Raw genomic sequence first — 144,179 nt, 5'->3', positions numbered from 1 at the left:
GGCCGGGCTGGTCGTCTGGCTCCAGGGAGACAGAGCTGCTGTCATCGCTGGGGGCCTCTTCTGGGGGTGGGATGGACATCTCTGGACCCTCCGTGGCGGTGTGGTGGCGTTCGGGTCCTGCAGGGGTATAAAGGTATGGTTATTGCTTCTGTGTGTGGCATTTCGTGTGATGGGTGGGTGTCCGTGTACCCATGTGCAGGCATTTCCTTGTGGGGGCTTTTGTGAGGGTGGCTTGTGGGGGTGATGTGTGTGTGCAGTGGGCATGCTTTGGTGATGGGTGTCCATGCTTTGGGGTCGCATGCAGGGCTTGGTGTTGGGATGGGTGGGTTGTGATGGTGAGCCTTTTGCTAGGGGTTGGTGTGATGGGGGAGGGGGTGAGGGTGGGGGTATGATTTGGCATGCAGGTGGGGTGGGGGTGGGAAGCAGTAGTGAAGATTTGCCTTACCAGAGTCCATTCCTCCGCCTACTCCTGCGAGGCCCTCAGGATGCAGGATGTGCAAGACTTCCTCCTCCCACACGGTAAATTCTGGGGGAGTAGGTGGGGGTCCGCCGCCAGTCTTCTGCACCGCAATGTTGTGCCTTGATACCATGTAACGCACCTTCCCCCGTAGGTCGTTCCATCTCTTCCTAATGTCCTCCCGATTGCGTGGATGCTGTCCCACCGCGTTAACCCTGTCCACTATCCTTTGCCATAGCTCCATCTTCCTGGCAATTGTGGTGTGCTGCACCTGTGCCCCGAAGAGCTGGGGCTCTACACGGACTATTTCCTCCACCATGACCCTGAGTTCGGCGTCACTGAACCTGGGGTGTCTTTGGGGTGCCATGGGGTGGTTGAGGTGTGGGGTGGCGTTTGTGGTGATGAGTGTGGTGCGTGTGGTGGTGTGTGGTGTTTGGTGCGTGGATTTTGTGTGGGTGATGGTGTTGTGTGCCTCTGTGTTGTGGGATTCTCTATTCTGTGCTCTCTCTCTAGCCTTTGTCAATGATTTTGGGTCGTAGGGGCTTGTGGGTGATGTGGGTGTGTGTTTTATATTGTGTTGGGTGTGTGGGAGTGGTGTTAGTATGTGTATCAGGTGTGTGTATTACGAACTGACCAATGTTGCTGAGTTTTCTATGTGTGTGTGTATTTTGACCGCGGCGGTGTGTACCGCCAATGGAATACCACGTTTGAAAGACCGCCGTGTGGATTTGTGGGTCGGAATGGTATGGGCGTATTTCTGTTGGCGTGACGGTGGAGGTTTGGTCAGCGCCATTTTTTCGCTGACCTTTGGTGTGGCGGATTTTTGTGGATGTCGGCTTTTTGGCGGTTTGCCAGTTGCGGGTCAGAATGACCGTGGCGGTTTACCGCGGCCGTGGCGGTGTTATGGCGGCCTTCTGGCCGGCGGTAAGCGACTTTTAACGCGGAGGTCAGAATGACCCCCTATATCATCTAGATATGCTTCACTAAAGGCTTCCAGACCATGGAGGACTGTATTCACCAACCTCTGAAATGTGGCAGGTGCATTCTTTAAACCAAAGGGCATAACTGTAAATTGATAATGCCCTCCAATGGCTCAGAAAGCATTCTTGGGTTTTGCTTCTTGTGACAATTTGATCTGCCAGTACACTGCAGTCAAGTAAAACGTTCTTAGATCATTGGCAGATGGCAGTGTGCCAATTTGCTCATCTACACTGGGTATAGAGTGAGTCTTAGTGACTGTGTTGAACCCTCTATAATGTACACTGAACCTCATCACTCTTTTCACATTTTCGGAGTGAGGTTTTGGTACCAGCACCACTGGGTTATCCCAGGGGCTGTCAGAGTGCTCAATCACTCCTAGGTCAAGCATCTTATGCACTTCAGCTTTGATGCAAACCCTAACATGATCAGGTTGCCTATAAATGTACTTTTATCAGGCAAACTATCTCCTGTGTCAATGGTGTGTTTACCCCATGTAGTCTGATCAGGTGTTAGAGAAAACAGTTCAGAGAACTGGCCTAGGAGGTTCCTGCAGTCCTCCTTCTGAGATTCAGTAAGGCAGTCTGCTAGGACCACTCCATCTACTGAGCCATCAGCTGCAGTATTGGAGAAGAGATCAGGGAGAGGGTCACTCTCTTCCTCCTGTCCCTCATCAGTGGCCATGAGCAGGGTCAGCCCTGTCATAGTAGGGCTTTAGGTGGTTCGCATGAAGTACCCTAAGAGGACTTCTGGGAGTGCCAAGGTCAACTAAATGAGTGACCTCACCCTTTTTTTCGACCATGATGTGTGGTCCACTCCATTTGTCTTGGAGGACCCACACTTTCTGCATTGGTTGGTACACTTCCAGGACAGCCTTCTGGTCATGCCAATGCTTCTGCAATTCTTGGCTTGCCAGAAGGCTCTTAGTGGCCTTCTTTATATACTCAGCCGTTCTTGATCTTAGCCCAAGCACATAGTCCACTATATCTTGTTTAGGGGGCTTCAGGGGTTGCTCCCAAACCTCCTTGACGAGAGCTAATGGATCCCTACCAAGGTGACCAAAGACAAGTTCAAAGGGGCTGTAGCCCACTCCTTTGTGGGGTACCTCCCTTTAGGCAAAGAGGAGGTATGGTAAGAAGACATCCTATCTCCTTCTGAGTTTTTCAGCGAGGCCCCATTATCATGCCTTTGAGTGTTTTATTAAAACGCTCAACCAACCCATTTGTCTGGGGATGGTAAGGTGTGGTGAATGTATACGTTATACCACATTCTTTCCACATTGCTTTTAAGTATGCAGACATGAAGTTGCTACCCCTGTCTGATACAACCTCTTTTGGGAAACTCACCCTGGAAAAGATTCCCAGTAGGGTTTTGTCCACTACAGGTGCTGTAGTGGTCCTAAGAGGTATGGCTTCTGGATACCTGGTGGCATGGTCCACCACCACCACAATGGATCTGTTTCCAGAAGCTGTGGGAGGTTCAAGGGGGCCAACAATATCAATCCCTATGCTTTCAAAGGGTATGCCAACTACTGGCAGTGGGATTAAGGGGGCCTTTGGAGTACCACCTGTTTTGCCACTGGCTGGACAAGTAACACAGAAGCGACACAACTCCTTGGTATCTTCAGATGTGTGAGGCCAGTGAAAGTGAGGGATCAGTCTGTCCCAGGTCTTACTTTGCCCAAGATGTCAGCAAGGGGAATATCATGTGCAAGGTTAACAAAAATTATCTGTATTGCAAGGGAATGACCCGTCTCCTTGTGGTACCAGGTTTTGGGTCCCTTACCTCAGAATACACAAGATTGTTCTCCCAGTATAGCATATGGGTGCCACTGATATCCCGTGCCTCTTCTTTGACAGCTTGCTGTCTCAAACCCTCAAGTGTGAGGCAGGTTTGCTGTGCCACACTTAACTCGTCCCTGGCAGGTATTCCTGTACCTAAGGGTTCAGCTGTATCAGCTTAAGATTCTTCAGGTATAGGTTCTGTCCAGGGAGTTGACTCCTCCTCCTCAAAATGGGAATCATTAGTGGAGGGAGGGACAGTGGATAACTTTTTATCCTTTCTACCCCTGCTTTTGGGAAGTTCTTGGTCCATTCTTTCAGGACACAATTTCACCTTTCCTCTTTGCTTCTTGGTCTGAGCCCTGGTTAAAGCAAAGATATGCCCAGGAATGCTCAGCATGGCAGCATGGGCCTCCAACTCCACTTCAGCCCAAGCTGCAGTCTCCAAGTCATTCCCTAGCAGACACTCTACAGGTAGGGCTGTGGATACCAGAACTTTTTTAGGACCAGTAACCCCCACCTCCCCAGCTGAGATCAACAACTGCCATGGGGTGGCTTACAGTGTTGTTATGGGCGTCAGTCACTTGGTACTGATGACCAAGTAGGTGTGGCTCAGGGGCCACCAGCTTTTCAGTCACCATTGTGACCCTGGCACCTGTGTCCCTGTAGGCCTCAACCTGAACACCATTTATTAAGGGTTGTTGCTTGTACTTAAGGGGACAAGCAACAAGGGTGGCAAGGTCAATGCCACCATCAGAGACTAAAATTGCCTCAGTGGTTTCCCTAACTAAACCAACCCCCACTACATTTCCCAGAGTGAGCCCTGCTACATCCCTGGACTGACTATTTGTGGTGTTAGATTTCCCACCACCACTGCTATTGCTAGGGGCACTAGTTGTAGCAGTGGGGATAGTGATGGTGGGAGGGTTGGTGCTTTTCATAGGGCAAGAGCTGCCGCCTGCCCTATGGCCTTTATTCCTGCAGATATAGCACCAAGGATTTTTATTCTGATGGTTGTGAGAAGAGGATTTAGACCCATCCCCAGAAGAGCTTTGTGGGCCTTTATCTTTGTCCCCACCTTTGTCATGTGACTTATCATTCTTCTTCTTGTCCTTGTCACCCCCTGTATGAGCTTTTCTGCTCACCCTTGCTCTGACCCATTTGTCTGCCTTCTTTACCAATTCTTGACGAGAAGTCAGATCTGAGTCTACCAAGTATTGGTGTAACAGGTCAGACACACAGTTATTCAAAATATGCACTCTCAACAACAGATTGTACAAGCCCTCATAGTCTATCACTTTGCTGCCATGTAACTATCCTTCTGAAGCTTTAACAGAACAGCCTACAAAGTCAACCCAATCCCATGAGGCCTCTTTTCTGGTCTCCCTGAAGTTAATCCTATGTTGTTCAATGGTGAGACTAAAACGCTCCAAAAGAGCTATTGTTACAATGCTGTAGTGCATCCTCTTCTCTGACAGTGAGAAGTCTACCCCTCCCTAGTCAGAGAAGGACAACCAAAGAATAGCAGCCCACTGCCTTTGAGGGACCCTCTGAACTTTACAAGCCCTCTCTAGTGCAGCAAACCATTTGTATATGTCATCCCTCACCATGTATGGGGGAACAATTTTATGCAAGTTTCTGGAATCAATGGAGTCCTCTCTGACTCTATAATCCCTGAAACTATTGCTGCTGCCACCATGGGGTGCTAACCCCAACCCCTGCCTTTCCCTCTTCATTGCCACAGCCTCCCTATCTAGGCCTAGCTGTTGCTGCTGCAGTCTCAGCCTAGCCTCCTCTAGTCTCAGCTTTCTAATCTCCCTATCTTTGGAGTCATCTCCTGGAGTTGTGCAGTGTGATCCGTCAGACACTGAGGTGATATGGGAATCGCAGAGGTGGCTCTTTCCCTAGTCTTTGTGACTCTAGCTACCTGTCCTCTGGGTGTAAAGGGAACCCTACCTGTGTGGCTTCCCCTCCAACTACCAGCTACACTAGTGGGTCTACTAGGTACAAGATCCTTGGAAGAACCCTCCCCTGAACCTAGAAGATTGTTATCTAATTAAATAGGATCAGAATCTTCCTCCTCCTCCTGGCTACCAGCATGTTCTTGGTCATCCTGGAGAAGGAGGCTCAAAAGAAAATTCTTATTGGGATTCTTCCCCATGTCCAGTTTCCTGTCTGAACTAAGCTCCTTCAATTCATTGAAGGTCATGCTCTAATAGAGAGTACCCATGGCCTCCCTCAGAGCTAGATCCAGCTGTGGACATGGTGTATGTGTTAGGTTAGGTAACCCTACACCACCCTATCTTACCTCTAATATCTCAGAAAAGAAGGTAAAAGACTAGTTTCCTGATCTAGGTATATTGTAAATCTATAGGTATAGAGTAGTGTTTCCTGCACCTGGTGACAGAGTGATTAGGCAATTGCAAGTACTTATCCCACCGCTGCACCACCAATGTAAGAAGCTGGCCTGGTTTTTAGCGGGTACCTATGGTACTTACACCTCATACCAGGTCCAGCTATCCCTTATTTGTGTAGTGTAGGCAGTATCTAGAAGCCAGGCTTTCTAGAGGTAGCTGTGGATGAGCGGCCAAAGCTAATCTAGGAGACATGCAAAGTTCATGCAATACCACTGTAGTCACACAGTACTCACACACATGAAAGAAAATACTCAGTGTTACAAAAATAAAGGTACTTTATTTTAGTGACACAATTGCCAAAAATACCATAGAGACTATACTCCCTTAGGAGGTAAGTAATACACAATTTATATACACTAGTATGCAAAAACAGGTGTAAAACACAATAGTTAGAAATGGGACTAGACTGGGGGAAATGGGAAATAGTTAGACTGGGGGAACACAAACCATATACTAGGAAAGTGGAATGCGAATGTCGGTTTCCCATCTAGGCAAGTGTAGTGTGTAGAAGGGAGCTGGGAGTACTAGAAAACCCCAAAGGTAAGTACTAGAACCCACCCCAGTGGCCAGGAAAGCAGGAATAAAACACAATAACTTTCCCAGAACACACAGAAACGAGAAAGAAGATTATGCTAGAACCAGAAGAGACTTCAAGTAACCAACAGTTGATTCCTGGACCGGAGGACCTGTGGAAGAAAGGGACCAATTCCAAGTAGCACAGAAAAGTCCAGGGAGAACAGGAGCCCCTGCTAACCTGGATGAAGGTGCAAAAGAAGAACCACCGGTGAAGATAGCAGTCAGTATTGCACCCAAGAAGATGGAGTCAGGATCCTGGTTGGCACAAGTGATGTCCCACGCCGGATGGAGGATTGTAGTCTGGTTTGCGTCGCTGGAGTCTGCCAACAAGCCTTGGCACAGGCAAAGCTTGTGGGTAGCAGAAAATGGTACTGCCCGGGACCAGGAAGGACCAGGTGGACTCTACCTAGGAGGGGGAGTTGAAAGGGGCTCTCAGCAACTCAGGGAGCCCACAGAAGACCAGGCAGCGTGCACAGGAGTTCCACAGCACAGGGACAAAGGAAAGTGCAAAAGAGGCCCGCACAGCACCACAACAAGGGCTCCCACACTGCCGGAGAACTACTCGGGGAGCTGTGCATCGCAGGATAGAGTGCTGGGGGCCAAAGCTGCAAGATGCATGAAGAACTTTGTGGAAGTAGGCCAACAAGCCTTGGCATCTCCAAAACACGTGTTGCAGGGGGGTACTGTCTTGCGTGGGAAGGCAAGCTCTCACCTCCTCCAACGTTGGACAGTAGGATGTCAGGACCATCGGGACCACTTCAGTCCACCACCCGTGATACAGGCTGTGCACAGCTCAGCAAAAGAGGGGATCCATGCAGCTGGTCGTTGTTGCAGTAGGTGCCTGCTGAAGCAGCTGAGTGACTCCTTCACCCCAAGGGAGATTTCTTCGCTCTTCTGGTGCAGACTGTCCTCAGAGGATGCACGACTGTGAAACAGTTTCAGGTGCTGGCAGGAGCTGAAGATACAATGTTGTAGAAGGCGTCTTGCCTGTTTGTTGCAGTTTGTAGAGTTCCTGGAGAGTCCAGATGCAGTGTTTTCGGTGAGAAGTTGAAGTGGAGGATGCAGAGGAATCCTACTGGAGTCTTGCAATATGAATCTTTAGAACTACACAAAGGATAGATACTAAATATCCCTGAAAGGGGGATTGGTCAGGTAACCAGGTAAGCACCTATATGGGGAGGGCTCTGATATCACCTGCTGGCACTGGCCATTTAGATGCTCCCAGAGTTCTCTGGCAACTTGGAATCCAAGATAGCAAAACCCAGGGACCCTCTGGAGGAGATCTGAGCACCACCCCTGGGGAGGTGATGGACAAGGGAGCGGTCACTCCCCTTTCCTTTGTCCAGTTTCACGCTAGAGCAGGGACTTGGGGGTCCCTGAACCGGTATAGACTGGATTATGCAAGGAGGGCACCAAATGTGCCCTTCAAAGTATTTCCACTGGCTTGGGTAGGCTACCCCTCCCAAGCCTGTAACACCTATTTCCAAACGGAGAGGGTGTAACACCCATCTCCCAAAGGAAATCCTTTGTTTTGCCTTCCTGGGCTCAAGCTTTTCAAGAAACAGGAGGGCAGAAACCTATCTGTGAGATGTCAGCAGCTGGGCTTGCCTGAAAAACCTCAGTAGGCTGTAATGGCAGTACTGGGGGTCCTCTAAGGAGCTCCCAGAGTGCATGGGATCATACAACCAAAGCTTGCAAAAGCATGGGGGTATGATTCCTACATGTTTGGTACCAAATATGCCTATGTTCTGGACCCTCTGGAGGAGCTCTGAGCACCACCCCTGGGGGGTGATGGGCAGGGGAGTGGTCACTCCTCTTTCCTTTGTCCAGTTTCACGCAAAAACAGGGACTAGGGGTCCCTGAACCAGTGTCGACTGGATTATGCAAGGAGGGCACCAAATGTGCCCTTCAAAACATTTCCCGTGGCTTGGGAGACTACCCCTCCCAAGCCTGTAACACCTATTTCCAAAGGGGTGACTTATAAGTGACCTGGTGCAGTGTAAATGGCAGTGAAAGGGTGCATGCACCTTTTCACACAGGCTGCAATGGCAGTCCTGTAGAAGCCTTTGCATGGGCTCCCTATGGGTGGCAAAAGATATACTGTAGCCCATAGGGATCTCCTGGAACTCAAATGCCCTGGGTAACCAGGTACCATATACTAGGAACTTATAAGGGGGCACCAGTATGCCAATTGTGAGTGGAATACTGTGTTAACTGTATCCAGTGACCAATTTGGAGGGAGGGAGCATAACTACTGGGGTCCTGATTAGCAGGGTGCCAGTAGACACAGTCAAGCACATGGACAACAGGCAGAAAATGGGGATCACCATGCCAAGAAAGAGGGTACTTTCCTACAAAGAGGACACTCCAAAGCTTATTCTGTTATATCTAAATAAGTCAACATGAGTCAAAAAAGTGGTACTGTACCTGCAGTTTTCTTCCAGTTCAAGCTGATGGTAGCCCTTGTTCAGGTCAAGACCAGAGAGAACGTTGGCTCTATTTAACTGCATGATCATATCTGTGTGGACCAGAATGTCTCTCTATCTCGATTGCTTTTTTGGTTTGGAGCATATGCAAACAGATGCGCACTACACCTCCATTACATTATTTTGCCACCACCACAATGGGTGACACCCATGGTGTGGGACCAGTAGAACGCTCACTAATGTCATGTTTTAGGAAAGCTTGTAGCTCCTTCTCGATCGCTTCTTCTGGATGAAATGCTGTCTGCAGCTTCGCTGTGCAACAGACGTGATGTCTTCATTAATCTGAAGTTGCACCTTCATTGTTTTGAGTCATCTTAGTCCATGAATCAGTGATGGGAGCTGACTCACAATTTCAAGTTGTGTATTTAAGTTGACACTGATGGATATCAGCCCCATGTCAACAGCAGTTCCAAATTTAAGTAGGGATGCACTAGACGGAGCACCTTGAAGAACGTGAATTGAGGCCTGCACAGATGTCTTCTTATGGTGTAGAGTTGCTACGAATGATCCTTGACTTTGCAACGGTTTGGAAGCAGCTCATGTGTACACCTCCGTTCTTGATGCTTTGAATCGTAGTACAGCCGAAAAACTGAAATTGTTCAACTGCCACAATGTTGATTAATGCACTGCTATCAATTACAGAGGTTACAGGGCAACCGTTGACCTTCAGTTTCATTTTGGAGCAATGTCCATATGAGTTATTCTGCTTTCTCAGCTCTCTTCTTTCTACCCATTTTTCGTCTTCCTTGCAAGAGGCAAGGCCCACTTATTCATGTCATTCCCTCTTATGTATGATAATCTTGTCAACACCAGAGCATTACGCGCTCTATTGGCGACTAGAATGCAAAAACCCAGCATTCTCAAAACATCGTAATTTATCCATTTTGCTGATATGTTGTGGTTTAACCTTTTGCATTGCAGAGTTCAATCCTGAAGACTGATTTTGAATATGCTTACAAATACTGTTCCTTTGCAATGTATTGTTGCAGGTTTTCAAAGTGTGTTAGGGTGTGGAACTTTCCAGGGTCTTCCAGAGACTTTCCCTGCAGCATGCCGGGCGTGGTGGTGGGCTGGGCCAAGACTCTATAAAAGAAGAGCCAGCCCAAATCCCAGTGCTCACTATTCAGAGGTCCCGGTGCAGAACAGCAGCTATTTCCAGAGTTCCTGTCACGGTGGCCTATTTGATTTTCCAGTCCTCTGCTTTTCATGCTTCATTGGTGAATCTTGTTCTTGGGTGGTAAGACGGTAGTTGGGTTTATTCCCAACACCGTTTATTTTCAGAACTATCGTATTCTAGGGTTTAATTATTTATTTGATTAACATATTGCTTTGAGCTCAGAAAAAGTGCACTTGAGTGTTTTGTAGTGTTTACATGGGAGTTTGTTAATCGGCAAGACGCGTGATTCGTTTTGTGGAAGCTTGGAAATTGTGTTTCATTGCACGCTGTCATTTTTTGGCATATACATGGACGCTTACGAATCGGCAAGAGGTGCGATTCGTTTTATGAAAATTTTGAACTTGTGTTTCATTACGCGCTACTATTTTTAACATGTACATGGATGTTTACGAACCGGCAAGAAGCGTGATTCGTTTTATGAAGCTTTAAAACTTGTGTTTCATTACGCGCTACCATCTATTGACATTTACATGGGGGCTACGAATCGGCAAGACGTGCGATTCGATTCAAGATAATTTTAAAGCTTGTTGTTTATTGTGCGCAACCATTTCTTGACATTTACATGAAGGTTTACGAATCGGAAAAACACACAATTCATTTCATGATGATTTAAACCTTGTTGTTTATCACGCTCTACCATTTCTTGACATTTTGCATGGTGGGATTCAAGTCAGTAGGACAAGTGATTTTCTCCTCAAGTTTATTTTATGTTGTTCATTGTATACTACTATTCTAGGACATTTGTTTGGTGGTATTCGAGTTGACAAGTGTGTGATTTATTTCTTGAACTCATATAGTATTAAGTCATTGAAACACAATTCGTCCATAGTGTTTACTATATATAAATATATAAATATATATCTGTAAAGAGTGTAATCTGTGTTGAAAACATTTCAAGAAAACATTTCAAGAAAACACAAAAGGTCAGAGTTTCTAAATGTAATATTGTATGCTTCTATTATGCATGTTCTTTTTTCTGATTCATGCCTGAATACGAAAGTTTTCATTTAATTCATCTTAATTCCATTACAGGTATCCGACCATCTTGAAATCTAGTCATTTTAAACTTCATTCTTAGATTGCTTATGTTTTCAGAATGACTATGCTTAAAACCTTAGTCTAGTATTGATTTCAGGTCATATTGTGTGTTCTAACCTTTTTTCTTACTATAGGTCTCCTTCCCAGCTGTTCCCTTCCTAATCCCCTTTTCCCCTCTTGAACTCTCTCAGCCTCTGTGATTTATCTATCAGAGTCTTGGAGCTGTTTAGTGGTGGACGTGTTGGGAACGTGCGCAGACCCCGAGGATCTGGTGACTCTGACACATCTGACGTTCACCCTCTTCACTGTTGCTCGATGGCGACGTCAAAGAACTCTTGCAAGATGAACTTCATGACAATCAACTTCGTATGATTTCATCCTAACATAGTGAAGGTAATTTTTTGTGTCTTTGTGGGTATGGCGAGGGTGCTTCTGGAACCTCCTTATATCCATTTTCTTATCTTTCGATGATGCATTTGGGTTTTCCCTTACAAATGGTTATGAAATGGCTCTCTTTTCTGCACGCTTTACAGGTTTGTATGATGGCTGAACATTTATTCTTGAATGGAAATGAAAATCAACATTGGAAAGACAGTCTTTCTTTTTTTGAGGATGTTGACTTATGGGCAGCTGCTTGACACTGAGGTCTACTCTTCATGACTAATGCAGATTAACCTTTTGCTGTTCCTGCTTTAATGTGTGTGGCTTGCAGAATGGCTCATTTCTCATCTCTAGCAGCCATGATTACCTTTTCTTAACTGTCTCTCGCAACATGCATCTACTGAATGAGTCAGACAAACAACCATAAATGACTCTGAGGCGCATGGCTTCTCCATCTTTAAATTCACTAAATTTGCAATGTTTGATGAGCACATCAAGTCTTTCAACAACCTCATCCATCGTTTCACCAACTTGTTTTCTTGCTTGATTGAAAATGTTCCTTTCATAGTCCGTGTTTGGTATTGGATTTAAATTGGGTCCTAACATTTCTTTGATTTGACGGACTGACATTGTCTGAATCTGTGAGAATGTCTTTGCGACTTCTTTAACTCCGTCATGAATGAGATTCTTTAAGTATTTAAGGATTTTCTCATCCCTTATTTCTCCCACAGCATCTGTGAAATAATTGAAAGTCTTAATCCACGTGGTCCATCTGGCTCCAATATTCTGTTCTATGGCAGTATCGAGTGGTGGCAGAGGTTTAGGGAATCCAGCAGCACTGAATTTCTTGTGTCTTGCGGCAGTTACAGGAAATCTTCACTATCTTGAAGACCTTATGAGTTGTGCTGAAGGCCACCAGCTATCGTCTTCCCTGTCCCTGTCAGCTTCCTCGGGGACCAGAAACTTGTGGAGCACAAATTTTGTTTTTGCTCTCGAGTTACCTTGTCTAGTCTGGAGTCGTAAGGCTGGTAAGTAGACTTCACTGTTTGTGCCTGGCGGACTCTGCCTTCTAGCATTATATCTGGTTGTTGCTGCCTGAGTTGTACCTGGTTGTCCCTACCTTCAGAGTATTCTTTGTATTACTGATATCTCAGTGCTGTGGCACAGGACCTTCCTTTTTTCTTAGCCTGACTGGCAAGTCTTGGCAGGCTTTTCCAATGGTGCTTTTTGTTGGGCCTTCAACTTCTCCACGAGGCCTCGTACTGGCTAGAATGGGGCTTGCACTCAACATACGCCAACTGCAGGCTTCTTCGTTTCAGCTTGGGTGCACATGGCAAGTATGAGCAGTTTGCTATTTCTTGCAAACTTTCAGGGAGAGCACTTCTGTTTCTTCAGGCACGTATCCCCTACACGTTTACAGTTGTTGTGTCGTCCCAAGCCCAGTAGCATGCACAAGAACACACCACACAGTTCATAGTTAACTTCTTTACTCATTAGCGTACAACATTCAACTGAACGCTCAATATCCCAGTAACCATTAGAGGCCACACCCTAACACCTCCCAGATGAATTATGTAATGTCTTTCATAAATCCCCCCCTAGTGACAGGTCCTAATGCTTACAGTTCTAAGACACTATAGGTGCCAGCGGTAAGGGAGAAGTTTCTCTAGGAAACCTGAGGTTGAGAATGGTCCAGCACTTGATCTGCTGACTGGGCTCAAAGTATAAGTGAAAATTAAACCAAAATTTTGAGTAAATTCGAACTGATCTTACTTTAATTCTGTTGCTTGCTTGCATGGCTCGCACTGTGTTATGCCTAATGTGTTGTCAGACAAGAAATGTTGTCTGTGTAGGAAAGCATGGGAGAAAATAAAAGGAAAGTGATTGGGTAGATGGGGCTGGAAGGAGTGCAGTGAATAGAGAATGAGTACAAGTGTGAACCCATGGTATAGAGCAAAAGGGCTCTAGAAATAGTGTGGTAACAGGGAAGCCAGGAGCAACAGGACTTGAAGCATAGATCCTTGAATGATGAACATGTGAGAGAAAGAGACCCTCTAATCTAGTCATCAGACCCCTTCACAAGCCTCTTAGGGTATTGACTGAAGGTTCATTGAACATAGGGATATCTTTGGGTGAGTGTATGATACCTTCCAAATTTGTGTGTGAGTGCATGGTACCTTCCCTACCTCCCACCACAAGATCAGTTAGAAGAAATAATAACTGAAACAAACCCTATCCCATCTTCTGTTTCCTCCCCTATCTCCATCTAAGGGATGAGCTGCGGGCACAAGGCCTGCAAATGATTTTTCCTAATACCCAAATGTGAGCGAATTGCAAAAAAACTTTAATGGAGGCTGGACAATCTAAGCATTGCAAGCTGCAACAGAAAGGGACTCCTGCCCATTCTATGAACCAACAATATGTTAGGCACACATGAAAATATTTTTGATAGTGTGTGGGGCTGACTAATGAGGACAAGAAAAAAGTCCCTTCCAGAACATGGTACCTTTGACATAGAAATATTTTAGAAGAGTCCAAGAGGTTCCAACTGTCTTATATATACTAGAGACCCAGTAGATCAGAAGGGCCCTTGTGGGAATTGTATCATCATTTGTAAATACAGTACTTTCCCTACTGACATTGGTGCAAGCATCTCAGCTTTCAAAATATCTGAATTCTTCTCTGTATCTGTCTTGAACATTTCCATACAGCAGTTGGTATTTCCAAATGGAGAGTCCCCCAACATTTTACTGATCAATAGGTCCATTTATGTGAACTACTATGTGAGAGCTTGAGTTGCCCAGCGAAAGCAGACAAGATTGCTGTGTCTTCTGATATAGCAGGTCCTGTCCACCATGTGGTTCACAGTGGCCAACGGTATAATATTCATCTCTTTGATTGAACCTGTAACGGTGATGGTCAACCCTCAAAAGAAGATACCTAGAATACCCCAGTACCTTTCAAAACCAATGACAGAAGAGGGGATCTGCCCTGTAATAGCAGATTTCATTGAGCAAAGGGTTTGAATACCTATTGATAGCAGATTTAATATCCTGATTCTCACAATACACAAGGTGGGGTAAGCCAGCATGCACAAGTTCATCGAAGACCCTTGGGCTAGTAAGAATGTGATTATTGCATAATTCCCTGTAATCTACAACCTTGCCCCCATTCTTCCTTGTACTCTGCAAATGTCCAATGGTGTGACATTTGTTTCACTTTCTTCCCTATTTTATACATGAGGAGAGTCAGTACCTTTTCCTATTCACATTCCAATGGTCTCAGATTTTGTGGAGCCAACTGACTCAAGAATTTATAGATTTTCTCAATCTTTTCCCAGGCCCAAAGAAGGATTTGGTCATGCTGGTTTTCCCCTTGGGTTCTGCCCTAATTCAGTATGTAGATGATTTACTTTTGGCATCTCTTGCTCTAGATCATTGCAAGGATGATTCAATATACCTCTTAACTGAGTTGGCTAGTAAAGGGCCAAAACCTTAAATGGAAAAATTGCAGTGTTTCCTTCCCAGAGCATGATACCCTGGTCATAAAATCTCTGCTGTCAAGCGCCACTTGCCTTCTGAATGAGTTGAAGCCATCTGTAAGTTGCTGAACCCTGTAACTGTCTCTTAGTTACATAACTTTATGGAATGGCTGAGAGGTGGTGAGGGGTGGGTAAACCTTGGATTTTGGGCTATGCAGAAATGGGAAAATCTTTTTTTTTTTTCCTTGTGTACGTCCTTTTTGCTCTTGTGCATAGCTGCTCACTGTGCCTCCTCACCTTAAAGACTATGGCGGTCATTCTGACACTGGCGGTAAAAACCGCCAGGGCCGTGGTCCGCGGGAGCACCGCCAACAGGCTGGCGGTGCTCCTTTGGGCATTCTGACCGCGGCTCCGCCGCGGGCAGAAACGGAAAGTCGGCGGTGTACCGCCGGCTTTCCGCTGCCCAGGGGAATCCTCCATGGCGGCGCAGCTTGCTGCGCCGCCATGGGGATTCCGACCCCCATACCGCCATCCTGTTCCTGGCGGTTTCGGCCGCCAGGAACAGGATGGCGGTATGGGGTGTCGTGGGGCCCCTGGGGGCCCCTGCAGTGCCCATGCCAGTGGCATGGGCACTGCAGGGGCCCCCCTAAGAGGGCCCCACTTAGAATTTCAGTGTCTGCTTAGCAGACACTGAAATTCGCGACGGGTGCTACTGCACCCATCGCACCCCTTCCACTCCGCCGGCTCCATTCGGAGCCGGCTTCCTAGTGGAAGGGTGTTTCCCGCTGGGCTGGCGGGCGGCCTTTTGGCGGTCGCCCGCCAGCCCAGTGGGAAACCCAGAATGACCGCCGCAGTCTTTTGACCGCGGTACGGTCTTCTGGCGGTTCCCGCTTGGCGGGCGGCTCCCGCCGCCCGCCAAGCTTGGAATGACCCCCTATATTCCACAGTGCAATTAAATAAGCTTGTTTCATAAATGAACTTCAGGCATTTTCAGTGCAACCGCCCTACACCACCTTTTTTCCAGACAACCTGTTGCTAAGGACTTGGGCAGCATTCCTTCCAAAAGTTGTCACTCCCTTCCACGTTGGTAAATCTATCACTCTGACAATGTTTGTTGTCACCCCACCCTTTGAAAGACAAGCAGAGGCTCAATCGGCTGGAGCCCAAAAGAGCTTTAAAGTTTTACAAAATGTATACCAAGGGCCGAGTAGATGATCAACCGTTTGTGGGATTCTCTAGAGCCAAGTAAGAGAAGACTGTTTAGAAGAGGACCCTTCTGTGGTGGATAGCCCTCTGCATAAAGATTTGCTCTGCACTGGCCAAGGAGAAGCCTATAAAAGGTCTAAGAGTTCATTCCACCAGGGCTAAGGCTACTACCACTACATTGGCATGTGGAATCTCAGTCCTTGCTGTGATATTTGCATCAGGGCTTACGTTCACAAAATACTACTGCCTTGACAGACAGGGCCTGTGGGAAGGACATTTTGCTCACTCAGTTCTATAAGACTTTTTGGCCTGAGTCCAATCCACTGACACTCCACCTTTGGGCAGTACTGCTTACATATCTATTCTAAGGTGAGGAATCTGGGATTAGATGTAGCCATCAGAAGTACAAGTTACTTACCTTTGGTAACACTCTTTCTATTGGCTATTCTATCTAACTACAGATTCCTCACTGCCCTTCCACTGCTTTGGTATGTGGCGTGGCCTCTTTCTAACATCTAACATGGTCCAAGTTAGTATTCAGTACACTGATACCAACAATTGTTTATGCCCCACGACTGAAGGCATTGAAAGGTAGCACACAAGAAACTGACATCAATATGCAGGGGTGGTGCTTCTATGTGGGGCAGTGTGGGGTCAGCGTGGAGCCGCACATTGCCACCTAGTGGCATGTGGGAGTACTATTAAAGAGAAAGTTTTCCGGATCCAGTCTGGTGCCTGATGAGTATTCTAAGGTGAGGAATCTACGGTTAGATTGAATATCCACCAGAAAAAGTGTTACCATAGGCAAGGGACATACTCATCTTAAAAAAAAAAACTCAGGGTCCTTAAGCCCTGGCTGGAGGAGTGTTAGGGCCATGTAGAGGTGGCTAATGGCAAGTACAGGGTCTCTTGAGGACATGCTGGAGCAGTCTGACGGCAAGTCAACAGTTTCTGATTGGGAACATTTAAGGCTCAGCTGAGGGTTGGCGCAGTCTAAGGGACTCTGAGAGTACTATTGTTGATTCAAAGGGGCGGGATGATGGTATCTAAAGGCACACCAAGAGTTTCTGAGAGCACAGCTAGGTTATTTAAATATCAGATTGCAGTGCCTCAAGCAAGGCTAAAGGATATTTGGGCCCTTAATACCATAAGGGAGCATGTCCCTGTTTGTGCCATGGTACACCTTCAAACAGGTGCCCCGGGTGCAAACAGGAAAGCCAACCCTATTATGGTGAATGTGCTGCCCTCAAGGCAGCTGTGAACTTGATCTGCCACGGAGGGCAACACATTCTAGTGAAATACGGAGCGACTGCTTCAAAACCGCTCTGTGTTTCACAGTGCAGGCGGCAACCCACCTGCTCTTTCAAGAAGGAAGAGAGATCCCCTTTGCAGGTGGGTGCAGTAAGTGACTGCACCCACTTGCAAGTGGATGCCTGGAGGAGTTCATGGGACCACTTTTCTCCCTTGCAGAGGACTGCCGTTATGAGGCACACTTGGAGTTCGCTACCTTTTTGTTGCTACTCACCAAATGCAATGAGGAAATGCCCTATAATGATAACACTGGTGCTACACGTGAACCAGTGCTATCTGTATTACAGAAGGGGACGCACAAGCTTCTGCTACACCTTTTGTAATACCAAAGTGACCCGGGGGTGCACAAAGCAGGCGCACACGCCCATTGTGCCCCCGGGGAACTCTCTGTAGCATGGCCCCTGGGCTTGTCTAAGGCCCAAATCGAGGTATTGAAAGGGCAGACTGACATCCTGCTGGCATCTCTTTGGGTCAGCTGATAGGTTTTGAGTGTGCTCTGGAGATGTCTTAAGTGAAAGTGAGGGTGTATTGTGGCTACCTGGGAGTTTCTAAAAGCTTGCTAGGAATGTCTGGCTGCAGGCTCAGGGCCTCTGAGGGACATATTAAGGTGTCTAATGACCAGCTGGGGGTTTCAAAAGGTTATTCACGAACTTGCAGAGGTATGTAATAAGGATGATGAAGGCTTAAGATCTTTGAGGGTGTGCTGATGTTCATTAATGGATGGTTCAGGAATTTTGAGGGTGGCCTTTGGGTGCCTCAAGGCAACCTGGATATTTGTTCAGCCTGGCTGGGGGTCTCTGAAAACTTTCCAGCACTGGCTGAGGCCATGATATGGGTGTCTAATGACCTTTTGGGGGTGCTGAAGGACCAGCTAGGGGTGTCTGATAGGAAGCTATAGTCAGGAGGATAACAACACTCTTGGAGAGCTCTTTACAGGTGACCAAGGGCAAATTGGATTTATCTGACCCTCCCTGATGTCAGATTTGGGTTGTCTATGGGCCAGCTATGGTCATCTGACAACATGTAATGGCAAGCTAGCTGTGGGTGAAGGTGAGCTGAAGATTGCTGATTGCCAGTAGAACTTGTCTGAGTGCTAGACAAGTGTCTCTGAGAAATTCTGAGAGACTTTGGGGGTCTGCTTGATGTGTCTATGGAGCAATTGAGGATCTCCAAAGACCTGCTATGGGAGTGTAAAGACCAGTTATAAGTGATAGCAAGCAGGCTGAGGGTCTCTGAGGGACTACAGGAGGACTACAGGAGGCTTCTGATGGGACACCAAACATCTACATGGGCACAACAAGACTGTTTAGGTATCCCTTCTAGATAACTGAAGTCAAGATGAAAGTCTCTGGTGATGTGCAGAAGGGCTGGAGGGCTGACATCGGGTGCCTAATGACTGAGAGCATTCTGGTATTGTACAATGACCATCTGGAGGTAGTTGAAAGTGGGTGGATTGGTAACAGGGAGAAGGTGCTCATCATCCATGTTGGCAGAATGTCAGGGGACTCGGATGATCTGTTGGACGTGTCTGATGGTATGCTGAGAGTTCTTGAGGGTTGAATAGTGGTTCTGTTGCGTATCCATTTTAGCTACAGTTCCATCCACATTATTTTAGCATACTAGGCCAGCCGCTGTGCACTCTAACCTAGATATATTTTATTCGGCTTCTCATTACTGTTGAAAAGCCACTTTTACGGTCTTGTTTTATTTTCTATCTATCTGACTGTTTTGCCTAGGCCAGCACTCTGTTCTCAAACAAGACATTCTTGCTCACTCTGTGCTTCTTCCAAGGCTACAGGAAGGCACATTGCTGGTGAACGTAGTATAAGTTTAGTCTCCGACATTCGTAGAAAACACACATCCTTATGTAGGGACATTTTCTCAGAACATCAGCTGTTTTATTATAAAAACAGTTCCTTGTCCCATACACGTTAGAGGGAGATTCCAGCCAGAGAACCACTACTGCATGCTAATTGCTGAATGCTTCACTGCAGACGCTAATGCAGACTTCAGGCCTTTGCTCAGGTATGGGGGATGATGTCTTCCCAGGGTAGCCTGAAGGGCAGAATTAGAGCTTAACACGCTGTGCTCTGTTATAGCCTAGATAGGAATTAGTCTATTGACTGTAGTGACAATATGGTAGCGTTATTCTTTGCTTCACTCTCCTTGCCACAATTTTAATACTGTCATGCTGTGTCATCCTGGTTATTGCAGCTCACGCTTTGCTATCTAAGATGCAGTTGCTTCATTAAAATCATTATTGAAACATATACTGCCTCCGTTTGTCATTGTATATATGAGACTAATGTAATTGAGAGAAACGGATGAGACCTGAGTGACCACGGCTTCCCTGAGAAACCAATTATGTCATGCCCTCAGCTGCCCAGTCATCCCTGTTCTTGGGTAGAGGTGAGGCACTGCTAGTTAGCCAGAGCAAAACCCGGATTGGAGCAACAGGCGTCACCTGCAGTGGGTCAGACGTAGTCTCCCACACCGCAGGCGATTCTGCCACTCAAAATCCAGTAGTCTCATTAGAATAATGAGAGCCTACGCGACAGTTCTAATGATTAGCTATGGGTGTTTTATTGTGGATTGAGGGCTGCCTGAGGTATACAATGTATTCTACTCACAAAAGCTATAGTGACTCAAAAAGAAGACGTCTAGCTTGACAAGCATCCAAACAAATTCATCAATGATTTGTCCAAATCAATGAAATTTTGGCAGAATGCCTGTCACTTGTAATCTGGGTTCACTCTAGCTTTCATGATTGGTATATAACTGTTTGAGTTTGAAATGGTGCACGAGAGCACCTGTAATCCTTTCTCCCTCTTTTCTGATGGATTGAGATATACAATGGCCAATGTTCTTCTTGTCTCTCAGTGCATACTGAGAATCATTGGAGCTGCTACCTATTGTCTGATGGTGGGCCAGAGTTTTGCAAGAGTTAGGGCAGCTGGGCTAGAGTAGACTTTGGATTCTGGGCTGTTCTCATGATGTTCTGTCATGTTAGCTGGGTCTTTCTTAAATCAGGTTACGACAGCTGGCAGGTGCAGTACAGCTTCTTGTGCATGCAGGCAGGTCTTCCTTCTCTCTGCATGTCAAGTAGCAAGGCAGGTCTGCAGGGGTTCCCAGACTCAGGTCCAGCCTGAAGAGAAAGTAGCATCCATGCAGAGGTTCACTCATGGCTTTTGCAATCTTCTATGCTGCTGTTCAGACATTGTTGGTATTGTGTTAATACGTTGAACAAAGTACCGCTGACGTGACATGTACTCATCCTCCAATAGCAGATACTAGTTTATCAATATTCTAGTGTTTTTCTAATTATGGACATGCATTTTCTTGCTGCGGTGAGTCAGATTTGCAAGCTTACTGTCCTGCTGCTTACATTGAGGCCAGAACTCTCTTGGCTTAGGTGGGCGTGGTATTGGCCCTGTGTGAAAGGCCAGTGCTACATAAGATGCCATATCACAGGGAATAGGGGGATTGTAGATTTCATGCTAGCTCAATAAACCTAAACTAAATCAAACATTCAGCACAGGCTACCTCCCTCAACCACCATGTACACCAAACTGGGAAGATGCATAGATGAGTGTGTCTGTGCAGGCAGCAAACTCCACGATGGGCATTGCTAGTTGACACAAAATCATCATTCTGTGCTGGACTACAGGAAACTCTGTACTCACCAGTTCATTTACAGACAGAGAAGCACACAAATCACATGCATCCTTCATACATACCCCAGACAGGATACATGCCATGGACCCCAGTTAGGGGACCTGGTCAGACTTTTTTCCCCAGGGTAGACCTGGTAAGTAGTCTAGCCAGTGGGGTACAAGTAAACAAGCTGTGCTGCTGACTATGATATCTTGATGTAAGTTCTTAAAGGACTTGAGATATCATGGAGAGGTTCTTAACTGTAAAGGTTTCATCTACTAAGGTTTTCCTATAGAATTTCACAGTACTATAAAGAGGATTTTGGAGCCTCATGCATTAGAAGACTCATAGATAAGGACTGTGCTATAACAACTCACTTCAAAGATAGAACCAATGTGCCTTTGAGGCTTAGGGCTTGATTAAGATTTCAGAGGGCAGGTTACTCTGTCACAACAGTGATGGATATCCCATCCACTGAAATAGAAATCCTGTAGGAAATAATGGTATTTAAATTTCGGCGGATGGGATATGCGTCACCGTTGTGACAGAGTAACCCGTCTGCCAAAAACTGATTTAAGACCTAAGTGTTTGTGGTACTTCAGATGTGTCAGCTGCTTTCAACACTATGTACAATGAGCATGCTAGTGATAGCTATGCCCCTGACAACGTTATAGTCAGCTTTATCCAGATATGAACACCGAAGTTCCCTAAGTGGCAAGTATCTTCATTGAGTCAAACACGTACCCAGTACCGAACACAGCATAGATTGTAAGGGTCAGACTTTCGCTCTAACTTCAGCTGATCAGCCCACACTGTTTGGTTTTAATCATGCTGATACACAGCAATTCTAATCTAAAGGTTCATTCTTCTTTGTTAATAAAGTGAGTGCCGCTGACCTGTTTCAAGCAAAGTACAATTAGTTGCAGTTGACAATGTAGGTAGTACTCTGGTGCATGGAGGTACAGCTATGCAATGCAACATCAAGGTATGTAGATGTGGAATTAAGAATAGCAAATCTTTACTTACTTATTACCAGATGATAAAGTGAAACTGAAACCTTCTTTTTAATTAGAAGGACCCATACAATGATGCTGAAACATTTTTATAATAACAAACAAAGGTTCTCTGTCCAATACTTTATGTAAGTATTAATTGGCAAAATACAGAAAGGGTGTCATGAGCAAATTTAGAAGCAAAGCATATAAATCATAAGTACAAAGCACTCAGTACAATTCTAAATGAAATCTGGCATAGGTTTGCCTTCTAAGAATGGGAACAGAGGGTCTCCCATGCAAGCATAATCCACACTCTTATATAGGGCTTTAGAAAAAGAGGTTCATACATTCTGTGGGATTACATAATCCTCAGGGAATAGACTAATGGGAAATACACTAGAAGAAACATTTTACTACAGAATACTTTTGAACATTCTCTCAATGTACTGGTGCATTGCGAATCAAGCATTCTCACACACTCTTAACTTACATTTAAGCTGATACATTGCTAACATACCCTGGGACAGTAATAACTGTCCTTGATTCTGTAGTATATTGTAACTACGGGGCATATTTATACTCCGTTTGCGGCGATTGTGCGTAAAAAAATTTGACGCACAATCAGCGCAAACGTTGCCCCATATTTAAACTCTGACGCCCGAGCCCGCAGACGACAAAATTCCACTGTGTGCGTCATTTCTTGGATGCGGCAACCCACCCTGCGTTAATGATATGCAGGGTAGGCGTTCCCGTCCAAAAAACGACGCAAACGGCCGTGCGACGTATTTATGCTTCCGGGCAAAAGTGACTCTCGGCCGGGAGGCGGAGCAAAAAAATGACGCACAGCCCGATTTGCATCAAAATTTAATGCCTGTGTCAGGGCAGGGGTTAAAATGGGGCAAACACACCTGTATTTAATCAGAACACACAGAACAAACAGCAGAGCAGCAGAGCAGCAACAGGGAGACATGGAGGTGATTTTTATCCAGCGTGCACGTAGACGCAGAGCCCAGCAGCAACAACAGCAGCTACAACAACACCAGCAGGGACCCCAAAGGCAGCGCAGAAGGCAGGAGAGAATATTCCGCCCAAGAACAACCCTGCATGGCCTCAGGGAACACGACATCATACAGAGGTACTGGTTGAACTGGCAGGCCTTTCAGCAGCTGCTGCGCAACATTGAACCGCAGTTGGCCCCCACTTTAGTGACACCCCGCACCATCCCAATAGAAACAAAGCTGCTTGCCGTACTTCACCTGCTGGCAAGTGGCTCATTTCAAACAACTGGTGCCCTGGTTGGCGGAATATCCCAACCATCATTCTCCGCATTTCTGCCAAAAGTACTGGATGCCATCATTCGCCTGACACCCTTCCACATCTGCTTCCCTAACACACTGCAGAAGCAGCAGGAAACAAAACAGGGGTTCTACGCAATCAGTGGCTTCCCACACGTCCTTGGTGCAATCGACTGCACACATGTACGCCTTGTGCCACCTGCTGCAACAGAACACCTCTACCGCAACAGGAAGCACACACATTCAATCAACGTGCAGGCCATAGTCGATCACCAGGGATTGATCAGCAACATCGTGGCTAAATATCCTGGGAGTGTACATGACTCATTCATCTTCCGTCACAGCACCATCAACCAACACTTCCAGGATGGACGGTATGGCAATGGGCTACTTGTTGGTAAGTACAGAAACCTACTTATATACACACTGCACAGCAACCCTCTAGGACACACAACACATACACCACAACAGCAACATCTAGACAGGCACACACTGAGGTCCTTACATCACTAGCCATGTTTCTTAAGTCACCATTGAACCTGTCACACATTGGAATTTACTGTACAGTCTAATGTGAAGACATTAATGAGTGTGGTTGCCTAAATGTCACCTTGCAAATTGTAAGTGTCACAATGACCTTTACATTAATACATTGCATAAGTTTCAAGGTATGGGATGTACAGGGTACTTTGATATGAACGTGTTAACAACACTTCCAAATTTAAATGTGCATGGAACTATCATCTCACCCTCTGTGAAGACACACGGACACCTGTATCACAAGTCACAATGCTAGGGAGGGCACACTGTACTGCAAATCCCAAAACATACTGATGACAAACGGTTAGCAGACAAACACTCGTTCAGCCAAGGAAACAACACAATGCAGATGGTATAGCCTACAAGTATAGGATGTCACATTAGTACACAAAAGAGTCACAGAGAACACAAGACAACTACTGCCATTAAAGGTCTTTTCAATAGTGCCAGCTACATCTACATGATCCCATTCTGTGTTTTTCTTTCAGCTGATCAGGGGTATGGCATCCAGCCATGGCTAATGACACAATTTGGTAACCCAAGTACTGCTGCAGAGCGGGCATACAACGACACCCATAAGAGGACACGCAGCATTGTTGAGCGCACCTTTGGGATCCTCAAGTCAAGGTTCCGCTGCCTTGACATCACTGGCGGTAGCCTACTATATTCCCCCGAGATGGTCTGTAGGATCATACTCACATGTGCAATATTACACAACATTTGTGTAAAAAGGAACATTCCCCTCCTCGAACCAGACCCATACATGCCTGAAGACGAAGAAGAGGAGGATGCTGGCCTGCAACAGGAGGGGGAACAACCAAACACGGCTGCTGGAGTGCGTAGGCGCAGACAGATTGTAAATAATTTCTTTTCATAATTATCACCATCACCACTTAATGCACTATTGTAAATAAACACTGATAACAAACACCACATCATGGTTTGGCCTATTCATTTCCGCCCACCTTTAGCTTGAAATATCTGAAGAAGAATGTCGTCTCATTGAGCAAGAATGATATAACACTCTTGACACAAACAAATACACCACAAATGTAATGGCCACCATACAATGGTCAAATACACACACAATGTAAATGACAGACATCCTGTACAGTTCACCTTTGAAGGGCAATAGCTGAGGACCACACATATGACTCACATACATGTAGTAATCATGGATCATCGCAGCAGATGGCACACAACTAAAACACCATCACTCAACTAGGGGAAAACAGGCCTCATACATCAGGCAGTTCACATGCTAATGCTTCAGGAGCAGGAATGTAGTACTAGACTCTTGCCAACAGTAATTCCAACTACTTACTATCATTGCAATAACTATCTGTCACTAGAGTTACACATAAGCAGAACATACACAGCACAAGTGCTACACCTATGACAAGCATCCAGCACATCACATCCCATCTACATGTCAGCCCTTTTCTAAAAACATTACACACACTTGCAGCTGCTCACACCCCACCTGTCTGAAGAGGTCCCTGGAATGCCGATTTGTGTACACTGAGATTCCCTCATCTACACACACACACTCACAAGAGTCATCCAGTGTGCCACACCCTTTCCTATGCCTACCATTGTCATACTACCATCTCACTGCATGGAACTCAGCTCATATAATACACTGGCTTGGAGTTTATAAGGCCTGGTATCACCTGTAGATTGATTCTTCTGTGAAAGGTACTGTAGGCAAGTTATCAGCAAATCCCATCTGACAGGACTAGTGAGACACAGATGGAGGCCACACCAGTGATCCCCTCCATGCACACCACCCAAATGTACATGCCCCGTCCCTGCTGATGCCTCCTACTGCATACATGTTTGAATTTGAGCTATTACATCACTAAGCTTTGACACTAATGTTGCCGTAGAAAACTTTATCAGGGTTCATGTGTCACCTTCAAAACAGCACAGGACATACACAGTGTGACATCTCAACTGTCTACTGCTCCTTCTGACCAGTCCTAGTCAGAACACGTGATCATGTAATTACTGAAAGAACTTGCTCCTGATTGACCCAGCATCCTGTCAGCCTGACTGGCACCTGTCCGTGGGTCACTCTACAGATACCTGGGGTCCACCTATGGACCACACGTGCTGTCCAAAACCTCTTGTACCTCAGACACTAATTTGTAATTAGCCTCATCAATGTATACTCAAATACATAGTATTGCATCATCTGACTGTTATTTGCATCCGATTTGTGACAGTGCCCTTGAATAGCCCAAACTTGGCCCTTCCGTTGTCTGGCCCTCATTAATGCCTAAACTACAAAGTGTGACAGTGGACCAGGACCATAGTGTATGATGGTGTAAATGGCCTCCATCAAAGCCAGCAACCTCAGATAATGTCCATGAAAAGGTAACACATATGAGGACCCTGACTGTTCAAACGCTGAGTAACATTTTTCAAATGATAAAGATGAGTCGTGTGTTGAATACCAGCCATTTACTTCTGCACAGAGGCTATGATGTTTCCTGATACATTACCATCCACAGAGGCCAACTGGAGTAGAAATGTTGCAATGACACATGCCGGATCCAGACACCTGAGACATTCTCTCACTCAGCACACCAAGGTTGCCCAGTTGAAAGTCTCATTACACGTTTTCAGTGACAGGGTGGGACCATCCATGTGTAGGTGACCATGTCCTCAATGGCTTCTCTCAAATTTTGCTACAAACAATACCCAATTGAAACAAGATTAGCTGCCACTAACTCATGAGGAGACCTGGAAGTTACAGTGACAACATACACCCTGACAGTTGATACTGGATCAATATTGGACCACACACATAAACATGTACCATCCAATCAACAAAATATTTGCAAGCAGCCGATCACAGTAGTGTCCCAGTTGTAACCTAGCAGGAAGAATGAAACATGCCACTAAACCAGGTAATGCATAAAGGGCCACATACATCAACAACCTATTTGCCATCAGGACATGAAGAACGTTGAGATTTAGCAAAAAATATCAATGCAAAATGGTATGCCAGATTTCTCCAAAGAATCAATAGGGCAAACGTCAAATGGGCAAATGGGATTACAGAATGGCAAACAGTGAATCATACCCTATTTGCTTCCATGAGCCTGCTGCTGCAGGTTTAGCATTACTGAATTTGGGAAAACCTTGGATAAATTTGCAAGTCTGGAAGAGCAAACCCTAGGGTGCTGGGGGCCTAAGTCCACCTCTACTGCCCCCCAAATAGACATTATATATGCACATGTGAAGCACACACATGCAGAAGGCGCATGTGTGGCCTACATGTCAAAAGTAAAACACATTTAAGATACATTAACTCGTAATTAGGACATGGTTACCCCCTTAAAAAGTATAGGCGACAATTGCACTACCTATTTGGCCTTTATATAATTTTGATTACCGTGATAAATGTGGACACATTTTTGCTAAGGAATACATCCTGGTATCCCATTCATATTTTGAAATTAGCCATCAGCAATTACCCACATACTGTATGTGTACAATTATGAGTAATATCCATTCTGACCAATCATTACTATTGCACTGTGAATACCTTCTATACATCCTATAAGGGACATTTGCCATAGCTAACCCCAAATGTGTATCACTTAGCACCGTTTGGTCATGACGAAATTATTTTCACAATTTGACAAATGAAAGACATATTTGTCATAATGCGTCATATTTCCACGCATACAGCTTGTGCGTCATAATTTTTGACGCACAGGAGTGCAGATAATGCTGAGTCAAAAAAATATCTTAAAAATAGATATAATACTATCCAGCATTACATGGCCACCATTTGTTTCCATAATGCCTCATATTTCCAAGCATACAGCTTGTGCGTCATAATTTTTGACGCACAGGAGTGCAGATAATGCAGAGTCAAAATTATTTTTCATATTTAGATATCATAATTGCCAGCGGCTTAATTTTCAACTCTAGAACTGTAAAATAAGCCTCAAACAAATATAATGGACCAATGATGATTTTTTTTTTGACTCTGCATTATGTGCACTCCTATGCGTCAAAAAATATGACGCACAAGCTGTATGCGTGAAAAAATGACGCATAGCGGAAAAAAACGGCGGCCATTTTATGCAGGATGTGATGTAATAGGATATCCTGTTTACAGAATCTGTACAGTGGGTGTACTTTCACTTTCACTTTGCAGTCTCAGATTATTCTAGACTGTGTGGCTCTGTGGAAAGTGTTGTCCTGTGTATTAGTGCTTTTGTGTCCAGTGTACCTTCTCAATTGTGCTTTTGTCATCATTGTCTTGTTGTTGAATACTGTCTGAGTCTGTGTTGTATTATTTTGTCAAGTCCAGTGTTTCATTTATTGTCTGTGGGAGTCTGTTGTGGGTACTGTAATATAGGGGTTAGTTGGGCTCTTCTTCTTAAGTTTTCTTTGTTTTTCACCTCTCTACCTTTCCCCATTTCCCCCTTTTCCTCCAACTTTTTCCCCTTTGTCATTGCTGACATGTCTGGTAGGCCACGGCTTGCCAGGATGGGTGAGGAGGAATTGGGTGGATTTATATGGCTTGTTTGCCATTTCCTCCCACTCATGCTGGAGGCTGGGGGTAGGGTGATAAAGGGGTATCACACGGAGGCCCGTAAAGTCCGGTGGGGGAAGGTGCGCCATCACTTGGTCCGTGTATATGGTAGCCTAAGGATTGACCATCAACTGAAGCACCGCTGGGCTGATCTGATATCCAGGGAGCAAGATCTGCTGGACCACCTGGGAATCAGGATTGGTGGCCATGTTGGTGAGTACACATCAATTACATGTGCACAATTTAAAGCTGTGTGGCGACATGTGATGATTGTTACCCAATCTGCCAGATAAGTAGCTGACTGTGTGTAATGCTAGGGAAACCTACTGGGCAATTGTTGCACAATGTGAAGGAAGACAAATGCTAGCAGTCAGGTAGCTCATGTTTTCGACACATACCGGTTGCCTGTAGCAGTATGTAATGTAGTGCTGCCTTTGTGTCAGACAAGCAACACGTTAATGACTCAATTAGAACTCTACAGGTCACAATAGCCAGTGAAAAATGGATGTTGAAACATCATACCTACATATGTAGACGCCATAGCTAGACTGACATTTGTAAACCCAACATGATGCTATAAATGAGTGCTGCCTTCACGCCTATTGAAGTTAGCAATGTTGTCCACACATATGTCACATGTGTGTCTGGTTGGTGTGTAGGGAAAATGACCACATAGGCTGTTTGAGTTTGAGAGGTCATGCAGTCCTCAAGTAACCAGCTTTTGGATGTCTCTCTTGGATGCACATGATGAGATGAATGCACCCCTATATTGTTGGGGCATACTAATGGAGGTGCATCTTTGACACCACATGACTGTCCAGGCCACTGCATGTGTGTAGTAGGGTGTGTAACTGTAGCAGGACACTCATCCAATGTAAATGTTGCTCAAGAATAATTCCATGCAGTATGAGCATGTGTGAAAGTGTTTCATTACTCATGTCATATTCTCACATTGTCTTTGTAATTGCAATTGTTTGTCAGTGCACGGATTCTGAGTATATTCTTCCTTCCATGCTTTACAGGTGGACCTGCACCGTACACTGTGGGAGAGGTGGCTCATTTTGCGGACCCCGACACCTACAGTGAGTGTTGCACTGTGTGTTCAACAGAATTCAAGGTTTGATGCACTGCCCATTCATTAGTATTGTTCCATTAGTGGGATTTCAATTATCATTTCATTTTGAGTAGACCTATGCTGTAGGCCATTCCAGTAGGGCCCGCTATGGGGAATCGGGTGAGTCATGTGGAATACACTGGTTAATATAAGAGTTGCTCTGGGACTTGTCTCGGACTGAGTCTGCATTTCAGACTGACATTCTCCCAGATAGCTTCTGCAAAAGGCTTGTCTGAAATATGCTGCTTCCCTAGTTACCGATGGACTGAGTACACTGTAGGTTGGATCTTCCGGGGGCATGTACTTCCACAAATTGAACTAGAAGTGTGTGGGACTAGAGTGCAATGGCCCAGGTGTACATTCTACTCATGATCATGGGTGTTCTTGCTCCTCTGTGTGTGTAGTAAAATATGCCTCACTGGTAGTATGTGATGTTGGCCTAATTCAGTACATTTTGACATGTGTGGACCTTGGATAGGACAAGGTTTAGCTGACTCCAATTTGTTGCTAGGCCTTCACTGGTGTTGTGTGTGTGGAGGCAAAAACTTGTTGAGCTTTCTAGACACTCCTGGGTGTGCATTGATTATGGGATTGTTGGTTGTTCTTCCCACCCCACCCTCAAAGACTGCCATGTGTTTGGGAATAGGGTACCTAGGACTGTAGCAACCAGTATGTTACACATACTTGTGACCATTTGCAACTTTGTTTTGAACCTAGTGTACACACTTGGTTATGGCACATGAGTTCTATACTAGCAAAAACAATTACAAATGGCAGATATTGAGGGTTGTGATTGTTATCACATAGACTGACATATGTAGTCAAGGCAATAGGCGGAGGAGGTGCAGCCATAATGTCAGCTGCATTACCAATTATTTTGATGAGAAGTTTAGGCTGATGTCACCCATCATGTATAGACATGTATATGCTAGGTGTGAGATGCCCTTTTGTATGCAGGCTTCCCATGTACTTCCTCTGAGACTTTCAATGATCTATGTGGTGAAATTAGCTGTTACAACTACAGTAAAAGTAAATTCCAATTGACCCATTGTGCTATTCCACCCAATGCATTTCCTATGGTAAATAGTTGCCCTTTCTCTTCACAGCTGCAAACATGAGTGCCGCACAGAGGCATGATTTTGAAAGGTGGGCAATGAGATACCGGCACATCCTGCAGGTGCAGTCGGGGTTCCGACGGATGGCTTGAAAATACCAGGCGGATCGGGCCTCTGGAGCATGGTGGGCCTCACCACAGGGTGGCCCAACGTTGCCCACTACAGCCACCACCACCACATCCACCAGTTCTCCCCAAGTGGCCCCAGCAACGGCGGGGATAGTTGTCCCTGCCTCTGCAGCACGACCTGGACCCAGCAATTTCAGAGCTGCAGGACAGTCCAGTGGGCTACAAACAACTCCCACACCGAGCATCTCTGCCAGCACACAGACAGCAGCAGCACCTCCAATTGACACTGCAGCATTCCTGGCTTTAGACCGGAAAATTGACAAGTTCATTCGGAAGGTGGACAAGCTGAGCCAGGATGTGGCGTACATTATGAAGCGGGTCAGGTCCATCAGGCGGACCCTACGGAGGGCCAACCTCTAGGACTTATTTGGTTCATTTAAATGTATCCCTCCCCTCTCTCCTCTTTCCTTTTTATCATGATAGGTGGGTTTTGGGGATTAGTGTTAGGTTAGTATAGGTTGTTAGCTTAGTTAGTGTTAGGGGGGAGGGTGGGGGTCCTTATTCTTTCTAGTTTTCATTTTTGAGTGTGTGGGTGGGTGGGTGGGGGTCAATGTTGGGATTCATGTCTGTTTAGAAAAAAAAATATATATGATTGTTTAGGATAGTATAGTATGTGTGTAGGTTAGTATGTGTTGTCCTGCATGTGTCCTGTCTCATAATGGTGGGTGGGGGGTTGATGTTTAGATCGATTCGTTATATGTGTAGGGTAAGTTTAGATTAGGTTAGTTAGGGACAGTTGTGGGTAAGGAGTAGTCAGGTTAGATTAGTGTAGGTATGACTTTTCCCTTAGTTGCCTCTGGGGTGAATACATATGAATAAATATAGTTAACCCTTTGCATTATGTGTTAACTGCTACTTGATCTGATCATGGCCTTGACATCAGTGTAGGTGATTGTTTTTCTATGACATTTGTGTCCTGTGCTACACACCGAAGAAAATAGAGGTTTAAAATGGCAGCTACCCCTGTGCTAACTTGGTAAGTATCCACCATTTGATAGAACCACCATTTGTAGTTTACATGGATCACCAAGGAAGTGTGTTGATGAGTATGTTTTCTACATCACAAAGTGTGCTTCCAGACTTGGTATTGTGGGTAATTTATTAGGTCGGACTGCAGTGTGATGTTCAGGGACATCTTTGTAGATGAGGTGTTGTTAACACTCTTGTCTTGTTGTCTTCATTGCTGACATAGATCATGTGTGCAAAAATTCAGCATTACTTCCCTTCATGGAAGTATACTCAGAAAGGGTGATTGATGCTATGTTTAGTTGTGTTTGCTTAGATTATACTGCATAATTTCATGTTTTAGTATTGCATGGTGCCCACATTTATCAGCCACCATTAGTTGACTTTGATTGCTATTGATGGAGCATTATTCTGTCCAACACAGCATGATTGTGTGTGGTTTCTCCCTTCATCAGTTATTCTCCTAAGGATGGTCAGGCTATGATGCAATCCTGGCCACTGCACAGATGTCTCAGACTACATGATGTCAGGACAGTTGTATTGACAAGCTACATGGTTGTCACACAGGCACTTTAGAGTTATCTACTGCACAGTTGATGTGTCAAATAACACAGAGACATATTAGTTGGGCAAGTGCTATTTATTGATAGGTGCTGTAGTGCAAAATGTACATTGTCCATGTTTGCTGAGTCCGTTCTAGTGCATTCTTACATGGTGATCCTACAGAAGGGGTGTGGATGATGCTCCTGACATGCTGGGGTGATGTTACAGACAGTGCAGAGGGACAGGATTTGCCGATTAGTAGGAGCGAGACATTCACTGGCAATGCTGGCAAGTCATACAGTGGTTAGCAGAACAGTCATTGAATATAGTTGTACTGAGACTGGCAATTGACAAAACGTAGGACCTTGGTCAAAGTAGGCCATGGTGCAGGGACTAGTGCTTCCGGGTACTCTTCCGTGTGAATGTGATCTGTTCCATGTCTTCTTCTTCTGATGTGTGTGTTGCCTGCTTTGTCCTTGTTGTTGTTGGTTGTGAAGGGGCAACACACACCTCAGTGTTAGAAGACGTGGAGTCAGACATCCCGGTGGCTGCTCCCTGTGAAGTTCTTAAGGGCAGTACTGCAGCAAGGAGGGCCTGCTGGTTTTTGAGAATAGCAGCTACATCACGATGGTAGGCAGCCAGGTCGGCCCTAGGGGAGTCATGATTGCATTCGTGCATGCAGTGGAAAGTTTGGGGTGCGAGGTGTTGTGGCAACTCCCTTACTGCAGTGGTGAATTCCTTTATAGTTTCTTGTAGTCCTTGTAGTATGGATGTTAGGGCTTGCAAAGCTGCTGCCTGATCTGCAGATGACATCATGCACGAGCGCACCCCCTCAAGGCTGGCTGCCATAGTTTGCATCCCCACCCGCACCTCCTTGGCCAGCTCCCGCTGTACTCCAACTACAGTTCTTTCAAAGCTGGTGCCAGTGTCGTCAGAGTCCTCAGCTGTATTGGAGCTGGCAGGTCTTGCAATTGGGGTGGTGGGTGGTTCTTCTGTGATGGCTGCTTGTTCTGTGCTCCTCCTTGTGACTGAAGGTGGGGTCTGGAGGGTTTCCAGGACCTTTTGGATGGTCTCCTGGGGAATGTTTATGGGCTCGTCATCCATGTCATCAGGGAAATCAGGGACAGGCATATCGGCATGAGATCCATGTTCCTCTGCAATGAAACAGGGTACAATTAGTGTGTCTGTGTTGTGACAATTTTGACGTAACATGCCAGCCTTTTGATGAATTCACTTTGTGATCTTGTTTGGTATTGGTATCTGCTGTCCTTCATATGGGCATTGTTATAGGCCTATGGCCCACCTGTGTCTCACATGTATGATATAGAGTTATCTGACTTGTCTGCCTAATCGCCTCTAGGTGTCGCTTTGTACCAAATAGGGAATAGCCATATTTTTGTCCTACTCGACCCTCCATGTATATCTATTCTTATGGTGAGACCATTCACTGGCTGTGGGTGTTGTGATTGCCCTGGCAGCACACTTGCCTCTCAGGACCTGCCCCAATCCCTGATTGCTCACATTGACTTAATTGTAATTGAAATGTGGCATATCCTATGCATGGCAATGTTATGATGTGATATGGATATAGACATTGTTAATGTGTCCAGCTGATGTTGGGTAATGTGTGTTTAACCCCTTCCCTGCCAGGGACGTAATGGTTACGTCCATGGCAGCGCCCGTGTGGCGCCATGGACGTAACCATTACGTCCTGGGACTGGCAGTCGGGGGAAGCGCTAGCGCTTCCCCCGAGGGCCGCCCCCCAACACCCCCAGGCCAGGGCTGAAAGGGGAATCCCTTCCCCTTTCACGCCCAACCCCCCACGCCCCCCCCCCCCATGACGTCAGCGCGCAATCGCGCGCTGATTTCATGGAAAGGGGGAAAGACGCGCTGGAAGCCATTTGCTTCCAGCGCGTCTAAGGGAGAAGGTGAGTTTTTCACCTTCGTGCGGGGTGGGGGTGCTCTGAGAGAGGCATCGAGGGAAAGGAAAGGGTTTTCCTTTCCCTCGATGTCTCTTTGAGCATTCCTGCTGCCCGATCGCGATGCGATCGGGCAGCAGGAATGCCCACTAGACACCAGGGATTTGTCTTTTGAATGCATACTAGTGTAGGGGAGCGACCCCTTGGGCAAGGGTCGCTCCCCTTTGGGGGCAAATGTATTTTACGTCGTTTCTGCCCCCCCTGGGGGCAGATTGGCCCTATTTTTTGGCCGATCTGCCCCCAAGGGGGGCAGAAAGCCACTAGACACCAGGGATTTTATTGTTGATTTGTATTTTTTGTGTTGGGGGGCGGCCCCTTGGGCAAGGGTCGCCCCCAGGGGCCCTCATGTATTTTTGGGCAGTTCTGCCCCCCTTGGGGGCAGAGAGGCCTATTTTTTTTAGGCCTTTCTGCCCCCAAGGGGGGCAGAATCCCAATAACGCCAGAAAGATATGTTTGTATGTGTGCTTTGTGTTGGGGGGTGGCCCCTTGGGCAAGGGTCGCTCCCCCCGGGGCGCAATGTATTTATCGTCGTTTCTGCCCCCCTTGGGGGCAGATTGGCCCTATTTTTACGCCGATCTGCCCCCAAGGGGGGCAGAAAGCCACTAGACACCAGGGATTTTATTGTTGGTTTTTATTTTTTGTGTTGGGGGGCGGCCCCTTGGGCAAGGGTCGCCCCCAGGGGCCCACATGTATTTTTGGGCAGTTCTGCCCCCCTTGGGGGCAGATATGCCTATTTTTTAGGCCTTTCTGTCCCCAAGGGGGGCAGAATCCCCATAGCGCCAGGGATACTATGTGTGTGTGTGTGCTTTGTGTGGGGGTGTGGCCCCTTGGGCAAGGGTCGCCCCCCCCCCCAAAGGGTGCAATGTAATCTGGGCGATTTCTGCCCCCTCCCCTTGGGGGTAGATTGGCCTATTTTTTTTTAGGCCCATCTTCCCCCAAGCAGAGAAGACTAGACACAAGGGAAAATGAAAAAATGGTTAGTGGCGGAGTGTTTGTCAACTGGTGAAGTATTTGCTTTTATGATAATAACAGTTTTTCTCCTTTTTGTTTTAGTTCAAAGCTTTTGCTGACTTTGCTGTGGCTTGTTGCAGTTTTGGCAGTAGTTGTCCTGCGGTTTGCGTAGTTGCATGTTTTAGGTAAGTAAATAAATTTACTCCAAGTGAGTATTGTTGCAATGCATGAATGACATGTTTGTAGGTGGTGTAATGAATGCAGGATTGTGTGTGAAATTGTCCTTAGAGTTATGCACAATGATTATTGTGTTGTCTTATGTCTAATTTGCTTTTTTTTTTCTCTTTTTAGTGGGATATCGTTGGTGATTGCTGTGGCTGTGCAGAGTAGTTGCTGGTGAGTCAAGCTTTTTCAGGCAAGTGAGCAGTATAGTTTTTGAGTTTATAATTCTTAGTGATAAACCTATACTTTGTTACTTATCTTACACAGTGCTGGTTGTTGGTGGTGTATTTGTCCAGTTAATTTTTGTAGGAAGGATCATGGCCAGCCGTAGGATGACCGCTCAGCAGGTTGTTAGTGTGCTTTTTGAGTCATCTTCTGACCATGAATATGAGACTGACTCTGCATCTGAGGCAGAGGAGGAAGTGCAGGATTCTGGAAGTGAATTTTCTGTCAGAGATGAATCATCTGATGATGAAGCCACTCTCAGTGCTGATGAAGGGCCTGTTTTAGAGGAGGACAGTGATGTGCCAATGGTGCAGGAGCCAGCGGCTGAAAGGCTTCCCATTGGAAGACCTGACGCATGGGTTGCACCAAACATGGAGCAGCCACAGTTGCCTGCGTTTACTGGTTTTCCAGGGTGTCGAGTTAATACGGAAAACTTTTTGCCCGTCAACTTTTTTGAGTTGTTTATGGACGATATATTTTTGGAAGAGATTGTTGAGCAGACTAATTTGTATGCAGAGCAGTTTTTGAGGGACAACGCTGCCAGACTTAGGCCACACTCTAGAGCTAGCCGGTGGATTCCCACAAATCTGGAAGAGTTGAAAAAGTTCTTGGGTTTAACTTTTTTGATGGGGCTGATAAGGAAGCCGTCGCTGTCTTCATATTGGTCTACTAGTCCCTTGATGGCAACTGCTATATTTCCTGCCATCATGAGTCGTAACCGGTATGAGCTTCTTCTTCGGATGTTGCATTTTGTAGATAATGCTTTAGCCTTGCCACGAGATCATCCTGATTCTGACCGTCTTTTTAAGATTAGACCTGTCCTTGATCATTTGGTAGATCGGTTTTCAGAGATCTATGTTCCAGGGAAAGAAATATCTGTAGATGAGTCTTTGGTCCTGTTCAAGGGTCGTTTGGTTTTTAGGCAGTACATTCCTAGCAAGAGGGCACGGTATGGAATTAAATTGTATATGCTGTCAGAAAGTAGTACAGGATATGTTTATAATTTCCGGGTCTACACTGGTAGGGATTCCAATATTGACCCCCCTGGTTGTCCTCCCACTTTTGGAGTTAGTGAGAAAATTGTGTGGGAACTTGGTAGACGACTGTTTAACAAAGGTCACCATTTATATGTAGATAACTTCTACACTGGAGTTCGGTTGTTCAAGGAGTTGTTCAGAGTGGACACTGTTGCTTGTGGCACAATCCGCTCTAATCGGAAAGGCTATCCAAAAGAGCTTGTCTGTAAAAAACTTGAGAAGGGACAGTGCAGTGCCTTGCGGAATGATGAGCTGCTAGCTCTGAAATTTGTAGACAAGAGGGATGTATACATGCTAAGCACCATCCATGATGAGAGTACTTCACCTGTGGCTGTTTGGGGTCAGGTTGCCGAAGTGCGCAAACTTGTGTGCATCTTAGACTATAATAAGCACATGGGTGGTGTTGATAGAGTAGATCAGAGGTTAGAACCTTACACTGCTGCTCGTAAGTCTTATGTGTGGTATAAGAAATTAGCGCTTCACTTGTTCCACTTGGCAACTTTTAATGCTTTTGTTGTGTTTAAGGATAGTTCTCCAGAGTCAAGGATGACATTTGTGAAATTTCAGGAGTCTATCATAGCTAGCCTTGTTGTGCTGGAACAGGCAAGAGTTCCTAGAGAAGCAGTGGTGGAGGATGTGGCTAGATTGAAAGATCGTCACTTTGCTGAGCACATTCCTCCCACGGCCCAAAAAAACTTTCCTGCTAAGAGATGTAGAGTCTGTGCTCGAAGAGGTATCAGGAAGGAGAGTAGGATGTACTGCCCTGATTGTCCTTCAAAGCCTGGGCTGTGTGTGGGTGGCTGTTTCAGGAGCTACCACACACAGAAGAATTATTGGGAAATTCCGTGAGCGTAAACTGGTTTTATATTTTTATATGTTCGGTTTCACGGTTGGCATTAGTCATGTATTCAGTTTTTGTGTTTGTAGTTTTGTACTAATTTATGATTAGTGGTTTCTTTGTTGTTTAAAAACAAAAAAAAGGGGATGGCATGTGTAGAGTGGCGCTTGGCTGGCGGTGTGTGTGGGGTGGCGCTTGGCTGGCGGTGTGTGTGGGGTGGCGCTTGGCTGGCGGTGTGTGTGGGGTGGCGCTTGGCTGGCGGTGTGTGTGGGGTGGCGCTGGGCTGGCGGTGTGTGTGGGGTGGCGCTTGGCTGGTGGTGTGGGTGGGGTGGCGCTTGGCTGGTGGTGTGGCGCTTGGCTGGCAGTGCCGGCCAAACGCCAGTCCACACACTCATCAGCTGGTGTGATTGCTGTATCAGGCATGTGGGCGTATGAAAGTGATGGGCCCTTGACTGGCGCTGTCTGTGGATGCGAGTCTTGTAATGTGCTGGGCCCGTGGCTGGCGGCGTGAATGGTCTAGTGCATGTCATGTATGAAAGGTGTGTGAATGGACTGTAAAGCGGTTGGTGCCTTGTCGTGGCTTTACAGCTCACGAGCTGTGAGTCATTGGTTCAGTTTTTTGGCCTTTCAGTTATTACCAGTGCATTTCACTTTTGTGAAATCTCTTGTTAATAAAATTTGATCTACTGAACCATCACTCACCCTCGTGCCAAATCCAACCAGTATGTGTGGTACAAATGACAAAACCTGCTCTGCTGTAATCAGGCGTCGCAGCACACTTGAGACTCGCTAGGTGCCTCGGGTGGGACCCCGATGATGAAGCATGCCACCAACTTGGTTGGTGGGTGAGGGGTCTTCTTCACATAACCTAAGTGTGTTTCTTTTCACAATTTTAGTGTTTGGCACATCACGGACGTATGTGCACACATCAAAGTGATATATTCCAAAAATACCTGTGTTTGGGGGGGAGGGCCCACCTATGTTTTTGGTCCGGGGTGCGGCCGTCATGTAGGGAAACCTACAAAACCCAGAAACTTTTTAAAACTAGGCACCCCAAGAAGTCTAGGGAGGTGTGGCTTGTGTGGCTCCCCCAACATTTTCTTACCCAGACTCCTCTGTAAACCTCAAAATTTGCATAAAAAAGCATATTTTCCTGATTTTTCTTAGTAGGATCACCGCTCCAGCACAAAATTCCTACTCCCCAGTTTTCCCCTCAGTCTCCCAAGTAAAATGACACCTCACTTATGTGGGTCCCCAAAGCAGAGTCCGTCTAAAGATGTATAAAAGAATATGCCCTTATAAACTTGCTGTGCTATCCCTTCTATCCCTTCAGGTTTTGGGCCTTATTCTGTTGCAGGCACCTGGCCCACCCACACAAGTGAGGTATCATTTTTATCGGGAGACTTGGGGGAACGCTGGGTGGAAGGAAATTTGTGGCTCCTATCAGATTCCAGAACTTTCTGCCACAGAAATGTGAGGAACATGTGTTTTTTTAGACAAATTTTGAGGTTTGCAAAGGATTCTGGGTAACAGAACCTGGTCCGAGCCCCGCAAGTCACCCCTCCTTGGATTCCCCTAGGTCTCTAGTTTTCAGAAATGCACAGGTTTGGTAGGTTTCCCTAGGCGCCGGGTGAGCTACAGGCCAAAATCCACAGGTAGGCACTGTTTTCTCCCAAAATTTTGGATGTGTCCACGTTGCGCTTTGGGGTGTTTCCTGTCGCAGGCGCTAGGCCTACCCACGCAAGTGAGGTATCATTTTTATCGGGAGACTTGGGGGAACGCTGGGAGGAAGGACATTTGTAGATCCTCTCATATTCCAGAACTTTCTGACACAGAAATGTGAGGAACATGTGTTTTTTTAGCCAAATTTTGAGGTTTGCAAAGGATTCTGGGTAACAGAACCTGGTCCGAGCCCCGCAAGTCACCCCTCCTTGGATTCCCCTAGGTCTCTAGTTTTCAGAAATGCACAGGTTTGGTAGGTTTCCCTAGGTGCCGGCTGAGCTAGAGGCCAAAATCTACAGGTAGGCACTTCGCAAAAAACACCTCTGTTTTTTTCCAAAATTTAGGATGTGTCCACGTTGCGCTTTGGGGTGTTTCCTGTCGCCGGCGCTAGGCCTACCCACGCAAGTGAGGTATCATTTTTATCGGGAGACTTGGGGGAACGCTGGGTGGAAGGAAATTTGTAGCTCCTCTCAGATTCCAGAACTTTCTGCCACAGAAATGTGAGGAACATGTGTTTTTTTAGCCAAATTTTGAGGTTTGCAAAGGATTCTGGGTAACAGAACCTGGTCCGAGCCCCGCAAGTCACCCCTCCTTGGATTCCCCTAGGTCTCTAGTTTTCAGAAATGCACAGGTTTGGTAGGTTTCCCTAGGTGCCGGCTGAGCTAGAGGCCAAAATCTACAGGTAGGCACTTCGCAAAAAACACCTCCGTTTTTTCCCAAAATTTAGGATGTGTCCACGTTGCGCTTTGGGGTGTTTCCTGTCGCCGGCGCTAGGCCTACCCACGCAAGTGAGGTATCATTTTTATCGGGAGACTTGGGGGAACGCTGGGTGGAAGGAAATTTGTAGCTCCTCTCAGATTCCAGAACTTTCTGCCACAGAAATGTGAGGAACATGTGTTTTTTTAGCCAAATTTTGAGGTTTGCAAAGGATTCTGGGTAACAGAACCTGGTCCGAGCCCCGCAAGTCACCCCTCCTTGGATTCCCCTAGGTCTCTAGTTTTCAGAAATGCACAGGTTTGGTAGGTTTCCCTAGGTGCCGGCTGGGCTAGAGGCCAAAATCTACAGGTAGGCACTTCGCAAAAAACACCTCCGTTTTTTCCAAAATTTAGGATGTGTCCACGTTGCGCTTTGGGTTGTTTCCTGTCGCCGGCGCTAGGCCTACCCACACAAGTGAGGTATCATTTTTATCGGTAGACGTGGGGGAACATAGATTAGCAAAACAAGTGCTATTGCCCCTTGTCTTTCTCTACATTTTTTCCTTCCAAATATAGGAGAGTGTGTAAAAAAGACATCTACTTGAGAAATTCCCTATAATTCACATGCTTGTATGGTCACCCCGGAATTCAGAGATGTGCAAATAACCACTGCTCCTCAGCACCTTATCTTGTGCCCTTTTTGGAAATGCAAAGGTTTTCTTGATAGCAATTTTTTACTCTTTATATTTCAGCAAATGAATTGCTGTATACCCGGTATAGAATGAAAACGCACTGCAGGGTGCAGCTCATTTATTGGCTCTGGGTTCCTCGGGTTCTTGATGAACCTACAAGCCCTATATATCCCCGCAACCAGAGGAGTCCACCAGACGTAACGGTATATTGCTTTCCATAATCTGACATTGCAGGGAAAAGTTACAGAGTAAAACGTAGAGAAAAATTGATGTTTTTTTCACCTCAATTTCAATATTTTTCTCTTTCAGCTGTTATTTTCTGTAGGAAACCCTTGTAGGATCTACACAAATGACCCCTTGCTGAATTCAGAATTTTCTCTACGTTTCAGAAATGGTTAGGTTTCTGGGATCCAGCATTGGTTTCATGCCCATTCCTGTCACTGACTGGAAGGAGGCTGAAAGCACAAAAAATTGCAAAAATGGGGTATGCCCCAGTAAAATGCCAAAATTGTGTTGATAAATTGGGTTTTCTGATTCAAGTCTGCCTGTTCCTGAAAGCTAGGAAGCTGCTGAGTTTAGCACTACAAACCCTTTCTTGATGCCATTTTCAGGGGGAAATCCACAAGCCTTCTTCTGCAGCCACTTTTTCCTTTTTTTTTTTTTTTTAAAACGAAATTTTCACTGTATTTTGGCCAATTTCTTGGCCTCCTTCAAGGGAACCCACAAAGTCTGGGTACCTCTAGAATCCCTAGGATGTTGGAAAAAAAGGACGCAAATTTGGCTTGGTTAGCTTATGTGGACAAAAAGTTATGAGGGCCTAAGCGCGAACTGCCCCAAATAGGCAAAAAAAGGCCTGGCACAGGAGGGGGAAAAGGCCTGGCAGCGAAGGGGTTAATTGGATTGCCCTGTTTATCGTATCAATGTCCTATATGGTCCTCTGACTGTGCAGGTGTATTTCAGTGAACAGTTGCATGTGTCCCCTCCTCAATGTTGTTGTCTGAGCAGTATGACATTTGTGATGTTGCCTTGTTTGCCAGGCACGTGAAGGACCCTGACATATGCAGCATGTGTGTGTCCTTAGTGCTGTGTGGCTCCTATTGCTGTTTACTTTGGCTGATGTATGTGACAACTATGGGCATTGACATATGAGTGTACTGGGGCCTTTGTCTTGTTTCAGGAGATAGTTGCAGATGTCATCCTCACCCCCTAATTTAGGTATGTATGTTCCATGGAGAGGTTACTGCCATTGGCTACTTGAGCTGCACAGAGATCAGAGGTGTTAGTGTCAACTGTTGTCGCAGTTACATTGCAGTTGTTGTTTTGGCTACTGGATTACTGATAGGGCCCTAGTTGATGTAGGAGATATTTTGGCTGACGAGTGCCAGGATGTAAGTTTGACGTAGTGGCCTTCCCTCCTGTCGAGGCTTTCCCTTAGCTCCATTGTTGTCATGACAGGATGCCCCCATGGGACTGTTGTTGGTGTTGTGTAATGTTGTGCCCCAGCTTCTGTATTTGCAGGGCATGCCCCCCTGCGGTGCCCCTTTACCCATGCCACTCCATGTATATGCTGACTTACATGCAATGTGTAGTGGTATTTCCCCCCCTGCTTACAGTCAACATTATTGCATTATAATTCCCCATGTGACTTACCCTGCATGTGCGTTGTCTCGTGGTAGTCTGCGCTGTCCTGTCCTTGAATCCCTGTGACGATCTCCTCAGGGATGACGGCTGCGACCATCTCCTCCATGTGGTCCAGGGCCTCCTGGTGTGCTGGACTACCCCTTCCAGTCTGCAGTGCTGCCTTCCTGTTCCTGGCTATTTTTTCCTTTGTCCTACGTTTGCAGTCATGCCAGCGTTTCTTACACTCGGTGACTGTTCTGCGTACTTCAGCCACACTGTTGATCTTGTCAACAATTTGTTGCCATATGGCCTCTCTCCTACTGATTGGCAACTTAGAGGTGATGAACAGTTGGTGCTGGTGTTCCGTCACCTCTTTAACCAGGATTTCCTTCTCCTCTGCACTTTCTTTTTTTCTATATATGTCCTGGTTCCTGTATGGATCATCCTGGCTGGTTCCTGGTCTGCTGTCATCTTCCTGGGGTCTGTAGTGGCATCTGGGATCCATTTTGGCTCTCCTCTGCTGAAAGGGCAGTGTTTGTGGGTATTTTTGATGCTATTGCGTCAAAAATAACGGCGCTTACCGGGTTGCGCTGTCGTAAATCGACCCACAGTCATTTACGTCGCGTTAACGTCGTTTTCCTTTACGACTTGACGCCGCGATGTGCGTAAAGAAAAATTACTCCCACCTGTTGGTTGCGCCGCCGTGCGTCAAAGTATAAATTTGACGCCCGCACGGCGCATCGAAATGGCGTTAGCCGGCGGTAAAAGTTTTGACGCAAACCTGCGGCGCTGCAGCTCTGCGTCAAATAGTATAAATATGGCCCTATATCTTTTGTGTGTGCAATATTTGTAGTTGTATATTTGTTTTAGGAAGTAGTTTCACTTTGTTGTATTTATTGTGCTATATGGTATGGTCTGTTTTCCCCTCTGGCTTTGGCTCTCCTTGGATGTTCCAGAATGCTGACGGGGTTCCACGAGAGGCAGTTGGAGAGGGAGAGCTGCAGGCTGGTGCGGTTGGAGTTTCTTCTTCCTACCACTTAAATAATAAAGGCAGCTATTCAACTTTACTTCACTTGTGGATGTTATATTTCTGAAACTTCAATGTACAACCTTTTTGTCACAGATTTGAGGTACTCTTTGTTTTTTTTCTGTGACTTTTCTTTCGTTTGCTGTTGTTTTCCCCTCCCCCTTGGTCGTATACTCAGTTTTTTTTACTGTGCGGAGCGTCCACGTCTGCATGTTGACATTTTTAATTTTTTTTATTTCCACGTCTCGTTGCTGTAGCAACGAGATTCCAAGCACAGCTTGCCCACCGCTGTTTTTACAGCTTGCGACCGTGTCTTGCCGATTCCACGCTCGTTGTCTTACTAACCGCTGCTTGAACTGCCCGCGGCTTGACGGCTCACAGCTGTGTGCTCCCTCGTCTCAGGAGGCTCGTGGTTTCGAGTCTCTATCTATTTCAGCAACATTACAGCTGCCGTTCAGCATTACAAAAGACTATTGATTGGCGTATTGCCTTTACGTCATTATTATACTAGCTACAGCATGTCTACAGTGTTGCGAATGGTGCTGTTCGGAAGTTCCTTGCTAGTGATTCTATTTCTTTGCTCACTTGTGAACACTTACATTGGAACTTTTATTTATTGCTACACAGTCACTGGAGTTTGAAATCTTTGTTCTTTCGCATTTGAACCTTGTGAAACATATGTGCGTTGAAGATAATTTTGGATTCTTTGTGCCTGTTTTTGTTTAATCAGTTTCAAAGGCTTTATTTCTGATATCCTTCACATGTAGTGTTTTTTTTTACGTGTGTTGGTTTTGAGTATACGGTTTTTCAATATTATTTTGTTTTGTGTCAAGGGGCATGGACCAAACTAGTTTTTTACTAGTTTGTGCACCATAGTTTTTTTTTCCTTCCTTTTTTCCAAGGTTTTGTATGTTTTTTTCTCTTTGGACTATGCAGAACATTACACCACCTCCATTTTTTCTATCATTATCTGGAGATCCTCCTATTCCATGGAACAAATGGAAGAAAGTCTTTCTTACTTATATTTGAGTCTGTGGAAGCAATTTGTCAGTGGAGAGAAAAGTGTCTGTTCTTCAACATTGTCTGGGAGCTGAAGGGCAGGACATTTTGGAAACGTTACCTTCTATTGATTTGCCGGATGGTGCAGAAGGAGATACTTCTCTTAATGAATTTGAAATTATTTTGTTACAGCTAGATAGAGATTATTTACTCAAGGTTTCCATCATACTTCAGTGATATTATTTTGGTAAATGTAAACAAGGTGACTCAGAGACAATAGAAGAATTTGGCCCTCATTACAACATTAGCGGAAATCCCGCTTACCGCCGTGCAGAAGACCGCCAACACACCGCCACGGCCGCGGAATTCCGCCACAGCTATTACGACCTACAGCTCGGAATCCGCCAAAATCTAGACACCCACACAAGTCCGCCACACCAAAGGTCAGTGATAAACTGGCCATAACAAAACCTCCACCGTCACGCCAACAGGAATACACCCACACTATCACGACCCATGAATCCACACGGCGGTCTTTCAACCGCGGTATTCCATTGGTGGTACACACCGCTGCGCTCAAAATACACACACATTTACAAAACACTACCACATTGGACAAATCGAAAAAAACACACACCTGATACACATACACACCACTCCCACACACCCAATACAATATAAAACACACACCCACATTACCCACAAACCCTTACAAATAAAAAATTTGGAAGAAGCAGAGAGACAGAAAAGCAAAGACCACACCAGCATACAGAGGCACACAACACCATCACTCATACACATCCACGCACAAAACAAAACACACCCCTAAACATCACCCCACACATCACAACACACACCACCTCACACATCACCCACACCACCCCATGGCACCGCAAAGACACCCCAGGTTTTCTGAGGAGGAGCTCAGGATCATGGTGGAGGAAATCATCCAGGTAGAGCCACAGCTATTCGGATCACAGGTACAGCACACCTCCATAGCTAGGAAGATGGAGCTATGGTGCAGAATCGTGGACAGGGTCAACGCAGTGGGACAGCACCCAAGAACACAGGACGACATCAGGAAGAGGAGGAACGACCTACAGGGGAAGGTGCGTTCCGTGGTCTCAAGACACCACATTGCGATTCAGAGGACTGGCGGCGGACCCCCACCTCCTCCCCCACAACTAACAACATGGGAGTAGCAGGTCTTGGCTATACTGCATCCTGAGGGCCTCGCAGGAGTAGCTGGAGGAATGGACTCTGGTAAGTCAAACCTTTAACTACCATAGACCTCACCCTACCTGCCTGCTATCACATACCCCCAACCTCACCCTCACCCTCACCCTCATCACTCCAACTCCTCACATATGTCCCACTATCACAAACCACACATCCCAACACCAAGCCCTGCATGCAACAACAGAGCATGGACACCCATCACCAATGCACTACATATACCCACACAGACCCCAAAACAATTATCACACAGGGTCCTACACAAGAATGTAAGCACTGGGGTACAGGGTCACCCACCCATTGCACACCATGGCACACACAGATGCAATAATCATGCCTTTACACCCCTGCAGGACCCCTACCCAACGTCACCGGACAGGAGGTTCCAGACATGTCCACTCCCCCCACAGAAGAGGCCCAGAGTGATGACAGCAGCTCTGTCCAACTGGATCTAGATGACCAGCCCGGCCCATCTGGGACCTCGGGACAGTCGGTTCCCCTGACAGTCACAGGCCACCACAGAGCCTACCCCCTCAGGAAACACCACCACAGCACCCACCCAGCTGGCCCATACCTCTGTCCCCAGGACACGTCAAGCAGCAGTGTGTCCACCACTACAGGGACCCCAGGCAAACCCACCACCCCAAGAACAGCAGGGACCTGGGGGCAGTGGCAATGGGCACACGGTTCAGCGGACAGAGGCACAGGAAAACCGGGGAACTGGGAGGTCTGCTGTGCGACAGGGGGAGGAGAGGCCCAGGGAACCCACTCTCCACGAGGCCCTCTCCAACATCATGGGAGCGTGCCATCATTCCCAGGAGACGATGGCAACAGTACTGGCCAAGTTTCAGGAGACCCAGCGGCTGCAGGAGGAACAGTATTTGGGGTTCAGGGAGGAACTCAAGTCCAACACCATCCTGGGCACCATTGTGGGGGTGCTGAAGGACCTTGGGCCAGATGTACAAACCGTTTTGCATGGCGCAAACTGGTACCGAAACGCAAAATGGGAATGCGACTCGCAAATAGGAAGGGGTGTTCCTTTCCTATTTGCGCTTCGCACCGCGATGCAGAATTGCTTTGTGACCGCGAACACGGTCACAAAGCAATTCGCAGTTAACACCCATGTCAAGTGTGTTCTAACTCATTTGCAAACGGGAAATGAGACCACCCTGAATGTCATCCTTCTGTCCCACTTTGCCACCCTGTTCATACTTAAACTGCCCTAGCTCCACTTCCTATGCCCCTTTGGACAATGCACCTGTGAGACAAATAGACTGGACTCTGCCATGGACATTCCTCCACCATTACCCCTGTCCATTTTACAACCCCCTCGACTATTTTGCACTTAAATAAACACCCTTGAATCACAAAACAATCTGGAGTCAGTCTGTGCTTTCACAATTGTGTATTTGCAGTAACTGAGGAAAAACCCAATGTCCATTCTAATGTCTACATACCTATGTCGCACAGCTCTAGTCCATGCGGTAAACATAGCAGAGGTCACACAGTGGGACCCACATCTGTGAAATTGAATGGCAAAGTGACAAATCAGGGTCCATACTCTTGGTGAAAGTGACAGACAGATGATAGGTCTAACAATTTTATCAGATGTAGGCGGCAGTGATGTCTTCTTACCTGTGTCTCACTGGAAGTATTGCTGGAACACGGTGTTTCTGTTGTCTATGTCCTCTTCTTCTGCCTCCTCTTCTTCACTGTCCACAGGATCCACAGCTGCCACAAGACCTCCTTCTGGACCATCCTCCTGCAGAAAAGGCACCTGTCGTCGCAAAGCCAAGTTGTGCAGCATAAAGCAGGCCACGATGATCTGGCACACCTTCTTTGGTGAGTAGTATAGGGAACCACCTGTCATATGGAGGCACCTGAACCTGGCCTTCAGGAGGCCGAAGGTTCGTTCAATAATCCTCCTAGTTCCCCCATGTGCCTCATTGTAGCGTTCCTCTGCCCTTGTCCTGGGATTTCTCACTGGGGTCAGTAGCCATGACAGGTTGGGGTACCCAGAGTCACCTGCAAATGTCGAAGGACAGCTGTTAGACACACACTAACCCTTAGGGACAACCCCAGACAACTATTCACACGGTATAGGGTCCTTGTCCTCACCTAATAGCCACACACGGTGCCTCTGGAGTTGCCCCATCACATAAGGGATGCTGCTATTCCGCAGAATGTAAGCATGCACTGAGCCAGGAAACTTAGCGTTCACATGGGAGATGTACTGGTCATCCAAACACACCATCTGCATATTCATAGAATGGTAGGTCTTCCGGTTTCTGTACACCTGTTCTCTCCTGCGGGGGGTACCAAGGCCACATGTGTACCACCAATGGCACCTATGATGTTGCAGATATGTCCCAGGGCATAGAAGTCACCTTTCACTGTAGGCAAATCCTCCACCTGAGGGAACACGATGTAGCTGCTCATGTGTTTCAGCAGGGCAGACAACACTCTGGACAACACTTTGGAGAACATAGACTGGGACATCCCTGATGCAATGGCCACTGTTGTTTGAAAAGACCGACTTGCCAGGAAATGGAGTACTGACAGGACCTGCACTAGAGGGGGGATTCCTGTGGGATGGCGGATAGCTGACATCAGGTCTGGCTCCAACTTGGCACACAGTTCCTGGATTGTGGCACGATCTAGTCTGCAGGTGACTATTACATGTCGCTCTTCCATTGTCGACAGGTCCACCAGCGGTCTGTACACCAGAGGATGCCGCCATCTCCTCACCTGCCCCAGCGGACGTGCACTATGGATGAGAACAGCGAGCACAGAGTCAGCCAACAATGAAGTAGGAAAAAAACAATTGTATTGCACACATTTCCCAATACGCTATGTGCCTGTCTCTGTGTATATGCAGGGCCTATATATGTGTGAAGCATTAAAAAATAATGCCATGTGGCCACCTGAAATGGCGGCTGCCTGACCTGTAATGTGGGACAAGAGGATATGAGGTAACTGCACTGGCGTTCTACACCGTTGCGGTAGGCGGTCGAAGCCCGCAGTGTAGTCCTGCATTGGTTAACATTGGGCCCTATGGGTCCCAGGAGCCAATGATGATGTACGCCGGCGGTGACGGTATGCACCGCTGCGGACGTGACCGCCATTTTCTCTCTGTTCACTCACTTGATACCTGATCTTCGACAGGAGAGGACCTGCACTTCAAGTGCTGCTGTGTCCTCAGTCTGTAAGCGACAATGGCTTATGTGTCTGGGGAAAGGGCCCCTGCCTTCACATCAGAGGAGTTGGATAAACTAGTGGATGGGGTCCTCCCCCAGTACACGCTACTCTACGGTCCTCCAGACAAACAGGTGAGTACACTGTGAGCATGCTGTATCGGCAATGCCTGTTTGGAGTGGTGTGGATGGAAGATACGGGGGGGGAAATGAGGCCTGCATGATCGGACGGTGAGTGTATGTGCGTCAGGGCAAAGGTAGGAATGTGGGACAATGACTGCGATGGTCCGGACGGTAAAAGTGTTACATTTTCCCCTGTACTATTCCTCTAGGTCAGCACGCACCAGAAGAAGGATATTTGGCGTGCCATCGCCAAGGATGTCCGGACCTTGGGGGTACACCACAGACGGAGCACCCACTGCCATAAAAGATGGGAGGACCTTTACCGCTGGAGCAAGAAGACAGCGGAGGCCCAGCTGGGGATGGCCTCCCAACGTGAGAGGGGTGCCCATCGCACCATCACCCCCCCTGATGTTCCGGATCCTGGCGGTGGCGTATCCGGAGTTGGTTGGGCACTTGAGGGCATCACAGCAGCCACAAGGGGGTGAGTACACTCACATTCAGCTGACTCTGCACGCATTGAAGGTGTCTGAGTGGGGGAGGTGGGCAGTGGGTTCCCCTAGGCCATAGCGAGCTTTGTAGGCAAGGACCCTTTGTGAGGCAGGCTAAGTGGCACCCCATCCCCACCAGTGGTAAGAGCCATCTACACCTAGTCAGGCTCCTGTGAATTCCATTTGTGCAGCAATCGGGCATAGGCCATGTACCCCATGTCCCTGTGATTAATTAGGGAACTTAAAATGCATGGTGTAGTGCAGAGGGCTGCTGTGTCTGTAGTGTCCTCTGACGGTAGCTGTATTGTATGGACTGACCATGTCTTTCCTCTTTCTCCCCCCCCTTTTTGTGGTCTCCCTGTTCTTGTGTGCATTAGCATCATCAGGCGGAGGAGCTGTGCCACCAGAGCAGGAGGGAGCTGCATCCCACATGGCCCTGGAGGGCCAGACAACAGATTCTGAATTCACCAGTGGGACGGAGGGCGAGGGGAGCTCCACGGCGGGGACAGGAGCTGAGACCAGCGACACTGACTCTTCCTCTAATGGGAGCTCCCTTGTGGTGGCAGGACCCTCTGTGCCCACCGCATCTACAGGTTCAGTCGCCACCCCCCCACCAGCCCACCAGCACCGCCCTCCCAGCAGCCCCTCAGCGTGTCTCCCGTGGCCACTCACCCAGGAGGGTGGGCATCTCCTTCGCCCCAGGCAGCTCAGGCCCTGACCCAGTCAGCCCTGCTGCCCTCAGTGAGGAGGCTATTGACCTCCTGAGATCCCTCACTATTGGGCAGTCTACCATTCTGAAGGCCATCCAGGGTGTAGATAGGCAGTTGCAACAGACAAATGCATACCTGGAGGGCATTCATTCTGGCCAGGCAGCCCAACAATGAGCATTTCAGGCTCTGGCCTCTGCACTGATGGCAGCCATTGTCCCTGTGTCCAGCCTCCCCCCTCCAACTTCCTCCACCCAGACCCAATCCCCAGTACCTCAGCCTATACCAAGCACTCCATCAGACCAGCATGCACACGCCTCAACTCACAAGGCTGGCTCTGGCAAACATAAGCACCACACATCCCACAAGCACTCACACAGGCATCATACCCATGCACACATACCAACATCCACTGCCTCCACTGTGTCCCCCTCCTCACTCCCTGTCATGTCTCCACTCACACCTGCATGCACTAAATCTTCTGCCACTACCTCCATCACCAGCACACCCATCACCACACACCGCTCACGTGCACTCACCACCCCCACTACCATTCACACATCCCCAGTGTCCTCTCCCAGTGTGTCTGTGAGCCCTCCTCCCAAACTACACAAAGGCAGTCACACACCCACCCAACAGCCATCCACGTAACGACAGCCTCCAGCCCATGCACCTTCACCCAAAGTCAGCAAACGAACACCTCCTACAACCACTACCTCTTCCTCCACTCCCAAACCCCCTCCAGCTACCCGTCCCAGTGTGTCAAAAAACCTTTTCCTGTCCAACCTTGACCTCTTTCCCACACCTCCCCCACCCCGTCCATCTCATAGGTCCAGAACTATCATCTCAGCCACCACATCACCGGGCACAGTGGTGCCAGCAATACCCGGTTTTTGGAGTGCACCAAGCAACAGGGCTGCCAGTGTCCCAAGGAGTGAGGCCAAGGACATTCCCCCACCTCCAAAATAGAAAAAGCTGCCCACATCCCGGAGGAAGAAGGCCAAAACACCTGCTACCAAGGGCTCAGCCAAGACAAGTGTGGGGAGTGGCAAGACAGCTGCGCCAGCATCCAAGATGGGGAAGGGCCTGAAGCAGAAAGGGAAGTCAATGTCGGCACCAACCTGAACGGCGGACTAGACCACCACCGGCACCGCCACATGCACCGCCACCAAGGACACCACCGCCAGCAGCCCAGATACAGAGCCCTTCAGCAGCACCGCAGTCAGTGAGTCCGCCACCAGCACCGCCGCTACTGACACCGCCGCCAGCACCGCGGTCAGTGAGCCCGCCACCAGCACCGCCATTACTGACACCGCCACCAGCACCGCGGTCAGTGAGCCAGCCACCAGCACGGCAGTCAGTGAGCCAGCCACCAGCACAGCAGTCAGTGAGGCCGCCACCAGCACCGCTACCACAATGACCGCCGCAAGCACCGTCGCCACAATGACCACCGCAAGCACCACCGCTAATAACACTGCCGCCAGCGGTCCCGCGACAACCTGAGCCAGTGGCACCACCGCAGACATGGCTGCCATCCCCAGTGGTCATCCGTACATGGCTGGTGGTCAGTTCTAGGGGCCTGGGCAGCTTCCATGTTGCCCCATCGGCAGTGGAGTATCACATCCACTACCTCAGTCCTTGGCAGGATGAAGCACTCTGGGCACAAAGCCCCTTCCAGAACCAGTGGAGACTCTTATCCACTTGAGAGACTGTGGCTTTGCACTCCCCAGGATAAAGCAGTGGGCAACCCACCCACTGGAGAGACCTGAGAGACTGTGGCTTTGCACTCCCCAGGATAAAGCAGTGGGCAAATCACCCACTGGAGAGACGTGAGAGACTGTGGCTTTCCACTCCCCACGATAAAGCAGTGGGCAAACCACCCACTGGAGAGACTTGAGAGACTGTGGCTTTGTACTCCCCAGGATAAAGCAGTGGGCAAACCACCCACTTGAGAGACTGTGGCATTGCACTCCCCAGGATACATCAATGGGCATGGAGCCCCCTCTTGGAGCTGGGGTCGTGCACTCATCCGGCTGGGGTGCCCCCTTCCCTTCCCCCTGAGGTGCCTGTTTTATTTCGATCTGATGCCCCTGCAGTGTTCTCTCCGTTTCGATCTGGAATCTTGTGTGGGCCTCGCCCATTCATTTTGGGCCCAGTGGTCCACGGACTATATAGGTGCAGTACCTGGACTTGAATTCTTGGTGTACATATTTGTTTATAGTGTATATACATTTTTGACTAATGGATCTTTATTGATTACAATGGTTACAATAATTTCCTTTTGTCCTTGCGTTCTTCCAGAGGGGGTTGGGGGTCTAAATGTAATGTTTCATGCAGGTATGTGTGTTGTTGTAGGTGAGGGTGGGGGTGTTGCGTGTGTGTGTCACTTTTTTTTCCCTCCCCCCTCCCCGGTGTCGTAGGGGCTGTACTCACTGTGGTCATCGCCGCCGTCAGACGTGCTCCTGGTAGAGGAGCAGGAAGACAATCGCAGGGAGTATTTGGAGTTCAGGCTCCATGGCGTCCTGGTTCCTCGTGGGGTGTGTAGAGGTGAGTGTTTTCCCTTCCAAGTCCTGTTTCCGCCGTGTTTTTGTTCGCGTTGAATCTGCCCCAGAAAATGTGGCGGTTTGGCCTGTTATAAAAGTGTGGGCGGTACATTGTGTTCTGCCTGTCTGTTGGCGGTAACCGCCATGCTATTTGTTTGTACTGCCGTGGTGGTCGGAGCGTTAAAGTGGCTGTTTATGTTGGCTGTTTCCGCCATGGTCATAATTCCATTTTTGTTATCGCCGGCATGTTGGCGGTTTTACCGCTGCTTTACTACCCACCGCCAGGATTGTAATGAGGGCCTTTGTGACTAATTTACATAAGCTGTCTGGGCAATGCAGGTTTGGGGACAACTTGGATGAGCACATCCATGACCAATTCATGCTTGAATGCAGAAGTGACAAAATTAGAGAAGCTCTTTGGTCAAAAGGTGATCTTGCATAGGATGATGTTTTACTTGTTGCAATTCAGATTGAGCATTCAGAAACTTGCATTGAAGATTTACAGAAGTCAAAAATTGATACTAACACAGTTCAAACATTGAGTGCCATAGCTAAACCTAAAACTTCTTGCAATGTGAAATCAAAATTGTTATGTTTCAGGTGTAATTCGGCTTCACACTTAGCGAATAGCAAAGATTGTCCTGCTGTTAATGCTACTTGCAATAAGTATGGGAAGAGAGGGCATTTTGCCAAATGCTGTAAGTCTGTAAGCAAAGTGAAAGCGAAAGTGAGAAATATTGGATGTGATAATGATGAAGATGATCACAATTTTATCCTGCAAGTAGTTCATGACGTGAATTGCGTATCCAGTATTCAATGTGAGTATCCGTTGGATATAGTAGAGGTGGATGGTATTAGAATATCTATGATGAAGGACTCAGGTGCAAAGTTGACTTTGGTGTCAGATGCTGACTATGCAAAATACTTTGAAGGAAGAGTAACACTTCTTGAACCTGATGTTACACCGTAAAGCTTGATGGGAAACCAATTGAATTAAAAGTGTTTTTTGATGCGACCAATGTTTTCAAGGGAAACAGAATTGATGGTAAGGTGTATGTTCCTAAAGTGGGAGATACCATACTAAGTTGGCCACATCAAAAGTTGTTGGGAATTATTTTAAATCCCAATTCTGTTCCACAGCTTCTCAATGGATTGCTCCCATCGTGGTAGTCATGAAAGGTTCAGGAGATGTCAGGTTGTGTGTTGACTTACGTAATCTGAATAAGGAAGTAGTGGAGGATAGCTTTCCTTTACCTAACATTACAGAGATGGTTAGTTCTTTAGGCAATGCCAAGTACTTTACTACTTTGGATCTTAGCTCCGCATATCATCAGGTGCCATTGTGTGAAGAATCCAAATTGCTGACTTCTTTTATTACACCCTTTGGTGTTTACAAATTCAACGGAATGCCTTTTGGTCTTTGCTTGGCTGCATCTGTCTTTCAAAGACTTATGAATGAGATTTTGGGTGACATTGAAGGCAGTAAGTTTTTCCAGGATGATGTCCTCATTTTCACTGACACTCTTGAACAACATAAGCAACGTGTCAGGGAGGTTTTACGTATTTTTCAGTTGAAGGGCATCACTTTGAAAGGGGTTAAGTGCAAGTTTTTTAGGTCAGAGATTTCATATTTAGGTCACATTATAACAGGAGATGGTGTCAAACCGAAAGAGGACTTAGTGAAATCTATTGTAAATGTGTCTGCCCCTGTGAAGAAAGATGAAGTTCAGGTGTTTTTGGGTATGGCTGAGTTTTATTCTAGATTTATACCTAATTTTGCGAAAAGATCTTCTTTCATCAGGAATTTGCTCAGGAGGGGAACTGAGTTGTTTTGGTCTCCTGAGTGCCAGATGGAGTTTGATGATTTAAAGAAAGCTTTATCCTCAGCCCAGTCACTCAGCAGCTTTCAACCGGGTCTTACTTGCTATGTTACTACGGATGTTTCTGAGAAAGGTTTTGGATGTGTTCTGTAACAATTGGAGGATGATAAAGTTAATATAATTGCTTTTGCATCACGTAGTTTACGTGTACCAGAGTATAGGTACTCTACAATTGAAAAAGAGGCTTTAGCTATATTTTGGGCCATCAGAAAGTTTAAGCAGTTCCTGTGGGGAACTTTCTTTGAGGTACAAATGGATCATAAACCTTTACGTGAAGTCTTTGAGAAAAAGGGATTGGACAATATTTCTTCTCGAATTTGGGTCTTCAAGACTTTCATTTCGTTGTAAAGTATGTGCCGGGTTGTAAGAATAGAACTGCGGATTGTCTTTCTAGAATGACAATGGAAAATTTCAATGAAAATGATATTGATACATCTTGGTGGGTTGATGAGGATGTTAAGGTTTGCTGTATTACAGATGGATGTGTTTCTGAGAAAGAGTGGTTGCAAGAGTTAAGCAACGATGAAGAGTTGCAGGAAATCATTAGATTGCTGGGCTCAGGCATGACTCTGGACAGGGTTGAGAAGATTAATGTGCAGTTCAAGAACATTTGGCATGACTTGTCCATCCAGAAGGGATTGGTGTTGAGAGGTGGTAGGTTGATACCTCCTCTTACTTTACGAGACCGCCTTATTAATCTTGCTCATGGTGGTCATCATGGTATTTGCAAGACAAAACAGAGAATGAGGAGTGTGTATTGGTGGCCTGGCATGGATTTGGCAGTGGAAAGGAGAGTTTGTGATTGTGTGGAGTGTAAGCCGGCTGAAAAATCTTTACAACTTAGGACTCAAACTCTGATTTTGAAGGCGATTCCAAAGGAAGTCTGGAAGGATGTCTCTGTTGACATCTTAGGTCCTATTAATTGTGGAGCTATTACAAAATATGTGGTAGTTCTTATTGATGTATTATCACGTAGGCCAGAGGTGCTGATTACCTCAGAAATTACATCTATGACTTTGGTGAATTTTTTGTTTGATGTGTTTGGCAGAGAGGGAAATCCGAGATTTATTTTGACAGATAATGGGGTTCAATTCACGTCAAAATTGATGTGTGATTTTTTGACATCTAGAGGGATTGTTCATAAAAAAAAATTCATTATATCATCCTGAGACCAATGGAATGATAGAACGTTTTAACCGAACTTTGAAATAAACTATCCAGTTGGCTAAGCAGACTGGGAAGAAATGGGAAAGCATGATAAGATGTAAAGTTGAAGAGTATAGATTTACTCCTCATGCAAGCACTAGTCAATCTCCTTTTGTCATGTTCAAAAAATGTGTTCCTCATACCAAGATGATTCCACCGTAGGTTAAATGTTATGGTGAGGAGCAGTTTGACTATGAGAAACAAAAAAATATTGCTTGTGAAAAAGAATTGGATTGTCAAAGTAAGAGAAAACTTGCTTATGACCTTCGGAAGTCGGTGAAGGAGTCACACTATAGTAAAGTGTTCAAGGTAATAAAAGTGTTTAAGGGGGCAGTTAAGGTTGATGATGGTCGTATATGGAATCCAAATAGGATTGTCAAACTTAAATGAGCTTTTATTTTATTTTACTCTGTATATTATTTCTATTTTTCTGGGGGGGGGTGAGATGGTGTAGTATATTGTACCTATATCTTTTGTGTGTGTAATATTTGTAGTTGTATATTTGTTTTAGGAAGTAGTTTCACTTTGTTGTATTTATTGTGCTATATGGTGTGGTCTGTTTTCCCCTCTGGCTTTGGCTCTCCTTGGATCTTCCGGATTGCTGATGGGGTTCCACAAGAGGCAGTTGGAGAGGGAGAGCTGCAGGCTGGTGCGTTTGGAGTTTCTTCTTCCTACCACTTAACTAATAAAGGCAGCTATTCAACTTTACTTCACTTGTGGATGTTATATTTGGAGCCACCAAGCTACCACAGATTCAGTAGCATGTAAAAATTGATCTGAAAACATTTTCTGCTTACTCAAGTGAAACCTAGACAAGTTTTATTTAGAAATGGAATCAACAACAGTCATCACCTGATATAGTGTGACACTGAGGCAAGATGAAGGACAGTTTAAACACAGGCTGTTAGCATAAGATTAAATTGTAATGTTCCTCTTATTAGAAGAACGTTGAATCTCACAGTGGTCAATATTCTGAATTCTATATGTGTGGTAAAATAACCAGTCAGGTGGAGATTCTCATTTAGAGAAAGTCAGTAACATGTCTTTTGCCAAAATAGATCAAGTCTAGGCTACCCTCCTCTGCATTACACTACCCATTTAAAGGTGTGGCAGTCTTTCTCAGAACTTCACACACGTGCTACTGGTGTGCTGGAATGAAACTCTCAGAGTCTCACGGATATTTATAATATGGGAACTGGGACGGTACCCGTCTTTTGAGGGTACAATTGCAGTAGCACCTGTGATGGCAACAATTCTCTATCATTCCTGCTTCCACAGAGTTTTAGTCCTGAGGTACTTGCCACTGTTGCCCCATCATGAAATTTGAGATACTTGCTTTCACCTTGGTAAGGGAAATGGTCCCTCCATTATACTAATGGAATAAATGACCACCCTAACACTAAATGAAGCCCAGAGAGGGCCTAATTTTTGTTGGTGTTTGCATGTGGCAGGTGCCACTGCTCACACTTGGGGTCCAGGGTAGTTATTCATGATATTACTTCAACTCAAATAAAGAGGGAGAAAGGGGAGAAAGCAACATGAAGAGAAATGTAGGAAAGCAGTGACAAAGGGAGAAGGTCAGGAAGAAAAAGAACAATCAATCAATCAATCAATCATTGAATTTATAAAGCGCTCTACGTACCCGTGAGGGTTTCAAGGCGCTGGGGGGGGGGAGAGGGGGAGCTGCTGTTACTGATCGAAAGAGCCAGGACTTGAGGAGTCTTCTGAAGGTGAGTAGGTCTTGGGTCTGTTGCAGGTTGGTAGGGAGGGTGTTCCAGGTCTTGGCAGCGAGGTATGAGAAGGATCTGCCGCCGGAGGTCTTTCATTGGATGTGGGGAATGACGGCGAGGGCGAGGTTTGCGGAGCGATGCTGATGGGTCGGGGTGTAGAAGCTGAGTCTGTTGTTCAGGTAGGCTGATCCGGTGTAGTGGAGTGCTTTGTGAGCGTGGGTAAGAAGCTTGAAAGTGATCCTCTAGTCCATGGGGAGCCAGTGAAGGTTTCTCAGGTGGTAAGAGATGTGGCTGCAGCGGGGTATGTCGAGGATCAGCCGGCGGGAGGCGTTTTGGATGCGTTGGAGGCGTTGTAGGTCTTTTGCTGGGTTGCCTGTGTAGAGTGCGTTGCCGTAGTCTAGCCTGCTGCTGACGAGGGCCTGTGTCACCGTTCTTCTTGTTTCTGTCGGGATCCACTTGTAGATCCTACGGACCTGTTTAGACATGGTGAGGGAGGAGTCGAGGACGAAGCCCAGGTTGCGTCGCGTGGTTGGTCGGTGTCGGTGGGGTTCCTAGTGAGGTAGGCCACCAGGAGTCATCCCAGGCGGAGGGGTTGGGTCCGAGGATGAGGACCTCCGTCTTGTCCGAATTCAGTTTCAGACAGCTGCTTCTCATCCATTCGGCGATGGATTTCAATCCCTTGTGGAGGTTGGTTTTGGCGGTGCGCGGCTCCTTCGTGAGGGAGAGGGTGAGCTGGGTGTCGTCGGCGAAGGGGAGAATGTTGAGGTTGTGTTGTCGGGCCACTTGTGCAAGGGGGCCATGTATATGTTGAACAGCGTCGGGCTGAGGGATGAGCCTTGGGGGACGCCGCAGATGATGTCGGTGGCTCTGGAGCGGAAGGGGGGAAGGCGGACTCTCTGGGTTCTGTCGGAGAGGAATGAGATGATCCAGTCGAGGGCTTTTCCTTGAATTCCGGTTTCGTGGAGGTGTGTTTTCAGGGTGCGGTGGCAGACTGTGTCGAAGGCAGCAGATAGGTCCAGGAGGATAAGGGCTGATGTTTTCGCTGTTGTCCATTTGGTGCCTGATGTTGTATGTGGCGGCGAGAAGGGCGGTCTCAGTGCTGTGGTTTCGTCTGAAGCCGGACTGGGAGGGGTCCAGAATGTCGTTGTCTTCGAGTTGTCTGAGGCCATGGTTGGTGAGGTTGTCGATCAGAGTTGTGGAGTTGGTGTTGTTGTTGTTCTCCAGGTGGAAATTTAGATCCCTGAGGAGGATGTAGTCCGTTGAGGTGAGTGCGTGGGTGCTGGTGAGGTCGGCGAGGGATTCGCTGAATGGTGCTCGTGGTCCGGGAGGTCTGTAGATGAGTGTTCCTCTGAGAGTGGTGTTGGGGACGGTGTGGATACGGAAGTGCAGGTGTTCGGCGGTCTTGAGAGTGTCGTCCGTGTGGGTGTAGACTTTGAGGGTGGATTTGTTGGCGATGGCTATTCCCCCTCCGACTCCATTGGTGCAATCCCTTTGGATGATCTTGTAGCCGTCTGGGATGGCTATTGCGATGTCGGGCGCCCAGGAGTCGTTCCACCAGGTTTCTGTCAGGAAGGCTACGCCTGGGGCGGTGGAGTCGAGCAGGTCCCAGAGCTTGATGGCGTGCTTGCGTGCGGAGCGGGTGTTGAGGAGTCTGAAGTGGAGGTGGTTTGTTCTGGTCTTTGTAGGTTTCCTTGTTCTGTCGCAGGTGAATTTGCAGGCGCGGCAGGAGAAGGGTCCGTTTGGTGTTCCTTGATGAGGACTGGAAGCATGCTGTGATGTGGCCGGTATTGAGGGCGTTGAGCTGGTGGGCCGTGTAGCGGCGTCTGGAGGTGCGGGGGTCATGCGGACCAGGGGGGGTGGCCCGCTGTGCGCGACAGCCATCAAGAAGGGAGGGAGGGGCAGCTGGGAGGGGGAGGGAGCGGCGAATGGGGGCACGAGGGGGGCGGGCCGCAGGGAGGCAGCGGCGGGGAAGCGGCTCAGAGAGAACCGGCAAGGGGAGCGCACAAGGGGCAAAAGCACGCAGAAAAAACAGGAAAAAGGCACAAAAGGAAAACGGATGAATAAACGGCACAATAAATCAAGGCACAGAAAAACAAGTCACAATAACGAAACGGCACAATGCACAAGTCTAGCGACGCTTACCAAGCCCACTAGACACCAGGGATGAGGCGCAGGCGGATGCCTGTGGGTGGAGGAGGGCCTTGAACACGCGAACAGCCACGTGGGCGGGGGTCAAGGACACGGGCACAGCTAGGTGGTGCTGCAGACGTGGGGGAGCGATCTCTGACCAAAGGCAGGTCAGAGGTCACTCACCCTCGACAGGCAGCGACCGCCGTTAAGAAGGGAGGGGGGAGGGAGCAGCAGCTGGGAGGCGGGAGGGAGCAGCGAATGGGGGCGCGAGGGGGGCGGGGCCGCAGGGAGGCCGCGGCGGGGAAGCGGCTCAGAGAGAGCCGGCAAGGGGAGCGCACAAGAGGCAAAAGCAGGCAGAAAAAACAGGAAAAAGGCACAAAAGGAAAACGAATGAATAAACGGCACAATAAATCAAGGCACAGAAAAACAAGTCACAATAACAAAACTGCACAATGCACAAGTCTAGCAACGCTTACCAAGCCCACTAGACACCAGGGATGAGGCGCAGGCGGATGCCTGCGGGTGGAGGAAGGCCTCGAACACGCGAACAGCCACGTGGGTGGGGGTCAAGGACACGGGCACAGCTAGGTGGTGCTGGGGACGTGGGGAGCGATCTCCTGACCAAAGGCAGGTCAGAGGTCACTCACCCTTGACGCGCAGCGACCACCATTAAAAAGGGAGGGGGGAGGGAGGAGCAGCTGGGAGGCGGGAGGGAGCAGCGAATGGGGGCGCGAGAGGGGCGGGGCAGCAGCGGGGAAGCGGCTCAGAGAGAGCTGGCAAGGGGAGCGCACAAGGGGCAAAAGCAGGCAGAAAAAAATGGAAAAAGGCACAAAAGGAAAACAGATGAATAAACGGCACAATAAATCAAGGCACAGAAAAACAAGTCACAATAACGAAATGGCACAATGCACAAGTCTAGCGACGCTTACCAAGCCCACTAGACACCAAGAGTGATAGAAAGAAATAGGAGGTGCAGGGAACTGAAAGAATTAGGCATTAGGCATGGGGTGGTGTAAGAAATTGGCTTGTTGGTTGACTGGGGTGGGGGCCCTGTTCAAGCCCAAACCACAGTCCTTCTCAGAGTAAGGCACAAGCAAACCCCAAATTAACCTGTGCTCAACCCCCGGTAGCTTAGCACAGAACAGTCAGGCTTAACTTAGAGGCAATTTGTTATGAATTTGTGCAACATTTCAAACAGTAACACAGTGAAACACATCACAAAAGGAGCCCACAACAGAGTTAGAAAAATAGGATAGCTTTTAATAAAAAAAAACAAGACCAAAATGTCAAAAATCCAATTTGTGGAACTATATATTGAATTTGAACATTTTTAAAGAAACTAGCGTCAAGAGGTTTAAAGTGCCAACTGTAGCCATCTAGTTGCAACGGACCAGGACAAAGTCACAAGTTCAGGCCGACCATGATGGAGCGTGGGCTGGCTACTGGGACACTGTCAGGGCCACTGAACAAAAGTACCTTCAATCCTGGTTTGCAGAGCAGTGCATGGAACCGCGTTGAAGATGCGTCGCACAGTCGAGGTGTTGTGTCAGTTCTGAGATGCAGCAAGACTGTGGTATAAGGTCCCGGTGCGTCGACATTGAGGATCCTGTCGACATGGCTTGCGATGCGAAGTTTGGTGCAATGCGTTGGTTCTGAAGAGCTGCAAGGCTGTGATGCGGAGTCTGTCCTCAAGGATGCTGTCGGGGAGAGATACAAGATCCTGCGCCAAGAATATATCACACAGCAGTGGTTCAGAAGGTTAAGCAGGCTATGGGTGCCAATGTGAGACTTTGTGATGGGTCCAATCCATGCGGCAGTGGTGAAGCTTTGGTTCTGCTTGGGTTTGTGCCATGCAGCAGAGGAGAAGGTCAGTTTTGCTGAATTCCCAGGCTGGCAGAGCACCTAAGGCCCACTCCAGGGGTTCAGGACCTTTTGTGGCACTACTTGGTAGGGTAGACTCACAGATTACAGAGTCCAGGTGCAGATGCAAAAATTGTTGGAAGCCACTTGTGTCCCTGAGACTTCAGATTAGGAGGCCAGCCAACCAGCCCTTGGAGTCCTCTGGGTTCTGGGTTCAAAAGATACAGGTCCAGTCCTTCTCACCCAGTCAAGAGAGCAGCAGGTTAGCACAGCAAAGCAGAATGAAGTCCAGAAAAGTGTCATTCCTTCAGCAGCACAGCAGTCATTTTTCCTGGAAGAGTATCCACAGGCCCAGAAGTGTACTGACGTGGTGATGTTCGAGGCCCATCTTTTATACCCTATTGCCATGGTTCTGGAAGGTGGCAGAAGGAGATTCCAGAGACACCAAACATGAATCAATTATCTCTTCCCATTTGGAAATTCCACATCTAACGTATAATAAGGTAACTCCAATATTGTCCTATAGGAGGGACTGGCTTTGCAGTAGTGAAAACAAATTTAAGATTTATTCACTACCAGGACATGTAAAACTTAAATGTATATGTTCTCCTTCTTAAATAAATTGCACCCTGTCCTGTAGGCTGTCCAGGACCTATCCTAAGGGTGACTTATATGTATTAAAAAGGAGGGTTTGAGCCTGACAAAAGATTTAATTTGCTAGGTCGAAATGGTGGGTTAAAACTGCACACACAGGCTCTGCAATGGCAGGTCTGAGATATGTTTAAAGGGCTACTTATGTGGGTGGCACAATCAGTGCTGCAGACCCACTAGAAGCATTAAAATTACAGGCCCAAACACAGGCAGTTCCACCTTACTGGGGACTTATAAGTAAATTAAATATGCCAGTTGGGGATAGGCCAATATTACCATGTTTAATGGAGAGAATACAAGCCCTTTGCATTAGTTAGCAGTGATAAAGTATGCATAGTCCCAATACCAGCAAAAACAAGGTCAGAAAAAGTGGGGGAAGAAGGCTAAAGTTGGGAGGGAAGACCACCCTGAGTCTGACAGGTTTAACATGCCTCCCCCCCAGCTGAAAATGGGGAGATCTACCCAACCCCTTGGGAGTTCTCTTCACTAAGGGGGAGGAACCTTTATAAACCATCAGGACGGTGTTCCACCATAAAGTCGCTTCTCTATGGGGAGAAGGACCACTTTAACAGTTTGTGATTTTCACCTCTCATTTGAATGAGCTATCTGAGGGGCCTATGATCTGTCTGAACCCAGAAATGTGTCAAAAACATGAGTGGTCTGAGTTTCTTTAGTGCCCAGACTACAGCAAAGGGCTTCCTTTCAATAACACTCCACCTCTGTTTCTGTGGAAATAACCACCTGCTAATGAAGGCTGTCGGTTGGGCTAGGCTCTCCTGATTTAACTATGCTAACACCAGCCCTAAGCCATGCTCTGAAGTGTCTGTCTGTACCATGAACTCCATATATAAGTCAGGAGTCTTAAGGATGGGTGCTGTACACATGGCCTTCTTGAGGGTATCAAAGGCTTTCTGGCAGGTTTCTGTCCATATCACCTGTCTAGGCTGCTTCTTTGAAGTCAGCTCTGTTAAGAGGGCAATGATACCATATCTCTTAACAACACATGAATGGCCCGGATGGGCCCTCATCTCTCTCTGTTTTAGGAGTTTGCAAAGCCAGGAGTCTCAATCTTGGCCTAGAGGAGCTTCACCTTGGCTTCGCTCAACCTCTGACACAGATACACCATGGAACCCTGCCCTACCTGACACTTACTGGCCTTGATAGTCCGGTCAACCTGCTGAAGGGCCTGAAGCACCTCCTGGAGGTGGTACTGGTGATCATCCCAGATTTAGCTGTGGAGCTGTAGACAGCTATGTCATCCAGATAGGCAGCACAGAATGCCTCTGCCCAGCCAGGATCATATTTGCCAACCTCTGAAAGGTGGCAGGGGTGTTATTCAAGCCAAACTGCATCACCTGGAATTGGAAGTGTCCTCTGGAGCTGAGAATGCAGACTTCTCTTTTGCCCCTCAGTCAGCGCAATCTGCCAGTACCCAGAAGTCAAATCAAAAGTACTAAGAAATGTATCAGTGCCCAGCCTATCTTTGAGCTCATCAGCTCGGGGATAGAGTTTGTGTCAGTCTTTGTGATGGAATTGAGACCCTGGTAGTCCACGCAGAACCTAAGTTCTGAGGTAGCGCCTAGTGGGCAGTCTTGGGTACCAGTACCACAGGGCTGGATCAGGGACTGTTGGTGGTCTCAATTACGCCTAAAGCCAGCATCTAGGAGACCTCTTCCTTGACATTGGCTTTTACCCCGTCTGACAAACTGTACATTTTTATTTGTAAAAGGTGGATTGTCTACAGTGTCAATGTCATGGAAACACAGGTGCGTGAGTCCAGGAGTGAGGGAGAACAGCAACATGAACTGCCCCAAAAGCTGGTGGAAACTATTCTGCTGTTCTGAATACAGTGTGGGAGAGAGGTTGACACCCTCCACTGACTTATCATGTTCATGGGCAGACGGGAGGTCAAGAGAGGCTTGCTCTCTTCTTCTACTCATGCATCTGTCACAGAAGTATGTTTACGTTGGGCCTCTCAAAGTGCAGTTTGAGGTGGTTCACATATAGCACCAGTAAGGGATTCCTAGGGGTCTGGAAATCCACCAAGGTGGATTACCTCTTCTGCTTCTTCACCTCAGATGGGCCTGTTTAGTGATCCTGGACAGCTCTGGGCTTCCCAGTCTCCATGGCCCACACCTTCTGGCCAGGCTAAAACTCCACTTGAGTGACTCTCTGGTCATACCAGAGCTTCATAACTTCCTGACTGGCCTCAAGAGTACATTTTGCCTCTTTCCAGAAGCATCACACTGGTTGATGAGGGCCAGCATGTAGCTGACCACATACTGAGGAGATTTCCTGGGAGCTTTCCTCCACCCTCTCTCATAAGGCTAAGAGATTCTCTAACAGGGTGGCCAAAGAGAATTTCAATGGGGCTAAATCCACCCCCTTTTCTGTGGCACCTCCCAGTAGGCAAAAGGAAGCCATGGAAGGAGTACATCCTACTTATGCCTCATGAGCTGAGGTAGGCCAATTATCATGCCCTTCATGGTCTTGTTGAATCTCTCCACAAGACTGTTGGTTTGGGGATTGGGGAGTGGAGAACGTATACGTTACTGCACAGTAAACCCCCCTGGACTTCATGCACACTGACATAAAGTTAGTGCGTATGTCAGACACTACCTCTTTGGGAACCCCACATGGGTGGAGTTACCGACCTCAAAGCAGGTGCAGTCACCGACCTCAAAGAGATGGCCTCTGGGAAACGAGTGGCATGGTCCACCACGACCAGGGTGAACCTGTTGCTCAAAGCTGTCTTGGGGTCCAAAAGTCCAATAATGTCAATGCCTACCTTCACAAAGGGAGTGCCAATGACAGGTAATGTGTTCAGGTGAGCCTTGAGCTTTTTCCCAGACTTCTCAATCGCCTGACAGGTGGGACAGGACCTGCAGAATGTATCTGAGGCCGTCTTCATCCAGAGCCAATAGAAGAGGGCAACAAGCATGGTGAAGGTCTTGTCTTGTCTCGGATGTCCTGCCATGGGTATGTTATGAGCCAAACCCTAGTAGGAAGTCCTGTAACACTGAGGGACCAACAGCACATCGGTGGCCCAGATCCAGCAGCCTTAGGCTGGCTACATAGGAGGTAATTCTCCCAATAGATCAGGTGATCTGCCGAGGTGTCACCGGCTGCCTGGGCTTCAACTTGCCACCTCAAGTCCCTCAATAGTGGGGCACTCTTTCTGTGCCTAACAGAATTTATCCCTGGTGGACCCACCCTCAACTTACCAACCAGCAAGCTCAGGCAGGCTTTGTCCTCCCAAAATGGTTCGGGGGCATCTTCCTCAGGTGCCCTGTCAACCCCTACCATGGGAACGTCAGGGGGTGGTTTCTCATGCCCCTTGCCCCTCTCGTTCAACTATCTGGGTTATTGTTCCACGCTGCAGACACACAGAGACTCCCTTTCCAGGCAGCCATGAACCTTGTGGTCATACAGACCCATTCAGACAAACCTAACGTCTCCAAGTGTCACCTGAGCTCTACTTCCATCCAGATAGTGTGCTTCAGGTCGTTACCCAACAGACAACCTACAGGCCTGGTAGGGCTCAACTCTACTTTTAGAGAGCTTGAGACACCCCCCCACACTCAAAGGGAACTAGAGACTCCGATAGATGACTCTCACGATTGTCAACGGCTATGACTTGGTGGAATGTGTTAGGGAGGACCTGCTCTGAAGACTCCAGCTGACACCTCACAGTAGTCATGCTGGCTCCTGTGTCCCTCAGAGCCTCCACTTGTTACTCATTGATGGTGACACACTGTCTCTGCTTAGACGTATTGGGAGGCATATAGGTTTTGCACTATCTCCTTATCCCCCAAAGATTCTAGGGTCACATCTGCCTGTTCCCTAAAGCTAACTGGGACAACCTCCTGCTACACTCTCCAACCCAGATGTCTGCCCACCAGTGGGGGGCTGTGCCCACTTGGACATTTGGAGTCACCCTTGGAGTGCCCATACTTGTAGCCCTTGGTTCACTAGGGTGCAACCTTTCCTGTCTGTTTGTCAAATAACCCCTTCTTTTTAGGCTCTGAATGGGACTAGGTAACACTGTTCCCTTGTGAATGATTTGGGGGGCATTTAGAGAAATCCTTATTTTTAAGTCCCCCCCCCCCTTATTCTGGTGGGAACCCTAACCTCCCTTATGACAGTCCCCCAGACACCTTCTTTGACACTCTGTTGCTGGCCCAGAGGTCTGCCTCCTCAGCAGGCTTCCTGGGGTCAGTCAGCTTTCTGTCAACTAGGTGCTGGCACAACTCTGCAAAGTAAATACTGAGCATGTGCTCTCTCAAAATTAGATTGTTCAGTGAATTGTAGTCATTATCCATGCTGCACCACACCCAACCATTCAGTTACTTGCTGGAGTAATTGATAAAATCAACCCAGAATTGGTTGAGGAGCTTCTGGTTGTCCCTGAATGTTTGGCTGTATTTTTCATGGTTCAGCCCAAATTTAGCTATCAAGATGGCTTTCATTGGAGAGTACATGGTTTGGTCCCCAACCTCTAAAGTAGAAAAAGTGTGACCCACCCCACAATAGGCATACGTTTCCACATACCACCCCACCAGTGCTCTTCTGGGATCTTATGAACCATCACGGCTATCTCTTACCCAAAAAAACCCTTTTCAATGTCATCTCCCACCACATAATTGGGCACCAAATCCTTGGGGATGCAGACCTTTTTGTCTCCTTGCAACATTGCAGGCATGCTGCCACCAATGCTGCCGGGGTCTGCCTGCCTTGCTTTCAGTCCAGCTCCTCTCATAAGCCAAATGTCCCCATGCTAATTTCAACTCCATGACCAGTTTCTTCTCCTCCATCCTGAGCCTGTAAAGCTTTGCACTTGTATAGCGCACTACTCACCGTTAGGGTCTCAAGGCGCTGTATGCATACCGCTGGGGAACCCCTCCTGGCTTTTCCCTGTGAGGCACCCACTCGTGGACAGCCCCAGGGTGAAGCCAGGCATCCAAGCGCTGTGAGGGCCATTGTGGAGATTAAGCAAGCTATTGCCCAGAGTTACAGAGTGGGACCCATTAATTAGATTAGGCACAGAGGTGAGAATTATCTGGTCCAAGGGAATTGAGCCCAAGACCCGCTGAGGTGGTAATTGAACCCTGGTCCCAGGCCAGATCTCTGCATCAGGATCTGCTGCTCTAACCATTGTGCCACACTTCTCCACCAGCCTAGGCACCTCCAGCCTGAATTCTCTCCCTTCTCTCTGCCAGCTCCTGTGGGGACAGGCTGCAGGCAGATACACTGCTCCCTGTCCTTGCATGGAGCTCCATGTTAGAGGTCAAGTCCTCCCCTTCAGCAGGCTGTTAGCCCTCAGAACTGAGATCCAAATCCTCTCCTTGGCTAGCCATCTCATTTTCTTCAGTTGCTATGGTAAGTAACTTCTTGACTTTGACCCAGGCCATCAGCGCCTTTTTCAATTCCACCTTCCTGGTGGTGTTCTTGGCTGGAAGTCCCCTCCCTTCTTTTTAGAGAACTCTTTGAGCTGGGCCACAGTCTAGTCCTCCATCTTGGCCAGCTCACACTCCAAGCTCGAAGAGGTGGATTCAGGCACCACAGAAAGAGAGAACATTTTAGAAAATCAGTAAGGCCAATTATGAAGATTCATTCAAATTGGTCTTAGATTATTTATGTGGGGTGGTAGAGTAACCCCAAATGACTGTGTGCACTGCACGAACACAAGACTAATCTTCACCGCTGAACACTAGTGTAAGAAATTGGGTTGTTGGTTAATTGGGGTGTGGCCCCTGGTCAAGCAGCAACCACAATCCTTGTCAGGGTAAGGCACAAGCAAACCCCATATTTAACCAGTGCTCAACCCTGTGATAGCTTGGCATAGAGCAGCCAGGGTTTTCGTATAGGCAATGTGTAAAGTATTTGTGCAGCAGAAAGATTTGCTGGTTCTGCTGGATCCACCAGCTGGCAGAACTTCGTAGGCCCACTTCCAAGAGTTCAGGACTGGGGTGGCACCACTAGACAGGATAGACTCACAGATGGCAGAGTTTAGGTGCAAATGCAAGATTGTTGGAAGCCTGTTGATTCCTGAGGCTTCAAATCAGGAGGCCAACCATCCAGGCATTGGAGTCGTTCTGGGTTCAAGAGATGCAGGTCCAGACCTTCTTGCCTAGTCAACAGGGAAGCAGGTCAGCACAGCAAAGCAGAATGCAGTCCAGAAAAGTGGCAGTCTTTTAGCAGCACAGCAGTCATTCTTCCTGACAGAGGATCCACAGGTGCAGAAGTGTACTGAAGTGATGGTATTTGAGGCCCATCGTATTTACCCTGGTGGCCTGGTTCTGGAAGGTGGGAGAAGCTTCTACATAGTGGCTTTGAAGTGCAGGGAAGTCCCTGCCTCTCCTGCTCTGTCTGCAAGCTGGCTGAAGTGACATTGCGGAGCTATTAGGCCCTTTGTGTGTGGACAGGACACAGCCTATTTAGGTGTAAGGGAGGCTGTGTCCAGTTCCATCCTTCCATCCTGCCAGTGATGGCCCATCCAGTGACACCTAAGCTCCCATGGTATGTAGCTGTCAATAAGGAATACACAAAGCCCAGCTGCCAACTATACTTAGTCATGTGACCAGAGACAGGCTGCAGGCACCAAATGGAGAAGGCAAGAAAATGTCAACTTTCTAAAAGTGGCAGTTTCAGAATTGCAGTTTAAAATCCGACTTCATAATATGTTAGGATTTCAAATTGTGATTCCAGAGACACCAAATGTGAACTGTCTATCTCTTCCCATTGGGAAATTACACTTATAAAATGTAATAAGGCAACTCCAATGTTATCCTATGGCAGAGACAGGCCTGGCAGTAGTGAAAAACAAATGTAAGGGTTTTTCACCACCAGGGCACTTAAAAGTACATGTCCTATTTTTTAAATACATTGCACCCTGCCCTCTGGGCTGTCAAATGCAAAAAGGGCCTATCCTAGAGGTGATTTATAAGTACTAAAAAGGAAGGTTTGGGCCTTGCATAAAAGGCTTATTTTGCCACGTCGAAATAGTGGTTAAAACTGCACATACAGGCTCTGCAATGGCATACCTGAGATATGTTCAAAGGGCTACATAAGTGGGTGGCGCAATCAGTGCTGCAGACCCACTATCAGCATTTAAGTTATAGGACCTGGTCATAGGCAATGCCACTTTACTGAGCACTTATAAGCAAATTAAATATGTCAATTGGGGATAGGCCATTATTGCAATGTTTAAAGGAGAGAGTACAAGCACCTGTGCACTGGTTAGCAGTAGTAAAGTGCACAGAGTCCTAATTCCAGGAAAAATGGGGTCAGAAAAAGAGGAGGAGGATGGCAAAAAGTTGGGGGAAAGACCACCCTAAGGCTGACAAGCCTAACAGGTGGATTCAAAACAAGATATCCTTTTATTTGGCAAACCCTGCATTCAACAGTACGGCAACAGATACAAATGAAAAGCTTTGGGCCCCTACACTTGTTTTGTGTTTTTTTCTGACAAGTCAAGCACTGTGCCTAGAGACTAGAGAAGACTTGTACTTCTCTATATCCACATTATGTTCTGTATCTAAATAACAAGTTGGGTTGTAGAACTGCAGACCATCCTGTGGTGCTTTTTAGATTGAGCGTAGATGCGTTTTTTTACCTCTTATAAGTATTCTGTGGGCTTTTAACCACACCCATCACTTTCACGTGTTCGTGGGCATGCCTCTCAAAAATCCCTTGATGTCATTGGTAAATGTTTTACGTTTGTCCCGCCTTGGGGCGGTTTTGATACCGCCATGCAAACTGACCCTGTTGCGCGATTGCTGATACACTTCAGTGTGGGTGAACTATTTTTTCTTTTGTCTCTCCCCTTTGTACTCCATGGTGGCCATGGCGCTCACAGCACGGGGAACTCTATCAGCGGTATTGAAGCGTTGGTCACATTGTTCACACTATTACTTTATAAGAGTCATTTCTTTTGTCTCTCTCCTTCACCCTCCATAGTTTTCACAAAAACACTTGTGATTGATAAATGCTTTACGTAAAAAACACAGAAATCCTCAAAGCTTCTCTCCCTAAACAGCGGGAGAGACAATGCTAAAATATTCACTGCACTCTGGAAACTCGCCCCATAATGCTTTACAAGCCATTGCTTTTAGAAAAATGATTTGCTCATAACTCAGTCTGTGGTGGTCGTAGGACAATAGGACCACCACCAAGACATTCACAACAATGTACTCTTTCTCTCTACTTCATCTCAGGGTCCCCACACTAGGTTAGTGGAAACCCCAAAATAATAACCCATCCCATTATTCAGTGTCTTGTTAAGCTCTCTCATAGCTGGAATTTTTGTTTTACAGCTCGGAGTAGTTTGTGTTTTAAGGGCTTTGTTTGTAATATAATTGAAGTAGGCCTATTAGATCGGAAAATGTTTAAGGCATTACAACATTGGCGGTAAAAGCCAATACACAGCCGCGGACGCGGAAATCCACCACAGCTCTTATGACCCACATCTCGGAATCTGCCGAAATTCAGACACCCACACAAGTTCGCCACACCAAAGGTCAGTGATAAACTGGCGAAAACAAAACCTCCATCGTCACGCCAACAGAAACACGCTCATGCTATCATGACCCACGAATCCACGCGGCGGTCTTTCAACCGCGGTATTCCATTGGCGGTACACACCGCCGCGCTCAAAATACACACACATCTCCAAAACACCGCCACATTGGACAATTCGAAAGACACACACCTGATACACATACAAACACCACTCCCACACACCCATTACAATATAAAACACACACCCACTACAATATAAAACACACACCCACATCACACACAAACCCCTACGACCCAAAATTATTGACGAAGGCCAGAGAGAGAGCACAGAATAGACAACCCCACCACACAGAGGCACACAACACCATCACCCACACAACATCCACGCACAAAACACCACACACCACTACACATCACCACACTCATCACCACATACACCACCCCACACATCACCTACACCACCCCATGGCACGGCAAAGACACCCCAGGTTCTCCAAGGAGGAGCTCAGGGTCATGGTGGAGGAAATCGTACTGGTAGAGCCACAGCTATTTGGAGCACAGGTGTAGCACACCTCCATAGCTAGGAAGATGGAGCTATGGTGAAGAATAGTCGACAGGGTCAACACAGTGGGACAGCACCCAAGAAATCGGGACGACATCAGGAAGAGGTGGAACGACCTACGGGGGAAGGTGCGTTCCGTGGTATCCAGGCACAACATCGCGGTACAGCGGACTGGCGGCGGACCCCCACCTCCTCCTCCACAACTAACAACATGGGAGGAGCAGGTCTTGACCATTATGCATCCTGAGGGCCTCGGAGGAATCGGTGGAGGAATGGACACTGGTAAGTCAAATCTTAATTATCATATCCCCCACCCTACCTGCATGCTATCACACACCCCCACCCTCACCCCCTCCCCTATCACTCCAACTCCTCACTAATGTACTAATAACACAAACCACCCATCCCAACACCAAGCCCTGCATGACACAACAAAGCATGGACACCCATCACTAAAGCATGCCCACTGCACATACCCATAACACCCCCCCCCAACCATCATCACACAAGCCCCCACACAGGAATGCTAGCACTGGGGTACACACTCACCCACCCATTTCACACCATGACACACACACATGCAATAATCATACTTTTACACCCCTGCAGGACCACTACCTAACGTCACCAGACAGCAGGGTCCAGACATCTCTACCCCACCCACAGAAGAGGCCCACAGTGATGACAGCAGCTATGGCCAACTGGATCCAGATGACCAGCCTGGACCATCGTGGGCCTCGGGACAGTCGGTTCCCCTCGCACAGGCACAGCCCAACACAGACCTTCTACCCTCTGGAAACACCAGCGCAGCACCCACCCAGCGGGCCCATACCTCCGTACCCAGGACATGTCAATCAGCTGTGTGTCCACCACTATAGGGAACCCAGGATAACCCACCACCCCAACAACAACAGGGCCCTGGGGACAGTGGTAGTGGGCACACGGTCCAGGGGACGGAGGCCCAGGAACCCAGGGGATCTGGGAGGGCTGCCGTGCGACAGGGGGCGGACAGGCCAAGGGAACCCACTCTCCAAGAGGCCCTCTCCTCCATCATGGGAGCATACCACCACTCCCAGGAGACGATGGCTACGGTCCAGGCCAAGTTTCAGGAGACCCAGCGCCTGCAGGAGGACCAGTATTTTGGGTTCAGGGAGGAACTCAGAACCATCAGCTCCGCCCTAGGCACCATCGTAGGGGTGCTGAAGGACATACAGAACACTATGAGGGACACCGTGGCACTCCAAGGGGCCCCTGACACTAGCATGGACGATGAACTGCCCACCACCTCTGCCGGCGCTAATGGACAGGACGCCCCGCCACAGGACCACCACACCAGCACCCCACCCCCTGCAGACGGAGAACCACCCCGCAAGCGGTCCCTGAGATCCAGGAACAGGACAGAGCACGATGGCAAGACCCCCGCCAAGAAATGAGACCACCCTGATTGTCATCCCACTGTCCCACTTTGTAACCCTGTCCATATTGGAACTGCCCCAGCTCCACTTCCTATGCCCATATGGGCAGTGCACCTGTGAGACTAATAGACTGGACTCTGCCATGGACATTCCTCCACCATCACCCCTCACCATTTTACCACCCCCTCCAATATTTAGCACTTCAATAAACACCCTTGAACCACAAAACAATCGGGAGTCAGTCTGTGTTTGAGAAAATGTGTATTAGCTATGACAGTGACAAAATCCGTTCTCAATAGTAATGTCAACATACCTATGTCACACATCACAAGTCCATGAAGGATGCAAGCAGATGACACACATTGGTAACCACACCTGTGAAACCGTAATGGAAATGTACAACTCAGTTACCAAATACTGGTTGAAATTGACAGACAGGATAGAGGTAGAAGTGTGAAAGTACTTGTAGAAGTCAAGAAAGTGTTCTCACCTGTGTGTCACTGGAAATATTGCTGTATGACTGAGTCCCTGTTGTCAATGTCTTCTTCCTCTGCTTCCTCCTCATCACTGTCCACAGGCTCCACAGCTGCCACAACACCGTCATCTGGACCATCCTCCTGCAGAAAAGGCACCTGGCGTCGCAAAGCAAGATTGTGAAGCATACAGCAGGCGATGATGATCTGGCACACCTTCCTTGGTGAGTAGAATAGGGAACCACCTGTCATATGGAGGCACCTGAACCTGGCCTTCCGGAGGCCGAAGTTGCGTTCGATCACCCTCCTTGTCCACCCATGGGCCTCATTGTAGCGTTCCTCTGCCCTTGTCTTGGGATTCCTCACTGGGGTCAATAGCCATGACAGGTTGGGGTAACCAGAGTCCCCTAATAGCCACACCCGGTGCCTCTGGAGTTGACCCATCACATAAGGGATGCTGCTATTCCGCAGGATGTAGGCGTCATGCACAGAGCCAGGGAACATAGCATTTACCAGGGAGATGTACTGGTCTGCCAAACATACCATCTGTACATTCATCGAATGATAACTCTTCCGGTTCCTGTACACCTGTTCACTCCTGTGGGGGGGGACCAGAGCTACATGGGTCCCATCAATGGCACCTATGATGTTAGGGATATGTCCCAGGGCATAGAAGTCACCTTTAACAGTAGCCAAATCCTCCACCTGAGGGAAAAAGATGTAGCTCCTCATGTGTTTCAGCAGGGCAGACAACAAGTTGGAAAACATAGGCTGTGACATCCCTGATGCCATGGCCACTGTTGTTTGAAATGACCCACTTGCAAGGAAATGGAGCACTGATAGCACCTGCACTTGAGGGGGGATTCCTGTGGGATGGCGGATTGCTGACATCAGGTCTGGCTCCAACTGGGTACACAGTTCCTGGATTGTGGCACGGTCAAACCTGTAGGTGATGATTAAATATCGCTCCTCCATTGCCACCAGCGGTCGGTACACCGGAGGATTCTGCCATCTCCTCACACGTCCCAGCTGACGGTGCCTAGGAAGGACAAAAGCGACCACAGAGTCAAGCAACTCAGAGGTATGTACCCACAGCTACACAGAACACGAAACATAATCCAAAAAGTTGTCTGTAAGAGTGTTGAGTCCAGGCCTAGGTATGTGTGACGCAGTTGTAAATGAAGCCATGTGGGCCCCTGAAATGGCGGCTGCCTGACCTCTAAACTGGGACAATGGGATGTGAGGTAACTGCGCTGGCGTTGTACACCGTCGCGGTAGGCGGTCGAAGACCGCGGCGCAATGCTGCATTGGTTAACATTGGACCCTATGGGTCCCAGGAGCCAATGACGAAGTGCGCCGGCGGTGATGATACGCACCGCCGCGGACGTGACCGCCATTTTCTATCTGTTCAATCACTCGATACCTGATCTTCGACAGGAGAGGACCTATACTGCAAGTGCTGCTGTGAGCTCGGTTTGGAAGAGACAATGACACGTGCGTCTGGGGAAAAGGCCCCTGCCTTCACTGCACATGAGTTGGAGAAGCTCATGGACGGGGTCCTCCCCCAATACACGCTACTCTACGGTCCTCCAGACCAACAGGTGAGTACATAGGGTGCAAGTTGTATGGGCTATGTCTGGGTGGAGAGGGCTGGTCGTAAGAAGGAAGGGGGCAGAGTTCTGTGAGCATGAAGGACTGTGAATGCATGTGCCACATGGCAAGGGCAGGGATGTGGGCCACTCATTTCGACGGTGCAGTTGGTAATGACTTCTCTTCTTCCCCTGTCCATGTCATGTAGGTCAGCGCCCACCAGAAGAAGGATATTAGGCGTGCCATCGCCAAGGACGTCCGGACCCTGGGGGTCCACCAGAGACGGAGCACCCACTGCCGTAAAAGATGGGAGGACATTCGCCGCTGGAGCAAGAAGACGGCGGAGGCTCAGCTGGGGAAGGCCTCCCAACGTGGGAGGGGTGCCCGTCGCACCATGACCCCCCTGATGATCAGGATCCTGGCGGTGGCCTACCCTGAGTTGGATGGGCGCTTGAGGGCATCACAGCAGACACAAGGGGGTGAGTACACTCTCATTCAGCTGACTTTGCGCGCAGTGGAGGGATCTGGGTGGGGGAAGAGGGCTGTGGGTTTCCCTAGGCCAGGGCGAGTTCTGTAGGCTAGGCCCCTCCGTAATGCAGGCCATATGCCACTCAACCCTACCTCTGTAGAGTGCCAAGTACAGGTATACATGCCCCTGTGTCATCTATGTGTGCAGATGTCCACCATAGCCATGTAGGCCATATCCCAGGAACTGCATCTGTAGAGCCCAACAGCGCGGCGTAGTGCAGGGGGCTGCTGTGTCTGTATTGACCGCCAACGGTAGCGGAAAGCCATGCACTCAACCTGTCTTTCTTCTGTCGTCCTCCCCCCCATTTTTGTGCTGTCCCTGTTCTTTTGTGCATCAGCATCATCAGGTGGCGGTACAGTGGCACCGGAGCACGAGGCGGCTGCATCCCACATGGCCATGGAGGGCCACACCACGGACTCCAAATACACCAGTGGGACGGAGGTGGAGGGGAGCTTCACGGCGGTCACCGGATCAGCAACCAGCGACACGGACTCGTCCTCCGATGGGAGCTCCCTTGTGGTGGCGGCAACATCTGTGCCCCCCACTTCTACAGGTACAGCCGCCACCCCCCCTACCAGCACCGCCCTCCCAGCAGCCCCTCAGCCTTCGCCCCGTGCCCGCTCACCCAGGAGGGTGGGCATCACCTTCGCCCCAGGCACCTCAGCCCCTGCCCCTGTCACCTCTGCTGCCCTCAGTGAGGAGGCCATTGACCTCCTCAGGTCACTCACTGTTGGGCAGTCTACCATTGTGAATGCCATCCAGGGTGTAGAAAGGGAGTTGCAACACACTAATGCATTCCTGGAGGGCATTCATTCTGGTCAGGCTGCCCATCATTGAACCCTGCAATCTCTGGCCTCAGCACTGATGGCAGCCATTGTCCCTGTGTCTAGCCTCCCCCCTCCAACTTCCTCCACCCAGACCCAATCCCCTGTACCTCTGCCTATCCCAAGCACACCATCAGACCAGCCTGCACACACGTCAACACACAAGGGAAGCTCAGGCAAACATAGGCACCACACATCCCACAGGCACTCACACAAGCATCACCCACATACAGACACAGCAACATCCACTGCCTCCACTGTGTCTCCCTCCTCGTCGTCTCCCTCCCAGTTTCGTCAAAACTCTCACCTGCATGCACTACCACTACAGCCACTAGGACTCGCACCAGCACACCCACCACCACACCCCGCACACCTGCACTCACCACCCCCACTACCATTTACACGTCCCCTGTGTCCTCTCCCAGTGTGTCTGTGACGCCCCCTCCCAAAGTACACATACGCGGGCACACACACACCCAACATCCATCCACCTCACGACAGCCTCCAGAACATGCACCTGCACCCAAATCATCCAAAGTTACACCTCCTACAACCACCTCCTCTTCCTCCACTCCCAGACCCCCTCCAGCTACCCGTCCCAGTGTTCGTCAGAAACTTTTCCTGAGCAACGTTGACCTCTTTCCCACCACCCCCCCTCCAATTCATAGGTCCCATGCTAGCACCTCAGCCAAAAAATCTCCGGTACCAGTGGTGCCTGTTAGAGGTATGTGGAGTGCACCGGCCACCAGGGCAGCCAGTGTGGCACGGAGCCAAAGCACAGCCAGTCCCCCCCTGTGAAGCACCAGAAGTTGGACAGTGCCCGACGGGATAGGGGGAAGACTCCAGCCGGCAAACCCGCTCACAAGGGTCCCGGGGGGAGTGTTGACTCAGCTGAAAGGAAGGGGCAGAATAAAGCGCCAAAGTCTGGGAAGAGCAGCACGGCCGAGAAGGCCGCCATCATCCCCGCTGCCCAGGAGGCCTCCGCCAGCCCGATCGTCACTGGCCAGGACGCCACCGCCAGAGTCCGTGCCCAGGAGGGCAGTCCCATAGTCAGTGGTCAGGAGACCACCGCCAGAGTCAGTGCCCAGGAGGGCCCCGGCAGCCACTGCCCCGCTGGGCAATGAGGGACCGCCATGGCAAACACCGCTGCACAGGTCAGAGACAGCAAAGTCAAGCACCACTGAACAGGGCAAGCACCGCTGAACAGGGCAAAGACCGCCATGGCAAGCACCGCTGAACAGGTCAGAAACTGCAAAGTCAAGCACCGTTGAACAGGGCAAGCACCGCTGAACAGGGCAAAGACCGCCATGGCAAGCGCCGCTGAACAGGTCAGAAACTGCAAAGTCAAGGACCGCTGAACAGGGCAAAGACCGCCATGGCAAGCACCGCTGAACAGGGCAAGCACCGCTGAACAGGGCAAAGACCGCCACGGCAAGCACCGCTGAACAGGGCAAAGACCGCCATGGCAAGCACCGCTGAACAGGTCAGAAAATGCAAAGTCAAGCACCGCTGAACAGGGAAAAGACCGCCATGGCAAGCACCGCTGAACAGGGCAAGCACCGCCAACTCTAGCACCGCTAACCCATGTGCGGCACGGGCAGTGACGGAACTGGGACTGTCACGGGGACAGTGATGCACTCTGGGCACCAGTCCCCCTCCAGAACCAGTGGAGACATGCATCCATTCCGTCTGTCCTTAAGAGGATGAAGCACTCTGGGCACCAGTCCCCCTCCAGAACCAGTGGAGCCTGTTATCGACTTGAGAGACTGTGGCTTTGCACTCCCCAGGATAAAGCAGTGGGCAAACCACCCACTGGAGAGACTTGAGAGACTGTGGCTTTGCACTCCCCAGGATGGTACAGTGGGCAAACCACCCACTGAAAAGACTTGTGAGACTGTGGCTTTGCACTCCCCAGGATGGTACAGTGGGCAAACCACCCACTGGAGAGACTTGTGAGACTGTGGCTTTGCACTCCCCAGGATAAAGCAGTGGGCAAACCACCCACTATAGAGACTTGTGAGACTGTGGCTTTGCACTCCCCAGGATAAAGCAGTGGGCAAACCACCCACTATAGAGACTTGTGAGACTGTGGATTTGCACTCCCCAGGATGGTACAGTGGGCAAACCACCCACTGAAAAGACTTGTGAGAGTGTGGCTTTGCACTCCCCAGGATAGAGCAGTGGGCAAACCACCCACTGAAAAGACTTGTGAGACTGTGGCTTTGCACTCCCCAGGATAGAGCAGTGGGCAAACCACCCACTGAAAAGACTTGTGAGACTGTGGCTTTGCACTCCCCAGGATACATCAATGGGCATGGAGCCCCCTTGTGGATCTGGCGTGGTGCTGTCATCCAGCTGAGGTGTCCCCCCTACCCTTCCCCCTGAGGTGCCTGTTGTATTTCGATCTGATGCCCAAGCAGTGTTCTCTCCGTTTTGCTCAGGTATCTAGTGTGGGCCTCGCCCATGCGTTTTGGGGCCAGTGGTCCACGGTCATTGAATGGTGCATACCTGCACTACTAATCGTGATGTATATATTGTTGAATGTGTATATATATCTGTATATATTAGCTTACTGTATTTTTATACATTACAATGGTTGCACTCATTTCCTTTTGTCTTTGCATTCTTCCGGGGGGGTTGTTACTGTAATGTTTGGATATGCATTGGTGTGTGTGTTGTAGTGGGTGAGGGTCGGGGTGGGGGTGGGGGTGTTGTGTGTGTGTCCCTGACTTTTGCCTCCCCTATGTCGTAGGTGCACTACTCACCGTTGTCTTCGGCGCCGGCGTTGATGGTCATCGTACAGGAGCAGGAAGACTATCGCAGGGAGTATTTGGAGTTCCGGCTCCATGGTGCCCTCCTTCCTCGTGGAGTGTTTGAGGTGAGCGTGTTCCCTTTGAAATGGCTGTTTCCGCCGTGTTTTTATCCACGGTGAATCCGCCCCGGAAAAGGTGGTGGATTGGTAGGTTGTGATACTGTGGGCGGTACTTTGTCTCCCGCCTGTCTGTTGGCGGTGACTGCCACTCTGCTTGTCTGTACCGCCGTGGCGGTCGGAGTGTTAAAGTGGCTGTCTTTGTTGGCGGTTTCCGCCACGGTCATAATTCCCTTTTTTTTTCCGCCGGCCTGTTTGCGGTCTTACCGCCACTTTAACACCGTCCGCCAAGGTTGTAATGACCCCCTATATTCTCTAGGAGTTAAATATAGGATTACACTGTATTACTTTCTGCCATTTTCGTTTCCTGTGGTTATGTCTACTGGGGGCTAATTATGTGGTTACATGGCCATGGCCATGTTTCTTACAAATGCTATTTTTGTTGTGGTGTCCTCTAGTGTCTGTTCTAAGCATTGCGGTTGACATATCAACATACTACAATATTCACAGTACGGAAACTCACCCCATAATGCTTTGCAGGGCATTACTTTTACAAAATATATTTGCACATAACTCAGCCTGTGGTGGTCCTAGGACAATGGGACCAACTTCAAAACATTCACCATGACCTGCTCTTTCTGTCTACACCATCTCTTGGTCCCCACACTAGGTTAGTGGGGACCCCAAAATATTAACCCCTCCCACTATTTAGTGTCTTTTTAAGCATTCTCGTGGTTGTAAATTTTGTTTTCCAGCTTGGAATAGTTAATGTCTTAAAGGCCTTGTTTGTAATTTCATTACAATATGTCTGCTAATCCTAAAAATGTTTAGTGTGATCTGTTCTCAAGGGTATAAATATATGGTTACAGTGCATTACTTTCTGACATTTTCCTTTTATGTGGTTATGCCCTCCAGGGGGCTAACTATACGGTTAAATGACTTTGGCCCTCATTACAACATTGGCAGTAAAAGCCGCTTACCGCCGTGCAGAAGGCCGCCAACACACCGCCGCGGCCGCGGAAAACCGCTACAGCGATTATGACCCAAAGCACGGAATCCGACAAAATTCAGACACCCACACAAGTCCGCCACACCAAAGGTCAGTAATAAACTGGCGATAACAAAACCTCCACCGTCACGCCAACAGAAATACGCCCACACTATCACGACACACGAATCCCCTTCGCTGCCAGGCCTTTTCCCCCTCCTGTGCCGAGCCTTTTTTTGGCTATTTGGGACAGTTCGCGCTTAGGCCCTCATAACTTTTTGTTCACATAAGCTACCCACACCAAATTTGCATCCTTTTTTTTCCAACATCCTAGGGATTCTAGAGGTACCCAGACTTTGTGGGTTCCCCTGAAGGAGACCAAGAAATTAGCCAAAATACAGTGAAAATTATGTTTTTTTCCAAAAAATGGGGAAAAAGGGCTGCAGAAGGCAGCTCGTGGTTTTTCCCCTGAAAATGGCATCAACAAAGGGTTTGCGGTGGCAAGATCACCATCTTCCCAGCTTTCAGGAACAGGCAGACTTGAATTGGAAAACCCAATTTTCAATACAATTTTTTGTGCTTTCAGCCTCCTTCCAGTTAGTGACCAAAATGGGTGAGAAACCAATGCTGGATCGCAGAAAGCTAAAGATTTCCGAAAAGTAGACAAAATTCTGAATTCATCAAGGGGTCATTTGTGTACATCCTACAAGTGTTTCCTACAGAAAATAACAGCTGAAATGAAAAAATATTGAAATTGAGGTGAAAGAAACAGCCATTTTTCTCCACGTTTTACTCTGTAACTTTTTCCTGTGATGTCAGATTTTTGAATGCAATATACCGTTACGTCAGCTGGACACTTCTGGTTGCGGGGATATATAGGGCTTGTAGGCTCATCAAGAACTCTAGGTACCCAGAGCCAACAAATGAGCTGCACCTTGCAATGGGTTTTTATTCTATACCAGGTATACAGCAATTCATTTGCTGAAATATAAAAAGTGAAAAATTCCAAAATGTATTTCCAAAATGGCCACAAGATAAGGTGTTGAGAAGCAGTGGTTATTTCCACATCTCTGAATTCCGGGGTGCCCATACTAGCATGTGAATTACAGGGCATTTCTCAAATAGATGTCTTTTTTACACACTGCCTTACATTTGGAAGGAAAAAATGTAGAGAAAGACAAGGGGCAATAACACTTGTTTTGCTATTCTGTGTTCCCCCAAGTCTCCCGATAAAAATGGTACCTCACTTGTGTGGGTAGGCCTAACACCCATGAAAGGAAATGGCTCAAAGCACAACGTGGACACATCACATTTTTTCACAGAAAACAGAGGTGTTTTTTGCAAAGTGCCTACCTGTGGATTTTGGCCTCTAGCTCAGCCATCACCTGGGTAAACCTAGCAAACCAGCGCGTTTTTGAAAACTAGACACCTAGGGGAATCCAAGATAGGGTGACTTGTGGGGCTCTGACCAGGTTCTGTTACCCAGAATCCTTTGCAAACCTTAACATTTGCCCAAAAAAACACTTTTTCCTCTCATTTCGGTGACAGAAAGTTCTAGAATCTAAGAGGAGCCACAAATTTCCTTCCACGCAGCATTCTCCCAAGTCTCCCGATAAAAATGGTACCTCACTGGTGTGGGTAGGCCTAGCGCCCACAAAAGGAAATGGCCCAAAACACAACGTGGACACATCACATTTTTTCACAGAAAACAGATGTGTTTTTTACAAAGTGCCTACCTGTGGATTTTGTCCTCTAGCTCAGCCGGCACCTGGGGAAACCTAGCAAACAGCGCATTTTTTTAAACTAGACACCTAGGGGAATCCAAAATAAAATGGGGTGACTTGTGGGGCTCTGACTAGGTTCTGTTACCCAGAATCCTTTGCAAACCTCAAAACTTGGCCAAAAAAACACTTTTTCCTCTCATTTCGGTGACGGAAAGTTCTGGAATCTGAGAGGAGCCACAAATTTCCTTCCACCCAGCGTTCACCCAAGTCTCCCGATAAAAATGGTACCTCACTTGTGTGGGTAGGCCTAGCGCCCACGAAGGGAAATGGCCCAAAACGCAAAGTGGACACATCACATTTTTTCACAGAAAACAGAGGTGTTTTTTGCAAAGTGCCTACCTGGGGATTTTGGCCTCTAGCTCAGCCGGCCCTACGGGGTTGCTCCCCCTGCGTGACATTGGTGCAAAAAAAAAGATAATAACAATAGGCCGATCTGCCCCCAAGGGGGGCAGAAATGGCCTAAAATACATTTGCCCCCTATCCCCCCAGGGAGCGACCCTTGCCTATGGGGTCACTCCCCTTGCGTGACATTGGGGCAAAATAAAAGATCCCTGGTGCATAGTGGTTTCTGCCCCCCTTGGGGGCAGATTGATCTAAAATTGACTGATTTGCCCCCAAGGGGGGCAGAAATGGTCTAAATACAATTTGCCCCCCAGGGGAGCGACCCTTGCCTAATGGGTCGCTCCCCATCTCTAAAAAAAACAAACAAACAAAAAAAAACACAAAAAAAAAATTGCCCTGGCGCCTAGAGGTTTCTGCCCCCCCGGGGGCAGATCGGCCTAATAACAATAAATGGCCTAAAATAAATTTGACCCCCCGGGGAGCGACCCTTGCCTATGGGGTCGCTCCCCTTGCGTGACGTTGGCACAAAAAAAAAGATCCCTGGTGCCTAGTGGTTTCTGCCCCCCCTTGGGGCAGATTGACCTAAAATCGGCCGATCTGCCCCAAAAGGGGGCAGAAATGGCCTAAATACAATTTGCCCCTCCAGGGGAGCGACCCTTGCCTAAGGGGTCGCTCCCCATCTGTAAAACAACAACAAACAAAAAAAATCCCCAGTGCCTAGTGGTTTCTGCCCCCCTTGGGGGCAGATCGGCATAATTTAAATACGCTGATCTGCCCCCAAGGGGGGCAGAAATGGCTAAAATAAATTTGCCCCCCAGGGGAACAACCCTTGCCTAAGAGGTCGCTCCCCTTGCGTGAAATTCAAGAAAAAAACAAAACTCCCTGGTGTCTAGTGGTTTCTGTCCCCCTCGGGGGCAGATTGGCCTCATAAAAATAGGCCAATCTGCCCCCAAGCGGGGCAGAAATGGCCTAAATATAATTTGCCCCCTAGGGGGAGCGACCCTTGCCTAGGGGGTCGTTCCCCACCTCAAAAATACAAAAAAACACACACACAAAAAAAAAAGATCCCTGGTGCCTAGAGGTTTCTGCCCCCCCTGGGAGCGACCCTTGCCCAAGGGGTCACTCCCTCATGCCAATTTCATTAAAAATAAATCCCTGGTGTCTAGTGGGCGTTTTAGCAGCGGTTTGCTTGCAATCCGTCTGCTAAAACGCTCAGAGAGACTTCAAAGGGAAGGAAATTCCTTTCCTTCCCTTTGAAGCCTCTCCGGCCTCCTCCATGTGATCGGAAGAGAAATGCAGTCAGCTTCCAGCGCGATGGGAGGAGACCTTGTGACAATCAGTGCGCAATTGTGCGCTGACGTCACGGGGGGTGGAAGGGGAAGGGCCTCCCCTTCCATCCCTGCCTTGGAGGGGTGGGGGGAACCCCACAGAGGGAGCGCTAGCGCTCCCTCTGGGCTGTGTGCCCAGGACGTGATGGTTACGTCCTGGGCACAGAAGGGGCTATGGGAAATTTTTCAGAAAAGTGGTGCTGCACACAGTGCAGTGCCACTTTTCTTGCACCCCTTAGTGCCGCCCTAACACCAGCGTGTGTGCGTCATATTTCAAATATGGAGCACCATGGTGGTAGTTAGGAGACTAGCGTCCGAATTTTTTACGCTAGTCTGGCACTTTGCAGGATTAGCGTAAAAAATGTTGACCATAATCTTGCAAAGCACCCAGAGGCCCATTGTAACCAATGGAAGCCTCCTTTTAATGCCTACTCTGAGCGGGCGTTAAAAGTGCTAGAAAAAAATGACGCAAAGAAATCTGACAGATTTCTTTGCATCATTTTTTGGCCTCCCTAACGGGGGATGCCCCCTTTGCATACATTTTGCCTAGTCCAGGCATGCACAGCGTCACTTTGTAAATATGGCGCAGCGTTTTTGGCCTTCTAACTCCACATTAGCGTAAAAAAATGACACTTGACAAATTAAATTTGACAGATTTCTTTGCACCATTTTTTGTACCCCCCACCCCCAATGGTGAAAAGCCACCTTTGCATACATTATGTCTGGCGCAGGCATAATGTAACACAAAGGGATACAAAGTGGCGCAATGCATGCATTAAGTCACTTTGTAAATGTGGCACGGAGTTTTGGGCTTTCTAACACCACATTAGTGTCAATAAAATGTAGCTAATGTGGCGTTAGAATGGCGCTAGGGGCTCTTTAATATGCCCCTATATTTTATGTGGATAGCTGAGGGGATTAGTAAAGCCAGGCTTTACAAGTGCTTTAAAACACATGAATGTATGTGAAAGGGAAGCGATGGAGAGATGAGGGTCTCATTTGCCGGGTGGTAGTAAGTGAAAACGAAGAGGAGGTCATGGGGGGCGAAATAAACTGTTGCACAGGGCGCCACTAGTCCTAAAGCCGGCCCTGATTCCTATTAATAATGTTGCCAATGTTGCTTTTGGGATACTGTGTGGCGTGGCGCAACAGAACAGACATTATTTTTGTACAGGATGCAAAACTTGCAGTTGTAAATGATCAAATGAGCGTTCTTTCCATGACCAGGTCATGTAAAAGATTTGCAAATGTTGCTTGAGTCAGACGAAACGTGACTGGCACGTATGCCTGCTGCGCCTTTTCTTCCTCAACGGTTTAATGGCCGACGGAAGGAGAGTGGCATAGGTCCGGCACCCCTAGCAGCTTCTGTGATTACTGTGAGACAGTTCACCCTGCGGCAGCTATCAACCAGCAACGTAAATGGCGCTTTGGAAAATGTTACGCAACCCATCTGATAGCGCAGCTGCAGAAGTCCGAACACTGTTTTATCGTGGCCCTAAACCTGTTATAGGTCAATAAAATGTCGAGATTTAGAGTGGAATATGCAAGCACATGACTTACCTATGCTGTGGGAAAAAATAGCCGAAAAGTTAGTAGTTGACAATTGACTTCCAGTTAACCTTTAAAACAAAAAAAGGCTGTGTAACCTGTTTTGTTCTAGTTAAGTGCACGTACTCAGGTCAATTTTCATGCTGTTTAAGCATTTAACGTTCTATATAAAACATCTTCTGTTTGATCCTGTTCCCTGCTCTCATTCTCTTTTTATTTCTCCTTTACTCTATCTTTATATAATTTTGTGTTTTTGTTCTTAGTGTACTTTGTCATTCCTTTAGGAACTTCATTCAATTGATTATTATAAATGTGTCTTGTGAACCTTTTTCAGTACATTGCCTTATTTTGTTACTATGTCATCTGAAAACGTTATTAAGAGGTCCTCGCAGTGCTTAATTTGTGCTGCCGGTGCGGAGCACGGTACTTATTTTTGAGGGCCGGCAGTTATTTTTCTCCCTCAAGCATAAAGACTCATATGGAAAGACGAAGGAAGAGAAAATCGAAAAAGCATCACACAGAGAGAAAGGAGAAAGCAGCAAGAGTGAGCTCAAGAAGCAGAGAGTGGCTGTAAATAGATTAAAGAGGCCGAGATGGCTTCAGGGTTACGCTGCCTCAGTATTCCGAGCTCGCACACTTACTTGCAGCAGCCGCGTGTTTCAGAAGAGAGTTTAGGGCACCGGCCCGTTTTTATTTACAAATTAAGCACTGGGTCATTCAGACTTTCATGTTAGATGAGGACGGGTAAGTTGTATCGCATTCAGGCCCGTATTTATACTCCGTTTGCGCCGAATGTGCGTCGTTTTTTTCGACGCAAATTCGGCGCAAAATGAACGCCATATTTATACTTTGGCGTTAGACGCGTCTAGCGCCAAAGTATGGGCAAATAGCGTCATTTTTTTGCGTGAACGCCTTCCTTGCGTTAATGAGATGCAAGGAAGGCGTTCCCGTCTAAAAAAATGACGGCGACGCAAATGCGTCGTATTTATACTCCCGGGCAAAAATCACGCCCGGGAGTGGTCGGGTCAAAAAACCCCGCATTTGCGCCACTTTTTAACGCCTGGGTCAGGGTAGGCGTTAAGGGGCCTGTGGGCTCAAAATGAGCCCACAACTGCCCTCCCATGCCCCCAGGGACCCCCCCTGCCCCCCTTGCCCACCCCAGGAGGACACCCAAGGATGGAGGGACCCACCCCAGGGACATTCAGGTAAGTTCAGGTAAGTATAATTTTTTATTTTTTTTAATTTTTTTTGGTGGCATAGGGGGGCCTTATTTGTGCCCCCCTACATGCCACTATGCCCAATGACCATGCCCAGGGGACATAAGTCCCCTGGGCATGGCCATTGGGCAAGGGGGCATGACTCCTGTCTTTACTAAGACAGGAGTCATTTAAATGGCGTCTGGGCGTCGAAAAAAATGGCGCAAATCGGGTTGAGGCGATTTTTTTGCCTCAACCTGACTTGCCCCATTTTAAGACGCCCTAACGCCATTTTCCCCCTACGCCGGCGCTGCCTGGTCTATGTGGTTTTTTTCCACGCACACCAGGCAGCGCCGGTCTGCTAGCGCCGGCTAACGCCATTCCATAAATACGGCGCCCGCATGGCGCTTCAGAATGGCGTTAGACAGCGCTAAATTTTTTGACGCTAAACTGCGTTAGCGCAGTTTAGCGTCAAAAAGTATAAATATGGGCCTCAATGCATACGAAGTAATGGGCTCACCCCACTCTTTGGTACAGTGTCTAAAGCGCACTGAAATGGCAAATCTTTCGTCGAAACACGTGTGTACTTTATGAAGCTGCACTATCGTATGTACTAGTCCATAACTGTGGCACATTTGAAGGTGAGGTGATCATCCGGACCAAAGGTCAAGGCCTTTATCCATATATAAGTCATATATGCCTGCTACAGCAGGGTTATTTTTGAAGGATCCAAAGTTAATCAAGCATGTCAAATCCAATTGCTTTGGGATTTGGATCGTGGAAAACAGTTATTATGTGCGCTGTATAGAGTATGCAGAAAAGCAGTGGCAAAAACAACCACCACAATGATGTATACGAGTGCATACCTCCTCACACATGCGCATGTAAACACCATAATGCTACAGCAGATCCAGCATCGTTACATATATGTATGCATATGCCACTGCAGATTTTCCCACAAAGATTATGCCATTTTCTAAAATGAACCATTCCAGGGTGGCAGATGCTCATCTTGGAGTGGTAAATTATATAAAAATATATAATAGGAGAGGAAAACCGCATTTTCAGAAAGGAACAACCTGGTAGCAAATTGAAACTTTGGAAAGTTAAAAAAAATAATGTGTGTATATATATATATATATTTCATTCACTGGAATAGCCAAAGGTTAAAGTCAAATTATAGTTAGGTGAAATGTTCAATAATAATAATGTAACATTTTAAACTCTAAAAACCACAAAAATTCAGCAGTTATAGTTATGGTTATCTCTAGTAACTAAAACTTGCGCCCTAAGGTAGCTATAACTTGCGCCCCACCATGTGCAGTTTTCTCATCAATAATTTAATTGCAAATATTCCTGTGATATTGTCCATGATCTAATTGAAGATGTCATGATAGTAATATGTGGGGTAATTAGCAGTGCATGGTGAGGGCACGTTTACATAACGGGACTGGGGCTGTGAGGCCCCCCTCTCCGAGCCTTGTTAGGCCTTGAGGACCCCATCCAAGTTTAGTGGAGATTCATCAAACAGTGCTAAAGTTATTAGGAGCACAAGAAATGCTTCTCCTATGGGACAGCAGACTTAACTATAACTACCGAATGGTGACTGGGTATGTATATGGGGCTGAGAGGGGTGAGGGAGAAAAGGAGGTTGAGGGAATGGGTGAGATCAAGTAAATAGTGCCGACGACTAACGGGAGCAATGGAAGTGGGGTTAATTAAACAAAAAAAATATGCCATGCAGGTTAGGCGAAGGCAAAAGACCACCTGGGGGTGGGAGAGCAACAGAGCATGGAGAGGTGTGTGCGCGTAGACTAAAGCAGCAAGTAGGGGAGAGATTGGTACAGCCAAAAAAGTGCACTCCCATGGATTGCTAAAAGCGTTAGAAAATAAATTACTTCACTGAATGTAAGAAGCGGAGGAATACGAGCCATCCATTGAAAAGAATGGTAAAGAAGCTAAGCTCCAGGTGAGGGACAAACTCAAGAAAATGAAGGAAAATTATTGATTAAGAAGATAGTAAATGAGATTGATAAGAAAACAAAATAATTGATGATCAATTGGCTCACCCACAGCCCACAGAGTTTTTTGCTAAGAATACCTGTAGGCAAATCCTCAAAAAGACTCTGAAAACAACATATTCCACCTGGCCGAAGGCTGCCTCAACACTGTGACCTGGGCACGCCTCGCCATGATTAAGAAAGAAAGCTGATGGTAGGTTAGCCAGGCGCATCATTAAAAAATGCACGCTCTGAAAACAGTGTTGGTGCTGCTGATACCAAAATATGTACCACGGTTGAGTTTACGGGTAGCGGGGTAGATGTAGCCCTCTAATAAGCATCAGTTGATGTGTACTGTAGATGGCAACGTGACATCTATACACGTTTGCAGAAAATTTGAACAGGTAAAAAAGCCACTTAGTTGTTTTGGTACAGGGGCCCTCTGATGTCAAAATGTGCATTTAATATGGCAAAAAGGGCAATTTACATCGATTTTGCAAGTTTTCACTTACTCTGTATGAGATAAGTAGTCCTTGAAAAAAATTGCAAATGCGGCTACAAGTTGACAAAGGATATGTAATATTGAATTATTTTTAGGGAACAGAATTATTCGGCAAAATGGACCTAAATATGCGTCGGCATTCACTAAATTATGTAACAAGAAAAGGCAAAAGCAAATTATATGGCATCAGGCAGCACATTCTGTGGCCGATTTATTCTACTATTTGGAATTTTTAACACTCTTTCATTTATCTAATGTCCGTCTGCAAAATCGCATAATTATTATATGGAAAGTTAAAGAGACGAGGATGTAGAGAAATCAAGACTAAGCTCTTGTCAGGTTTAAAGATATGTCAACAGGTATTTATAGATGTCAATTGTGGATGATTTGTTAATTTTTTAGCAACGTGAAACGTACCTAATGGAGGTTGTGAAACGAAGAGACAGTTGATAAATGTTTAGACATAGTTTATTGTTAGTCCAAAAAGTTTTTAAAGTTGTTTACAAGCTATGGGCATTTTCTTACTTCGTGCAAACATTGCATTAACAGTAATGATTCTAAAATAACACTACACCATCATGTGTTTAATTAATTTTATTGTGTTCTTGTATACACTATCTTTTGGACTACAGTTGTTATTAACAAATCCGTCTCATTTTTATACTTTTCAATTAGAAAGAGAAACAAATTATTCTACAGTACAAAATAGCAAAATAAAACGAAATTCCAATTTTAAGGCTACGCCACATTTTTTGTGGTACCGTGAACAGCCCTGCCCACATTTCTTAAAACTGACACCTTTTTTTTTCAAACTGAACACCTTGAAAAGTGTCTACACACATAAATGTCCTGTTTTGAGGGTTAAGCGCAAAATCTCTGTGGGCTTTCAACCACTCCCACCGCACGCCCATCAGTTTTGTTGGTTTGTGGCTTGCCTTTTAAAAATCGCTTGATTTTATTAATTAAAGGCATTCATACGTCATGTCTTTTCTGGTATTTAGCCCTCCTCAAGCACACCGACCAACTACTGAAAACATATGAGGCTCTGTGTTTTCAGCATGATTTCTGGACTACTTTTTCTTTTTATTTCCTATGCAGCATGATCTCGCTGCCCATTTGCCAATACGTTTGACTGCGAGCAAACTTGTTTCATTTAGTGTGCTCCTTCACGCTCATGGCATGGTGCTTTAAATCGGCTTGCTTCTGTAAAACTATATTACTTTTCATTTTATGTGGCATTAAAAGTCAGGTTAGGACTTTACAACGCTAATAGCTCTAAGTCGAGCAAATGCTAGACCTATTCTATTGCATACATCTATTCTCAAATTCTCTTTTGTCAATGATTTATCAGCCAAATCTAAAGAATTTATTTCCACAGTCTGATTTACTCTATTAATCTCATAAACAGACACTCCCACAAACAACAATAAACATATTAACACACTCATTACCGCTAACCCAATTCCAAGTATTTTACAACAACTAATCCTACAGTTTTGGTCACGTGAGCTTCTCATTTTCTATTTTAGGAATAATAAAAAACAACATTTTCTAAAATGATCAAAAATCTCCAAAACCCCTCCTAATTTTTAAAAAATTTTTATAATGAATTAATTTACTCTTGGACAGATCCGTTGTCAAATTCGGTATAGCAGCTTGTCTAAGTTCAGTTTTTATTTGTCTTTTCCAGCAATTTTCAATATTTTTCTTTTCAGCATGAATTTGGTACTCAATTTTCTCACTTAACTTTAACCCAATGTCTCTTTTATAAATTCTTTTCACGTTCTGAAATCAGACTTTTCTAAGTCTCTGTCAAAACAATAGCTCTCAAAGGCTTCTTGCAAGTCACTCGAATTCAGATCTACCCATTCAGGTCCCGCATTTCTCTTACTTGCAACTCTTTCCCTTTTTGGTCGTCTTCCACTCTCACTATCTTCTCCACTCATTTGTTCTTCACCAGGCAACTCTCTCTCCCCTGGTATTGGTGATATCACACCAACTTTTCCCTTTGCTACAGTTTTCTCTGGCCAATTGTCTCCTTTCAATGTTCCTTTTGTCAGTAATCTCCTCAATATTGAGCCTTCACTTGCCTTTGGACCCTTCTCTTTAGACGTTCCCGCAATTGGTTCTGGAAGAGTATAATCCACTTGGGCGAGACAACTCTGGATTCCTTTCCCAACGGGGTCTGTCTCGTCTTCGGTTTGGTTGGACAAACCACCCACCTCTGAGGTTTCCCCCTCTGAGCAGATTTTTCTTTTGTCCTTTCCTCCTTTTCGTTCTCTCTCGAGGACACCCTCCTCTGATCAAAATCAGTCTGTCTTCCTTCGTCCTGGACTGATTCTTCTACTCCTTTTGCAGCTTGTTTTTCACAATTTTGTCTTCTGTCATCTGTTATAGGAGTAGGTACATCTCTGTCAATTTCGTTGCTTTGCTCACTGTTTTCTCCTTGGTTTACAGTATTGGCAACTGTTGGCAATCACAACAGCTCTTCTCATTCTGTTGGATCATGCACTTTTTTCATATGGCTTGCATGCACCCAGTTCAGTAAACCAGCACACTTTACTGCAGTTGTCGTTGTGAGCACAATTTGATACGAGCCCTTCCAACGTGATTCAAGGCAAGACTTTCACACATATTTCTTTATGAGCACCCAGTCTCCCGCTCTCAGACTATGTCCTTGGCCTTGTATTTGCTGGGCTGTTGCAACTTCCACCTGATGAGAAAAAGACCGAGCTACATCAGCCAGGCTTTTGCAGTAATCTAGCACCATATCATCTGTAATATTCACAAGTGCGTTTGCAGGTATTGCTGGTAGTCTCATTGCTCTCTCCATCAGTATCTCATGAGGATATAGCCCAGTCTTTTTGTCAGGTGTACTTCTCATTGACATTAACACTAGAGGTAGAGCATCTGGCCATTTTAGATTTGTTGATGCACACACTTTTGCCAATGGTGATTTCAGTGTCCCATTCATTTGTTCCACTAAACCTGAAGCTTCTGGGCAAGAACTACAGTGTAGTCTTTGCTGAATGTTTAATGCAGAGAAAAGCAATTTTATCACCACATTATTGAAATGTGTACCCCTGTCTGATTCAATCGAGACCTGAAAAACAAAACGTGGAATTAGTTCTTGCAAAAGCAACTTAGCCACAGTCAGACTGTCATTTCTTCGTGTCAGGTAAGCCTCAATATAATGACTGAAAATGCACACAATCACCAACACATATTTCAATCCAGCACATGAAGGCATCTCAATGAAGTCCATCTGCATTCTACTGAAAGGACCTCCTGCCATCCCTATGTGGCCCATGTTGACAATTGTTCCTTTGCCGACATTCATTTGCTGGCAGATTATGCACCTATGGCACACAAGTTCCGCCACTTGCCTGAATTTTGGATTGTACCAGTACTGTTTGAAACTCCTGATCATTGCATCCCTTCCAATGTGTGTTTGGCCTTGGTAGTATCTAGCCATTTGCATCAGTAGACTATTTGGCATGACTACTTTTCCTTCCATGGTCACCCAAATCTCATCCTCCCTTCGTATGCATTTATTTTTAATCCAATCCCCAATTTCTTCACTTGCAACACTGTTTTGTATTGCTTTCAATTCATCTAGTGTCTCCACTATCTGTACAGTAAAGTTTGCATAAATCTCTTCATTTTCAGATATCAATTCCAAATTTCCTTTGAATGATATTCCATTTAGAGCACAACATTTTGTAATCTGGTCTGCATAAGCATTTCACAATGTTACATAATCTTTCCCTCTCTGGTGTGCACTGCATTTGACCACGGCAATTTTCTCAGGTTTCTGCATTGCTTGCAGTAAGTCATGTATTTTTTCCCCATTCCTTACAGGTGATCCTGAGGAAGTCAGGAACCCTCTTTGTGACCAAATTTCCCCAAAATCATGCACAGTTCCAAATCCATATTGACTATCAGTGTAGATTGTGACTTTAATTTGTTCAGATAGCAGGCATGCTCTAGTAAGAGCCACCAGTTCTGAAACTTGAGCGGATATTACTCCTTTGAGCCATGAAGCCTCTGGTATGCCTGTGACTGTACACACCACATACCCCGCTCTCAATGTGCCCCTGTTGTCTCGTAAGTAGGATCCATCAACAAAAATAATTTGATAATTGTCTTCCAAACAAGTATCTTTATTGTCTTCCCTGGGTTTTGTGCAAAGTTCAGTCACCTCCAAACAATCATGTTCAACATCATCTATATTAGACAGATCTTCTCCCTCATTTGGTAATAACGTTGCTGGGTTAAGCACTGTGCACCTTTTTATTGTCACATTTGGTGACCCAAGAATAACTGTTTCATATTGCGTTAATCTGGCATTTGTCAAGTATTGTGTCTTTGATCTGGTTAGTAGAATTTCATTTGAATGAGCTACCATTACTGTCAGAGGATAACCCATCACAATATTTTCACTTTGAGTTATACTCTGTTCCACTGCTGCGACAGCTCGCAGACATCCATGAAGGGCTGCTGCAACGTTATCTTTAGTAGCTGAGAAATATGCTTCTGGGTGAATAACACCACCATGCTTTTGTGTTAAGACAGACAAAGAACAGCCATCTCTCTCGTGACAAAACAACAGGAAAGGTTTGGTGTAGTTAGGCATACCTAAAGCTGGTGCTTGACACAAACTTTCTCTCAGCTCAACAAAAGCTTTCACACACTCTTCATCCATCATTATTGGATTTGAAACATCCTTATGTGTCAACCTTTACAATGGCTTTGAAACTGCCGAAAAATCCGGGATCCACTGACAACAATAACCTACCATTCCCAAAAACATTCTCAACTCTTTGATTTTCATTATTGCCACCACTCTCTCTCTGGAAATTCTCCTCGACCCTTTCTCAATCAAATGTCCCAAATACTTCACCTCTTGCTGGCAGTATCGCAACTTAGCTGGAGAAACCTTATGACCTTTGTGTCCCAGGAAATTCAACAATGCAATCGTATCTTCCCTACAGCCTTCCTTTGTCTTTGACGCTATCAATTAATCATCTATGTACTGCACTAAGGTCGATTTGTAAGGCATCACCAGCATCTCCAGATTCTTTTTCAAAATCTGATTCAATCAATCAGTGATTTGTTAAGCGTGGTACTCACCTGGTAGGGTCTCAAGGTGCTGGGGTGGTGCTACTGCTCGAAGAGCCAGGTATTGAGGTGCTTCCTGAAGGTCAGGAGGTCCTGGGTCAGATGTAGGTTGACGGGGAGGGAGTTCCAGGTTTTGGGGGCAAGGTGGGAGAAGGATCTACCTCCGGATGTGGTGCGGTGAATGCGGGGGACGGTTGCAAGGGTGAGGTTGGCGGAGCGGATCTGGCGTGTAAGGATGTCGAAGTTGAGACGTTTGTTGAGATAGGCCGGTCTATCGTCGTAGAGAGCTTTGTGAACTTGGATCAGGAGCTTGAAGACAATCCTTTTGTTGACAGGGAACCAGTGGAGATCTCTGAGGTGGGTTGAGATGTGTTTGTCGCGAGGGAAGTTGAAGATGAGTCATGCTGAGGCGTACTGGATGCGCTGGAGTTTCTCCTGGAGCTTGTCCGGTGTTTCCACGTAGAGGGCGTTGCCGTAGTCCAGTCTACTGGTGAGGAAGGCATGTGTGACCGTTCTTCTGGTTTCCACAGGGATCCATCTGAAGGTCTTGTGGAGCATGCAAAGGGTGTTGTAGCATGAGGATGAAATGGCGTTGACTTGCTGGATCATGGAGAGAGACGAGTGTGAAGCCGAGGTTGCGTGCGTGGGTGGTGGGCTTTGGAGCCAACCCAAGGTGGCAGGCCACCAGGAGTCATCCCATGCCGAGTTTAGCTTGAGGCGGCTTTCTTTCATCCAGTTGGCGATGGCGTGGAGTCCGGTGTGGAGGATGTTCTTAGCGGTTGCGGGGTCCTTTGTGAGAGAGAGGATGAGCTGAGTGTCGTCTGCGAAGGAGATGATGTTGAGGCCGTGGGACCTGACGATGTTGGCGAGCGGAGCTATGTAGACATTAAAGAGGGTGGGGCTGAGTGAGGATCCCTGGGGAACTCCACAGATGGTCTTGGTGGCCTTGGACAGTAATGGGGAAGGCGGACTCTCTGGGTTCTTCCAGAGAGGAAGGAGGTGAGCCGGTCCAGGGCTCTGTGGCGAATTCCGGCGTTGGAGAGACGTGTGCGAAGGCTGTGGTGGCAGACGGTGTCGAAGGCTGCAGAAAGGTCAAGGAGCATGAGGGCGACGGTTTCTCCTTTGACGAGTCTGCTCCTGATGTCGTCGGTGCAGGCGAAAAGGGCGGTCTCGGTGCTGTGGTTCTTGCGGAATCCTGACTGGGAGACTTGAGTAGGCTGTTGTCCTCCAGGAAGCGGGATAGCTGGTTGTTGACTATCTTCTCGATGACCTTCGAGGGGAATGGGAGAAGGGAGATGGGTCGGTAGTTTTTTAGGTCTTCTGGGTCGGCTTTGGACTCTTTGAGCAGGGCGTTGACTTTGGCATGTTTCCAGCTCTCTGGGAAGACAGAGGTCTCAAAGGTGATGTTGATGATGGTCCGTAGCTGGGGAGCGATGATTTGGCTGGCTTTATTGAAGATGTGGTGAGGGCAGGGGTCAGCGGGAGAGCCGGAGTGGATGGTGCTCATGGTCTTAGTGGTTTCCTCATAGTTGGTGGGGGTCCAGGCGTTCAGGACGTTGGTGTGGCAGGGTGCGTTGTGGTCAATCTTGGCCGTGGTGGAGGTGGGGGCAGCGGTGTGAAACTTCCATGGATGTCGGTGATCTTTGTGTGAAAGAAGGTGGCGAGGGAGTCGCAGAGGTTTTGTGAGTGGGTGCGTCGGCAGAGCAGGACTTGGTGAGTTCCTTGATGATGCTAAAGAGCTCCTTGCTATTGTGTGCGTTGTTGTCAATTTGATCTTTGTAGAAAGATCTTTTGGTGGCTCAGATGAGATGGTGACATTTGCGCATGGCTAATTTGAGGGCAGTGTGGTTGTTTTCTGAATATTCTTGGCGCCAGATCTTCTCGGCTTTCCGGCATTCACATTTGGATGCCTGAAGGTCTGATGTGAACCAGGGAGCTTTCTTGTTGGTGTGGTTGTTGGTGGTTTTCTTGAGTGGGGCAAGGGTATTGTCAGAGTCATCGAGCCATTGTTTGAGGTTGAGGGCGGCGGTGTTGGGGTCGAAAATTGATGGAAATTGATTGAAATTGATGGAAGAAAATTGATGGAAATTGGTTGATGGAATTGATTGAAAATTGAGAGCGGCTCTGAAAACCCTTGAGGAATCCTGCACCAACAGTAGACTATAGTCAGGAATTTGAAACAAAAGAGATATCTGTGTCTTCATGAAGAGGCACTGAGAAAAATGCTTGGCACAAATCAATGATTGTAAACCATTCTGCATCACACGGAATCTGAAACATTATCATCGCTGGATTAGGTACCACTGGGCAACATTTCACCACAATCTCATTTATTTTCCTCAAGTCTTGAACCAAACGTATTTTCCCATTCGGCTTCTTCAAACCCATGATCGGTGAATTACACGGACTGCTCATCACCTCTTTTAAAACTTCTTGTTCCAAAAACTGCTCTATCAGTGGTCTTATTCCTTCAATGATCTCATTTGTCATCGGGTATTGAGCTGTTTTTGGAAGCACCACATTCTCTTTCACTGTTACCCTGACTCCTTCAACTCCCTTGATTAAGCCAATGTCCTCTCCTGTCAAATCCCAAACTTTTGGTTTAACCCTTTCCTGCAGATCACTTGGAAAGTCCTTCTTTTCAAACACTGGAAAGAAATTCATCAAGACTTCCAAATCATGTTCCTCATATGTCTCATCTTCATTCACTACCTGATCTTCTTCCACATTGAACAAGGCTAGTTCACAACCTCTCACTCCTTATCCCTCATTAACTGGCAACCCTTCTCCATCAATGCTAATAGTCTCCATGGTAATTCCCTTTCTCGAACATAGGATTGAACAATTTATTTTGCACAGCAAATCTCTTCCCAACAACAATACTGGACTGGAATCACAAACAACGAAACTATGGTAGTCTCTGAAATTTCCAATCTTCACAAAAACGGGGTCTGTAAGGGTATTAACCAACTGATTGTTTGTGACTCCTACTATCTGTACTGTCCTTTCAGATACAGGTATGTCTGGTACCTCAACTGTTCTTTTTGTCGAGCGTGTTGCCCCTGTGTCAACCAAAAAACTAACTTCATGGCCATGTACTTCACCCTGCACATAAGGACCTCTCTGATCAACATCTAATGATGCACCCATCATGATATCCAATTTCATCTGAACTACTCAACGGCCATTCATCATTTATTTCACTCTCACTCTGTAAGGGAAATTGTTCGACTGTGTTTATACCTTTGTTTTTACACTGTTTTGTGACCTCTTTTGAAAATATAACCTGCTGCTGCTCCATTGGGCTCTGTATTAATTGAACCTGCCTCTGTAATTATATTTGCTGTACAGGCACCATCTGCACCTGTGGCTGCATTTGTTGTATTTGTGGCATTTGCACCTGCTGTACTTGAGATTGCACATTTTGCGTTTTTTGCACTAGCTGTAAAGGTTGAAAACTCTGCATGTTATTCATATTAGTTTGAAAATTTCGATTTTGACCTCCCATCCTTGGTCCTCTCATGCCTTGAAATGAATTGACACCATTTGTTTGCTGAACCATTCCTCCTCCTTGATTCAACATCGGACATTGTCTTTTCCAATGTCCCAGCAATCTGCAAATGTGGCAAGGTAACACCTTTTGCCGCTTCTGTTCATCCTGCATCACCACTATGCTCAAGTCTACGTTTCTATTCACCACTGGAATCATCAATCCCCTTCCTCTACCACGACCTTGGCTCGGAAACAATCCATTTCCCTGTAGTAATTGCTGTAAATTGTCCTGCATCCCTGTCTGCGCTGCCTTAATCTGCATTACCACCGCCTTTTCTTTCAGCTTCTTCTGTTTCAACTCAATCTTGTCACTACAATATTTAGCATGTTGCAGGACCTCATCAATCGGCTTTGCTTGACAACATATCAAGTGATTCTTAATCATTTGACTCACCTCTGGTTTTAACCCATCAACAAACCTGAAACCCAAATGATTCATGTTTTCTTTTTCAATTGTCTCTACACCACTAAACTGCTTGAATGCCTTCAACAACCTCTCATAGTACGCATTAATTGATTCTTTCCTTTCTTGTGTTGTTCTGTCAATGCGTTGCCGATCAACACTTTTTGGTGAAACTCTTGTTTTCAGAAATTCAATGACATTATAGTAGTATTTCATTACCTCAGGTGACGGCGTACCACTTTTCAAATCTCTTTGCGGCTCACTTGTTGGCCAATCAACACTTCTTTTGCATTCATCCCACAAATCTGCCAGAACCACAGTGTCAAAAAGCATATTCAAGTCTTCCCAAAGACTTTGATAGTTTCACAAACCAATCTGTCTGCTGATACCACTCCATTGGCTTCTCTCTCAGTCTCGGATAATCATTTATAAAACTTATGATATCACTTCTACTACAAGGTACATGAATAAAATGACCTCCTGGTGTTTCTCTCTTTGGTAACATTTTTACTGCGTCTTCTGCCCCATCATCTTTCTTAGGTCTTTCTCTCTTTCTGTCCCATCTACTCTCCCATTTATCTAATGCCCTCCAGATCTGCACCTTCTCAAGTAATTCTCTGAGATGTGTTCCCATCCCTGCTGATCTCATGTGAGCAAAATCTTCTTCCTCTAAACTCAGTTGATAGCTCCTTTTTAATATTTTCATTTTTGTTAAATCAATATCGTATTCATCTGCAACATCTTGCAACTGTTGATAAACCCTGTTTGCTCCTTTCGTAATGACCTTACATAAGTATCTCAATTGCCCTTCAGTATAATACTCAAGTCTGTTCACTCCCATTGTTCCCTCCAGGGATTCACTCCCTTCCATGTTTAACCTCACTCTGTTTATCATCTCTTCTTCCTTTTCTTTTCTCTCTGGTTGTTGTGTTTGTTTTGAACTATTTAAGTCCTCCAACCAGTCTGTTATTTCCTGTGCAGTCAAACCTTTCAGAGATACTCTGCTAGTTTGTGCACCTGCTCCTCACCCATATCCTGAACTCGTGCTCGGTTGTTGAGCCATTGTTCCTGATGTCTCGACAGGTGACAAATCTATTAAAGAATTTGTCTCATTTAAACTTGGTCCTTGTCTATTCTGCACATTCAGTAATGGATTTTCTCCACTATTATCTACTCGAACATATAATGGAGTTACTGGACCCATCGTAATAGGTACAGAAATTGCGTCTAGATTCATCAGTGTTCCCGCTCCTAATGTTTGTTCTGCTCTCATGGTCTGCATTAGTGGAATCTGGATATGTACAGGCTCACGTAACCTTGTCCCTTGACAACCCTGTGACAAAACTATGTTTGTCCTCTTCACTGTCTGAGCTTCTGGCTGAACCTCAGGAATGCTCATGGTGATCTGTTGTCTATTGTTCAACGAGTCATTAAAACTACTCTGCATCTGTACTCTCTCATGACTCAGGTCACCCCTCGCCAATTCTGATGCCAATGGCGCAGTAGGAATTGTACTACTCATACCGCTCCCATTCGCTCCACTCATGTTCTGCTGTCTCATATTAGGTGGGAGATATGTCTCTACGACATGATTAAGCACCTCATCTTCCTCCGTGTCATCATCGTTAAACACCCCCATGTAATGTATCTAATCTCCACTCTCTCTGTTCCTCATCCCACAACGCTTCAGTCAGCGATTTCTCTACCCTTCTCATTCTCTTTTCACATTTTAAGGATTCCTGTTCCTTCGCTACCAGCTCCCATATAGCTAAACTTCATATTGCGCTGGCCTCGGTGGAGGTTTGAGACTACATCTTTGTTCTCAAGTTATCCAGGACCCTCAAATTGAACGTACCATGTTCCGAAAGGCTAAAAAACCCTCTTTCTTTGTGATTTTGACCCAATGCTTCAACCAAAGGCATGCCGCTGCACCTCACTCCACAAACACAATGTATGCCGGAGTATTTTCTGGTGGACAAATCTCACCTTCCAGTACCGGAATGTACTCATCGCCCCTCAACGCACATTTCAAGGCTTTGAAAAACTTCATTTTGATTCCATTTATCAGAATTTTTTTTACTTGAAAACAACTTAAGATTTAGTAAGTAAGTTTAAAGAAAGTACAACCAATGATGTGAAGTGACTATTATCCCACAATTCTCTTCTACCCCCTTGCCTTCCAATCGCGTGACGTTATTTTCGGACCGATTGACGAATCCGTGCGGCCTTTCTGTCAACTGACCAATCCCAGCGCGGCACCACTATGTCACGCTCAACACATTTGCTCAATACAGCACCCTCGCTGAGACACTGACAAAGTCTATCGTACTATCTCTTTCACAACTCACACATACTACAACCAACGCAATATTAATTTGCGAGCTAACTCAAAAATAAGGAAACAAATTTGCTCATTTACTACAGGTAGGATAACACAAATGCTTCAAAACCTTCCAAAGAAACCTTCAGCTTTCGCCTACTCCTTTTTCACAGTTCCCGCAATCGCGAGTAAACTTCGAACAGCAAATTTTACTACTCCACTGCTCCGACTATCGTTTAGGGCACTTAGTACTTACCAAGTCTTCAGTATATTTTCATTCACACTATTTCTCACAAACTCGAGTTACCAATCCTGATAGATCGGCCTACTAAATGAACGAATTGCAACAAATATCTAGGGGCATATTTATACTCCGTCTGCGGTGATTGTGCGTCAAAAATTTTGACGCACAATCAGCGCAAACATTGCCCCGTATTTAAACTTTGACGCCCGAGCCTGCGGACGACAAAATTCCGCTGTGTGCGTCATTTTTTGGATGCGGCAACCCACCTTGCGTTAATTATATGCAAGGTAGGCGTCCCCGTCCAAAAAATGGCTTAAAGGGCCGTGCGTTGTATTTATGCTTTCGGGCAAAAATGACGCACGGCCGGGAGGTGGAGCCAGAAAATGACGCACAGCCCGATTTGCGTAAAAAAACGCCTGGTTCAGGGCAGGCATTAAAATGGGGCAAACACACCTGTATTTAATCAGAACACACAGAACAAACAGCAGAGCAGCAGAGCAGCAACAGGGAGACATGGAGGTGATTCTAATCCAGCGTGCACGCAGACGCAGAGCCCAGCAACAACAACAGCAGCTACAACAACATCAGCAGGGACCCCAAAGGCTGCGCAGAAGGCAGGAGAGGATATTCTGCCCAAGAAGCACCCTGCAGGGCCTCAGGGAACACGACATCATACAGAGGTAACGGTTGAACTGGCAGGCCATTCAGCAGCTGCTGCGCAACATTGAACAGCAGTTGGCCCCCACTTTGGTGACACCCCACACCATCCCAACAGAAACAAAGCTGCTTGCCGTACTTCATATGCTGGCAAGTGGCTCTTTCCAAACAACTGGTGCCCTGGTTGGCGGAATATCACAACCATCATTCTCCGCCTTTTTGCCCAAAGTACTGGATGCCATCATTCGACTGACACCCCGCCACATCTGATTCCCTAACACACTGCAGAAGCAGCAGGAAACAAAACAGGGGTTCCACCTCATCAGTGGCTTCCCACACGTCCTTGGTGCAATCGACTGCACACATGTACGCCTTGTGCCACCTGCTGCAACTGAACACCTCTACCGCCACAGGAAGCACACACATTCCATCAACGTGCAGGCCATAGTCGATCACCAGGGATTGATCACCAACATCGTGGCTAAATATCCTGGGAGTGTACATGACTCATACATCTTCCGTCACTGCACCATCAATGAACACTTCCAGGATGGACGGTATGGCAATGAACTACTTGTTGGTAAGTACAGAAACCTACTTATATACACACTGCACAGCAACCCTCTAGGACACACAACACATACACCACAACAGCAACATGTCAACAGGAACATACTGAGGTCGTGACATCGCTAGCCATGTTTCTGAAGTCACCATTGAACCTGTCACACATCGGAAATTACTGTACAGCCTAATGTTAAGACGTTAATGTGTGTGGTTGCTTAAATGTCACCTTGCAAATTGTAAGTGTCCCAATGACCTTTACATTAATACATTGCATACGTTTCAAGGTATGGGATGTCCAGGGTACTTTGATATGAATGTGTTAACAACACTTTCAATTTTAACTTTGCATGGAACTATCATCTCACACCCAGTGAAGACACATGGACACCTGTATCACAAGTCACAATGCTAGGGAGGGCATACTGTACTGTAAATCCCAAAACATACTGCTGACAAACGGTCAGCAGGCAAACACTCGTTCAGCCAAGAAAACAACACAATGCAGATGGTACAGCCATACAAGCATAGGATGCCACATTAGTACACAAAAGAGTCACAGACAACACAAGACAACTACTGCCATGAAAGGTCTTTTCAATAGTGCCAGCTACATCAACATGATCCCATTCATTTTCTCTTGCAGCTGATCAGGGGTATGGCATCCAGCCATGGATTATGATATCTTTTGGCAACCCAAGTACTGCTGCAGAGCGTGCATACAACAACGCCCATAGGAGGACACGCAGCATTGTCGAGCGGACCGTCGGCATCCTCAAGTCAAGGTTCCGCTGCCTCGACATCACTGGTGGTAGCCTCCTATATTCCCCCAAGATGGTCTGCAGGATCATCCTCACATGTGCAATATTGCACAACATTTGTATCAAAAGAAACATTCCCCTCCTGGAACCAGAGCCACACATGCCTGAAGAGGAGGAAGAGGAGGATGCTGGCCTGCAACAGGAGGGGGAACTACAGAACACGGCCGCTGTTATACGCAGGCGGCAACAGATTGTAAATAATTTCTTCTGAATATGATCACCTTCACCACTTTAGTTAACTAATTTAAATAAACACCTGTTCTAATCACCATATCATGGTCTGGCTATTCCTTTTTGCACACCTTCATCTCTACTTATCAAAATAAGAGTGTTGCCTCATGGAGCATTGCTGAGATACTGAGTAGGACACTGAACATCCCAGAGCTAATGTGATGCCTAACATACAATGGTCACATACACACACACTCTTAATGACATATAGCATGTACATATCTCCTTTGAAGGCCAATAGCAGAGGACCACAACTATTTCACACATACATGTTGAAAGCAAGGTCCAACGCAGCATATGGCACACAACTAAGACACCATCACTCAATAAGGGGAAAACAAGCCTCATACATGAGGCTGTCAATGTGCTTTGGCATCAGTAACAGGAATGCCTGACCAGACCCTTGACAGCAGTTAGTCAAACTGCATCCAATATTAGCAAGGACTATCTGTGACTAGAGTTCCATAGAAGCAGAACATAGACAGCACAAGTGCCACACATATGATATGCATTGCGCACATGACATTCCATGTACATGTCAGCCCATTTCCTAACTCATTACAAACCCATGCACCTGGTCACAACCCACCTGTTGGAAGAGGTCCCTGGAATACTAAGATGTGTACCCTGATAATATCTCCTCTACACACACAGACCAACATTAGCAAACCAGTGTGCTACACCCTTTCCTATGGTATGCCATTGTCATAGAACATCTGACTGCAAGGACGTCAGGTCAATTTATACACTGTCTTCTAGTTTCAAAGCCCTGTTAGCATGTAGATTGCTTCCCCTTGTGAAAATGTCTGTTGGCCCTTAGAATGCAAGTCTCACCTACAGGACTGGTGAGAAACAGATGTAGCCCACACCTGTGATCACCTCCATGCACACCACGCATTACAAAAAGCACTGCCCCTGATGATGCCTGGAACAGCATAGGAGTTGCCATTATGTCAAATACACCGTCAACCATTGATACTAATTAAGCCGTGTAACACAGCCACTGGGTTCATTTGTCACCTTCAAAAACACAGGACGTACACAGTTTGGCATGTCAACTGTCTACTTTGTCCTCAAAACAGTCTCAGTCAGACCACTGATTACGTAACTTGTCAAGTAACTGGATCCTGAATCACCTTGCATTCTGTCAGCCTGACTGGCAACTGTCTGTGCGTCACACTAAAGTATCCCTGTGTCTACATATGTACCACACTTGCGTTAGCAAACCTGCCATTCATCAGGGGGTATTGGGCATGGGCTTCTTCCATGCATACCCAAATATCTTGTATAGCATCATCTACCTTTTAACTGTACCATTTGAGTTACATCCTCTTGGAAAAGCAAAATTCATGGCCCATCCCTTGTCTGGTTTGCATTTATGCATGAATGACAAAGTGTGACAGTGTCCCAGGGCCGTAGGCAGGGATTGGGTATGGGGCTTTCAGCACAACCAGCAACCTCTGATAATGTCCATGAATAATACACAAATGTCAGGACCATGACAGTTCACACACAGCATCACAGTGCGCACAACATAGTGATGGGCCATGTGTGGTGAATAGCTGCGAGAATAATCAGCACAGAGGCTATGATGTTCCCAGATGCAGTGGGAAGTGCAGAGGCCAACCTGTGTACAAATGTTGTAATGACACCTGCCGGAACATGACACCTGAGACATTATCTCACTCAGCACACCAAGGTTGCCCTGTTGACTGTCTCATTACACGTCTTTAGTGACAGGGTGGGACCATCCACATGTTGGTTCACATGTCCACATCTACTTTACTCACATTGATCAACCAAGGATACTCAGTAGTTACAGGAATAGCTGCCACTGACTCATGATGAGTCCTGGACCGAACTGTGACAAATTACAACCCCAAACAATCTACAGGATCATCATTGGACCACACACATGAACAAGACACCTATGTGCAATTGATCATTGGAAATATGTGGACACATGCTGTCGTGTATGTTGGTCCACCACAGCCACTTGATAGTTGGGGCTCACTTCTATGGCCTCAACTGCGGTGTCATCATACATATGAGATTCACCCTTGTCTGTCTGTGCAAACAACATGGCACCCACTTCCTCAATGCATGTGTATGACTCACTGTGGGATTCACCAACTAGTGCCTAGGAAGCTCTTACCAATACTCTAGGACATAGGATGTAGAAAATGTGGACCATTGACATGAACAAGCGTCTGCCATCCATCTGGTGCATGCTATGTCACATGTGGTGTCTACCCGACCCTAAAACTTGGAAGTACACTTTACGGGTGTTGTTACATGTGTGACTAACACATGCCCTTGCTCATTTTCAATTTGACTTGCATCTAAGGATTGGATACATGGACGTCACATTCATACAACCATATGTACAATTATGCTTCATGTGTTACACACACATTTGGTCAACCAACACATTAGTTGTCAAAGCACTCACTTTGAGCCAAAGGCATTTAGGTATTGTACATATGAGCGTCACATTGCTATCCTCTCGTTATGCCAAACATGCACAATTTGTGCAACACATATATGTAGGCCACACTTATGACCATCTATTGCGTCAGCCAACTGTAAAAATACTGTGAAGGGTGTAGTGGATGATGTTCCGCTGCAGTATGATGTCACACATGTGAACATGCACCATCAACACCATACTTTCTTCAATTAGCCAATCTCCGATGTGTTCCAAATGTAAAATAACCAAAAAATAAGTAAAAATGCCCCAAACCAGTTAATGCACTGTAATTTTGACGTCCCTAGAGGTGTGTGTCATTTTTTGTTTACCAAAACTGTATTTGCGTAATTTTTTTTGACGCACAGGAGTGAAATTTAGCCCGCATCCAGATATTTGTACAGTCCATGTATCATTATGTGGATGCGGGTTAATATTCACATCTGTGCGTCAAAATAAATGATGCAAATACAGTTTTGGTAAATGAAAAATGACGCATAACTCGAAAAAGGCGGGACTTTTCATACAGGAAGTGATGTAATAGGATATCCTGTTTACAGATCATGTACAGTGGGTGTACTTTCACTTTCACTTTGCAGTCTATGATCCTTCTAGACTGTGTGGCTGTGTAGAGAGTGTTGTCCTGAGATTTTGTGCTGTTTTTGTCCTGTGTGCTATCTGTAAAGTCCTTTTGTGAAATAAATATTGTTTGTGTATACTGTAGTACTGTGTTTTGTCTACATTTGTCCATTTATCTTGTGTTTTTCTTGTTTGTGGGAGTCTGTTGTGGGTAGTGATAGTTTGGGGATAGTTGGGCTCTTTTAGTGTTTAGGTTTACTTTTTTTCTGTCTTTTACCCCTACTTTCACCCTTTTCCCCTTTCTATTTCTTTTACCCCTATTCCTTATCGTCAATTATAAGTATGTCTGGTAGGCCACTTCTTGGCAGGATGGGGGAAGAGGAGTTGCGGGGCTTCATCTGGCTGGTGACACATTTCTTGCCGCTCATGATCCAGACAGGGGGCAGGGTCATACAGGGGTATCCGAGGCGCGTAGAATCCGGTGTGGAAAGGTGCTGCATCACCTGCAGCGTGTGTATGCCAGCCAGAGGAGTGACCACCGGCTGAAGCACCGGTGGGCTGACCTCATCACCAGGGAGCAGGATCTCTTGGACCACCTGGAAATCATGATATGTGGCACTGTTGGTGAGTATGACTTATGTTAATGTGCACGATTAAATGCTCTGTAGTGACATCAGGGGATTAATGCAATGTCTGCCAACTAACTTGCTGACTGTGTGTAATGCTGGGGAAATATAAGGGGATCATTGATGCACTATGGCAAGGATCACAATTGCTAACTGTCAGGTAGCACGTGCTCAGCAAACTTACAGGTTACTTTTCCATAAAGGAAATTGGTGCGGCCTTTTTGTCAGAACAGCTAACAAAATAGGAGCCAATCATGTCTATATAGGGTACTATTGACAGAGAAGTACACATGTACCAACATTTAGGCCAACTATGTTGATGCAATTGCTAGACTGACTTTAGAATCACTACATGATGCAGAAAATTAGTGCTGCCTTCACGTCAATTGATAATAGCAAAGTGGCTCAGACATATGTCTCATGTGAGTCTGGTGAGTGTGGAAGGAAAGCGTTCACAGAAGTACTGTGAATGTGTGGGATTATTGTATTTCTTGATCTTTTTGGATACATGTCAGTTCTTGATTTGAAAACATCGTGAAAAGGTGTAAGGTGCCTTCAGCTAACATCTTAAGATGTTTGTTGGAATTAGTTGAGCCACAATCCAAATATGGATGGCAGTCCAAGTGTATGCATATGGCTTCACATCTCCATGGTTGGTGCAAATCACCATAGCTGGGCCACATCAATTGACTATACTGTAACAACAGGATGGCTTACAAGAGTCCCTCACCCTCCCTCTGTACATTGGGCCTATGAGCAATAAATGTGTCATGGCCACAAGGCATGTTTGATTGGTAATACAGTCCTCAAGTAACCAGGCTTTGGATGTCTCTCTTGGATGCACATGATGAGACGATTACACTCCATATTTCTTAGTGCTCACCAATTATGGGGCATGTTTGCAACCACATGATAGTTAGGGCCAATGTATGTGTGCAGATATGTGTGTAACTGTCACAGGAGACCCATGCTATGTACAAGTTGGCCGTGATATATCAGATGCAGTACCATCATGTCTGAAAGGCTGCCATTTCCTTATTTAGCCTACACATTGTATATGTTTATGAAATTGTTGCACTGTGCACAGATTTTGAGCACATTTCTTCCTTCCATACCTTACAGGTGGACCGGCACCCTACACTGTGGGAGGTGGCGACATTTGAGGACCCCGACCACTCCAGTAAGTGTTGATATGTCTGTTATGTGTTGTGTTTGCTGGTTATGGACTCATGTGAGTTGGGCGCACAGCAAGGTGGGATGCGTTGGGCAAGCTTTTCACTTGTTCCATGAGTGGGAATGCAGTTCACACATGATTTGAGTTTGCCAATGCGTATCCAATGGTATCATGTAGGGATTGTAGGACATCCCTGTAGCCCCACTATGAGTACAGGGGATAGTCATGTGTATGACACTTGTATCACCAAGAGTCGCAATGGAAGTAAGCCCCAATTTAGTCAGCCTGTCAGACCCACATTCTCTAAGATTGGTAGAGCTAATAGCTTTCCAATAGACATCTGCTTCCCTATTTACCTACGTAAGTTTGAAACAGTAGGTAGAACCTCCTAGCAGCATGTACTTCCACATGTAGTGCATCAAGTCTGTGGAACCTGAGTGCAATGGCCTAGGTGTGCATGCAATTCATGATCATGGGTGTTCTAGCAACTCTGTGTCTGATGTAAGTCAGGCCTCACTGGAAGTATATGTTGTGTACTAAGTTCTGCATTTCCTGACATGTCGGACCCTATGAGTGCTCTAGGGTTTGCTGACTCCTAATTGTAGATAGACCTTACCAGTGGTGTGTCTGTAGAGACAAACATGTGTGGAGTTTCCTATACACTCCTCGGTGTACATGTTGTTGGCAAATTATAGTTGTGTATCCACCGCCCCCCCTCAAACACGGCCATGGGTTTGTGAATGGGGTACCTAGTACTGATGCTACCAGTATGTTACACATACATGTGAATAAGTGGCGGTTTGGTTGCATACTAGTATACACACTCAGGTTTGCACTTGGTACTATACTGGCAAGTCCAGTTACAACTTGTAGACCATGTGGCTTTAGTTTTGCTTTCCGTACACTGACATTTGTAGCCCAGCTCTTGGTGGAGGATATGCAGCATGATTCTTAGATGATAACTGTCAGAACTCAGATTGCAAGTCAAAGCCAGTTGTTACCCATCTTGTAGGTTATGGATGTGCTTTGTGTGATGTGACCTTTGTTGTCTGGCCTGCCATATACTTCCTCAGGGACATTCAATGCTCTGTATCGTGATATGAGCTGTTACAAGTACAGTAGATGTAATGTCTGATTAACTTGCTGTGCCGTTTCACACAATGCAGTTACTAATGTAGCACATCTGCATTTGTCTTCACAGCAGCTAACATGACTCCAGACCAGGTCCGTGAATTTCAGCGCCGGGCCATGCGATACCAGCACATCCTGCTGGTGGAGTCGGGGTTCCAGAGGATGGCCCGGTGACATCGCCATGAACGTGCCTCCGGGTCATGGCGAGCCTTCCCACAGGGTGGGCCTACTTTGCCCACCACAGCCACCACAAGCACAACCACCAATCAGAGCCAGGTGGCCCCACCCACAGCTGCCACTGTTGGTCCAACATCTGCAGGACTTCCTGGTCCCAGCATTGCCACCGGTGCAGGACAGCCCACACAGACCTCCTCCACCGGTACCCAGACTGCCACTGCTCCATCTGTTGACCCTTCAGCCTTCAACAGAATTGAACATAAGATGGACAAAGTGCTGCGCAAAGTGACCCACCTGAGCCGGGACGTGCAGCACATTAAACGGCGGGTCAAGGATATTAAGAGAACCCTCCAGAGGGCCAGCCTCTAGACACTTTATATGATGGACATGATACCCTCCCCTCCCTCCTCTTTCCTTGTTCTTATAGTTAGTGGGCTTAGGGGGCTTAGTGTTAGGTTAGTATAGGCTGTTAGTTTAGTTAGTGTTAGTGGGTGTGGGGTGGGAGGGCCTGCTTGTTTCTTTTTTTACTTATTACATGTGTGGGTGGGTGGGTGGGGGGCTATGTTGGGGTTCTTGTGTATAAAAAAAAAATATATATATATATATATATATATATTTGTTTAGGATAGTATAGTATGTGTTTCGGTTAGTATGTGTTGTCCTCCATGTGTCCCGTCTCATAAGGGGGCGGGGGGTAGATGTTTAGAACGTTTCGTTACATGTGATAAGTAAGTGTAGGTTAGGTTAGTTAGGGACAGTTGTGGGTAATGAGTTGTCAGGGTTGATTAGGGTAGGTAAGACTTTTCCCTCAGTTTCCTCTTCTGTGATTAGCATTTAATAAATATATAGTTAACCCTTAACAGTATGTGTTAAATGCTACTTGATCATGGGCTTGGAATTAGTGTACATGAATGTTGTTCTATTACATTTGTGTCCTATGCTACAAACAAATCCCAACTGAGCTGTAGGATTGGCAGCTACCCCAGAGCTACCTTGCAAAGTTTCCACCATTTGTTGCAACCCCCAATCACAGTTAATATGGATCCCAATGTGTTTTTGTCAATAAGTATGTTTTCTAAGTCACAAACAGTGCTTCCAGACTTGGTATTAGGGGAACAGTTTTAGGTCTGACTGCAGTGTGATGATCAAGGACATCCTTATAAGATGAGTTCTCGTAGGCACTCTTGTATTCTTGTCTTCATGACTCACATACGTCATTTGTGACACAGTTCAGCATGAGTACCTATTAGTATGTAAACTCAGACAGCGTCATTCATGCAGTTTTTGTAGTGTTTGCTTAGATTTGTGTGCACTGTTATATGTGTTAGTATTGCATGGTGACAACATTTTGCAGTCACTATTTGTTCCATGTCTTCTTCTTCTGATGTGTGTGTTGCCTGATTTGTCCTTGTTGTTGTTGGTTGTGAAGGGGCAACACACACCTCAGTGTTAGAAGACGTGGAGTCAGACATCCCGGTCGCTGCTCCCTGTGAATGTCTTAAGGGCAGTACTGCAGCAAGGAGGGCCTGCTGGTTCTTGAGAATAGCAGCCACATCACGATGGTAGGCAGTCAGGTCGGCCCTGAGGGGTTCAATGTTGCATTCGTGCACGTGTTGACAGGATTGCTGTTGTAGGTGTTGGGTCAACTGTATTACAACTGTGCTGATTTCCTTCTGGGTTTTCTGCAGTTCCTGCAAGATAGATGTTAGGGCTTGCATAGCTGCTGCCTGATCTGCAGATGACATCATGCACAAATGCACCCTCTCTAGGCTGGCTGCCATAGTTTGCATCCCCACCCGCACCTCCTTGGCCAGCTCCCGCTGTACTCCAACTACAGTTCTCTCAAAGCTGGTGCCAGTGTCATCTGAGTACTCAGCTGTATTGGAGCTGGCAGGTCTTACAATTGGGGTGGTGGGTGGTTCCTCTACGATGGCTGCTTGTTCTGTGCTCCTCCTTGTGACAGAAGGTGGGGTCTGGAGGGTTTCAAGGACCTTTTGGATGGTCTCCTGGGGAATGTTTATCGGCTCGTCATCCATGTCATCAGGGAAATCTGGGACAGGCATATCGGCAGGAGATCCATCTTCCTCTGCAATGAAACAGGGTACAATTAGTGTGTCTGTGTTGTGGTAATTTTGATGTGACGTGCCTGCCTTTTGATGAATTCACTTTGTGATCTTGTTTTGTGTTAATTTCTCCAGTCCTTCAGATGGGCATTCTTCCAGGCCTATGGCCCACCTGTGTGTCAAATGTATGTTATTGAGTTATCAGACTTGTCAGCCTCATCGCCTCTAGGGGTTGATTTTTGCCAAATAGAGAATTGCCACCTTCTTTTCCTACTCGACCCTCTGTGTACATCCATTCTCATGGTGAGACCTTTCACTGGCTGTGGGTGTACTGATGGCCCTGGCAGCACACTTAACAATCTGGACCTGCCCAAATCCCTGATCGTTCACATCGACTTAAATGTAATTGACATGTGGCATATGCTATGCATGGCAATGTTATGATCCGATATGGATGTTGACATTGTTAATGTGTCCTGCTGATGTTGGGGAATGTGTGTTACAATGGATTGCCCTGATAGTCGTATCAGTGTCCTATTTCCTCCTCTGACTGTGCAGGTGTATTTCAGTGACCAGTTACATGTGTCCCCTCCTCAATGCTGTTGTCTGAGCAGTATGACATTTGGGATGTTGCCTTGTTACCCAGTCACAGGATGGACCCTGACATATGCAGCATGGGTGTGTCCTTAGTGCTGTGTAGCTCCTATTGTTGTTTACATTGGCTGATGTTTGTGACAACAATGGGCATTGACATTTGAGAGTCCCGGGGCCTTTGTCTTATTTCTGGGGATTGTTGCAGTTGTCATCCTCACCCCCTAATTTAGGTGTGTATGATCCATGGGGAGGTTACTGCCATTGGCTACTTGAGCTGCACACAGAGCAGACGTGGTAGTGGCAACTGTTGTCTCAGTTACATTGCAGTTGTCGGTATGGCTAGAGGATTGCTAATAGGGCCCTTGTTAATGTAGGGGGTATGTTGGCTGACGTGTGCCAGGATGTCAGTTTGACGTAGTGGCCTTTCCTCCTGTCGTGGCTTTCCCTTTGCTCCATCGTTGGCATGACAGCATGCCCCCATGGGACTGTTGTTGGTGTAGTGTAATGGTGTGCCCCAGCTTCTGTCTGTGCAGGCCATGCCCCCATGCCGTGCCCCTTTACCCATGCCACTCCAGGTATATGAGGACTTACATGCAATGTGTAGTAGGTTTCCCCCCCCCCGGTTGCAGTTGACATAGGTGCATTATAATTCCCCATGCGACTCACCCTGCATGTGCTTTGTCTCCTGGTAGTCTGCGCTGTCCTGTCCTTGAATCCCTGTGACGATCTCCTCAGGGATGACGGCTGCGACCATCTCCTCCATGTGGTCCAGGGCCTCCTGGTGTGCTGGACTCCCACCTCCAGTCTGCAGTGCTGCCTTCCTGTTCCTGGCCATCTTTTCCTTTGTCCTGCACTTGCAGTCATGCCAACGTTTCTTGCACTCAATGACAGTTCTGCGTACTTCAGCCACATTGTTAATCTTGTCAACAATTTGTTGCCATATGGCCTCTCTCCTACTGATTGGCAACTTTGATGTGACAAACAGTTGGTGCTGGTGTTCCGTCATCTCTTTAACCAGAATTTCCTGTTCCTCTGCACTAAAGCGACACTTTCTTTTCTTCTTAAATGTGTCCTGGTTCTTGTGTGGGTCCTCCTGGCTGGTTCCTGGTCTGCTGTCATCTTCCTGAGGTCTGTAGTGTCATCTGGGATCCATTTTGGCTCTCCTCTGGTGAAATGGCTGTGTTCGCTGGTTTTTTTGATGCTATTGCGTGAAAAAAACGGTGCATATCCGGTTTGCGGTGCCGTAAATCGACCCACAGTCATTTCCGCCACGTTAACGTCGTTTTCCTTTATGGCTTGACACCGCGGTGTGCGTCAAAAATAATGACTCCCACCTGTTGTTTGCGCCGCCGTGCGTCAAAGTATAAATATGACGCCCGCACGGTGCACCAAAATGGCGTTAGCCGGCGGTAATATTTTTGATGCAAAACTGCACCGGTGCAGTTTTGCATCAAAAAGTATAAATACGGCCCCAAGTGTCTCTCTACACTTGTCAACATACTCCGGAGTCCCAGACCTCTCTCTCTTGGTCTGTCATCAACAACCAACCACGTGGATAATTTTCCCTGCAACAAGCGCCACACTCAAATGAAGAAAGCCGCTTCCCTACTCTCATACCCATAGGAGTATGCCCACTCCATATAATCACTAATTTGAGTATTTCTACTCCTCTAATCTCATATTTAACACAATCATCTGCAAATTAGCTAAAGCTGTGCAAGCGCAAACACTTTATACACCTCATTCAAATACTGTCAAACACTGCTGAGTACATACCCATCAACCTAGGGGGTTTCAAAGAACTGGGGAAAGTCACTTTAAGGCAACTAGCCACTCATTATGTCAATCTGCTCAACAACTTCGAAAAATAAGAAAGAAAGAAAGAACGGACCACTTTGACACAATCAAACCTCACAGTACCATTATGACATAATTGAAACAATTATGTAACCGTAATCTTGTTCCAAAAAAAACTGCGAGTGCATCACAAGATCCAAATTTTATTTCTATCATATAAAGGATCCTGCGCTAGAGGATGATGGACCAAAGCGGCATAGGTTTGAGGGGATGTCACCAATGGGAATTGTGAATACCAATAATCCAGCAATATTCAATATTAAAAAGCTTCAGTCAATAATCATACCAGTTTAGTAATAAGAATACATAAGTTTATTTCCCTATATTAACAATGCTAAGGTTACGAAGATAACTCTCAAACACAAATGATAAGCATAAAGAATCAATAGCGGCTCATTGAAACAACGTATGTATCTCAATTTGATTAATACAGTCAAACAAATAATCTCCAGTAGAATCACACTTATTAATATTACAAAAACTAGTAATGATGATACAGGAGTCATTAGCTCAGCATTAAAATTATTTCAAACAAGATCATAGGCTATAGAGGATTATTTCTCTGACTAACCACAAATTATCATTACACGTTGGGCTTCAAGTGAAAAAGAATTTAGAAACACAATTTTAGAAAACTCTTATCTCAATTATGTCAATTTATAAGAATTATAATCATTAATTGCAGTTGGTACCTGAAAAGCAAAAGAGACTCAATTCACATTTAATAACATACATTACCACAATAGTAGTAACAGCAAAAGATCAGCTTCCACTTGAGGACGCCATCAACAGCTTTGGGCCTTATGACAGCTAATCTCAGCACTTGACTGCTCTCAAGGAACAACAAATCCACGATCCTAGCATTCTACTCTCTCCGAGAACCACCAACCCCCCTAATTAGTCAACACAGATTATTATACTAAAATCCATTCAACTCCTGATTGGTCAGTCTATGGGGTGTATTCATTTCTGCCAATCAACAACTAATTTGATGACCTAAACTTGATAAACCTACGCTAACTATAACATTTTCTTTCAGTAGATATTCTCTCTTTCCGTCTCGTCTGTAACTCCATTGTCTCATCCGCCTCTTGCATATCTTGTTCGCAGGAAGAAACTCTCTCAGCAACATTTTACTTCCATCCTCGAGGAAAGACTAGATATTAGTAACATTCCCAAACAATAGGACATTCACCTTATGCAATGCTCGGTTAATATATGCCTTGTAGGACATGTCACCATAACCAAAAAGGGGTAGCTGTGGATACGTCTACACAAGCTTGAAACCACCTATTATTAAAACTTCGAATCATGGAAAATAACTACAGCATCTGAATATAGTTTTGCTCAGTTAAGTAAAAACGTTCTTGTTTACACGTTGATTAATCACTCATTATTAATACGAAAATCATTAATAAACATATTTGAAAATTCACACTCTCACAGTGTGAAGTATACAAGAAAGTGATGGATGAAATGCTTGAATTAATCTCATTCACTGGTCAGTACTTGGAGGGGTTGGGGGCTGGGCATTCCAGTTATTTTGCACACCATGCCACCTCATTTTGGGCCCAGCCATATACAAATCAGTCTTGACCTTGCTTTTTTACTTCAGTGTAATAGATTTGGCCAGCGTTTAGTCCGTTTCTAAGTGCTCTTCATTTTTGTCGACATGGTGACTGAGTGATTAACCAATGATAGCACAAGGTCGGCAGTGGAGGTAGTCTGCGTGCATGATTGACAGACATGTTTACGGGACCTGCCTGAGACGGACAATAGGTAGGCACAGGGCTAAGGGCTAGACTACAACACTATGGGCCAGATTTACACAGCCCTAGCGCCTGTTAGCGCCACACTAGCATCATATTTGTACGCTAATGTGGCGTTAAGAAGGTCATTCGCTATTGCCATATTTACAAAGTGGTGCAATGCTAGCATTGGGCCACTTTGTAACCCCTTGCACCACATTATACCTGCACCAGGAATAATGTATGTAAGGAGGGCAGTCCCACGCAGGGAGGCCTAAAAAATGGCTCAGTGAAAACTACAAGATTTCACTGCAACATTTTTCCCGTTATTTTTAACGCCTGCTCAGGGCAGGTGTTAAAGAGACGGGCCCATAACAGTCTATGGGCTCCCTAGTGCTTTGCTGCACTAGCTCCATAATTTATTTAGCTTATCCAGCAAAGCGTCACAATTGCGTTATAAATTATGACGCTATTGTGGATACAAGCGCCATGGTGCGCTGTATTGTAAATATGGCGCACTCATGGTGTCGTTAGGGGGCACAGAGGGGAGCACGAAAAGTGGCGCATCAAAGCTGATGCGTCACTTTCTCGTAAATCTGGCCCTATGGGGCAGTGGTGGAGATGGACAAAGTTGCGAAGCATAGGGGAGGAGACAGAGTATAAGCACTTTTGAGGCTGAGTGGGATATAGGCAGGGGAGAGGAAGATACGCTTCAGGCATTATGGGGCATGGTCATGTTGAGGCAACAGGAAGCAGGAGATGGGTGTAAAAGGCACAAACAGGAAATGTGAGGCAGCTAGCCAAATGGTGAGAAACATGGGGTCTGAATACTACCTCAACAGGTAGTAGAGGAAGACAGCCACTCTGTGCCATGTGGGCAACAATCCTCAAAGTGACTTCAAGGGACCAATGGAACTTAAGTGATGGGGTTGAGGAGAGTGATGGAGGCAGCAGGCACCTCATGGTTTGAATGACACACAGGTTGGGAACTAGGGGTAGGCATTGGGCACATTTGGGGTAGAAAGCCAGAATGTGACACAAGGGGAAGCACAGTCAGAGGCCAGCGAAGGGGGGAAGTGGGGCATGTAACAAGTAAGCTAGAAGGCTGAACTGGACAGAGGCAGGGTACAGGGTACAGGAGCTGAGAGATACCAGCCTAGCACTATGAGGCAAGAGGCCAGCAGGGACACAAGAAGGTGGTTATGTGACAATTGAAGGAGTTGGGGTGGGGAGAAGAAGGAGTACTCAGGAAGTAGAACAGAACAAAGGTGGGGATTGGAAGACAGGTGCATGACATCATGGGGTAAGATGGCAGTTTTGATAATGGACCACAGGCATAATGTAGTGGAGGAGTGTGCAGGTGGTGAGCTTCTTGGGAGGTAGAACAGGACACACACACAGGACAGGAGGAAGGAAGACAGGTGGCAGGTGCCATCAGCCAAAATAATAAAAAAACAGCCTGAGGAAGGGTCCTTATAAAGCCTAGTGAGTTTTAAGCCTGGGACGTAGAATAACACTAACATCTTACCTTTCTGGCTATGTTTGGTCATTGATAAATGTACGAAAGAGTCAAACAATTGAGTCAAGTGACAAATCTCAATACACGTTGTGTCAAAGTGCCTTTCCATGTATCTTTATAAATTCAACCAGTTATGAATTAATAACCAGATATTATATCCAATAACACAATATGAAAATGTATTTAATTCAATGTATCATGCTAAAATTATAAGAAAGAAGAAAAACTATCCCTAGTTAAAGAGTGTATTTGAACAGAATTGATGTTAATTACACTTCTGTATACACTTTTATTGTTATTAAATTATCCAATTAAACACATGGAAACAAAAAACAATCATTTTTCATTGATGTCGGTATAATGTCACTTAAAGTGTACCCATGGTTTTGCAATTGAGTGCAGAGATGTGGGAAGATTAAATTCCTTTAGGGCACACAAATGGCCTCATAGAAATGCAGTGTCCCCAGGGAAATATCCTCATGTTCCTTCATTCACTTTGGATGGAGATGTTGCAATGTTTTGACTCCTGTGGGTTTGTCTGTGGGGTGAGGGGGAGGGGAAGGTCTGGGCGGGGTTCCTCGGGATGGGCACCTGATGTTGTCTTCTTAACATTAAATGCTCTGGAAAATGTGATTCTGAAATTCCTATAGATGGGAGATCCTATAACAGAATCTTTTATTTTTTGTCCTCATTTTATAACAAAAGACATGAGGTATCCTGATTGTGTCCAGACTCTGGTTAGACCCCCAGCTAGGAGGTTGACACCTTAGAACTGGCCTCCATCAACAAAAGAAAAGGAGGTGGGAGGGTGAAAGAGAAGAAGCAGTTCCTTATCCTCACTTCATCTCTGTTGTGTCTTATTGTCTAATCATTGGACTCTTACATATTCAGTTATCAAAGCAAAATCATGTTATGTATCCCCCATGGGAATTAGTTGTATAGAAAGCTAAGAAGGATTCCCACATTCCCCGGAATTTGTCTGACCCGTTACCGGAATCCAGGTAAAAAATTATCTTCGCCAACAATAGCCAGCCTACATGGGTAGGGGGAAATTTAGATAGCCAATTAATACAGATTTCCCTATGGGCTATTAGCACCAAGTAAAAGATGAGATGTGCCTGAAGCTTTTCCAGCTTATCACATGAACTCATCCCAAACCCCTCTTGCAGACCAAATACGACCATTGATAGGCTTACCTCTCTTCGTCTGTTCATTATAGTTGAAACCGTCTTACCCACTTTTTGCCAGAAAGTTTAAATTTATGGACACTGCCACCAAAGATGTATGTCATCCACATCTTCCAGAGTGCACTTCGGGCAGTTACTCTTCCTGGTGACTCCAATTTTAGCTACCTTTCTAGGAGTCCAATAGGCCCTGTCTACAGTAAACAGATGCTTCCTCCTAAGAGGAGCAGATTTCACAACAGACCAAAGTGTTCACATTGATATTTGCCATTAATGTGAAAGGTTGAGGGCCTGCAAGTCCGATTTCCAGACATCTTCTGGTAGTGGGAGAGAGGCGTCTTCTGCTTGTATTAATGACCAGTACCATTTTGAAACCTCTTTCTTTAATTTCTGTGTATCTATTATTGCATTTTCCCAGTCTGTGATGAGCCCTACCTCAGGTTCTCCTTGTAGCCAACTTTTGATTTGTAGGTATTGAAACCTAGATAGTCTGGCATTTGTCACGCCTGATACAGAATCCCACGAAATCGCAGAACCCTCTGTGGCTATTTGTCCCCATCCTGTAATTCCTGCATCCATTAATGGGGTTGCCAGTGCATCTTGCAGACCTATCGGTGTGTCAGGCGAATTCCAGATTGGGGCCATCTCACTGTAGTACGGGATTCTTAATTTTCTTCTCACTTGAAACCATATCCTACAGGGTGTGTTAAGAACTTTTAATCTTACTTTATTTTAGTACTGTGGGTGACCATATTTATAAGGACCCTGCTCCCAGAAGCCTTCTGTTAAAGCCCGCAATCGGAAGGATGTGTATTCCTTAGACAATAGCAGTCTGATGTTTTTCAGATGAAAGGCCCAACAATATAACTGGAAGTCTGGGGGTGCGATTTACCTATCTAGCTTTTTTTTCCTCAGTTTCTTCCAAGCGATTCTTGGATTTTTATATGACCAAATAAAACTGATTATTCCCCCCTGACGTTTCTGTAGCCAGTCATCTTAAAAAAGTAGGGGCAAAGCATTAAAGATAAAGATACATTTAGGCAGAACCATCATTTTTATTAAGTTTGTTTTTCCTACAATGGTGAATTGTAAATGTGACCATTGCTGGAGAAGTCTCTTTGTTTCCCTCAAAAGATTTGAAAATTTTGACTGAGCCTTATGTGCCAGATTCTTTACCACCTTTACACCTAAATATCGAATTTCATCTTTCTCTAATGTATTGTCCTGTGGGCCATTCCAGGTCATCAGCTTTGATGTATCAGTACTGACTAAATAGCCAGACATTTTCCCAAAGCCTGTTATGATTTCTAGGACTGCTGGAAGGGACCTTTGAAAGTCCTTTGTATAAATCAGGAGATCATCTGCATATAGGGCTTCCTTCGTAATCCAACTTTGATACTGAGAGTATACTATTCTCTGATCTTGTCTAATTCTCCAAACCAACGGTTCAACATATACGTTAGAAAAAAGAACAGACCCTTTTTGATATTTCTTTGGTGCCAGCCATGTTCCTCCAGAACCGTCAGGGAAAGAAAAACTGTGTATTGCAGTGGGTCATGAGCTGATTTTGAGTGAGTTGCAAAAGTCAAAGCAATAAATAAAGATGCTTTTGAATTCTGTATTTATCTTCAAAGACAGAGGTCAAATGTCAGGCTATATCTTCAGACAAATGTCTGCCTATTTTGTTTAACATGAGGATTGATGTTGTCAAAATCCTCTCACTTTGCAGTCAGAGAAAGAAAAGTAAAGTGAAATGTGTGCTAATCTTCTTGGGGTTCAGTGAGTGTGAAAGGAAAGACGGTAGGATGTCTGTTTTTTGTAATGCACAACAAAATATAAATGCCTGTAAATGAACAGTGCACATTCAGCAATTAGGAAAGCACAAATGAAACAGTTTTTAACAATTCTGATGTGTGAGGGAAACATAATTTTTAATAGGATAAAAACAAATCAAAACACTTCACTTAGTGATGCACAAATTATAAATATTCACAGGATTCCCACACATGATAATGTGTGTGCAATATAGTTTTATCAGTAACACTGTATGTCTGTGCAAATTCAGTAGCCATTTTAGTGGAAAGTGTGCTGTCTGTAAATTACTTTGTGTTACCACACAATGCTTTCATTTCATCAAAAAATCTCCCATCTCATGGTCATTAAAGTTAGGTAGGTTGCGGAAGATTGTCGATCTAAAAATGTAGTCATGGTTCTTAAACGTTTGGGAAATACTGGATGTTGTGTGCGCTCTACTCTACGTCGGTGGTGTTCGCTCAAAAACAAATTTGGGTCTGGGCAAGTGATGAAGCACCAATGAATTAATTCATCCAAAGGTGACCAAAATAAGAGACGATTGGGGCTGGGAACGGGGATACATGCACTGGCACCATGGTAAAATAATGGCACCCAGTCAGGTGTGAGTCTGCAGGAAGACAGTGACATTGTGGCTATAAACGGGACATTTGGGCAGGCCGGATGACACAGATGGGGTCATGTAGCAAGCGCCCTGTAGACAGAACAAACACGGGTAGCGAGTGGGGAGGAAATACACTGGGCACTATGCTGTATTAAGAAGCCAGAGCGTGGCTTGGGGGGAGACACAGGAAAGTGTGTAGAGGCGAGTGAAAAGCAGCTGCAAACTCTACCGACTCATGCATTATTCTGATGTCAATGTATAGCATTGTTGAAACATGACACCAGCACGACATAGAGAAGAGTTGCTCCTGCATATCCTGTCTGATGATGGGCTGGCTCTTGGTACAAGATGGCCTAGCAGCCCTAAAAAGAATCAATACTTGACCATTGCACCAAATGGACACTTCACTGTCTAGGTCATGGAAACACTCTTTTGTTAAAGCATCAAGGCATTACTCTACTGAAGCACCACTTTACTAAGGAAGCTACCTGGGAGCACATCAATGCACTGCTAGTCAGTGGGTTGATGATTTACCTTTGTAGGGTTACACAAGCATCATTCTTCTGCAGGAGGGCAGGAAGTAACCAGAAAGAATACTGATATTCTTCTTCGTATCATTTCTGTGCTTTCAGCGCCCTCTGAATACACCACTACAAACCATTTCTTACATTTAACGGCATTCTCACAAGATATAAAAACATAGATGGAAGATCTTCATAGAACCATTCCGAAGCCATACAATAATTGCATTTTAAATAATCGATAGTAGTTATGAAAGTATTGTGGCCAGTTAAACCAAGGTTGAAGTATTTAAAAGAGATTTCTCCAGAGTAATCATAATTAACTACTCTTAGGCTGTAGATCTAATTACTGTACTGCAAAAATGAAATCATATTTTGGGTGTCAATTACTCCAATATAATCCAATCACAGTTTAAGAATGGGATTGGTTACCACAGGAAGGTTCCATAACAACGTTAGGATGAGGCAGTACCTCGGTCTTTGCTAGGGGTGCACAAGTTAGAGGTCTGCAAGGGATTAGGCATGTGAGATAAGCGTCTAGGTGAACATGGTGAGAGTATATGGAGAATGAGCATGGCATTGGTGTCTGGTTGAGTTCATGAACTCAGTGCATGTTTGAGACACACAAATCATTTCTTGGGAGCGCCAGCACGTGTGGGGAGTCTATCTTAACGAGCACAGGGAGGATGTATATACAGAATCATGTATATGACATCCCTGGTGAATGGCATCTGCACCTGTGGTAAGCAAAGTGCACAGGATATGTGTGTATTGTATAAGCCATGTGTGGATGGTTTGCGTAGTATGTGAGGTACAGAGAAGGAGAGAGCATGACTGACACCTGAGTACATGAGCAGGCACAGGAGAATGGAAGTCAAGCTGGGTGAGTGTTTAAGGTGGCAAGGTTCAAGGAGAGGGTGGAGAGCTCGGGTGAGCTGTGTGTAATAAGACTATAGTGTATGCAAGGCATATGCCTTCTTAGCATGCAGAGTGCCTGGAGTGCACACAGTGAATGTCCATAGTGCGCTAAGCAAGCAGGTCAGGGATTTAGGTCACATGAGGTTTTCAGGGTGGGTTCATGGGTCATGGGTCACCCAAGGCAGGTGCAGGTGCAGGCAGGTGCAGACAGTGACTGTGACATGCAATATGTGCAGCCATGTGTCTTCAGTTCATGTGCATGTGATGTGTGTATTGCATGCAGGGAAGTACTCTGTGGCATCCAAGGCAGATATCCAGATCGCCAAGTCGATACATTGGATAGTTGAGGCACAACTGACCTGAGGTGACTGTCTGCTACATGCGAGATGCACACAGTTAGCGTCCGGACTGCATGTGATATGTTGGAGAAGTGTTTGGAGTTCAAGAATGCCGAAGGTGAGTGTCTGGGGTCCAATAGGTGAGGGTGGCAAGAGTCTCTGGCACACAGACATGCAGGACAAGTGTGCCCCAAGCACACACCCGGCATTGCCATGCTAGATCACAACCTGGGAACATATACGTCTGAGGATTGGCTGATTTGCATGAGAACATGCAGTACTCAATGTAAAGAAGTGACATTGCTAACCTCTTGTGTATTGAGAAATCCCGACTGAACACCCATGTATGAAAGATGACCACTCACCACCAAAAAAGAGCCATGGACCAAGCGATAGAACTGAGTTAGTTACACACCCCTTCCTGTTTACTCAGGAGATTAAACTATATCACACCGAGTCCCTCTCTCAAGAATAATCATTCACCACCTGTGAATGATTATTCTTGAAGTATTTACATTTATGGGCATCACATTTAGCTTAAAGCATGCTCTCTGACAAGAACACGTAATGACGTGATGCTTGGTGCTCAAGACGCTTGTATATGACCTTGAATCCACATACTTAACAAATGTATATGGATTCATATGAATGGTACATATTGTCCTTATGCAACCACTGAATTGTCTGTTTGAGTCGGATATGTCCATTTCACATTGTCCAAGAGTCCCCACAATGCTAATTCATGTCACTCGTGCAACATTATGTCTATTGCCTTTTACAACATCTATTCATTAGATCTCCTCCATAAAAGTGCTGTTGAAATACGTTTTAACAGTGTGAATCCCCAACTGATTGGAAAACTAATAACTCATTTAACATGCCACTAGGGGAAATGTTAGAGTAGTTGAGCCACCAAAGGTGAAGCTTATTATGCGATGGATATATGTTGCTCTTAAATGATTGGTGCTTCTTAAGACGTATATGTTTCCCTTTCTTTTAATTGTTTCTTTTAGGATCATTTATTATTATCAGCACAATTAGCAAACCTCTTGCTCAGAGGGGCTTCAATGCTTATTATAAGCCTTAAAGCAGAGCGGCATCCCTGCATGTCGTGATGATGCTGTTCATATAATTTGTGAACTCCCAAAATGTTACTACTATTAACACTCAATAACTCTAATGTGCCAGTGCTAAAATACTGATTTACGTTTCTAATGAACACCGCTAACTGCAAAATCCTCATATTTAGACTATCCCAGGTGCCAGACTGGATCAATAAAATTCTCCCACCAATGCTTTGGTGAGTCCCCACAGTTGGTGGCATGTGGCTCTATGCCTATGGCGATCTTGTACTACAGTAGAAGTGACCGAGGTGGGGGAAATAAAGGGACCACCTCTACACACTGACATCAGTTCCTTCCTTTGTGCCTCCTTTGATGCGGATTTACAGCCCTGCTCCCTAATGTATCAGTTCTCTGACATCTTAAAAAAAAAGAATAAGCATTTTCAGACAGTGTGCTGAGGATGATGTCTTCTTGAAGATGTCAGGATTCAAGCCATGCTGCAACTGCAGAAAGCAGATGTCTCAATGCGTGCTTTTGGTTGTGGGCTCTGATTACAACTTGAAGTAATGTGAGAAATGTGCACCCGTTCACTCGAAGGCAATTTGAGAGCCAGAGGTGGAACTGTACCTTGCCGAGCATAAGGCCACATTAAGAAACATTGATCTGATTCATGCCCTAAGTCACAGGCTCACTCCTATTCACGGGGCCAGACCCATTCTTGTGTGAAGGCCTCAGGTGAGTCAGATTTCAAAACATGTTATAAGCATAAGGAAGCCACCAGGGACCAAACCTGCCGGTTCTGATCCCGACATCGGTCTCTGACCTCAAACTAATGTCAACCTGTTGCGGGCCTTTGACAGGCAAAGGGATCACCAAGGTGATACCAGTGGTCATTTTGACGTGGTGACGGGCGAATGATATTTTCCCCACAACAATAATGATGATGAAGAAGGAGACAATCTGCTCCCTCCTCATTACACCAATAAAGGATTTTACCTAGACCTGCAGAAGAACAATGGGCTAGACACTTTCACTGAGGCCAAGCTGGGCTCACTGCCTGGTCCACCTACTGAAGAAAGCACCTCCTTTGAGGTATGTGTGCAGAAAGGCAAGGTGAAAGATTTACAACTGCCTACGGTTGAAACCAAAGACAATTTATTGACTGAAATATTCCATCAGAGTCTCTGTTTCCATTTAACGTGGCACTTAGGGACACACTCAAGGCCACTGGTGAAAATTATGGATCGCTTTTCTGATCAATCGACCCGTGACCAGGCCAGTTAGACCATCCCGAGGCAACCCCGATTTTATGGCAAGACCAGACGCTCCTATTATGCGTTTCTTTTCTTACTTTAATAAACAGCAGCAGTCAAGAAACACTACATTTCCCAGAAGGCCAGGAACACTAGCCAATGGGAATAAAAACGTAGTTCAAACAGTATCAATCAATCGTATCACATACATATGCATTATGACATCACTTGACTGCAAACAGCCCTCTTTTCTTGCTGCTCGCAGTCAAGATAAGTACCCTTTTCTCTTGTCTTAAGCATATTTATATTAATAGACTTTATTTCTTCATGTATGTGCATATTTCATGTGAATTGCCTTTCAAATAGGTTTACGCGCGGTGCTCGCGTTTTTATCATGTTTTTTCCCTTAGTCAGCAAGTTGCCGCATTAGTGTGGCGCGCGGCACCTCGCGCGCTTCGTTCCCAACCGTTTGAAGTCTCTTCAGCGACGGTTGGTTCGGAGCGCTGGAGGACTCGTCTGCAGTGCTGCGCGTCGGCCCCTTTCAGCGCTCTCACCTCATTTATTCGTTTTTTTCCCAAGATAATAAAGCCTCTCTCACGGAACCTCCGACAGCACGTTCTCCGGCAAAACCGGGGATTCCGGCTCTCCTTCCCTCGGAGACGCCCAAAGGTGGGGCCTGCTGCTTATTTGAAGCCTTGGTTTTCTCATTTAACCCCTTAACTGCCAGTTTCTCCTGAATTATGAATCCTGATAAATCCCCCAGCTTACATGAAGTGGATGACATTAGGCAGGAACTCTCTGCCTTTATAAAGTCTTCCGTGCAGCAGGCTGTAAATTCTTCAATACAGAAAATGTCAACAAATTTAGAATTTTCTTTTACTGACATGCTTTCTCGCTCTATGTCGGCCCAGGCTGCGGGGGAATGCAGTCAGCGCCTCCCTTCCCCAAAGAATCCCAAAAAATCATGGAAAATGGCGCAAAAGAGAAGTGAGTCTACCTCACATGTGGCAGAGGACGCAGTTCCTCAAAAGGCTCCCTCCAAGGAGTATAAAAACCTGGACATTGGGAAATCAAATTTGAAGCACAGATCCAAATAAAAAAATATCATTGCCCTTTGATAATTTCGTCCTTCCCGGACGAGGACGATGATGTGTCGTATATGGGTTCTCTTTCCAGTACTTCGGATGATGGGGATGATTCTGCTGTCTCCCCTCCTCCTCCTAAGAAATCTAAATTGACCTCTCTTTCCCAAAAAAACCCTATTCCCCTCCTTGATCCTGAAGGTTTCCCGATGTTTGACCCTACAAATATCTTACACCCTAATTCTACGGAATGGGTCCCTGCTGACCACGTTGCACAATATGTTTCGGCCAAAATATTCTGTCCTTTAGACAAACAAACCAGAGCTAAATAGAAATCCGAGTGTCCCCGTCCTTCCTTATCCCACCAACTCTCAGTCACCCCCTCCATTGACCAACCCCTCCTGACATTTTTTACCAAAATGGGCAAGGATCCACGCAAGGGAGTGGATAAGGCGTGGGCCTCCTGCCAAGATAAATTACTAGACATTTTGGGGCCCTTAACACGAATTTTCGACATTGCAGAGGCAGCCAGAATTGATGGATCATTCATTGATCCTGAGGAACTCACTCGTTGGGTCCAGCGTACCTTCTGCCTCCTTGGTAATGTAAATTCCGCTATCACCCACGAGAGAAGGAAAGGGTTACTCCTGAAACTTGATCCGAAGTTGGTTCACCTTGCATCTGTCCAACCCAATACCCACAATGAAGGTGCATTATTTGGGGAATCCTTCATAAAAGATTTAAGCAAATACGTAGCGACATTTACATCTTTGGACAAGGCTCAGCAGTCGCTGAAAAAGATGTTTTCTCAACCGGTTTTTGCAAGGGCTGGCAGAGGAAGGAACCGCTTTGCCGGTCGCTCTTACCCCATCCAAGGTTCCAGAGGATACCATTATGCCTCCTATCAGGAGTATCGCCCACAGTTCTATCCTCAACAAGGCAGAGGTTTCCGCTCAAGAGGTTTCAGGAACGCCAGATCGTCCACTCAACCAATTAAGTCCTTTACCTCTTTCTATTCCCATAGGCGGGCGTCTCCGTTTTTTCCTAACAAAGTGGTAGGAAATTACGGCAGACCCCTGGGCTCTCAATACTTTTCAAGGTTACGCAATAGAGCTATATATAACCCCAGTCCAAACCTCCTCTCCTCCTCTTCCCCGTTTTTCCTCAGACATGACTCTTCTGATCTCGGCCGAAGTCCGGTCTCTATTGCAAAAACAAGCCATCTCCCCCACCTCTCCCGACCCATCAGGTTTCACCAGCTCTATTTTCTGGTTCAGAAGAAGAACAAAAAGATGTGTCCTGTAATAAACCTCAAGGGTTTCAATTATTTCGTAGTATATCATCATTTCAAAATGGAAACTATCCTCCACCTAAGAGACACTCTGCTCCAGCGAGACTGGATGGTCCTTTTGGACCTTCTGGATGCGTATCTAGTTGTTCCAATCCACCTACATTTCAGAAAGTTTCTTCAATTCCAGTGGGCAAACCAGTACTTTCATTTTACCTCTCTTCCCTTCGGGCTATCATCGGCTCCTTGGTGCTTCACCAAGCTCATGAAGCCGGTGATAGCCTTTCTCAGAGCTCAGGGGATCAGACTTATCATCTACCTCGATGACATTTTATTAATGAGCCAGTCCCCTCAGTCTCTCGCAACTCATCTATCTATAACATGTTCCCTTCTAACAGATCTAGGTTTCATCATAAACAGGGAAAAATCCATACTCATACCTACCCAAACCATAGAATTCTTAGGCTTTCAGATCAACTCAATTTCAGCCACTCTCATGCTTCCCTCGGCAAAGATAAAAACCATAAAGTCGGAGATTCTTCAAATCTCTCAGAACTTTAGCACAAATCGTCGGTCTCCTATCTTCATCAATTCAGGCCATTTTTCCCGGACCCCTTCATTACAGAGCTCTTCAGAGATTGAAGATTCAGCATTTACAGAGAGGCCTCTCTTATTCAGACATCATACCCTTGGACATAGACGCACGCACAGAATTCCAATGGTGGATAGACCATTTAGATGCTTGGAACGGAAGAACTATCTTCGCATCAGCCCCAGATCTAGTATTAGAATCAGATGCAAGCCAAACTGGTTGGGGGCCCGGTGTGGACCAATCTCGACTGGAGGCACATGGTTATCAGAGGAGTCCAAAATGCATATCAATTGTTTAGAGATGCTTGCCGGCTCCTTTGCGATCAGAAGCCTGGCAAAAAACAAAGTCCGTTGTGCCATTCTTCTCAGAATGGACAACATTTCAGCGGTCCGATATATCAATCACCTTGGAGGCACAAAATCCAAACCATTGGCGGAATTGGCCAAGGCCTTTTGGGAATACTGCCTTATAAACCACATTTCGGTTCATGCAGAGTATCTTCCGGGATCTCTCAATACGGTGGCAGATTGGCAGTCTCGACACCTTTGGGATTCAAGCGATTGGAAACTTCACCCTTCCATTTTTCAGAACCTTCAGAAGATTTGGGGTCCCCTAATAATCGATCTTTTCGCGTCTCGTCTCAACTCTCAACTTCCCCAATTTTACAGTTGGCGTCCAGACCCTCTGGCGTTAGCTACCGATGCCTTTTTACAGAACTGGTCGTTTTCCCTCAATTACGCCTTTCCTCCTTTCCTCATGATCAGCAGAGCATTGGCCCAAGTCAGACGCCAACAAGCTTCCCTAGTGCTCATAGCCCCCTTCTGGCAATCTCAAGCTTGGTTTCCAACCCTCTTAGAGCTGTCAGTAGACTTCCCTATGTTGATTCCTTCCTTCCCGTCTCTCCTGCTAGACCCTTTAGAACGTCCTCACCCTCTCGTTCTAGACAATATGTTGACACTCTCCGCATGGAAAGTCTCGGGCAATCCGGTTTATTCCCTTGCATTTCGACAGAAGCTTCACAATTCATCTCTCATCTTGGGCCCCAGGTACAAAGAAAGCTTACCAATCAGCCTGGTCCTTTTGGCACAGCTGGTGTCTGAGAAAACACATCCATCCCATTTCAGCTGATGTAATTTTTATAGTAAATTTCTTAGCGGCAGAAGCAAGTAAAGGTAAGGCTTTCCGTACTATCAATTTGTACAGGTCAGCTATTTCCTCCAATCACTCTTTCGTTAATGGAAATCCAGTTGGAGAACACCCTCTCATCTGCCGTCTATTAAAGGGAGTAAAGTTTTCCAATCCTCCTCTACCAAAATACAGTCAGTTATGGGATGTTAATATTGTTTTTAAATTTCTATTGTCATGACCTGATAATCTCATGCTTTCTCTAAAAATGTTATCTGCAAAATTAACCATGTTACTATGCCTGGTCTCGATTAAACGCCTTTCAGACGTTAAAGCGTTAGACATTTCCAACCGGCAATTTACTCCATCTGGAGTTTTGTTTACTGTGGTTCGACGAACCAAGACTAATTTATCCTCTGTGTTTTACCCATATTTTCCTGATCATCCCAGGTTATGTGTAGGTCAATGTTTTAAAGCGTATGAACAAAAAACTGCAGATTTGAGAACTCCTTCTCATTCCCAACTTCTAATTTCCTTCAGGAAGCCTCACAGACCGGTTTCGTCCGCAACCTTAGCCCGATGGGTCAAATGGCTTATGTCCTTGGCGGGCATAGATACTTCGATGTTTGGAGCTCATTCCTCCAGGGGTGCTATGGCTTCCAAAGCTTTTTGGGCGGGTTCCCGTTTAGAGGATATTCTCAAGTCTGCAGATTGGTCTAATGATAACACATTTAAAGTTTTTTACTGTAAGCCTGTCAATAATGTTTCATTAGATGTAATTAATATGCTTTAAACTCGCATAATAGGAGCCTCCGGTCTTGCCATAAAATGTAGATTTTCCTATTCCCATGACGGAAAGTCTTAATTTTATTAAAGACTCGGAGGCGAGTATTATCCCTCCACTTATTTTAACTCTGTTCATTTTTTCCCTCCCTTCTCTAGCACCATTGGCCATCACTCAACCTTCCACCTAGAACTTCAAATTGTTCTTCGGCCTCGGCTTGCCAAGACTTCAAGACTTCCTTTATCGCCTTCATTTGCTACGGATCAAACCTCCCAGGATCCTTCATGGCTATCTCGGATTTTGAACTTTTGTTCCGATGTTTTTTCGTTCCTTATGGCAATTCTTATTTTGTTTACCATATTTCCTTTGTTTAATAATTGACTCTCTCGCAAGAAAAGAGGGCTGTTCGCAGTCAAGTGATGTCATAATGCATATGTATGTGATATGATTGGTTGATACTGTTTGAACTACGTTTTTATTCCCATTGGCTAGTGTTCCTGGCCTTCTGGGAATTGTAGTGTTTCTTGACTGCTGCTGTTTATTAAAGTAAGAAAAGAAACGCATAATACTCGCCTCCGAGTCTTTAATAAAATTAAGACTTTCCGTCATGGGAATAGGAAAATCTACATTTTCTGAGAAAACACCCTGCACCTGAAAGCTTTGTGGTGCAAGCATCAGCAAGTAAGGAGAATTCAAATGCTTTCCCCTCAATCCTCCCTAAAACGGAATCAAAGCCTATCAATACATTTGGCAGCTAGCCTAGACCTATGCTCTTTGAATGTGATGTGGCTTCCTTGAAGGCACACTTATGCTTTGTGGGTCATGGCTGAGAAATCTTGCTGCCCATCCCAGAAGAACTCATCACGTCTCTTAACAAAGTAATTCTGGTAGGGTAGAATGCATCAAAATATTTGCTGGGTGCTTGCCTGGATACCACCAATTGCGTAGGTCGTGCTTTTGGTATTTGCTGGGTGCTTGCCTGGACACCACCAATGGCATACACTGTGCTATCAGCATCAGCATACTGCATAGATGACTCCCCTGGATGCAGGCATCTGGATTTTTTGGGAACATCCAGGCTTCCGTCATGGGCATGCCCTTTGACTTTAGACTTTTTGGACAAAATGCTGAATTGGCACTTTGGCAATTTAAGGATTTTTGCACTGATGCACTCTACCTGGAGGTTATTGTTGCCATCTCGACAATTCCACCTGCAGTACAGAAAATATAGGGTTTACTCCATAGGCCTAGCTTACTGGCAATGTCAGCTGTCGAAGCCAATTCAGAAACCAGCCGAGACATTTTGAGACACAGGACATGGAGGTAGCCAAACCTATTTAAGACACTAGGGGCAGCATTCATTTACTTCCTCCTCCTCTGCTGCAGCAGCAACCAAGCTCCATTGATTTGCCCTCACAATAACGTGGCCGTTAGGAGGCAAGATCTAATATTTCCTTCATGGCTAGACATCCATCTTATCAGGTCAAGAGGTTTTGCAGATTGTTCAAAGGGGCTACACTTTACCTTATTTTCTGCCTCACATCCTTCCAATATCAGGTCAGAGTTTGGCAGATTGCATATCAATTTTAATGCAGGAATACAGGAAGTCAACATTCTGCTGGCCGAGAGCACCAGTGAAAGAATGCTGGAGTTGGACCGGGGTGAGGGGTACTATTCACTCTACTTCCTTGTGTCAAAGAAGGACAAAGTACTCTCTCTAGCACAAATCCTCTCTGCTCTGGATCCTGAAGACAGACTGCTGTGATTGGAGTTGCTAGATACGGTATTTGCGTATACCCATCCTGCAGTCATTCAGAAGCTACTTGCATTTCACAATAGGGTCAGAACACTTCCAATTTGCAGCACAGCCCTTTGGCCTTACCCCGGCCCTTTGGGTATTCACAAAAATAATGGCAGTGGCCACAGCCTATCTCCAGAGGTTGGGAATACAAGTGACTGGCTGCTCAACACAATGTCGAAGACCAGCACTGGATGATAGCCTGTTTCTTGACCTCCTTAGGGTTTACCATTGTGAGCCAAAGGCCCACTAGAGCTCCGTGCATAGAAATCCCATCTTAGGAGTATCCTGGATATGGTGGTGTTCAAGGCCTTTCCGTCACAGCAACAAGTGCAGGACATTTGGGTTAAGATTCAGATGTTTCAAGCTGAAACTTGGTGAACATCATTCTGAGGCTTCTAGGGCATCTAACTCCCTGCATCCTCTATGTCCCGTAGGACACATGACATATGCGGGCCCTGCAGTGGGTCCAGCCACAAAGCTGTCTAACCAGTTGCACTCAGACCTCTGCATAAACACCTTGAGATCTTTCTTGGTGGCACACAGAAAATAATCTGACCTGCAGCAGGCCACCTCCCCAACCAAGCTTCATTGTTGTGACAGACACATTACTGGAGGGGTGGGTTCATCTGGAAGGGTGGAGACCAGAGTCCTCTAGTCACCAGGGGAACACTAGCACCAGATCAGTCTTTTGGAGCCTCTTGTAATCCAGCTGGTTTGAAAGCCTTCTTTCCAACATTCAAGAGTTAGGCTCGTGCAGGTCCTCACGGACTACACGATCGCCACATGATACTGAAAAACCTGTTTTGGAGGTTAGCCTGGATCCTGTGCCACAAGTCCTTGCATCTCTGGAGGTAGCAGCACCAGATCTTCATGGTTGCAAACAACCAGGCATCCCCTGGCTAACTCTGTTTGCCTATGCTAAGAAAGCATTGTGTGAAAATGTTTGTGGCTACAGTTCCCTCCAGGACTGTCATTTTTGAGATGCATTCCATTTACAATGGGACAGGAATCGCTAGTAAGCATTCCCTCAATTACCTCTCATGTCTTCAATTCTGAAGTAAACCAAGATGGACCAGGCCAAAGTCATCTTGATAGCCCCAGATTGGGCCAGGAGTGCGTGATACTCAGATCCACTGAATATCTGCCCTCTAATTCTGCTACCTCTTTTTAGAGAACCTCTTATCTCAGCAACAAGGGAGGGCCCTATACCTAGATCTCTCCATCCTACATCCTGCAAGGAGACTGAGCACCTACACCTGAATGTCTTTGATTTTTCTACCTGAGATAGAGGATGTTATCCTTCCAGCCACTCACCCTTCGGTGAATTGCATTTATGCAGGATGCCGGAAGAAAGCTGTGGTCTGGTGTGGGCCCCGCAACTTGATCCTTAGCCAGCCAAAGGTTTCTGATGTATTGTTGTTTGTTTTGTTATGGGCCCAGCAAGGTCTTGCAGTGGACATAGCTAAGGGTTACATGTCAGCCATTCTGACTTTTTTTATGTGTAAAGGGGTTGCAGACTTCAAGACTTTGAGACTTCTTCAAAGCTACGATCATTGACATTCAAAGGAATCTTTCCACCTCGATGGCAGAACCTCCATTGGCGAGGCCAGCTGAGAATGGCAGCATTCTCTTTTAATTCAAGGTGATTTCTCTTGAACTATCTGCTTTGCAAATTGCAAATTTGCAAATTGCAAATCTCCCCTGGATTCTTGTCTTCCCGTAATGATAGCATTGGCAGTTGAGGTGACCAGTGTTTGACACAGTATTAAACCTCTCATTTTTGTCCAGCACTGTGCCAGCCACGTGGAACAAGGCCAAGGTGGTTAGAAATTATAGGCCAATCTCCCTGGTGCCAACCTTCACCAAAATGTTGGAAAAATTGGTCAACACCCAACTATCCAGATACCTGAAACAGGGTAAGTTATTGCATCCCAGTCAAGGGTTCCAACCCTGCCATAGCACAAACACAATGCTATTAGAGATATCAGACCATATTAAGATATCCCTGGATCAAGGAAAATTGTGGTGGTGATTTTAATCGATCTTTCAGTGGCATTTGATACTGTCCCACATGTGATTAGTTCACAACAACTCAATAACCTGGGCGCTGGGTGTACAGTGTGGTACTGGGTAAAATCATTTCTTGATTTTAGAGGGCAGTTGGTCTCGATGGCACCCTTTACATTTATTGTTAAATCTGTTAAGTGCCATAGGGTTCCTCTTTAAGCCCTACTCTATTTAACGTTTTTATGGACCATTTATTTTGCTGATGGAATCTTTTGGATGAAAAATTATTTCTTACGCTGACAACACCCAACTGTTCTTTGCCTTTGGAGGGGCTCCCTCATTGGCAGAGAAGTTATTCAAAGATTGCATGCACACATATTTAACTGGATGCTTAGCAGCCAGTTGAAATATAATTTTGGTAAAACAGAAATTATCCTTTTTGGCGTTTATACAGCCAACTAGTGGGGAGTGGCTTAGCCTTACTCCCTGCCACCCCCTACTCCATACTCAATAAAAAATCTGATTTGATTGCCAAAAAATCTGTGATTCAAATATGATCATCAACTTTCTTTGCAACCACAGATTTTGGTAATGGTTAGCACCTGTACTCGAACGATTCAGACTCCCAAGAAATTTCTGTGCATGTTAACAACACAGTGCAGGAAGACAGTGGTTCACATTCTGGTTACTTCTCGGTTGGACTATGACAATGCACTCTCTCTGGGGAGTGGGGGGTAAGAAATTCTGCTACACTGGCTCCAGGTTGTCCAGAATGCTGCTGCTCGCCTTATCTTGAGACTTCCTAGTCTGACTTCGGTCTCCCCTTTTTTAAAATCTCTCCACTGGCTGACCATCAAGAAGCAGTTTCTTTTAAACTCTCTATCCTTGGTTTATCTGACACTTTTCCGAGCCAGCCAGGCTATCTTGTTGACAGATTTTCATCTTCCTGTCCTGCCAGATCTTTGCGGTCGGTGTTCAGCAGCTTTGGTGGTAGTTCCTTGAATTAATTATGTGAGGAGGGAAGTGAAGCATTTTACTTTCTTAGCCAAGACTTGCAACCAGCTTTCCTTGGAACTTCGGACCCTACTGTCGGAAGAAGTTTTTCACAGGAAAATGAACACTTGTCTCTTTTCTCTGATTAACAGTGAATATTTTGTTTAGGGGTTTTTGTTTCGGGGATGCACCAATAGTCCTTAGCACCAGGCCACTAAGTTGAGTAGCTGTGCGCGCCACAAATCCCACTCATTAATTTTTTCTTGTTTGCCAGATCAGTCTTTTCTTTTCACGTCCCTTGTTGCGATGCACTTACTGAAAGGTCTGACTCACATATCTTCTCCAAAACATTTGTCCTGCCATAGTGGGTTCTGAGACTTGGTTCTCATATTCCTCATATGAACACCATTTGATTTGAGTTGTCCACTATAGGTCCTGCCAAACAAAACTCTCTCCTTCATCACAATCACTTTAGCACTCCACAGGAGTGAGCAATATGCTCAGTCAGTGGACCTCTGTACACTTAGGGCCAGATGTAGGAAGGCATTAGCGCCTTGCAAACGGCGACAAAACGCCGGTTGCGAGGCGCTAATGCCCTCACGCGATGCAGAAACACATATTGCGAGTTGGTACCGACTCGCAAAATGTGTTTCAGACTCGCAAATAGGAAGGGATGTTCCCTTCCTATTTGCAAGTCGCACCGCGATGTAGAGTTGATTTGTGACCGCGAAAGCGGTCGCAAATCAATTCGCTGTTACCATCCACTTGAAGTGGATGGTAACTCATTCGCAAACGGGAAGGGGTCCCGATGGGACCCCTTCCCCTTTGTGAATGCTCACAATAATATTTTTGCCTTCTCTGACAAAAAGCGAAACTAAAAGGTTTCGGTATTTTTTCTATTTGTAGCTCGTTTTCCTTTAAGGAAAACGGGCTGCAAAGAGAAAAAAAAAACTGCTTTATTGAAAAGCAGTCACGGACATGGTGGTCTGCTGTCTCCAGCAGGCCACCATCCCCGTGAGTGCCTAGACTCGCTATGGGGTCGCAAACTGCGACCCACCTCATAAATATTTATGAGGTGGGTCTTTGCAACTCCATTGCGAGTCGCAGAAGGTGTCTGAGACACCTTTCTGCATTTCCTTTTGCGAGGTGCAAATTGCGAGTCGCTGGGACTCGCAATTTGCACCTCGCAAAAAGAAACCTACCTACATTTGGCCCCATATTCTTTCTAGACAAATTGATGCCGAGGTCTCAGGCTGCCTTACTGCCAAAAGTGTGTTGCCCTTTCATGTTAGATAAACAATTACTCTATCAGCCTTCTTCACTTGGCCACAACCCCTCTAAAGTGGAAAAGAGGTTTGACCCTAAATGAGCCTTGATGTTTTATTTTAAATGTATAAGGGACCACCTCGTAGATGACTGGTCTTTTCTTGTTTCGTTCTGCCTAAGAAAGACACAGCATTGCAGTAGACTGTGTCAAGGTTAGATTATCCTTTCTATTAAGATATGTTATACATTGGCTAATAAATGAGTTCCCTACAATCAATCCCACTAGGGGCAAAACCTAAAACAACTGTGCTAGCAAGTGAAGTCTCCGTTCTGCCAGGATGTCACATGGGTATTGGTGCATACCTTCATGAAGAGCTACTACTTTGACAACCACTTGTGTAGAGAAGGCCATTTCACTCAGTCACTTCTGCAAGACTTTTTGGTTTGAGTCCTCTGCTCAAGGTGGAAGGTACTGCTATGGTATCTATTCTGAAGGTGATGAATGTGAGGTTAGAAGTATCCATTAGAAGAACAAATGACCTTCCTTCGGTAATGCTGTTTCTGCTAGATATTCTCTCTTATGCACAATGGTATAAAGTACCAAGTAAGGTATTGGCACAATGCCACCACAAATTGATTACAATCATCTACATCTGAAGACATGCATGGAGAAAGATTACGAAATTGATGTCAACATGCAGGGGTGGTGCCTATATGTATTCATTTCCTGGGTGGCACAAAATTGCTGCATAGCCACACTGCACCACTGTTGGTGCACAGGAGTGATCCGTGGAAGAATTTTCCAGATCCAGTCTGGTACCTGGGATGTTTTAAAAGTGAGGAATCCACAGTTAGACAGAATATCTAGAGGAAAAAGCATTCTTGGAGATAAGTAACTTGCATCAATTCACTGTAACAGGTAGATGACAATTGTACTTAAAAGCGGAGTGAACTGTACTAATGTGCAACTCAGTCTTCCCATCAGCATCACTTTCTACAAATTCACGCAGTAGGCAAAGGGGAGAGGGTGGTAGAGAGTCTGTTTTCCCGCCATGCTGGACGCCTAGGGAATGGAGAAGGCAGATGTTGCCTTACGTGTGAGCACCGCAAAAATTCGACAAACGTGTGCCCTGCGTCAGAAGGATGATGCAAGTCCTTCTTGCACCAAGGCTTGATTCAAAAAGATGAATGGATGTGGTAACACCAATTTGTGCTGCCCTAGCTGGTGAGAACTGTTTGTAGCGCACATGAGCTCGTTATCTGCCTTGAGCCCATCGTGAATGGGATCAGCAGAATACAATTCTCAGTACTCGGGGTGGTGAGAACTGAGTTTAGCTTATTTATCTTATCATCTTTATTGAAAGTGCCCTGAGAAGCGAACAGTTTATTTTCAGACTTTGTGCATTTTCTACAATATATCAACATTTTAATGTTGTCCCTACCTCTTGGAAGCTGTGCCCGTCACCCGTTCCTGTGAATACCTAGGTGTTTCTTCTTTTGTTTTTTATAACAGGATAGTTTCAAATCATTGCGCTTCAAAATAAATCCTATTCTGCACAATTTCAGTGATAAATTGGAGAGCGGGTAACTACAGCTTTCTTTCAAATGGCCAATATGCTAAAAGCTCGAACATTTAACAACCCACCAAAAACATAGTTTTTACGCATTGGCAACTCTGCAGCACTGCCACTACTTTAACCAACAAACATCCATATGTATAAATCACTGCAATCATCCTTAACAGGATTAGGCTAGTCCTAGCTGGCCTCTATCTAGTAAATAAGCATAATTAAATAAACACTTACTTTTCTAACTAAGCAGAGTGAACCTGATTCACAAAACAATCCAGTTAGCAAACACAAATGGCAGGATCTACTACTGACCTTTAAACAAGCATTAGCAAATCCAGTAGGTCTTGCTGATGTGAGAGCTATTGGCTTTGCCGAAGTCTTTTAGCCATGTTGTACAGCAGCGTGGCGACTGTTCAGCATATCTAAATGTTGGCAGAGTAGAGTAGAGGGTAGTGACTCAGAGGAGAGTGGCTTAGAGGAGGTGGAGCAAAGTGGTGTAGAATAGAGTATGTAGCAAACTGGGCTTCTTTGCAGATGCCCCCACTTTTTGCTCCCATTTGAACTAATAGATGCTGTTGTTTTTGACCTGTCAGTGTACTGAGACCTGGCCCCATTACAAATACTCTTTCCCTTCAAACTGTATGCTGAATTGCATAGGCCACTTGAAAAGCACCTTCCCACTCCTGTAAGCCCCCAGTAAATGATACCCAGGGTAAGGGTGGGAAAGGGGGTATCAGACTGCCCACACCAGTAGGAGGTAGAGTCCCTGGTACTACCCATGAACAGGTCAGACACCCTTAAGGCAGGCACCCTCTAACCCAAGGGGCAGGGTGCTCTATTCCATGAGTGAGGAGCACATATGCCCTTGTGCTGGAATTTAAACTGCAATGCTAGCCCATGTAACTAGCAGTCCACTGGATAACATGGGCTGGCATCTGACCACTGCTCAGATGTCCAGCTCTCCAATGGCCTACCAATCCCATTAGTTTGGTATCAAATACTGTGCTTTTTAACCTTGAACATGATGCCCATGTTTAGGATTAAAAAGTAGATGCCCAGATGGCACCCTTAGAGGGTGCCTACCCAATACCCAAGTCCTGTAATGTTTTGGCAGGCTCTCCAGAGCCGCCACAGACAAGAGTCTGTCCTCCTGCCGGTGGTGCTAGCATCTTTGCAGGATGTAAGACAAAGAGCCTGGGCAGGAAAGAGATCACACCTCCTCCCTCCCAGGCTGGCTAGTGAGATTAGCATCAGAGCGGTAAGCCTCAAAGGCTTCCCCCACCTTTGATGTGCCGAAAGCTGTCTTCCCCCAGCGGAGGACAAAGGCCTTCCCACCATGCCCGGTTGGGGAGGTGGGAAATTAGCTATGCAGGAGGCGTGTACCTCCCTCAAACTAGCCACACCTTTGAGGTGGGCTAGGAGGTCTGCACTGCAAAGGAAGGTTTCTGCCATCTTGGCAGACCCTAAGAATAGTGTGTTCTGGGTAGTAGATGACGTGCTCCGGACAGGGAGTCTTCACTGCAGGAGCGGACTAGCCGTGGGGACAATATCTCATTGGTCATTATCCCTCACACCCTTAAACACCCCGTAAACCAGGATTTAAGGGGCTACCCTGATACCAGAACTCAGATCTTACCTGGAAAAGAAGAAAGAAGCACAAAGAGATGTCTGCACCAACAACAGGACCTGGAATCTAGCCCCAGTGCAAAGAAGAAGACACAGAGTGATCTAAGGAGACCAGTACTGGAACCGTGTGCCTGACATGTGCTGGAGGTGAAGACTCATTGGTCTCAACCAGAGAGACCCTCGTGGACACAGAAACTCCAAGTAAGACTCCCCTGACCTATGGTACCAGTCCCCTGAAAATTTCAGGAGTAAAGAAGAGCTGAGCTCGAAGAACTGCGACCTGACGGGCTCTGAGCACCTGAACCTAAACTTGGTGTCCAGCACCTAAGGAGTGGGAGCGAGGCCTGTGCCAAGTATGAAGCCTCTACTCCCTGCTAAATGACCAGCTGCCAAGAAGCCCCTGGACCCTCCTTGCAGCTACCAAGGCTTGTCTGTCGCCTACCCGGAAACCGACGGCCACACGACGTTCACTGACTCCAGTGCACCCCCTCAGCAAAGTGGGACCATGGTCGCCAACGACTCCCCTCTGGTGGGTTTGCAGCCTGAAGGAAGTAACTTCCACTGAAGCAGCAAAGCAGCTTTGGCACGACCAGTCTGGTGATTGACAGCTAGGTGCTACCTCTGCACCCGGAGCCACCAGACGAAATGGTGAAGATCCCAGTGTCAAATCCTAGTCTTGGCCTCCGAAAGACCTCTACACCCAAAGGGTAGAGTGTAAGTCTACCCTCAAGTCCAGTTTTGCACAAAGTGCAAAACACACCAGCCACTGCGGACCATTCAGCACCAAGGACAGCCAAGTCCCCTCTGCAACCGGACTCCCTGGGCAAGGTAATCAAATTAGAGTTGCAGAGAGTGGAACGGTGTAGAGTGAAGTATAGTCGTGTAGAATGTCATGCAGTGGAGAGGCCTAGAGTGTCATTGTGTGAGTGGAGTGGCATAGAGTGGAGTCAGGTGGAATGGTATGGTGTGGGGTGGAGTAGAGTAGCGTGGAATAGAATTACATGGAGTAGAGTGGTGTGGACTGAGTGGCATTGTATGCAGTGGGTGGCCTAGAGTAGAGTGGCATAGAGGAGAGTGGCAGCGTTGAATGGTATAGAGTACAGAGGAGTGGTGTATAGTAGAGTTGGGTGACATAAAATGGCATGGAGAGGATTAGAGTGGAGTAGAATGGAGTGGTTTCGGGTGGCGAACAGTAGAGTGACATAGTGAGGTCGGGTGGAGGAGAGTGACATGGGTTTGGGTGGCATGGAGTAGAGGAGGGTGGCGTGGAGTGTTGTAGAGTTGAGTGGCATAGAGTGAAGTGGCATAGAGTGCGATAGGGAGGCACTGACTGAACTGGGTTTGACTGAATAGTGTAAGGAAGGAGTGGTGTAGAGTGGCTTTGAGTGCAGCAGCATAGAGCAGAATGGCATAGAGTGGTGTAGGGTAGTGTGGGGTGGGGTGGAGTGGAATTGAGTGGAGTAGTATAGAATAGTGTCAAGTGGCATAGAGTGGAGTGGAGTTGGCATACATTAGAGTGTCACGGTCTGCACGACTCTTACCACCGTACGCTGAAGAACTTGAAGGAACAACCGGTCTTTTACTGGTTCTCGACTGGCCAAGATAGGGGCAACCCTTTTTAGTAGCCTCGGTGCTGTTGACTGGAAAAGACGCCAAGGCAGACCGTACCCTCTAGAAGGAGTCCCAGAGGAAAAAAACCAAAATTGAAAAAAAACTCTACCACAGGAACTCCTGAAAGAGAGGAAAAAACAATGAAAAAGGGAAAAAATAGAATATAATCTTGCAGGAAGAAGCAGGAACACGGAAAAAAAATGGAAAAGAGAAGCGAGGATCACCAACAAAACGGGGGTGTTTGCAAAGCAAGGAAGAAAGGAACTGCAGTGCTTATATACCAAAAAACAGGAAGTGACACAACAGGAAGAAATTACAACACCATCTTGGATTGGGAAGGACTTTATAGAAATGAATAGGAAAAAAGACCACATAGAAAAGGAAAAGGAAAAAGGCATGCTGGGAAGAAGAACACCAAAGAAGAAGGCAATATGAAGACCAAGAAGAAAGAAGAAACAAAGACAGAAGAAGAAGAAAAAGGAGTAAAGAAGAGGAAAGACCCAAGGAGGTGAGTAGAGGGAAAATCAGGGAGGCTGTCAAGGGCTGTGGCGCGATCCAGAGCACAAAATCTGCCTTCTGGGCTGCACCGCAGCAAAATGAACACAGAAAAATGGGCCACGGCGGTGCAGGCGTCCTGAAATGTGGACTGCTGGCTTGACTGCGGTTCAATAGAGAGACGCCGCAGTAGTGCATGTCGTCACATAGAGTGGCATGGAGTGACATTGAGTTGAATGGTGTAGAGTAGTGAGACATTGTCTGGATTAGCATAGAGTTGCTGCTGCATTTTCATTCTTCACAGGAATCGATGCTCATCAAGTTCAACAGATCTTTGGACCCTGCATAGAAAGTGGTAGAACCATACAACACATTTCCAATATAAACCAATACAATCACAAAGTATGACCAATGTGGCAATACAAGGAAAACTCAAGTCAGGAATAAAGTTAAGGAGTTTATTACAAATCTAAGCTCAGAGTCATGCAGACAATTCTCAAGACAAAGTTGTAAAGATACAGAATCACCAAAGGCTGACCAAGGCAATGAAATAAGTTCAGGCCAACTAACATTAAGAGATCTAGGCACTGGAGAAAGACAAAGCAAAACCTCAATAAGATAATTTGATGTATGGAAAATAAGTGTTGCTCAGTTTTAATAAGCACTAGGGCAGTTTAAATCTTCAAAGTTCAATTTTGGCTGGGCAAGGGGAAACCCTACAGTTTAGCAAATCAGGGAATAACGTGCTGGGAGGAACACATGTGGGCAAAAGACAATAAAACAAAAAGAACAAAACGAATTTGGAATAAGGCAAACTCGGGCAATAGGTTACTAAATAGTTGAAAGACAGGTAAAAAGGGGAAATGTCAGCATGTCAGACGCTCGGTCAAGAATCTTATGTGAGGGTATGGGATAAAATCTCATAAGTCTCAGCAAGACATTTTAAAGGGGCAAAGGCAGAGAGAAAGTTACCTATCCCAATGGCTCTGCATGTGGAGCAAAAGGTTCTCCTCGGGTCACCAAGTATGCTGAAAGTGTCACCTGGGATCTCTCTCAGGATACTGATCAAAGTCCAACAGAGTATTGACATATTAAAGTTCATACCGCAATCTGATTCGATGTTGAAGGGGCAACATCCAAGAGAAATTGATCATACTACTCCAAATTGAAACATTTTCATGGGTTCCCAGCTTTGTCATGAGAACAGTATCCAACTGTGTAGCTCCACGTTAGTTTGAAACAAATGTTTAAATTTCTAGTCCACAGTCTATGATGTCCTATATTCAAGGTCAGTTTCGAACAGCTCTCTATGTATAAAACAATAGGCATTGATTACCAAACTAGTCTTCTCATGGCAACGAAGTCTGAAAGAAAGATACATGTTAACAAGATGACTTGACATTTTCTGTACAACCACAAACTACAGGGCCCAGTAGGCCTCACTTATGTAAATGCAAGTGAATTAAAGAATCACATTAATGCATTCAAACGAAACACAATTTGATATGATATATTTTGCATTAATAACTTTTCATTAGTATTCATGTTACAGTAACTTTAAATTAAATTATTCTATTATTACATTTCAGTCAGGGTGACACACGACTGCTTTTCTCGATTTTTACACACATTTAAAAAAATACTAATTATAAGAAATGTAATATCAGTTCGATACAGACTATTAGTATAGATTCTAAACTATAACATTATGTCAGTTAAATTCTTCAAACATAATTTAATTTCAATGCCACCCATGTTTCTACTATTAGTCTAAATGAATGCACTAATAGCTTTTCAGTGTATCACTCTACAGTAATAGCAGTAGTGTAGAGTGAAGTGACAGAGTAGAGCGGCACAGAGTGGGGTGAAATAGAGTGGAGTGGCTTAGAGTAGAGTGTTGTAGAGTAGAATTGCATAGAGTGGAGTGGCACTGAGTGGAGTGGCATAGTGTAGGGTAGACTAGAATAGCGTGAAGTGGTGTAGAATGGAGTAGAGTGGAGTAGGCTGGCCAAGAGTGGAGGAGAATGGTGTAGAATGGAATCTAGCAGAGTAGAGTAGAGTGACGTACAGTGGCATAAATGTAAAGTGGGATACAGTGGAGTGGAGAAGAGGGGAATAAAGTGGCTTAGAGTGACATAGACTGGCATAGAGTTCCATTGAGTGGCTTAGAGCAGAGTAGCATTATGTGGAGTGGACTGGTGTTGAGTAGAGTCGGTTGGAATAGAGTGAAGTGGTGTAGACTAGAGTGGAATGGAGTGTCGTAAAGTGGCATGGAATGGATTGGTGTGGACCACAAAATTGTAGAGTAGAGTGGCATAGAGTAGTACAGTTGTGGTCGTAAGTAACAAAAGTGTCAATAAAGACAGCAGATAAGGTGAAAGCAACATAAATAAGAAGTTGCATGCCTGTATTAAAAGTAGGAAAGAACATTGCATGTCCAGGAATAATACTGAAACACTTATAAAATAAAAAAAATAGTGTGTTGCAAAAATATGAGGAAGAACAAAAACGAGGAAGAACACATGTACTTGGTCTATGCTCCAGAGAGAAACTAACAAAAGAAAGGAAGGCAAGCCTACTGGAGCTAAGCAAATGAAAGTAGCAATGAAAACAATACATCTCACATCACATGCGTAATTGTGACCTAAAAAGGCAACCAAGCATTGTAAATCATTTTCTCATGCATAACTTTAGGTTGCAACTGATAGAGCATACATTTTAGCTCTGTTCCCTGTGCTACTAAACTCAGCAGACTGTGACAAGTTTCAGTCACAAACTTAGAAGAGAGAACACTAACGTAGAAAGCTGCACTAACATGCATTTTAAATGTGCTCTTTGCTTGTATTTCACAGTTGGAGATAGGTGCCTTAGAAGGTTAAAGTTGATGTTAAAGTGTAACTTAGACTCTAAACTAACAGCCAATGTTGAAATAAATTTGATCTTCTTATGTTCTATGAAAGATTAATGCCTTTGAAAAAAATGTACAAGTGAGAAAAATGCACTTCTCTGTTAAACTTAATGGAATGCAATAACAGGTTTTTACAATTTTAAATTAAATGTTTTTAATGATGCATTTATAAGTCTGTATATTATGTGTGCTCTATTGCCAAGTGTTTTTTTCCAATGCATTTTATATTTTATTGTGTTAGCATAACTAAGGCATTCAAAACTGCATTCATGTAAACACACTGAGTTGTTTTATCATAATGTGAAACCCCCTTTCAGAATTCTTCCTCATGAGAAGCAAAGCCCCACTTGTAAAAAGCCTATTGTTTAACCATGGAAGAACTGTAGTTATTTGTCCTTGAATAAGAGATAATGCAGAAACATGGCACACATTTTTTTCAGGTTATCTGGAGTCACACGGAAAGAGGAGGTGTTCTCATGACAGACCTGGGAATATGTCGGACTGTTGCAACCTGAAGTTTGCTAATATTTTGTTTGGATATTTTCATAATATGAACTTATCTGGGAAAGCCAATTGGAACATTTTATGTGAATTAATATGCCATTGCTGATCAAACTTTGCTCAGAAAATGCTCAGATGCAGATGAAGAGCAGCTCTTGTCCCGTCTTTGCTTAAGACAGACACTTTCTAATACTGACCAGATTCTTTGCTAGTGAAGATTCCATGAATGCTGTATTCCTTGGAGAGGTATTTTCCTCCCTCCCATTTGCCCTTGCCCCTTGAAAAGCCTTTTTAGGTTAGACTCTCCACTATGCTAATTCTTCTTTTATTTTTCTTTGTTAGTGCTTTGCAACCCGAGTTATATCTTTTTCCAAATTATTTTTGTCCTTTTGGTATTTTTGTATTTTGCCTGCATGTGTTACTCACCACACATGTATGTACTTAATTTGGTTAGCTGTAGGGTTGACCTGTGCCCAGCCAATGATTATTGACTTGATTGATTTTGAATTGACTAACTGATTGTGCAATCTGAGCATTGAGGAATTTTTGTGTCTCTGATATTTTT

The sequence above is a fragment of the Pleurodeles waltl genome, chromosome 8 (assembly GCF_031143425.1).
Source record: "Pleurodeles waltl isolate 20211129_DDA chromosome 8, aPleWal1.hap1.20221129, whole genome shotgun sequence".
In the NCBI taxonomy this organism is placed as follows: Eukaryota; Metazoa; Chordata; class Amphibia; order Caudata; family Salamandridae; genus Pleurodeles; species Pleurodeles waltl.
Note: the sequence above shows the minus strand (reverse complement) of the source record.